This window comes from Chamaea fasciata, unplaced genomic scaffold, assembly GCF_029207755.1.
Source record: "Chamaea fasciata isolate MVZ Bird 193981 ecotype frontalis unplaced genomic scaffold, bChaFas1.0.hap1 SCAF_1, whole genome shotgun sequence".
In the NCBI taxonomy this organism is placed as follows: Eukaryota; Metazoa; Chordata; class Aves; order Passeriformes; family Sylviidae; genus Chamaea; species Chamaea fasciata.
The window spans coordinates 98,921,650-99,024,943 of record NW_027094086.1 but is presented as its reverse complement, the minus strand read 5'-3'; the positions used below and the strand labels follow the sequence as shown (position 1 = coordinate 99,024,943).

The 103,294-nt window shown below is 42.3% G+C and overlaps 1 protein-coding gene across 1 annotated transcript; it reads left to right on the top strand.

Annotated features, from left to right (window-relative positions):
- The first annotated feature begins 35,708 nt into the window (after positions 1-35,708).
- On the top strand, positions 35,709-99,854 carry VOPP1 (VOPP1 WW domain binding protein). The gene is made up of 5 exons (XM_066190644.1): positions 35,709-36,129; positions 80,060-80,118; positions 94,861-94,938; positions 96,994-97,130; positions 99,389-99,854. Exons 1-5 carry the CDS (start codon positions 36,070-36,072, stop codon positions 99,568-99,570), a joined length of 516 nt encoding a protein of 171 aa, XP_066046741.1. The 5' UTR covers positions 35,709-36,069; the 3' UTR covers positions 99,571-99,854.
- Positions 99,855-103,294: the final 3,440 nt, after the last annotated feature.

Here is a 103,294-nt window from a genome sequence, read left to right as displayed (position 1 = left end):
GGGTTCATAGCTTTCTTTGCATGTTCAAAGATGCCAGGCAAGGGTAGTGCTGTTCTCAGTGGCCTCTCTCTGTGTTCCTCTGTGAGACACCCAAAGCACAAGTCTTGAACTCTCAGCTGAGTAAAGTGTCATTGGAACAGTCTCAGATCATCATGTGAAGCCTTCACTAGTCTGTGCAGCTGGAGATTTGCTGCTGTCTGTCTCAAACTGTGCCCTTTCCTGGTATTAATTAAGGTGATCCTGGACCCCTTAGAGTGGTGAGATGTACTTCTGCAGGTTTTAAACAAAATACTCTTGACCCTATCAGCAGGATAGCCCTTACTCTCAGTTATTCAGGGTTTTGCAGGAAAACAGCATCACTCAGAGGAGGGAGAGACATGCATAATGCAAATAATAAATGATTTAGGCCTAAAGAATAGATCTGGTGTGTTAATCTTTGAAGAACACATAAGAAGATCTCTGTTGAGACCACAGTAAGGTTGAAAGAAGAGCAGGCTTGCTGAGGCCTGACCTAGCTCTGCAAGAGATGTCTCCAGGACACTCTGCCACAGCTGCAGGCATCCGAGGAGAACTGGTGGATGTACCATCCAAGAAATACACCTGATAGTCCAGAACAATCCATGAGGATAATGGCTGTTGCTAAGGGATGTAGTGAGGAAAAGCCTATAGCATACCAATTGTTTTTCCTCCTCTCATACACTGCAGCATTTCATTGTAATTGCTTATCCTACAGGATAATGTTATAATACTATGGATGTGCAGCATCCAGAAACCTGATGGTATTGATGACAAACAGAATCCATGCAGAAACAAGTGACTTTGAGAAGAGGAACAATACCTGTCTCGTGCCCACGCTCAGAAACGTAGATTTTGTCTGAAAGTCTGGCATTCTTCCATGCTCAGCAGCCCTTAGTTCTTTTAGAATAATTTTCTCCTCTTTTCTGGGATATGAATATAAATGACATTTCTTGCTTCAAGGCATTGGGACAGACCCCACATAGAGTCAACACACAAATCCATTGTAAACAGTGTGTCTGCCAGAGATCATATGTGGAAGTTGCTCTTGATTGCACCTGGCTTTTCACTGTTTTATGTTAGGAGGGTTGCCAGAGGAGGAGTGTGTGCCCTTAGCTAGACGAGGACCATGCTGCAAAGCAGCCTGGCAATTCATGTAGCAGCACTCTTGCAAGATTTCCACTGACCTCCAAGAACCATCACAAAAGGTGGTTCCCTAGGTGTTCTTATATCGTATTTTTGGAAAAGAAAAAAAAAAACCCAACAAAAAAACCAAATGCCTTTATTAGGTTTTAACAAGTACCAATTTTGTTTTCTAGCAACACAAACCTATGGATTAAATCAACCAAAAGCAATGGAAGTCTTTTAAGGGTCTCCTTAATTATTTCCATCAATTTGAAAAACAAGCCAACAAACAAAATAGTGTTGAGGTCTAAAATGAGGAAAGTTGTAAGAAATAGCACCTACTTTATTGCATATTCTGTGAGTATTGTTCACAGGAAAAAAAGAAAGAAAATAAAGTACCAACTCACCTGATCAATACAAACTGTTAAAACTGTCCTATTTTTCTCTCTCAGCCCCTTTGAAAGGTGATTATTTTTTTCACTTTCACAGTTGATTTCCTTGCCTAATCTATCTTTTGGATTCTTTTATGTAACAGCAAGATTAAAAATATCCCAATATTCAAAATTGTTGTAGACCATAATTTTATGTCAGATAACATATAACTGAACAGCCTCAAAACCTCCCCTGTCTTCATCTTAGACATTTTTTTGAGCTGAAGGTGTCATTATTGGCTGGATAATTGCCCAGTGTCAAATACAAGTTGTTCTGCAAGCAGCAGAGCTAATGAAGCCTGCTTTACCAGAATGTTTGTGCCTTTTGTCCCTTACTTCCCTTTTATGCAAGGAAAGTTCATTGTAAAATGCTTCCCACAGGAGAGTCCAAGTGCACTGTGTTCTTCAGTTTCTTTAGGCAACTGTTTTTCTCCAAAACTTGTAGGACTCCAGACAGGTGTGATTTCCTCTCCTTTTCAAATGTGGGTGAAACAGGTCAATGGCCTACAAAAGCACTGGGGTCACCAGGAAACACCAGGCAGAGACTCATCCGGAGACATCATGCCCAGACTAGCATGTTTCCTTCTCAAATTAGCACTACTGTTGGTGCAAAGTGCTCTCCTGGCACCACCTGAGATGTATTCTGCTTAGGCAGAGAGCTGGGTGTGCCCTGACGTTTGCCTGATGGCCAATTATTTATGTTCTGAATAACTTATGTTCTGAATAACTTTGTGTGTTTTCATTCATATCAGCAAGGATGACATAAGATGACATACTTGTTAACTCAGGTTCACTTTTTTTTCTTCCTAATACAGAATTAAAACCATGTGCAGTGTTAAAGCTGTTCTCATGATTTTAGCAGATGTGGGTTTCAGTATTAAGAAGATACAAGTTTAAATTAATCTAAAAACATGAACAATATGTTAATTTGGGAAAAACACCATCTGACTGGAAATAACAAAATTAAGAAGGGAAAATTAATCTACTGGATAATTTAGGGTCTAGGGGTTTTTAAGCTAGAAAGATTTAACGTGTTTTGAATTTATTTTTCTGGGTTTTGATTCTTTTAGGAAGACTTGCCAGGAGCTCTTCATTTGAGAAAGCACAAGCAGTTGCCTTTTCATTTCTTCTATTTGTGAATATTGAAGGGTTACTTGGAGAAAACATGCAGCTGCCAATGCCATGGCCAACAACAGGGCTGCTGGCTCCTTCTGTGGCCTCAGGCATGAGGAACACCTGCAGATTTTGGAGCAGGAGAAAGGGACTGCGTTGCTCTGACAGGAACAGTGAAGGCCTTATCTCACAGAGGTTTAGCACAGTGGTGCTCAGCTTCTTCAGGTTAAGTTTTAGGATCCAGCTGTGAAAGTAGGGGCTGAGGTTTTAAATAGCAGCCTGACACAGTCCTGATTTCTCTAGCAGACTGACACCTGGCTGCAGCAAAGGAAAAGGGAATTTGGCCACATCACTTATATGTTGCTGATATACAGTAAACTCATTTAAAGCTAGAGGAGAAATTCTGCTTAAAGAGCCTTAGACAGAAGATGGTGGCCCTCTTATTATTTGACTGGAGCAGAAAATAATTTTTTTAAATGATAGTGCCTTTTATAAACAAGAGTGCTTATAAGTCCCCTGGGACTTTGAGGATCAATGTCTACAATTCGTTCTATTGGAGGCCACCTGAGAGAAGTTTGAGGTGCATTGACCAGGTGATAAATAAAAAACAGGCAGAGATATGAGGCATAAAGAAATGATCAGTCTACAGGATGCCGAAATCCAAACATTTCTCCTAAAGTTAGAATAAAAGGAAATACTTAAATTCTGTAGTCACTAGCTCGGCTTTCCTGTCTGGGAATAAATCCCAGGTCTTCCCAGCAGTCAGGGGGGAGCCACTGCCAGGGGTGAGGAGGCTGCAGAGGCAGACATAAAACATGGACACTGAGCTTTGCTAGTGCTGGAAGGGGTGAGCAATGTAAAATGTTCATAACCAGAAAATCACCAGGTTAGGCCTGACTTCTGCCAAACATCAGAGCCCTGTGGGAGGAAGAAAAAACTTTGTTAAACCTCTCCCTTGGACAGTTAACTCTGAGCCACACATATGACAGGTAAAGCATAGGGTTATATATCATGAAAGCATGCCAGCTCAATCTTTAGTGCCACCCTGGAAAATTGCGCTCTGAAGACCATCACTAAGAAAGGAACAATGTGTGCAGTAATCAATATCCTGAAGATTGAACTCTATACAGTATTTTGTTGTGTTGGTGAGGGGTTATCATGTTAACAAATAGAAACGTTTGGATTTTTGAAGTTACTTTCTACTATGTAGAAAGTAATATCTAGACGCTACACTAATTAGATTTTTTTTCCTCAGAAATAACCCTCTCTTAAAGATTTTATCCTAACCTTAAAAATAGTGGTTCAGACCAGGGGTAAGTTTATGCTGGAGAGCTGAGATCTACTGTTGCTTTGGCATCGTGTGTGCCTCTGTGCAAGCACATTCAAGCCAGTGAGAGTGCATCTCAGTGGCATCTCACCAGTGGCAGAGAGCACTGGTGGGGAGCAAGACATAGGAAATGATACAGGACATTCTGCTCAGCTGGCACATAGAAACAAACAAGGCTCCCTGCTTGCAGTATGAGCACCTTGACAGAAACCATTGTGGCTGTGAGTTGAACACATTTATGTACTAAAAATATATGGATGCTTTTTATTTAAAGGATCTTGGCTCCCCATGCTGCTTCCTTCCCTGTTGTCTTGGTTTAGGAAGACAGGTATCTGCTAGGTAAAATTACAATCAGAGGCTCTTTGGCAAAGATTTGGGAAATAGGAATAGCAGTTCTTTACTAGTATGTAATACAAAGCAAACAAACACAAAAAATCTCCCCCCCCACCAAACAACTACAGCATTAATGACAAACGACAACAGTACCAAGAACCTTGAGGGCTTTGTTTCACAAAACCCAGGGCAGTTTGGTTTCGGTGTCCCTGCAGGATCCTCAGAGCACCAAGCTGGAACAGTGGAAAAGTCCCGGGCTGGTAGCTGGGATGGCAGGGTGTCCCGGCAGGCAGGGGCAGGATGTCCCGGCAGCGCAGGGGGTGCAGGGTCACGCTGCAGCAAGAGGAGCAGCGCCGAAGAAAGCCGAAGGAGAGGCAGGGCCTGGACCAGCTCCCCGCGGGTGGCTGGGAAAACTCCGGATTCAGGCTGAACCGGTGATAGTAGATTTCCCAGGACTGGATCCCTTTGGCCACAGTGAAACTCCTCCAGCCAGCAACAGCCGTTCTCCGCTCGGCGTGCTTTGCGGCGGCTGAGCTCCTCCAGGAGCGGCCGACACGCGTCTCCCCGAACGCCGGAAGCAGAAAAGCACGCCGCTGCCTCAAGCTTTGTCTTTTACCTGCGTTATCTCCCCCTTCCACCTTTTGTCCACCTCTTTGTTTCAGTTAAGTACTCTCAAGTATCCAACACTTGATCTCCTTGGTAACTTGTGGGGAAAAAATTCTTTAGAGAAAGAAGGAACAAACCTAACCCCCAACATTATCCACCCCGAATTTTTTTCCCATACCAACATATTACATTGAGTTTTAACTGTTAAAAATAGATATATATATATATGCAAATATGGATGCAGCCACATTGTCATGGGTAGTTCACCCCAAAACAAGGTCCCCTTGAGGTATGCATCGGATCTCTCCATCCTTTTGCATCACCCACCAGGTGCAACCTGGTCCCTGAGCGAAGACAACCCCACGGATGGGATTGTCTTTGCTGGAGGCAGGATTAATCCAAACAGTTTTTCCCAGCATACCTCTCATGTGTACCACTGGAACCTTATCTCCGTCTGTCTTTTGCAAGGGCTCAGATTGGGCAGGACCTGCTCGGTTGGTGGAACCTCGAGTGTTCACCAACCAGGTGGCCTTTGCTAAATTAGTATCCCAGTTCTTAAAGGTTCCCCCACCCAGTGCTTTCAAGGTAGTTTTAAGCAGGCCATTGCACCGTTCAACTTTCCCGGCCGCTGGTGCATGATAAGGAATATGGTACACCCACTCAATGCCATGTTCTCTAGCCCAGGTGCTTATAAGACTATTCTTGAAATGAGTCCCATTGTCCGACTCGATTCTCTCAGGGGTGCCATGTCTCCACAGGACTTGTTTTTCCAGGCCCAGGATGGTGTTCCGGGCAGTAGCATGAGGCACAGGGTAGGTCTCCAACCATCCAGTGGTGGCTTCCACTATGGTTAGCACATAACACTTGCCCTGGCGGGTTTGGGGAAGGGTGATGTAGTCAATCTGCCAGGCTTCCCCATATTTATATTTGGACCACCACCCACCATACCATAAGGGCTTCACCCGCTTGGCTTGCTTGATTGCAGCACATGTCTCACAGTCATGGATAACCTGAGAAATACTGTCCATGGTTAAATCCACCCCTCGGTCTCGGGCCCACTTATAGGTGGCATCTCTGCCCTGATGACCCGAGGCATCATGGGCCCATCGGGCTAGGAACAACTCTCCCTTGTGTTGCCAATCTAAATCTATCTTTGACACTTCTATCTTGGCAGCCTGATCTACCTGCTTGTTGTTTTGGTGTTCCTCATTAGCCCGACTCTTGGGAACATGGGCATCTACATGGCGGACTTTCACAGGCAGCTTCTCTAAACGAGTGGCAACGTCCTTCCATTCATCAGCAGCCCAGATTGGTTTTCCTCTACTCTGCCAGTTGGCCTTTTTCCACCTTTCCAGCCAGCCCCACAGAGCATTGGCTACCATCCACGAATCAGTGTAGAGGTAGAGCTTTGGCCACTTCTCTCTTTCAGCAATGTCAAGGGCTAATTGAACAGCTTTGAGTTCAGCAAGCTGACTTGATCCCCCTTCTCCTTCAGTGGCTTCTGCAACCTGTCGTGTGGGGCTCCATACGGCTGCTTTCAACTTACGGTTCATTCCCACGATGCGACAGGAACCGTCAGTGAAGAGAGCGTAGTGTGTTTCTTCTGCTGGCAGTTGGTTGTACGGAGGAGCTTCTTCAGCCCGTGTCACTTGTTCCTGCTCCTCTTCGTCCGTGAGACCGAAGTTTTCTCCTTCCGGCCAGTTTGTAATTATCTCCAAAATCCCAGGGCGATTTGGGTTTCCAATACGGGCACGCTGTGTGATGAGGGCAGTCCATTTGCTCCATGTGGCATCAGTGGCATGGTGGGTGGAGGGAGCCTTTCCTTTAAACATCCACCCCAGCACTGGTAGTCGGGGTGCCAAGAGGAGTTGTGCTTCTGTGCCAATCACTTCTGAGGCGGCTTGAACTCCTTCATAGGCGGCCAAGATCTCCTTCTCTGTGGGAGTGTAGTTGGCTTCAGATCCTCTGTAACTTCGACTCCAGAATCCCAGTGGTCGGCCTCGGGTCTCCCCTGGCACCTTCTGCCAAAGGCTCCAGGACAAACCGTTGTTCCCGGCTGCAGAATAAAGCACATTCTTCACATCTGGTCCCGTCCTGACTGGGCCAAGGGCTACTGCATGAGCAATCTCCTGCTTGATCTGGGCAAAGGCTTGTTGCTGTTCAGGGCCCCAGTGGAAATTGTTTTTCTTGCGGGTAACCAGGTAGAGAGGGCTCACGATCTGACTGTACTCAGGAATGTGCATCCTACAAAAACCTATAGCTCCTAGGAAAGCTTGTGTTTCCTTTTTGCTGGTCGGTGGAGACATTGCTGTGATCTTATCAATGACCTCAGTGGGGATCTGCCGCCGTCCATCTTGCCACTTTACTCCCAGGAACTGGATCTCTCTGGCAGGTCCCTTGACTTTGCTCTTCTTGATGGCAAACCCGGCTTTCAGCAAAATCTGGATGATCCTCTCTCCTTTCTCGAACACTTCAGCTGCAGTCTTTCCCCACACAATGATGTCATCAATGTACTGTAGATGTTCCGGAGCCTCACCTTTCTCCAGTGCAGCCTGGATCAGCCCATGGCAGATGGTGGGGCTGTGTTTCCACCCCTGGGGCAGCCGGTTCCAGGTGTACTGCACGCCCCTCCAGGTGAAAGCAAACTGAGGCCTGCATTCTGCAGCCAGAGGAATGGAGAAAAATGCATTGGCAATGTCAATAGTGGCATACCACCTCGCTGCCTTGGACTCCAGCTCGTACTGAAGTTCCAGCATGTCCGGCACAGCAGCGCTCAGCGGTGGAGTCACTTCATTCAATGCACGATAGTCCACAGTCAGTCTCCATTCTCCATCAGACTTGCGCACAGGCCAGATGGGGCTGTTGAAGGGTGAGTGGGTTTTGCTGACCACCCCTTGGCTCTCCAGCTCACGGATCATCTTGTGGATGGGGATCACGGCGTCCCGATTTGTCCGATACTGCCGACGGTGCACTGTCGAGGTGGCAACAGGTACTTGTTGTTCTTCTACCTTCAGGAGTCCCACTGCAGATGGGTTCTCTGATAGTCCCGGCAAGGTGTTCAACTGCTTAATGTTCTCTGTCTCCACAGCAGCTATTCCAAAAGCCCATCTGAGTCCTTTAGGGTCTTTATAATATCCATTCCTGAGGAAGTCTATGCCCAGAATACATGGAGCCTCTGGGCCGGTCACAATCGGAAGTTTCTGCCACTCCTTCCCGGTCAGGCTCACCTCGGCTTCAACCAGAGTCAGTTCCTGTGATCCCCCCGTCACCCCGGCAATGGAAATCGGTTCTGCCCCCACATGTCCTGATGGCATTAGAGTACACTGCGACCCAGTATCTACTAAAGCTTCATATTTTTGTGGCTCTGATGTGCCAGGCCATCGAATCCACACAGTCCAAAAAACCCGATTTTCCCGTGCCTCTTCCTGGCTAGAGGCAGGGCCCTCTAGCACTGGTTATTATTCCCTTCTTGGATGTACATGGTAGAGGTTCCTTCGAGGGAATCTGACACAGCATTCCCACCTCCGTAATACCTGGCAGCTTGCTCATGGGAGGCTGAGGCTACCTTCATTCTAGTGGAACTCCCTCTCTTAGCGTTTCTCTCCTTGAGCTCACGTACCCGTGCTGCCAGGACAGAAGTAGGTTTCCCATGCCACGCTCCCATGTCCTCCCCATGGTCCCACAGATAAAACCACAGGTCAGCTCGAGGGGTGTACCCTCTCTCTCTCGCTGGGGGATGTTGGGCTCTGATTCTGGGGCCTGTGACTCGCACCGGTGCTACATGGGAACTGTTCCTTCTCATCTCCTCTCTCACCTCCTTTATCTCCTCTTTGAGTTCCTTCACCACCGCAGAGACATGAGCCTGCATTGGGCCACTGATCATACTTTCATAATTTCTGAGCTTGTTGGCAACAGAACCCACTGTCTCTCGGTTATCCTCGGCATTAATTGTTGCGATGAATGTGGCGTATTGGGATGGTCCATGAGTTGCCAGATTCCACAACATGTGCCCTGTGCATTTAACCTTGTCGGGGTCATTATCATGCTGTCCGGTCCTCCCAAAAAGTACTTCCAATACTGCCACTTCTCTCAACTGTTGGATTCCTTCCTCAAGGGTCTTCCATCGCATTCTATTGTTGTGCTCTTGCATTCTGTCTCTGTGGACAAATCTCTCTCTCACACTCATTAGAAGTCGTTCCCAAAGGGAAAGGGGCCCTTGCTCTCTTACAAATACCTGATTTATACCTGAGTCCTGGGTCAAGGGTCCCAAATTCCTTGCTTCAGCACTATCCAGTTGCACACCTGTACCCATAAGGTCCCAGACTCGGAGTAGCCAGGCTGTATAAGCCTCACGTCCTCGTCGTGCAATATCTTTTTGCAGATTACGTAGACTTTCATATGTCAGGGACTCAGTGATGATCTCAACCTGTGGCTCTTCTGTGGGCTGTGAGGACCCTCCTTTCTTACCCTTAATATCAGGATCTGATGATTTCACTTTACACTTCCTTGTTTCCACAGGGGCGACTGCTGCTGGCTGTGGCTGCCCTTGTGGTTCAGCTGGAACCTGGACAGTTGTAACGTCTGTGGATTCCACTGCTGCACCATCAGTCTCTGCCTTCTCGGGGCAGGGGGAGGGTTTTTCATGAGCTGGGGAAATGTACTCCTTCAGCATTTGGCCTATCTCTTTTACCAGAACCTCAACCCAATCCGGGTGGGTCCTTTCTGAGGCAGGCTGTGGGGCAGAGTCAGGCTCTGGGGTATCATCCCTATTCTGTGGGGTGGGTATCAGGGTGGTTATCCAGGTCAATCTTCCCTTATCTCTGAATGCTAAACAGAATACGCATATTAGCAGCACCAGCCATTGTATGATATCATTAGCATTCAGAGAGGATTTAAACCCTTCAAAAACTGGTGGGGCAGACCCAAAGAGATGGGTAAAGGGTTGGGAAAAAGAAACTTCCCCCGGTGTCATTTCCTCGCAGTAGGTACCATTGTTAAAGTAACTCCAAAAACACACAGTTAGTGTACGATAGCCCTGAATCCATGTGCCTGCCTTCCAGAGGAAATTAAAAATCCATGAGTTCTTCACCTTATTAAGCCATAAAATAAACTGGATGGCAGTCACAGTAGCCTTAGTTATAGGGCCCATGTTTAGATAAGGGCCTGCAAATGGAAGGAATACAGCCACAACCACATGCCACCCAAACCAGGCTAAGTTAGACCACATGATGCAGCCTAATGAGGTTTTTATATCCAACGCACACAAAAGAAAGTACTAGGTTAGTTAAGAACTGCTATTTCTCTTCCCTTTTCTTTTCTCAGTGCCCTCAAGCCCCACACTTGGGCGCCAAAATTTGTCTTGGTTTAGGAAGACAGGTATCTGCTAGGTAAAATTACAATCAGAGGCTCTTTGGCAAAGATTTGGGAAATAGGAATAGCAGTTCTTTACTAGTATGTAATACAAAGCAAACAAACACAAAAAATCTCCCCCCCCACCAAACAACTACAGCATTAATGACAAACGACAACAGTACCAAGAACCTTGAGGGCTTTGTTTCACAAAACCCAGGGCAGTTTGGTTTCGGTGTCCCTGCAGGATCCTCAGAGCACCAAGCTGGAACAGTGGAAAAGTCCCGGGCTGGTAGCTGGGATGGCAGGGTGTCCCGGCAGGCAGGGGCAGGATGTCCCGGCAGCGCAGGGGGTGCAGGGTCACGCTGCAGCAAGAGGAGCAGCGCCGAAGAAAGCCGAAGGAGAGGCAGGGCCTGGACCAGCTCCCCGCGGGTGGCTGGGAAAACTCCGGATTCAGGCTGAACCGGTGATAGTAGATTTCCCAGGACTGGATCCCTTTGGCCACAGTGAAACTCCTCCAGCCAGCAACAGCCGTTCTCCGCTCGGCGTGCTTTGCGGCGGCTGAGCTCCTCCAGGAGCGGCCGACACGCGTCTCCCCGAACGCCGGAAGCAGAAAAGCACGCCGCTGCCTCAAGCTTTGTCTTTTACCTGCGTTATCTCCCCCTTCCACCTTTTGTCCACCTCTTTGTTTCAGTTAAGTACTCTCAAGTATCCAACACTTGATCTCCTTGGTAACTTGTGGGGAAAAAATTCTTTAGAGAAAGAAGGAACAAACCTAACCCCCAACACCTGTCTTATCCATTTTCTTTGATTCTTGATTTATTTTTGCGTCTTTACTTTGCAGGTACCTTCTTTCTAGAGTGCTTTCTTCCACAATTTGCAGAACAGATTTCACCAGTATCCTTCCCCTTTCTCTATTTTGGAGGGTCAAAAATTAAATCATATTTCACATAGTGTTCCAATTTGAGACCTGCAGTAGAAAGCAGCAATGAGAAGCTACTCAACCCACAGGGAAGGTACTGTTTAGAACCTATGACCAACTTGTGTTACTGTGCTGGAGACACTTACCATGTTCTCTGAAGATATTTTATTTTCTGTAGTATTCTCACTTAATAGCAGCATGCTATTTTGAAATAATTTCATGTCTTTCTTGTTGCACTGTGTAACAGTAGCAAAAATATTTTTCAACCACTTAGAGACTACCAAAGGTTACAATAATGATGGATCTATGCTCCCAAATGTAAACACAGATCTTAATCATTCAAATACTTACCTTAATAGTGTGAAATTTATCAAAGAAAGGTTTTCCTTCTCCTGTGTATATTTTAATTCAAGATGTGGACTTAAATATACTTTTTAATTAATTACAAAAATTCTGTAAGATCTTCTTTCAGCCTTATGGTCTCCTTGGTATAACATACCTAATTAACAGCCAATTGCAGGATGAAAGCAAGCTCCTTAATGCAAAAATTCTTTTGGAAGCAGAGCCTGATCTGCTACATTTTTATCTTATTGACAAAAGAATCACCAAGAGTCAGGTTGCTCTTGCATTACAGAGTACATTTGTTATGCTGGCAGCCAAAGGAAACATGTTAGTTGTAAATAGAGATGTTACCTGAGAAACTGCTTACATAATAAATGTGGAACTTTGTGTCACCATTTATGAAATTATTTATCTAAAGTTGTTTGCTCCTTAAAGTTGTTTGCTCCTTATGGTTCCTTAAAGAAAATACAACATTTTGTATTAAACAGTGTAGGCAGAAATCCTAGAGAAGAGATCTTCCAAGCATTTGGATTGATTGGCATTGTTCCTTTTGAAGTTAAATCTGGCAGAATGGGGAGGGAGCAGGGTTTTGAAAAGTCCATCTGACATCACGTATTGTCAGTATAGAAACAGAGGGCTCTAGTTCACCTGCTTTTACTGAGTAAAAAAGATGATTAAAAGAAAAAAGAAGGAAAAAAACATTGCTTAAAAGATTGAAACGCTTATATGATTATCCCACTAGGCATAAGGTAGTAATAGGATTGGTTACCAGAAATACTTTCTCTTTTAATGCAAGCAAAACACCTGTCAAATTCTTTTAGCATCTTATACAAACACTCATGAAATTTTCAATAAGAAGACAAGGAGAATGAAGAGGATAAGAAAATATATATGTAATGTAGGTAGGGCTTGTTTTTGCAGTGGGAGAAGCTGGAAGAATAGAAGGTGAGGTGGGAATATTCGATATTTGGGGTTAGAGAAAGGCAGATATCTATTGATTGAATGTGGTGTGATTATAACTGATTGATTAAAAGCTGTGAGTGTGGATTTGGCATGCAGATGGAGGAAAACCCTCTTATGGAAGATGCAGACAAAAAAAAGGGCTGTTATTTGGACTGCTAAATGTAAGTTTCTCATGCTATAGACACATTTTTGTCAACAACAGTGAGTTTGGAGTGGAACAAAGTATAATAATTAAGTATAATATTTGATGTGCCTGCTACAGGTTTGAGCATAGCAACCCAAGATTAACGTCTGAAACAACATGGAACAGGAGTTAGTTCTGAGAAGCTTACCAAAGTGCCTCCAGCAGCCAGGTGGGTTTTTAAAAATTATTTTATTGGGTTTTTTTTTAAGGAAGATGACATTTGGAGTTTGGACTAAAATACTTGGAATTGAGAGACAATTAAGTGTTCTGTATAGAAAAGGAAGCTGTCACTGGCAGAAGGTTGGGAGACAGCTCTGACTGAGGCTACACACAGAAGGCTTCAACACTGAAATGTCACAAGCTTCATGAAGGGCTCTGCAAGAGGATTTCAAATAGAAAAAAAAAGTTGCTTAGGATATGGGTCAGGATATTCTAATGGCTCCAGAAGAATGGGAGAAACCATCTTATTTAGGAATTGGAGCTTCACACTTAAGAGCTTTGATAGCACTTTTAGGAAAAGCTGCAGTGTAGAGCAGCTGGCTGAAGTTTGGGATTAATCCTGTTTACTACTCAGCCAAGACACGAAAATAGAGATGCTTGGCAGAAGAGTGTTTCTTGGCTGGAAAGGTACAGCTTTGCTCCCTGGAGCCATTTGTGTATAAAGAGGGACAATATGCTGATGTGTCATTAACATGAGAATTCACAGTATGGTGTTGAAAATGGAGGCAGATGTCGGAACAGCAAAGCTCTTGACTTTCAAGAAGGCAGTGGACAAAGGCCCTAGGTCAAGCTTAAAGTAAATGAGAATGATTTTAAAACAACAGAAAAAAAAGCAAAGCTTAAGCAGCCTTCCTGTTAGGATAACTTGTCCAAGAGTATTTAGAGGTAAAGGTAATGAGATAGAAATTGGATTCAAACAAATATGCTGGACATGAAGAACATTGAAAAGAAAAATGTTGAGCTGTATTTAGTGCAGCCACATAAACTAATTTCAGAATTCCTCAAATCTGAGCTGGAGGTATGTGTGCTGCAAAAGTCTGGCAAAAAGCCTTTAGATAAATTGTAAAAGTGTTTATAAAAAGGACTGCATTGATTGCAGGTACTCCAAAGAGTGATGGCAGCTTAAGGTTCTGTGGGTACAATAAAGCCACTGTAAATCCCAGCTGAAATGAACCAGTATCTTCTCCCTAAAACCATTCATTTGCAGAACCTGGTGGCCGGGCAGAGGTTACTAAACTGTGCTCACATTTTGTGTCTTTGGAGTGAGGATTGGAACTAGAACGGAATACATTTCTAAGAGTGAACATACATGAGAGACTATTTCAGTGTGAGCAATTACCTTATAGCATGGCGAAGTCGTAGGGAACCCCGAAATAATAAAAGGAGTCGGCAGAGCAAACATAGGTCCAACCAATATGATTACTACTACGTTTCTCCTCTATTCTGTGTAAGATGGCAGGTTTTATACACTCTATATTGTTTACACTTCTAGATACATTCTCATTGGTACAAGGCACAGGAAAGAATGCAAACACCTATTGTTTAATGAACTGTTTAAGGTAGCTACTATGTCCACACCAATTACTATACTTGTTAACTACTATGAAACCCTTTGACCCTTGCAACACCTTAAATGAAATTTCTACATACGACATGCTCTTGACACTAATTTCTATCTGCACCACAACCTCACAGGCCTCAGTGCCATGGCCTAGAGGCCTAGCATATTGCTCAGTCTGGATGATTCAAGTACAGTTCATCTCCTACAGCATAGTCAGTGCATTTGCTCATATCTAAGAGTAATGGATTCATGACTTCCAGTATAACATTGCTGCCTGGTGTTTTATGGCACAGGAGTAAAGAAGGAGTGTGACTTTTATAAAATTGAGATGGAAGTCCTGCATTTTGCCTCACCTCAGGAAAATATAAAGTGTGTGTGGATAGAAAAGGAAAATACAATGCTTGAAAAAGCAGTGCTGTTGCAGGGAAGAATAAGCAATTGTACCAGGTGCTGCAAGTTGGACATTCTTTCTGGCCAGAAATGGCATATATTATAAAGCAAGCTCTCCTGTAAAATTAGCTGAAGCAGTATCAGTTATGAGTTGCCAGCACAGTGGGTTTGCTTGAAGGGCTGCAACATACCTTTGAAGTGTGACAGATATTTACACAGCATGGGCTATTTAAATTTGCCTCACGTTGGATAACAAAGTACTTTGTACAGGCTCTGAGAAGGGCATTATATAAAGGCAATAGGGAATCCATCAGTCCCAGAGACTATTCCAGCAAAGAGAGGCTTATACAGTGGGAAAAGGTTTGATTTCCTGCAAGTAGACTTGGCAAAGGACTCAAGGTGAAAATGGCAAATAGAAAAGAAGAAGAAAAAAAAAGACTCATAGTCTGGATCTCCCCTTGTTTTGCTGCATAGAGCAGATAGTGCTGATACATGACTGAAAGGAGGGAGAGAGAGGTAGTAAGCCAGTATGGTAGAGCAGATATTGGGAGGGATGACATATTTAGAAGTGGAGGAAAGGAGAGATAAGAAAGAGGCAGTTTAATAATTGCCTGCAGATAAAACCAGAGGATAGTTACAGAATATGCACACTGACATTATTGAAAAATGGCCACAAGCTTTCATAAGCTGCAAAAGGGAACAAGGATGTGTCACTGGGAAGTAATAAGCATGAAAAGATGAGAAGGCGTGTTTGTAATCATTACGGGAGCCAGAGAAACCAGCCTCATGATTATCACATCACCCAGCACATCTCCACAGATTTCTGTGCTTAGCAGAGGCACATTGGGCAGGCAGAGCTCTGGTTGGGAACACATCCCCTCTGCCTTCCTAGGGAAGGCCTTACAGTGTATGGAAATGCAGGTGGGATTTGAGTGTGTGTCTTGAAAGGAGAAATATGGCCAGCCACCCTGCCAGGCAGTGCCATGCAGAAAGGAATGAGTTTGGATCCTTCTTAAGGGTGGCTGTTGGACCTGGCATTCCCCAAAAGCTGCAGTTCTGTTCACATAATATGGATGCAAGGATGATCTGAACACAGTCATTGTGAGCCTATTTTTCATTTTAGATGCAGAACAAAATGAAGAGAGGGATACTTGAGAGTAATGGCCTCAATAAAAAAAGCAATAAGCAGTTGAAAGAGCAGTTTCTCCTCTGACCAAGAGCCCCACAGTAGTTCTTTACAGCTAACCTGTGGGGTTTTGCAGGCAGTAATGTTTTCTTGAGAGAGAATCACCAGCAAAGGCTGTGTTAAGCCCAGGACTGCTTGCTCTGCCCTTACATTTTGGCAGCAGCCTTTCTGCTAGATGAATGATTTGCAGAGCAGCTTTGTGGACTGGATTTGTGAGGATGATCTGGTTTAAAAAAAATAGCTGAGGGGAAAAAGAAAGTTATTTTTAACCCAAATCAGTTCATTATTCATGCTTAACAGGAGAGCTTTACCAAGAGAGGAAGGCACATGCAGGCAGGAAGCATGCTGCAGAGCAGGGTATGGTCTCAGCTGCTTCAGGTGGGGCTGTGGGGCCTGGGTTTTAGCTTCTGCTGTGAGCTCAGCTTCTGCAAACATGGCTGGTTGCACTCTGCTCCAGGGCTTTTATTTTTACAAGTCATTGTTCTGGATTTGAACAGGAAAAGGTAACCATTTAAGGCTGATGCTTTTTCAGGAAAAGTACCCCCACTTTTATTTTTTAAGACTTTTAGGCTGGGAAAAGGTAAAATTCCCTTCCTTCCTGCCTCCCTTCTCACCTTCCCTCCACCAAGGGAGGCCATTGAAGGAGTAGAAGGTAATGGCTTTCTGCATTCTGACCCTCTGGACAGCTGCCTGGGGTAGGCTGGGCTCAAGGCTTGAAGGGTGAGCAACAGAAAGATCATGCAAAGGTAAAATTCTGGCTTTGAAATCAATAATAATCCCATTTATTTATAATTTAGGATGTCACCATTGTGCTAAACCATCTCTTTGTAGCAGCTGGATGACCAAGCACAACAGAGACAGTGCCCAACTTGGAAGGAAACAATGAAAACTATGGATTTGCTACCACAAAGGCATTAAACAGGGTAGGTTGAGGCACATCTTGACTAAGGCCAGTCATCCTCCTGCCCATGGATGTCTTTTGTAGGAGCTGAGAAAGCAGCCCATGTTTCTCAAGCCTTGCCACAGCCCCTGAAGTACATAAATTACTTTCTCCTCTTCTTTCCTCGTTTCCTTTTATCCTGTGAGATTATTGAACTGAGAGTCTGCCTTCTCATAATGAGGCCAGAGTACATTGGAATTATCTGTGGGCATCAGTTAATAAATAGCAGAATTAAAGGCAAAGAGCTGGCTGGGGTGATGCATGTCAGGCCAGCACAGGGCAGCAGCCCCTTTCTGGAGCAGGGCAAGATGAGCAGGGGCAGGAGGGTGCAACTCCTCTGCATGCCTACTGCAATTAAACTAAATTGCCTGACTCTCTTATCCTCCCCCCTGCCTCAAAAAACCAGGGTATAAATTGCTGTCAGGATGTGGCTACTAATGAGACTGAGCTGCACAGCGTCGCCTCTGCTGTGCTGGAGGAGGGTGAAGTGAGAGAGGGTGGGTGCATCCATGTGGACAAGAAAATCTAACAACTGACTCTAAGGGAAAGCCAGTTTTTTAATAATTGAGCAGCTGTAGCAAGCCATTGAACAGTTGACATCTCAGGAGGAGATAGGACCAATGTAAACAGAAGCATTATTTACTTGGTATTCCTTTTTTTATTATTATTTCATGCAGAATTTGTAAGGTCACTTATCAGTAAGGTTACCCAACATTTTCCTTTGGGAAAAGCTGTTTTCAATTGCTTCTAGCAATTCTTAACCATTTGGACTGTAATTTTCCACACCAGATACTTGGGTCAGACCAAGAATGTTTGGAGTATTTCCAAGATATTGTGGTTTATGGGGGCTTTGTCCTTTTTTTTTTTTTTTTTTTTCCTTTTTTGAGGTGTTACCTGGGGAACATACATTCCTTTGTCCATGCTACAATTTAAAATTTTAAAATGTATTTAAATGGGAAGGTAAATATTTTCTGTCCCATGGTGATCTGCCAAGATTTGGTAATATTATAAAACTATGGAAAAAAGTATTTTAAAAAATCAGAACTGAGCACCGTCCTTCCCCTGCCAGCTCAAGGGTAATGAGATGTTGTGCTCTGAGAGTAATTGAGCAAAAAATTATGTGCTGTTTGTTTGCTGAGTCTGCAGTTCAGTTTTCAGAACAAAGCTTGAGGAATTCCGTTTTTCTACATGTGTTCATGTGGCAAAAGTAGGACCAGCTTATTAGATTCAGCTCCCAATGCAATGAGGAAATGTTTTCTTTAGAATAAGGGTAGCAGGGTTTGGCCTTTGAGTGTGTAACTCAAACCTTTCTGTCTCTAATACAGGATTGTATTTATTTTTGACAGACCTTGGGCAGGAAATAAAAAATGGAAATCACCTTCCATTCTTCCAAAAAAACACAGTAATTAGACAAAAATAATAATTCCTATAGAATGTCACACGTCCAGGTGTTCTTCTAGTTGCAATCTTGTGACATTAGCAATGCAAGTAAAATCTTGTGTTTTCTTCTGTTTGGATCAAGGAACCTAGAAACAGTGACAGTCTATTTATTTTCTTATAGTTGCTGAACATCTATTAAGAGGTATTATTCCTGGTGTTTGATTTTTCTGCCTTTACATCCTCACATCCCCATGGTTACTGTTTAATCAAACTTTGATCAAAGACAAATTTTGTTGTTAGTTATTTGACCCTGTGTGGAAAGGGCTCTGTGGGTAAATAAGTAAATTCTAATTCATACAGGAACAAATTCTGAAATATTTTTCAAGTAGAATTCCCACTCACAGACGAAAAATTATAGTTTTTAGCAGACCATGCATGATATGGTCTTTTATTTTGTTCTTAATAAAAACTTGTCATTACTTGTCTGTTCATCTTTTGACTAGAGCTGCCTGCTTGAAAAATGAAAGAACACTCTCAGGCTGAAAAAACACCCTTGCATTCAATGTTAGTGATATCAGGCAATCGATGTGTCATTAGAAAATCAAAGCCACTTCCTTTTCATTCTTCAATTTGCATCTGTTCAGACAGAACATCTAAGGGGGGACAGGCTGGTTATGTCACTGCAATGCTGAGCAACTTCAGTGTGCTAGAACAGAGAGAAGTGACCCCTTGGTAACAACAGGGAGTGTGGGCAGCTGTGCACCCAAAATATGGCCATGCATATATATAGTCTATATTGGGCATCTCAGATTGGACCAACTGATAAATGCTCAACTGGGTTTGAGCATCAGCAGCATATTTTTTCTGATCCATAAGGAGCCAGCTCACGTTCAGTGCATACTGCTTGCAAGGCTTCATTGAGCAGCAGCTCATGTGTCCAGCAATGCCAAGTACATGGTCAAGGAGAGAATCCCTGGGGGCTTGGGCCCTGAGGAGACCTGTTTGAGTGCTTGACTGTGCCTTTAGAAGTACATCTTACAGTAGGACATGTCTGGTTATTTCCCGCTCACAGGGGTGAGTGGGGCAGTTTCAGACCAGCCTGAGGTATATGGGCCTAGGGAGGGAGAGAAGGATTGCACGTAGTTTAACAGGCAAATGTAGCCGGAGACAGGCTGTGGAGCTCAGTGTGGGAGTCAGGACAAGTTTGGTTTCAGAAGCCTGGGATATTCATCACAGTATTTGCACTGGCAAGAGAAGAGGAAACTCCTGCTAAAGTGAGGAGTGTGGGACCCCATTACAGTCAACTCTGTAAGCACAGGGCTGTGCCAAGCTGGGTGGAAAAGAGGGATTCTCATTTGTTTAATGGTGCTTGAGGCGGCTAGAAAGAGGTGTTAAAATTGGTTAAAACCAGGAAGCTGGCACTCAGAAAAAGCAGAAATAAGAAATTGAGGTAAATGCTTCTACTGTGACAAAATTAGTCACAGTCAGGAGGATTGCTTGAAATATAAAATAATCCTGGAATAAGCATCACAAGCACGTAGGGAAAAGTCCTTCAAAATAATGTGGAAAATGGGACAGAGATAGAAAGTAAGGTCTTGCTTAAGCTGAGGCAGCTAACAAACTTGACAGCAACCTGGCTAGAACTAGGAGTCATGAAAATGCACAGGAGTTTTGGCATCTTACTTATTCACATAGATTAATGTGACAATACTAGGAGAACTAGAAACAAACAACCTATTTATCTGCAAGGAGAAAGAGTGAGTGGGAATTTTGAGTCTCCTTATAAAAAGGAAATTGCACTAGGACTGTAGGCCTGTGTCAAGTGAGAAAGAACATTTGACAAACAGTTGATCTGGATTTCATTACAAGTGAAAAATGTACAAGATAGAAATGCACTTGAGAACCATATGGTTTGTGGCAAGTTATGATAGCTCCCTTGGTCCTTACACAAATCAGGAAACAAATGCTTTATTCACTTTTACATAAGAAGCTGAGATTCATTAATCATCTTCAACAACAAAAGGAGACAAAAGTATCTTGGAGGTGTATCAGATGAATTATAGTTGAAATTTGCCATTAATTCAAACACAAGAAAGTTGTTAAGATATAATTTTGATAGAGACAGATGACTCTTGATCTTTCTCCTTTGCTCCTCTGTCCAGATCAGCTATGGATTATCTCCCAGGGATGATGGACAGTGGCATTTAATTGCTTAAGAACTAGCTTGTGGGATGACTCAAAAGATTAATCAAGCAGGGGAAAGCCCTCTAGCACCTTCAAAACATTAATTTTTTTTACACCACACGGGAAATAGTATCCAGTTGTCCATATGATGAATTCCTCTCTTCATGCAACCAGATGTAGGGCATTAGGAGGGTGAAGAATACTGCAGCCTTTAAAAGGGGGAAAGCCCCCATCAAACGGCCATTTTAGGCTAACTCCAGAATACAAATTGAAGTGAGTGGAACTTCATAATGCTCAGCTGTTGGGGGTTAGGTTTGTTCCTTCTTTCTCTAAAGAATTTTTTCCCTATAAGTTACCAAAGAGACCAAGTGTTGGATACTTGAGAGTACTTAACCGAAAAAAAGAGGTGGACAAATTTGGAAGGGGGAGATAATGCAGGTAAAAGACAGAGCTTGAGGCAGCTGCGGGCTCTTCTTTTTCTGGCGTTTGGGGAGAGAGAGAACGGCTGTTGCTGGCTAGAGGAGTTTCACTGTGGCCAAAGGGATCCAGTCCTGGGAAATCTACTATCACCGGTTCGGCCTGAATCCTGAGTTTTCTCTGCCACCCGCGGGAGCTGGGCCAGGCTCTGCCTTGCCTTCGGCTTTCTTCGGCGCTGCTCCTATTGCTACAGAGTGACCGTGCACCCCCTGCGCTGCCGGGACATCCTGCCCCTGCCTTCCAAGACACCCTGCCATCCCAGCTACCAGCCCGGGACTTTTCCACTGTTTCAGCTTGGTGCTCTGAGGATCCTGCAAGGACACCGAAACCAAACTGCCCTGGGTTTTGTGAAACAAAGCCCTCAAGGTTCTTGGTACTGTTTTCGTTTGTTATTAATGCTGTAGTTGTTTGGCGGGGGTTTTTTGTGTTTGTTTGCTTTGTAATACATACTAGTAAAGAACTGCTATTCCTATTTCCCAAATCTTTGCCTAAGAGCCTCTGATTGTAATTTATAATTGAAAAAGAAAAAAAGGGGGCGGAGGGGAGGGTTTACACTCTCCATTCCAAAGAAAACTGCAGTTGTTTTTTGTTTTTTTTATTACCTAGCAGATACCTGTCTTCACAAACCAAGACATCAGCTAAGGACAGAAATGTGTCATACCTGTTCTATCACTGGTTCTTACTGAACCATTAAAGTCATGCTTTTTTCCTCTCTTTCTCCTTTTCCCAAATCTAAGGGCATAAACTTGCTGAATTAACAAAAATGCTGCTCAGTCAAAAGTGTGTCAGAAAGATGTCTGGATTATTTGTGTAGCTACTCACCAGTTCTGGTCATCAGGAACTGAACGAGAAAGAATAGGATTTAATTTTAGAGATTTCTTTGACTGATATTAGAACTTCTTGAAATTTATGTAACTGCAAGGTACTTTATTAAGCCTCTAAGCTTCCCACCCAGGTGTCATGCAGTTCAGCTGCAGATTCTAACCACATGGATTTGCAAGTATTTCTTGTTGGTTAGCCAAAGGAAAACGACTGAACAAGTCAGTTCATAAAAATGTCTTAGGCTGATTGTGCTCTTCCTTTCACACCATTGCTGTAAAAAATGTGGGAGAAAGAACAACTGAGAAGCAGACAGTAAATGACTGTCAAATAAGAAGCTGAAATAAAGAAAATGGGAATTCTTGGCACTTACTATCCTCTACTCCAAGAGTTTGATGGTTATATGCACCTGGAACCACAAAAAATGTACATTCAAAATACACTTAGAAGGGATACTCTTGGCTTTCTGGAACATGGCCTCCTCCTGGCTTCATTGCTCATCCACTTTTCTTCATCCTCCTAGGAAACTTTTGCAAGTTCCTCTACTTCTCCCTGCCATATTCTGATTCACCCATGCTTTGACACTGCACCTGGTTCTCTGCTTCTTTCCAGCATCCAGAAAAGGTTTTGGTTCTTCCTTCCAAACTCAACACTTGGATACACTTCTAAAAATCTAAGAATGGTCCTTAAGGGGACATTGCCAACAGCTCCACAACAGAACCAAAATGCCTTTTTCATACCTATATCCTAGCATGTGCTACAGCTGGGAGTAGGAATAGATATATTTACAAATGGTGAAAAAAAGTCATGGAGCTCTTCTGAAAATGAGATCAAAAATGTAAGAGCTGGGACAGTAAATGTTGCACATCATTCATGATCAGTAAAGAGAGACTTTCCACCATTAGAAAAAAAATGCAAAACCGCACAAATTGCACCAATTCCCCAGATACTCACAGCATATATACACAGGGCTCACGTCTTATCACAAGACCTTTGCCAGTGTTGCAAAAAAACATTGTGATGAGTAATAAAAAATAGGGAACCCAGAATTTAACACAGTGAAAAAAAGCTTCTTGAGAAAGTTTTCATTTTAACTTAACCACATGTCAAACTACTGGGTGAAGATTTTAGGAAAAAAAACCAAACAAACAAACTTAACAGACCATGGGAAATCTCAATGCAAGACCTCAAACAATTCCAGAAAATGGAAAATGCTTCAGCTTCCTGCAAATGAAAACTGATAATGCAGTGATGGCAGCTCAGGTTGAAAGTAGGCATGATAATAAGGAATTATTTCAGTGAATCATGAAAGAAACCCTGAAAATAGTGGATGTGTATGAAGAACCCAGAAATGCATCTCCTCTCAGTTATCTGAAACAAGGTTATATGTAACTGCTGTAACATACTGTGTAGTGCTAATACGGGTATGTTCTGGACTGTGGTCTACAGCCCACTTATCCCCACCTTGGCTGAAACACAGCCTGGTAAAATAGCAAAAAGCTGCAGGATATTTGTTTTGAAAGATAATTAAGATTTAAGGTGACTTTCCTAACAGACAAACATCAACTGATGAGTTTGTATAATGTAATAGATGTACTGTATAAAATACGTGTGTTAAATTTGTGTGTGTAAAATTATACATGGGAATTGAAAAACCCCGGATTCCTGGAAATGGTCTGAGGGCATCTCCAAAAATTCCAAAGTCTTTTTTAGCTTGGAGGTGCCACCTCGACATTTGCAGAAGAGATAACGTGGAAACGTGGAGACGGCTCATTAATCATGGGCAGACTGCATCTTCACAGTCACTCAAAAGATCTGATATTGATCTTGGCGGAGATTAACAGATGATTGCATCAAGCCTCCCAACAGAAAATTCAGAGACTCTCCTTTTGGACTTTCACACAACTCTTCAGGAAGTTCTTTCAAAAACATCCCTCAGGGGGTGTAGGACATTTCGGCGATTGTATTGTTTGCATGATGTCATGTTTTTTTTTGGGCGAATCCGCCTTCTATGTGGCAGTCGTGCTTTCGCCTCAGGGCAGAAAAAACAGTATAAAACACCTACCCTGAGACCCCGAATTTGTGACCAAACCTGAGAGCACCATTGTTGCTGCTGGATGGTCCACCCAACATTTGATCGATGTTGTCCTGACTTATCGTGGTGTTTTCAAAATTGATTTTTGAAATTGCTAAATAAATCTTTGGATTTTGAATTGACTCGTGATTATTTATAACATATAAGGTTTTAAAATTACAATTTCTTTCCTCTTTTTCAACATAATTTGATTAGAGGAAAGATGTCTTTTGGTAAATTTATGGTTGAACTGAGTGAGATTCTTGAAATAGCAAGAAATTAGGTTTGATGACTCAGGAAATCTCTTTTAGATTAATGATTGCAGCCCATACATATTGATAAATCATGGCATATAAATAGATAAATGACTTCTGGTTGATATATGAAGCTATGCTTAACCTGACAGTGAGTTGTCTTGAGAGCTCCTTCATTTGGGTGGATGATGCACCCTGAAGACCTGTAAGGACAGACAGTGGGTCTGCTGATGTTTAAAGTGTAGGAGCTGCAGCTTCATTTGCCTCATTTGGGGCTAATGTGGGGTGCTGTGTGTAGAGGTGGTGTAATAGATGCAGTGTATAAATTCGCGTATTAAAAATTGTACAGGGAAAATTATACACTGTAACTCTGAACCTGGATTCTTGGAGGCAGTCTGAGGGCGTCTCCAAAAATTCCAAAGTCTTTTTAGGTCTAGCGGTGCCACCACGAAATTTGCAGCAGAAGCGGTGGAGATAACCTGGAGATGGCCCATTAATCAAGGGCAGGCCACATTTTTGCAGCTACTCAAGAATCTGATACCGATCAGGACGGAAAATCTAGTGGATGATTTCATCAAGTGCCCCAAAAGAAGATCCAGTAAATCTTTTGGGACATCTTTTCAATTCAACAGGAAATCCTTTCAAAACCTCACTCAGCGAGAAAAGAACACATAAATATTTGGACTTTTCAATGGACAGTGCCTCCGGGCAGAAAAACTGTATAAAAACCCTGCACCGAGACTCAGAATTTGTGGGAAATATCGGAAGGCACTCGTCCCGGTTGTCCACCCAGCATTCAATCGATGTTGTCCTGATTTATCGTGGCGTTTCAAAATTGATTTTTGAAATTGCTAAATAAATCTTTGGATTTTGGATTGGCTCTTGATCATTTACAACAGTGGCAATGGAGACCTTAGATCCAGAGGCCAAATGGTTGCTCTTTCAGGCCAAATAAGTCCCTTTCTGAAGTAAAAACAGCAGGGGCTGGGAGAATCCCCGCTAAAAGCTGACCTAACCAAAGCTGCCTCGGGCTGAGGATGTCTGGCTGCAGGTGAGTGTGATTGAGAACAAAGGGCAAGGAAGATGTGACCTCGAGAGGGAACAGAGAGAATTTCTTGGTCTCAGCACTGATGGAGTGATAATCAGTTGTAAGACCAAGCACACGAGAGGAGACAACTTTTTCTGCTTTGCTCTGGAAAGTAATCTTTGCACACAGTGTTGTAATAATACTAGATCAAGAATACTTCTGCTTGGTGTCAGGTAGAAATCTGATCCTTCACGCACATCCCCATGACACTCATAAGGAGCAGCTAACCACATTTAGGTGAAATGAGGCAACAGTGCTTTCCATGTGTACCCAGACTGCAAAACTGTCTATTTTTCGATAACTGTTTCTTTGTTAGAGATGAAAATCTAGAAAGTGTGACACATACTGTGCCTGCCTGCCAGGACAGGGAGAAGTTTTCCCTGGGGTGCCCCTCAGATGGTTTCATAATTTCTCTGGAGAGTGTCCCCCCCCTCCCAGAGACAGCACCATTGCAGGAGCTGAATACCTTATGAAGCCTCACCAGAGCACCAAACATCTTTCTAATTACTTCACTGAGTACACAATTATTATAGAAAAGAAGGATGGAAGCCCAAATGAAGTACAGAGGCCCTTGGAAAAATGCCACCAGGTAAAACACTGCTGCCATCTCCTTTTCCTGTTGTCTTGTCCTCTCATCTCAGCATTAAATGCCCACTTCCTTTAAACAGCTTTTTATCCTAACCAACTCTCCTAATTCACAAAGCTTCTTGAAATTCATTTTTTGTTGACTGCCAGCAACAGAAAGCTTTAATGTTTCATTCCTTGTAACTGAGTAAGCTTTCTGTACTCTGCTTGCATTGCTTCAAGCAGTCAGGCAATGGTCATCTGCCCTGACAATGCTAACTTGGCATCTTCAGCCAGAAACAAAACAGACTCCATGAGTTTTGGGTGTAAGATGTGTGAAGGAGAATAGTCATGGTAAGTAAGGCATGGTCTGTAAGGGAGAGTGCTTATCAGTAAACACAAACACGGAGAATTTTGCCTCATTTATCTGCAGACTGAGAACGCTGCTTGATATTCTCCCTCATCAGCCACAAATGACAGCACAGAAAGTGATCATGTTGTTAATTCAGATGAATAGTACCACACATCCCTGCATTATATAATTATTTAATTAAAGTGAATGATCAGTTTAAAACACCATTAAAATCTAACCAGCTGAAAATAATATGATTCCACTGACATTTGATTTAGTTAAAATCTGAAAGTTAGGAATATTGAAATAAGTATTAGCTCCAGAGAGTCTCTGGACTCTCTAGAGAGTCAGAAGAAGCAGCATCAGGTACCTTACCCCTGCAGGCATCGTGCATCTGAGAGAGCAGAGAGTAGCAGAAGGAGCGAGCAGCATTAGAGGTGGGCTGCACATAATTGTTCTAAATATCCTCGAGTCAGTCAAGCAGGCTTTCCAGATTATCAAAATAAGTATTACTTGTTCAATTCCATCTCAAGAGTCAAAGAACCAAACTGATTCTCTGAACAATGGCTCCAAGCCAAAACCTGCTGAAACCATGACAAAGATCCCCTGCTGAGTTCAATAGTTTGCTGGATCTCACCCAATGCTCTTTTTCTTTCTAAAGTGAGTTTCTTTTTCCTGTGGCAGCTTCACACAATATTTCCATTGTGGCTACCTTTATTTGAACAGTGCTCTTCTCTTACTTACAAGTTCAGATTTGTATTGTTTCCAATACTTTATAATTTTGTGTTGTCGGGATACTTTTCTGCATGGTTTCAGAGAGTGAACTGACCTAGTCAAAATTAAAGGTTGCCAGCATAAATTAGATTAGGATGGTCTAGTGGTCTGAAAAAGTGCTGTAATATGCTGTGCTTGTCTTAGTTTCCTTCAGTAAGAATGGCTGGGTGAAAAAATAGTCATTAGAACTACTTGGTTTACACTGTTATAATTGCAGGTCTGATGATACCCTATTAGGATGCAATAAGACCAAATTATCAGCTATTTCAACTAGAAATATAATAATTTCGTTTTATTTTTAGCGATCAGATTTCGCATTTCATTTGAAATGCATATTAATCTAGTCTAATAAACTAATAGTGCTTACTGACAGCAAGGATATTTCTACCTTCTTAAGACTGTCTCTACTGGAAACTCTCAAGCCTGAGATAAAAAAATTCTTATCCCAAGCTTTGGAGATTGCAAGAAGTGGATAACTCACTCACCATATCTTAGCACAGGCCCAAGGTTTCTGTCAATGACCTATGAATACAGCAGACATCTGAAGGGTGATTAACTTTACCAGCCTCATCTACCAAAACCATCTTAAGTCTGACTCTTTCTAGGCACAGTGCAAATACTTTGATGCTGAGCTACTGCTGGAATACCATCTGGCTCAGACTTCTTATACGTGCCCTTAAACCTGTGGGGGTTTTTTGTACAGTGAAAGGCAGACTAGTGTCTCCTTAAGAAGGATATTGTCTCCTGTCAGTCCTATTGTTCCTGTAAATACCTCTCATCACTACTGAAAAAGGACAAGATGATAATGGACATTCATCCTGAATGGAGCCCAGAAGCACTTCACCCTGGGAACTGCATCACTTTTTGCAGGCAGAATCCCTGCAAATGCCAAAGCCAGGCCTATTAACAATAATGCATAGACAATAATTAGTAGATAATTGATGTTGACATTGCCATTTGATGCTGTGTATGGCTCTGTTGTGTGCATGGTAAGCTGAGTGGTTGGTTCCTCCGGTAAAAGCTGCGTTGCTCTTTGGCCTGTTGATATCCAGGTGTCACTCAAATATCTAATGGATGGGTGCGTGGTGATCGTTATGCTGAGCTGCAGAATGCCAACACTTCTCTGATATGTGGGAGCAATTCCCTACAGCTCTCTATCAGACCATAACTCTTTCTTATCAAGCCAATTTTTAACACAGCTGCAGCCCAAAGAGACTCTCTTTTGGATCCATTTTTCAATGTGTATACTATTGTTTTAAACCTATTTTCTGCTCTTTTGCATACTTTGCTGTTTGTTACTAAGAATTCATTCTATTGCTCAAAAATGCACCTCAGAATGGTTTTTGCATTGATTGTGGGATGGTTTTGGTTTTTTTGGAGCTATGGCTGCATTACAGATGTCATTTTAAAGGTATATTGGGACACTTCAGGTCTGTTGTTTTCTTCCTTCCTTGTGTATTGTCAGCTGCTGTTTTAAAAAGAGAATAGGGATAAAAGGATGGGATAAGGGAGGATGGAAAGGCTTGTAACAGTGAACAGGGAAAACCAGTTTTTCTTCTGATGGAACCGATATTGTGTTTGAACCATTTCTGTGTGGCTGCAGAAAAAAGTTTCTGCTTCTCCATGCATTTTTGTATGTATCATCTTGGTCTTCTGCCTCAAGTGTCCCACGAATTTATGCTCCTGGGAAATCTCTATGTGAATGTTATATAGTCCTTACTATCAGAGAAAAGCACTAATGAGATACTTGTCCCTTTTAGCATACAGCATTCTGTAAGAGTGGTTGCCACAGAGTACCTGGTAAGATTATCAGCTTCCCTTGCCTTTTGGAAGGAACATTTTGTTTTCATCCCCATATCCTAGCAGTGCTATCTACCCCCACCCCGTTCTGTCCCATATGCTCCAGACAGAGCTTGGTTTCTAGAGATGAACACAAATTTCCTTTTCTTCAATATCAGCAAGCCTAGAAAATCCAAGTCTTCTTCCCTAAAACATAAAGACACCCTGAAACATGTTCATAGAGGGGTTTCTCAAGCTGGGCTAGCTGGAAGATGAAGCATTATAAAAGACAGGTACAGGAGCACAAATACAGATTTTAATGAGGGCACTTGAAATTGACTGAGGGTCAGGCAAATGTGCACTAACACAAGGCAAGTTGTGCAGTTGAAAAATCTAACAGGTGAAAATAGAACAGCTTGAAAGTTATTTAACAATGCAGAGCACACTGCAGAGGTTCAGAACAGCCATGAAGGAGTGCCTGAGATAATAAATGCTGTAGTGGAGTTTAGGTAGGTGTGAGATGTTTGTCTGCGCTGAATAGCATTAGCAGCTTGTTAAGGCCAATCGAAAAAGAAATCACTGACTTCAACAAACTTTACTAAGTCCTTACATTTAGATTTACACAGTGAATCAGACTGCCAGAGTGCATCTTGAGACAGTGAGTTGATGCTCCTCAGCTGAAGGAATTATCTTGATTTATGTGACAGGCAGTATGCACTCTTAAAGAAAACCAAGGTAGTTTCCTCATGCAGGGCCTTGCAAGATTCGGTGCCTGCACACACGCTCCCTTTTCTCCCTTTTTCTTCCCTGCTCCACGCCAGGGAGGAATTCTTGGCTCTGGTCCTCAAGGTTCTGAAAGAAGGTATAGCAGATGGGTTGGAGTTATTTATTCCTTTTACGGGTGAAAAAATCCTACTATCTAGTATTTCCACTGAAGAAATCTTACACTTATTGAATCTGTAATCCTTTGGGCTTCTTTCTTCACTCTTGACATAGAAATCACCTCACTGTTCATATTCCAGGAAAACCCAAAGCTTTCTTGTCCACAGCCTCTCAGGACCCATTTAGACAGCAAAACCTATTCAGATGCCAGCACTCATATCAGTACTGTATTTTGTGCTTGAATGGTTTAGCACTATGAAACTTAACTCTGAGGCAAGCGCTTGAAAACCCTGCCCAAGGGACAAAGCCTAAATTCAACCTCCTGTATTCCACATTTGCCTTCCTTGACTTATCATCTCTCCTGAAAATTCCCTTGCCTGTCAGTTTATTACCTCACACAAGCATATGGTGGACAACCCTGTATAGAGTTTAAAGACCATGAGTCATGACTCTGCTATACCTCATGCTGTCTATGCCAGCCAGCTTTGCAGATCTGTGTGCCTTAAATTTTTATTGAAGCTATCAAGACCATTTTACAGCTTTGGCTGGTAGTTAGATTTTGTACTATTGAAGGGCTCAGGGTCACTCCATGGGCATGCTTGCAGCCCATCACTCAAGTGAGAAGGAAAGGTTACCCATCTACCACCAGCAACTTTCTGTTTTAGTCCCTGAGGAATTTTCAGGAAGACAGGAGATATTCTTGATCCCCTCTTTTGGTTTTGTATGCAACCGTGGTACTGGAGCTGATAGAATTAGCAGTAGTAAAACATAGGAGAATAGGGGGATGGAGATGGCCCTGGGAGTACCAGCAAGACAATTTTTCCTGCCTAGCCATGGTAAGTGTGTGTGTGACTGTAGATGGAGACAGCACATCTCCAAGGAGGTTGATGAAAGGTTAAATAATCTTTCCTTTAATAATGGTCCTCACAAGGCTCTCTAAGGTTGCTACAACAGACTATGTGAACAACACCATTGCACAGTTCTTTTAACAGCCCTAGTATTTTCCATCATTGAAAATTATTTGTTTTACAGGTCAGATGCCCTATTAGTATTGTTAGAATTTCTTGTCATTCTGACATCCATTGCACTTTATACTTTGTGATTTCTAGAATATACTTAGTGTTGTTATTTTTTTTCAGTACAGCAACAGCTTAATCCTCTTCCTATCTCATACAATATGAGAAAATTGAGATTGCTTGGGGGACATTAGTTAATAAACCCATTGCCTGTAATTCCCAGAGCATTGATGCATTTTTCCATCTTCATTTAATGGGATGCTACTTTTCACATTGAAATATCCAGGCTCTAGCAGTGAAGAACTGCAACAGATAAATTCACACTGAAGGGGAAAAAATCCAACAGGAAATGGTTACTATTTTAAATGAAGAAAGAAAACCCTTATTAGGCAACTTCATCTTTTTGCTTGACTTAAAGCTGAAATCTAAAACCTGATTCTTCACTTGCACTGATTTTATATTTGTCTCATTGACTTCAGTGGAGTTAATTCAAACTTACACTGGTATGAGAAAAATTGGATTGTTGAGGTTTCATTATTCCAGACTGTAACCAATGACCTGATAGAACTTTCAATTTTCTAGCTAGGGGGATGCTGGAAGAGTTGAGAGATTGTTGGTCACACAGACAGGAAGATGAGATAAGACAAAGCAAAAATAAAGCGCTTCAGACTATCTCATCTTGTTCCAGGGGGCTTGTCCGCACAGGCCACAGGGAATGGTTTTACATTTCCATTAAGCCACCGTGTTCTTGGGATTGCATTCCCCAGGCATTTTCCCCAGAGTGCTAAGAGAGCTCACTGACAGTGTCCAGAGGCACAACATACTCTTCTGATAGTGATCGGTTCTTGTTCTTAGTCTCTGCCAACATCCCTTTCCTCTCCTTATTCCTTTTATTTTAACACTCAGGGAGAATAACAATGTTTTTAAATCAAGTGGCTCCTCTGCGGAAGAAATTAGTGTTGATCAATGCAGGAGGCAAACAAGCACTGATGGGGACACATAGACATTCAGCCAGACCATTTTTTCCATTTGCAGTTTATTGTGCAGCCTAATAAAGACTCTGGAACAAAAAGCACCTTGGTATATTACATATTTATATATAAATTACAGAGTCCCACCCTGCTCTGTCTCATCCTCTTGTGGCTTTTAAATCCTCCTGAAAAAATCTTACTTATTTTCTGTCTCTGATTCTGCCTGGCCAAAGACAGGTTTCTTCATCTGATCTCCCTGTCTCCTATATTTGCAATTCAGCCCTGTCCTCCTCTCCTGGCATTTTTGATCACCTGCCCAGAAGATCTTTTTCTTCAGTCTCCTTACAAACCATCTGCAGGCAGGTTGGAAAGTTACTGCTTTAATTTGAGAGTGTTTGGTACTTACCATGTTTAGCTCTGAGGCAGTGCACACTACACCCAGATTCAACAGCATGTGTTTAGACTTCCAACTATCCACTGAAATCAATAACAGGAGCCCAAATAGGAATTCAAAGCCTAAATGTTTCATTGGCAATGAGCTTTGGTGCTGTAATGATACTCTGAATGAACTTAACCTTCCTTAATCCTTCCAGCAAGCACACGTTTGTCCTTTCACCGTGGACTGCAAACAAAGAGTTTGCATTTACAAATGATCCATCTTCCAGGAAAAACATAATCCCCCTCAACTCCTGGGTTCTCTAACACAAAGCATTAATATCTTTGCTGAGGTGATAAAACTTCATTCTTTATTGAGAAAACTGAACAAAACCACATTTGATCTGATTGACACAGCTATTCCGGTTGAATTGGATAGTGTGTTTAATCAATAAGCTTTGCCCTTCAGAATACTAATGCTTATCTTGTAATTGCTGCTTCTCAAAATACTGTTTGCGATAGAATTATTTGTTTAATATGATGGACGAATATCCAACTCCATCAAGAAAACCTGAAAGTCGCAGTGTATGACAGTGGGACTGTTCTTTGGCAGCTCAGGTAGAATAGCTTATAGAGAACCACTCCTTCATTTCTTAGCGTATCTGTTAAATATGTTGTATTTTCTTTCAAGTGGACACAGATGCCTGGTGTAGTAGTGACTATGGGTACAGTGGACTTTTATTTGGAGGTCTCAAAGTATAATCCTGTAAGCAGTCATTCTGTTTCAGTTCAGTGAGATGTACTTAATGTCATTAGTTATGGAAAAGTGACTTCTTCATACAGTTTTCAGATATTAATGAAGATCAATGGATGTATTAGAATACAAAAATATGAATCAGGCACACTTTTTCAAATCATGCCAGTTTAAAATCATGGCTCAGTAATATCCTTCCACACAAAAAATAAGTTGTAGGAGGTAAACTCTTACATTAGCATTGGAAAGAGGGCTACTACATCTGGATCATCTCTCTAAACCTCCACAGACTCTTACCAAAATATAATTATTGAAGATAGAGGCACTGGTATATCAATATGCTACTGAATTTGGAGTAGGTTGTTGAAACTTCAACAAGTCCTGGGTCATATTCCCTTTAAAGTTTCATTTAAAGTCAATCACAATTACTTACTGGTGCAAGTGATGAAAAAAAATTAGCCTTTTTTCTGGGAAGTTGGACTATAATTTAACTATAATTCTGCCAAGAGACTACATCTTTGTGTAAACTGCTAGATAGTTAGAAAAAAATGGTGGGTTTGGTTTCTTTAAACACACCCTGGATAAACAACAAATTGCCTTGAACAAGATACAGAAGCTGCAGAAATAAAACACTGTGTTTGTCTTGGATGGCTATTGCTGCATTCATGAATGTTTTTCTTACCTTTTTTAAAATGAATAATCCTAGTGTAGGTTCTCAACAGGTACCAGTGATGATTTTTGAAGGCTTTAGACATTTACTGAATATTTTATGCACTTTAAAAGGGCTTTCTTTAACTTACTGATAAAGGCTATTGCTATTTACACAATTAAAAAATCCAAAGCCTCAAAATATATTTGAGGTGATCCTACACTTAAAATAGAGAGTTTGGAAAACAGTTAAGGATTTGGCTAATTTTTAATAGAACCTGTGAGGAAGGTAGTGAAATATTTTAAATACAAAATTGCAGAGGTACATAATTATTTACAGTTCATGCAGGGAAGCAAATGAAAATGTATTTGTTTGTTCATAATAAAGTGCTTACCTGCTTCACACACAGCCCTTGTGGAACTGAGTATTTCTCCATAGTATTAGAAACAACACAACTGTTTCAACATGAACAAGGAAGCATTCAATACAACCAGATTATTTCCTATTTATTTAAAAATATTCAAGTGTTCAAAATAAATAAGGTCTACGAAATACATGCATCTATATGCACTGTTAGTGCATTTTTATATGTGTTACTCAGTTTGAAAAAGAAAAATTGACAAAGGAGTGGCAGTCTCAAAAATAATGTATGCTTTTACTTTTCAGGAAAGAGAGGTAGCTGAGTAAAAGAAATATGTTAATATTGGCAACCTCTGCTGAGACCATTATGGCAATATTATTGAGGAACACCTAAGATTCCACAGAGAAGCAGCATATTATGAATATTTCAGGTACAGTACAAGCCTCAATCAGATAAAATAAAGCTTTGTTACTGCTACTGCTCCTGAAACTATTTTATTTTATTTTATATTTGTTTCTATACACAGATTCTGGAAGCTGAGGAGTCTTAAGCTTTTTGAAAACAGTAACTGAAGAGAGACTAGAATCAGGATGTGAAGGAAGGGGCTGGTTTTTTTAGCTAGGGACCTTGCCTCCCACAAAAGCCTTATCTTGTTTCTCTGTTGTGTCAAGCTGCCTCGCCATCAAGCTGCAGCACGGTGGAGGGAAAGTGTTCGTTTCTCACCTAAACAAGCTCTAAGGGGCTCTGCTGCAACTCCCACTTCTGCTGAGAAAATGCCACGTGCTGAGCCAAGTTCATTTGTATTTGAACTCCATTAAAGCTAATGGGGTTTCCCTGGGGATGAGGATGGCTTCTTGAAGTTAGGTGGAAATGAAAGAAGACATCACTTAGGGGAGCTGAATTATGATTGAAACAGAATATGAAACTGTTTATTCCTATGTCAGGAGATGTTTTTCCTTTTTCAGCTTAGGTTGGCCTGGAAAGAATTTTATAGCATGGGATATCCATACCGTTATCTAGGCTGGACAATAAACTATGCACTGGGAAGCACTGCTTCCACACTGGGCAGCTTCCTCTTCCTCCAGCCCATTGCTGCTTCAGTCTCACTCTTGTTAATCTGTCTATTGATTAAAAATGGTTAATTATTTCAGCATTTCTTGCCATAGCTGAAATCTTTTTTTGAGAAGAAAAAATCGAACACTTTATTAGTTCTCAAGCTAAAGTCAGTAGTGATGAATGTGTTAATAATGAACTGAAATGTATTTTAGAGCTTGCTCTTGCCTGGGCACATTTGATAGTGGGCCATCAGTTGGACGTTACAGAGCTGTTACCAAACATGCTGAGGAAATGAAGGATCAGACCTCTTCTCTGAAATGCCAAAGGTTACCGCATGGACAAGGGGGGCTAAGCCTAGACACACAGGTCCCGTTCCCACCCATCAGGCTGGTAAACACCTTATAGAATCACAGAACCACAGAATTATTTGAGTTGGAAAGGACTCTCAAAGATTATTCCATGGGCAGGGACACCTTCCAGAAGACCAGGTTACTCAAAGCCTCATCCAACGCAGCCTTGAACCCTTTCAGGGAAAGGGCATCCACAACTTCCTGGTTCCAGTGTCTCACCAAACTCACTGTAAAAATTTTCTTCCGTGTCTAACCTAAATCGACTCTCTTTCAGTTTCAAATCTTTGCCCACTGGTCTATCGCTACAGGTAAAAAAATACTTCCTCATCTTTCTTGTAACGCCCCTTTAGGTACTAGAAGGCTGCTTTAAAGTGTCTCCAGAACCTTCTCTTCTCCGGGCTGAAGAGCTCCAACTCTTTTTGTGTCCGTAGGAGAGATTCTCCAGCCCTCTGGGCATCTTTGTGGCCTTCTCTGGATTCCCTCCAGAAGATAGCTCTTCCGGGGAAGGGGCGTCGTGGTCACGGGCGACCTGCGTACCACGCGGCTCCAAGGAAGAGCCGGTTACTGTCCCCTCGGGCTGGGGGCAGGTACGAGGGCGGTGACAGGGGCAGGGGGAGACGCGGGGCAGAGGTAGAAGCGACGGCAAACGGGACCGCACTCATCCACCGCCACCGCCCCCTCCCGGGCGGGCAGCAGCGCGAGGCGGGGCCGGGGCGGGCCGCTCCTCTGCCCGCCCTCAGCGGCGGCGGCGGCGCCCGGCCTCTTTGTGCCGCCCGCCCCGGCACCCGCTGTCCTCCGCCTGGCCCCGATCCTGCTTCGCTCGGCTCCGGCCACCGACGCTGCCGCTGAGGGCATCGGCGGGTCAGCCCGCCTCCGCCTTTCTGCGGGGCTTTCCCGCCTTCCTCCCCGCCCCGCCGCTGCTCTATCCCGCCTCGCCCCTCTGCCCCCGGTGCGGCTACTCGCCGCCGCCTCCGCAGGCTGCCCGTGAGCCCGCCGTGCGCGCTGCCGCCCGGAGCTCCCCCGCCGTCGGAGATGGTGCGGCTGGCAGCGCCCGTGCGCTCCTGAGGCGGAGGGGCGAGCCCGCCGCCGCCGCGGGAGGAGGAGGAAAAGGAGGAGGAGGAGAGATGAAGCGCTTCCACCCTGGGGTCGCGCTGCTGCTCTCGCTGCTCTCGCTGCTGTGGGAGGTGAGGTGGGCCGTGGGGGGAGCGCTGCCCTGCGGCGCCTGCGGCAGCCCTGGGTTCACCCCGCGGGGGTCCGCCATCGGTCGCGACCTGGAACTGCGCGGCTGGCGGAGGGGAGCTCCAGCCCGCACCCAGCCGGAGGGAGGTGATTTATTTTGGGGTTAATGTCTTTGCCGGAACGGGCTTGGCTCCACAGGCAGTGCGCGGTCAGGAGTGCGGGGGAGCTGTGGGGCCGGGCTTGGCGAGACCCGGCGCTGCTGCGGGTGCGGTGGTCACGGGCGTTCGTGGCGGCCGGGCTCGTCGGGTGTCCGGGGTCTTACGGCTGGAGGAGAGGAAGATTATCCGTGGTGGGATGGAGCAGAGCAACACGGAACCTGTACGCAGGGGCACTAGCTAGTGGGGGCTGCCCATTCGCAGTAGACTGGCAGACTGTCCAGGGGATGCAAAACCTGCGCCTGTCAGTAAGGGTTAAAGGGAAGGTGCATCTCGTATTTTCATTTGAAGTGTCCTTTCGTATGCTAAGGGTCCGTTGGTAGGTTGGTAGAGGTGCGGCGGCATCAGCTCTCGAGGAGCCGTGGCGGCACCGAGCAGCGTGGTTAAACTTCTGGGAAAGCCTGGGTAGCGCAGCTTACGTACTTAAAACAACCGAACGAACAGTGAATTAGGAGCTTCCATTAATTGAAGGGGGGATTTGTGCCACGCAGTTCTAGAATCGGAGAACAGTTTGGATTGGAAGACGCCTTAAAGATCGTCTAGGCTCAGCCTTCCTCCCGTGGGCTCTGCTGACACTGGATCAGGGAAAGCAGCTCTTTTTTTCAGCGGGCGGATCGGTAGATGTTTTCTGGGGCGAGCTGTCTCTTGGTCTGTGGTTTAACCTTGGGGCTGGGGCGGGCGGGGGGCATCAGTAGCTCCCCTGGGACAGACGCGTGCGGGCGCGCTGCCATGTGCAGCTCCCGGTGGCATGTTTGCCAGCCTGCTGGAGTCATCGCCGGGACACGTGCGGTGGCAGCGTGCCGAGGTGACTTTGGAAACACCTGTGGGCTTGTCTTAGGTACATCTCTACATTCATAAAGCCCAGAGGCAATGAGGCTGAAAGTGTCAGAGAGGTTAAAGAGCTGTGTTGCCTCTGTGATGGAGCAGTTTAGACAGAAAATGAATTTTTTTTTTTTTTAATTGTCATGCCACCCAACCCATACATGGAAACCAGAGTGCTGGCTGTGTAATTGCTGCTTTTGGTAATGGATATAATTCATGAAAATGATGTTTACTACATGTTTATGTCACCTATGTAGATGAATGATTTCTCGTGTGTTGCCCACCATGCCATCAAGCATCATCCCATTAAGACACCCAGCTCAAAATCATTGCTTAATGTAAATAAGTGTAACTCTTTACAAGTTAATTGATTTGCATCTCCTTCCCCTGGCTGTAAACCTGGCCCTAATCTTGGCCCTCAATTGCTCTTGTCTCTGCAGCAGCTCTTCAGATAGCAGGAATAGCAAAATGTCGATTAAATGAAACAAACACCACCATTTCCCAGAGGGATTATGTTCATCTGAGACTGTGAAAGGTTTCGCCCCTCCAGGATCTCTTTGATTAGATGTCTCTGCTCTTTTAACGTGTATTCTGCTGAAAGAGATCATTCGTGCCTGAAAAAAGGCACGAATTTACAAATTTGCGTATATCTTCATTGGATCTAGCCAGTGTTGCTGTTATCTAAGCTTTTATACTAGTTTTAATTGTGGGGTTTTTCCCCCCCTATTTCTTTTATCTTAATCTTTTTGTTTTGCCATCTGGTTTTGTGGATTTTTTTTTTCTTTCTTGGAAATTCTTAGGTTGCCTATTAAAATGAGATGCTGTGTAAATAAGGCTGTATTCTACAGGCCCAGAGTGCTGGGGTTTTAAAAACTTAATCAGAGATGTCTGGTTGTTCTGAAGGTTTTTGGTACGTGAAATTTTTGCTGTCTTCTGCAGGAAGTTCTATACTGGATATTATCTGAAGTAGCACTGCTGCAATTGTTTTAAATCTGTTTGCAGCTTCAACATGATCTTAGCTATTATTGAACATATCATGAGCTCAGAAACATGGTTTTCATTCATCTTTGTGCAGAAGGCTCTGGCTATTGCCCAGGTACTGTGGGGAGGAACCCAGTTAGTCCATCAGAGTACAGTGCAGTAGTTTACTGATTCTAACCAAGATTTCCGTGGTTAGATTACCCAAAATACTTGTTGCAAAATGTTCGTGTATTGGAAAACCACTGTTTCTGGTTGTATTGATGAAAGGAATGAACTCCTTCACAATTAAGTATACATCAAGTTCATGGTGGGTATCAGTTTGGATTTGGAGAGTGTGTGTGTTTGTGGCTTCCAGGCTGAAGCCTAGTCAATAGCTGGCTGTGGCAGTCTCCCACGAGGAAGTGCTGGTTGGCTATTCCTGATGTAAAGGCAGAAGAGGCAGACGAGGGGCTGAGGGGCAGAAGCTTCCATGTGCTGGTGGGTGCTTTCATGAAGGTGACTAAAGGCATCACTGTTGAAGCAGGATTTGCATGTAAGAAATTGCTGGCTCTTGATGCTAAAACTCCAGTCCTTGTTCTAGACAAGCTTGAGATGCACTAATTACGGAAGCACCCAGAGCACTGTGATGCTGGGAGAGGGGAATTAATTTTGAGTTTTCCTTGTGTGACAAGGGTTTTTTTCACTGCAACCACAAAAACCATGGTGGAAGAAAAATTTCCAACCCCAGGAGCCAGAAAGCTCTGCTCTGAGAAGACCTTATTATTAGCAGAGAAAAGCCGGAGATGCCATGTGTTTTGCTCACAGCTTAATTGCAGTTGAACAGTTCAACAAGTAAGGTAAAATGAGGTGGACAATTTGACAGGTAATTTTGGTTCTTGCAGGAAGAAATGAAGACTGTTGAATCTTTATCTGTCTTTTTCAAATTAATTTGGCTACTTGGAGATAGCAGTGTGTTATTAACTGCAGTTGCTTGAAATGCCCTTTTTCACCAGGAGCATGTGGTGTATCCACAGTACTGGGATGTGTGATTTCTGCCCTCACAAATAACCAGTGGTCTTGCTTGCTATCTTGGCTTGTGGTTCTGTCTACAGGACTGTATTTTGTCTCAGTTGTCTCTCAGTTTCATGGAAAGATTTGAGGTGGTCCTTGAAGTGATGACTGTTTGGGGCATATATATCAAGATTTTCTGCTTCTCCTTTAGCAGTGACCCCAAGGGCATTGGTTGTCTGAGCTTAAATGTGACTTTAATGAATAGTGATGTCTTTGGAATGGGGAAAAAGTAAAACTAAACAGGCAGTCCCCCCACCCCCCTGATGAAGTAAGCTTGTTTTCAGCCTGAATGAGGGCACCAGTGTCTCTTTGGGGCTTGCTTCTCAGACTGAGTGCTTGCTTTCTCTCTCACAAGCTGTAGAAGTGATGGATGGAGGAGAGCTCAGTACCTGAAGCTCAGCTCAAGGATGGTGAAGCTGAGCAGAGCTGTTTCAGGCCGATAGAGGACCCTGTCTGTGCTGCAGTGGTAATAAAGGTGTTTTATTGTTACTGCTGCAGAGAAGCTTGCTGAGTAGCCTCAACTTTCTAAACTGTCCAATAATTTTAGATGTCTAAACCTCTGATTGGCCCCTATGTTGTAACCAGGTGAATCTAGGAGCTAACACAAGTGTCTGAATATTTAGGTTAAGCTTCTTAGTTAAGGTGAGTGAGGCCTGCAGTAGTTGCTGTAGATGGTGTGAGGTGTTTGTGAGAATCCCTCTACAAAGGTTTCCATGTGGCTGTAAAAAATTGAGAATCTTACTTCTGGAAGTACTAGCGTTGATATTTCTACACATAATTTTTCATTATAATTCTTTATAATTCTTAGGAATTATAATGTGGATGCTGATGGAAACACTGATAGTTGGATGGTTGAAGAAAGTGATCTGTTGGAAACACTGGTAGTTGGATGGTTGAAGAAAGTGATCTGTATAGTCCTCTTGTTGATTTGTCAGATGAAAGATACTATGCAAGAGTCATGTGCCTTTTTTAAAAAGAACAAGAAAATGGACATGTCATAGGAACGGCAAAGTGTGTTATCTTGAAAGAAAATTCAAATACTCCCGACAGTCTGTCGTACAGGATTTCAGTAAAAGCAAAGTTGGCTGGTGCTCCTCAGTTTGTTAACTGCTTTGTTGAGCTTTTTAGTATTACTTCTGTAAATGAACTTCAACAGGAGAGATTTTATCAAATCAGAGAAATCAAAAATTTTTGTCCTTCCAGTAGAGTTTTGTTTGGGGTTTTTCTTTAATTGTTTGTGGGTTTCGTTTTTTTAATCCTTGTAGGAACAAGAATGTTATGATGAGGAAACCCACCAGTCTTAAAGAAAAAACCTACACATTTTAATCATGGGAGACACAGGTGGAGTTCAAGAATTTGTGGAGATTATGGGGACCACTCCATCTTCCCCTCTCCACTATTTCTGGTATTCTTTTCTATCCCTTAGTGGTCAGGTTTTCCTTTATATAAAGTACTGCAAGACAGTATGTACCCTTGAATGTACAAATGTGCATGCACACCAGTGCTGTTGTCTCTGTGATATCCTTCTCTGTGGAATACAGATACTGCCTTATTGATGTTTTAACTCTTGTTCTTTCAGTGGGGGTTGGGGGGAATAAGGGGAAAACACTATCCCAGAAATTCTGCTAGAGAGTTGTTAGTGTAGATGTCTCCGCTAACCTTCTCCTGCTTTTCAGTTCTGGTTACATAATGGATTTAGCAGCTTAAACAATTTCTGGTAGGTTTTTTTCCTTACCTTCCTGCAGCTGGTTGCAAAGCAGCTATTGCATTGCTGAGTGAAGGCAGGAAAGAGCTTTCTTGTGATTTATAGTTTGGAGATCCAACTGTTGCTGGCAAGCCTTCCCTGCCTCTTGACAGCAGTGGGATGGGCTGTGATTTCCAGGGGGAGGACTGAGCTCACACACTTTTCTCACTTTGCTCCTGCTGAGGAGGAGACAGATTCATGTTGGCTGTGGGTAGGAAATGGGTGGCCGTCTGCCATTTGCATCCTCTAAGAGGAGGTGAAATGGGGCTTTTTGGGCTTGGTTGGTTTGGGTTTTTTTTGTTGTTGTTGTTGTTTAAATTAGAAGAAGCACCTGTAAAATCTGTTTGTATTTTCTTATGGCAGTCAAAAATATTTAGCATTTTCTGTTATGCTTTCTTCATAAAAGGGAAGTTGTCTGACTGACTCTCTTTCCTCTTGGTACATTTCACTCAGCTAATGCAGGTGGCTGGAAGGTTAAACTCAGCTGAAGCAAGCCCTTAGACTTCAGATGCTCTTTTAAAATGGATTTAGCTAAAATCAGTAAAAAAAGGGGGTCAATTGAAACTCTTTGGTTTAATACAAATTCATTTTGATTTTCTCCACCAAGAAGAGGAGAAAGAAAAGCAGGGCTTAGAAACACTGCAGTGAGTATGCCCATATAGAGGGCTTGCTTTGGTCATCAGTGTACACTGAGTTTACAGGCAGAAACAGATTAATACTTAAATTTGTGCTACAGAATTTAAAATTTAAAAAAATTAAATATTTAAAAATATATCTTTCTGGGGCAATGTGGCTACCAATTTTCTTCAATTTTGTTGTGATCTAAAGTAAAATCCATATGAAAACCCATTACATAAAGCTAGCATATTTTACTTTTTGTGTCTAATTTTTGACAACACTGTTGGCTTGTATCCTCAGCAATGCAGTTGAGTTTGTTTTGCTGAAGGCTTTGTTGAAATCCTGTTAGAGTTTGTTATGGCAAATATAAACTCTCTTTGGACTAGCAAGAGGCAAAGCTTTCTAAAAACTTCTTTTTTGTTTGCTTGAATAGTGTTTTTTGGAAAATGAATCTTAGGTCTGTCTGAATCCTGGGGGCACAGCCTGGGATCTTGGGCATTAAATAGCAGTTTCAAGACAAGGGAAAGCTGGGGTCCTTAATAGTGGATATTATCACTTTCCTGATAGCAGAACAGTAAGATGTGATATGAAATGCCGTGCCTGGTATTTCAGAAGGGCATGAGAGGAGAATCTAGATTTGTTAAATGCTTCTTTTTTTTTTTTTTTCCTTTTTGAGAACAATGTATCTTGACAGGTTTCTCACATATTAAAAGGTAGCGTTATCACTGCTGAGTTAAAAAGGTCTTTCTTCAGAAGTGTGTCTTCAACTTTGTGCTAAATGGGTGTTAGCTACACCTGTGTTTTAAATAGCTCAACTGAAAATCTCTTCCTTCTTTCTCAATGACTCAGTTTAAAGTCTGGTAAATTTTTTTAAAGGAAAAGAACTAACAAGAACGGGTTTCTTATCTGTTTCTCATGCAATGAATGTGTGAGTTGTTGCTGGCAAGGGTGGTCTCTAATCCCTGCTTTTGACAGCTCCTGCAGCTCTAGTGACCCTGGGACCACGAAAGAATCATATCAACCCACTGATGCCACGAATGACTAAGCCACGAAAAAGGGTCTGGGGAAAAAAAATGAGAGAGAATAGTTTTCCATTTGTTCAACAGAGGTTTGTTCTGTGATATAGCATCATAAAACCTGCTGCAAGGGAGGAGAGAGAATGTATGACTTGAAGCAGTGCCGCTCATTTTGGTAGCACACTTCTTCTTTCAATATATTAGATATCTCCTAATGGGAATCGTAAAATCCTTTTGGTTGGAAAAGACGATTAAGTCCAGTGGTAAACTTAATGCAGCCACATCCACCACTAGACTGTGTCCCTAGATGATGCTACATTTGTGCTGGAGTAGAAGGCAATCATGGAGACTTTTTCTGTGCTCTGCTAGAAACTAGCAGTCTGATTTTTTTTCCTTTGCCTGAAAGATGCCATTAGATACTATTCTGGAAAAGTTAGTCTTATCATTTTCCCAAATAACCTATCTCTCAGAGCCGAAGTGCTCAACCAGGAGCTGGTAGCCTCCCCAGCCTTTCCCGTCTGTGGGGCAGGAGAGGGTCATGGATGGAGACTGTACTTCTGGGGAAGGTCCAGCATCAGTTGCAGCATAGGAAGGACTGTTGTCCTTGAGTCCAGCCAAGGGTAACTACAAACACAGCACTCTTCTGCTGCACCCTTCACTCCACCTCTCTCATTTGGAGGTCTAAAAAAACCCCCCGAACCTTGGCCTTTCATTGGAAGTGACTGTGAAGTGATCTGGGCCTTAGTTTCAAAGTTCAGAGGCAGTGGCACCCTTGTGAAGGGTGATGGGATTGTACCTAGACTCCAGTCCGGGCTGGAAGCAGCTCACTGTTTTCAGCTGGAGTGGGAAAGATGCTGTGCCAGCTGGCTTGGTCTCCCACCTCTGACATTGATAGGCATCAGGCAACTAAAGAGCTGGCAGTAGTTTTGAGGGTGGATCCTTCCTTCTCAGGTCTTGTGCTGCTGGAATAAGATGTGAGGGTTGTGGAAATGTAGCCAATGTCTCTAAAGATTTGTCCTTCTAAGGTAATTACATGCGTTCCAGTCTGTTTGGATCTTCCCTGGGAGCATGAAGAAGTGGAGAACCCTGAAATGAAATTAGTATGAGAGGAATGTGAGCATGTGGGAAGGTGGTAGGGATCTCACTGACAGCAGACTGAAGATGATGGGTAGCACGTGTTATACTTGATGTGAGAGGAGCATTTTGTTGTGCATGTTCATCTTCTTGGGCCTCGGTCCATGGCACTTAAGGGAGCATGATGCTTTTGTAGACCTACTCTGCCTAGCTTGGTCTTGCCAGCGGTGTAGTTACAGTGACAGGCTTGTGCTGCTACGGGGTTAAGAGCAGGTAGTGTGCCTGTGAGCCAGAGGATTTGGTTGTCAATAAATGAAGAGTTCTGTCAGGGTACATATACTAGCAAAGAAAAATAAAATCAATTGCTACAGTAGAAAAAATGGGCTTCTTCTAAATTGCTGCAAACTTGGTTCTTTTGGCTGGCACAGTTGTGTCTTTTTGTATGTGTGTCTGATGGCTGTGTCTGAGGTAGGTAGACCAACAAAATTCTTCTGTCTGTCCTAGTCACAATCTGTATTTCTCCCTTTCTGGACAGGAGGTGCTCCTTGTCTAGCCCAAAAAGGCTGTGTGTTTATACCTTGCTAGTTTTGGCACAGTCCCTTTAATGTCAACACAGGAGACTGATATCCAGCTGTGCAGCACTGTTTAGACATGGTGATATGACAACAGACAGTGTAAGGGTCTGTACCTGGGGAATTGCACAAGTGTTGCTCTGTGTTTTGTTTCTCCCAGTTTTGTTAAATCTCTTCACTAAAGTGGATAGAAACCTGTTAACTTAGTGAATTCTTTTCTGCTTTCCTCATTATATCCGTAAACGTGGAAGCAGGAGCTTCTCAGTCTGGTTGGTGGGTGACTATAAGTGCTTCAGCTTTTGATGCAAAAACCAGGCAAGGATGAGTCAAGCAAGTGTTTTCTTTCATTTCTGCTCCTCGGGGGAAAAAGTACATTGCTCATCACTACAGATAATTCTCTCAATACTGGTGTGAGATCCAGGAATTCACTGCTGGCTCTCTTACAGTGTGAGTTCCCAGCTCAGGGCCTTATTTCCCTGCTGCAGTTGGAGCCAGGGGTTTAACTGATTACAGGAAGGGTAATGGGTATAAAAGTCCACCTTCATTTGTTCAAGTGCCATTAAGTTTGACTGAATCTCAGTCCAAAAGAGAGGATGCATAATCTCTGACCATGCTGCTTGAAAATGGTCAGAAAATTGTCTAGCCTAAAAAAGAAAGGAGGGGGGGGGTGTGTGTGTAAGAAGTTTTAAATCTACTTTTTCACGGTCTGCTTTTCTTTTTCAGGCTGACATAAAATGCCCCTATCTTAAGTGCTGTCTTGCCTATCCCAAACATATATCAGTAATGATAACCATGATTTTCAATGTTTTGAGCAGCAATGGTGCAGAGGATATCTGTTGATCCTGAACTATCAAGCAGTGCTGTCGTGATGGGCCCCACCGTGTGCTTAGTGGGGTTTTGTGTAGGGACCCCAGTTCTGCTCTGCTCTGCTTCTTGACTAAAGCAATTCACGTCTCCTGGCTGTGATACAGAAATATTAATAGTGAATGGGTTTGGGTTAAAACTCTTCATAACTGGATCATCCTCTAGTTTGAGACAGTGTAAGGTAACATTAGGCTGCTTCATTTTTTTTTTTCTTTTTTCTGGAGCTGAAACAATAGTAGTGTCTGTTCCTAAACTTGTGTGCATGTGTCCTTGTGTAAAGTATATTATAGTGCTACACTAAGGCTGGGTGTTTGCCTGCATATTTCTTAGGATGACCTTTATTTCTAGGGAAGCTAGGGACCAGGGGAGGCATAAGTGCTTATCAATAGCCAGATACTACAAGTTGCATAGTGTTGAGGAAAACGTAAGGCGGTTTGGGGCTTTTGCATAATGCCAGTACCATGCAACCAGCTGAACTTAGTGCTGAACTTGCAGCATGGTGATAGAAAAGTGTTTCAGGATGTGCAAGTAATCTGTAGATCTTGGAGCTTCTTTTTTCTGAAATCCAGGTCTTAAGTTTATTTTCTCTTGTGCTGTGGGTAATACTTCTGATGCAGACTCCTTAAAGCTCAGGGTGAATATTAGCAAGTTGGGTTTCGCTATACCCTGTACGTGGCAATCGTCTGGGTAGGTATCTGCAGTGTTCCTAGAAGGTATTGGCTGGGATCCTGAAAATGTTGTAGGAGACACATTGGAATACGCCTAAAACCAGGCTGGTAAAACTTCCTGGTGTGGCTGTGCTGACCCATGCTGCCAACTCTGGGTGCATGTATGCCTGTCACAAGGCATCCTGTGGGAACACATTTAGTTTGCAGCTTCAACTGGTTTTCCCTGTGGACAAAAGCCATGGGCACAGCTGTGGCACAAAGCCAGGGGGATTTGGATTAAGCTTGTTTTAATTCTGTAGTAATCTTGACTTCCTATTTTTATTAAAGCCCTAATCCTGGGCTCCGTCCATAGGCCATTAAAAGTCAATGGAGACATCCCACTTGCTTCCAGTGGGTGCTGGGACAGGCTGTCTGGAGGGTGCTGGGTGCCTTTGCTTTTGCTGTCTCAACCAGCTTGAGGTGCAGGTGACCTTTCCTCTGTGCAGCTTCTGGAGCCCTGTGGGCAGGGATGGTTTTCCCTGGGCTGGAGGCACATGCACTGAAAAGTTTGGTTGCCTTGAAGCAGCTCTTGGCGTCACTCCTCTGTGCACCTACGCTATGCAGCATGTCCACCCATAGAGCTACCAGTGAAGCTTTCCTTGGGAAAGCAGCTACTTCAGCCAGCCACGGTCACTGTCCACGTTGCATAAGGAGAAAAGCATCGTAGTGATTATATAAAAGAGATTATGTAATTGGGTAATTTGGTAATTGCCTCTCTGGTGAACGCTAAGAATACCTCGTGAATATGCATTTATTTCTGTGATAGCCATCCACAGTGATGAAGCACTGGAAAAAGTGTGTGCTTGGAGTGGCACGGGTGAAATATTCGTGCCTGCTTGTGTGTGTTTGCAGAGACTTCATAGCTCTGTTGCTCCTGTGCTGCTGCGGTGAGACACATCAGCTGCTGTTCCACCGCCCCACACTGTGGTGTGACTTGCTCCACAGGTGCAGTGAAGGTGTCCAGCTGCTCTTGATAAGCCTGTACCATCTGCCTGTGGCATCCTTATGAGGATGTGCAATGCAATGCACAGGCAGAGCAGATTGTGGAGGAGGGAACACATGTTGCTTCTCCATGAATCTGGACCATTTGTGCTTTCTCTTGCTTCCCAGAACTATCTGCTTTTCATGCTGAAGTTGCCAGTACCTCTTCCCCCCACCCCACACTGAGAAGTGTCTGAGAGGTGCTGGACAATTTCCAGGATCCTGGTGAGGAGCAAGAAGGCTCATTGCCTGCTTTGAGACAACTGAGAAAGACCATGAGTGCTTCAGCCCCACTCTTACTTGCATCTCTGCTCATTGGTTTATTCCTCTCTTGCAGAAGGGAAGGTGACTCATAAAAATCAGATGCTGCCAAAGCCAGTGAGAGCTCTCTGATGCTAATTGAAGTCAAGGGAGAAACTGTGGAGGAGATGGGTGCTGTTCCTTGTTGTCTCTTAGTCCTGAGATGGCTGTGCAGGGGTGAACTCGGGATAGCTTGGGAGGAGGCAGGAAGCTGGATGAAGGGCTGTAGCAGGGGAGGAAGTGAGCAAAAGAAACTCTGAGTGCCAGTGGTTCATTTGTGAACATTAGTCCTGGCCCTGAAAATGTTCCTGCAGTTTTCAGATCAGCTTCTGGACTCTAGGTCGATGCTGGCGTTTTGTTGAGAGTTTGGGGTTATTTTTAATTTTTCTTTTGTGTGGTTTTAATTTGCCTTCCCATTCACTGTCCTGAAGGTACAGTTTGCCTCCTTTTCTGATTGCTACAGCTGCATCTTCTCTACCTTGTGAATTGCTTTTTCAGCTCCTCATATCTTGCTGCCTGAAGCTCAAGCTCTTTAACCTTTTCTTCAAGCTGCCACATAATCTTCTCTCCACCTACAGCTCTGACCTGGTTTCCTCCTCCTCCTCCCAGTCTTGCTTTGGACTGTTGTTCCACCCTTTTTGGCTTAGGATGGATTTCTTCTCTCTTTTCTCTGTTATTGATTTCATGATTTGCAATAGTTTCCACTTCCCTGGCTGCTGCGTCCCTGTTCTCTTTTTAAAATTTTTTTTTTTTTTTCTGTATTTTCCTCTCTTACTTCTTTTCTAGGCTTTCTTCAGTTCTATGATTCAGCCCTGGCACAACCACTTCCCACGTGGGTTTTTTCCTCTCCCATAGTTTCTTTACTTCTCCCTACTTGCAGAAGGAAAGGCTGTACCATCTGCCCTTAAAAGTGCCTTATAAATCTATTTCCCATGTATTGCAGTTGGGTGTTGGATGCAGATTAAAAAAACAGAATTTAAAATCCTTTTCCCTTGAAAGAAATACAGATTTCAGTCCTGTCCCTTTTGCCTGAATATCTGTTTCCTAGCATGTTTTTCTTGGTTTTGTATGTTAGACTAGAGATTTGAGAGTTCAACTTGCAGCTTCACCCAAGAATTCCCTTTGTGAAATGGGTGATTTCTTGTTGCAGTTGGCTATTTTGTGTACAGACATCTTCTCCTTGGTATTTATGCCTTCTCTTTTTGGTAGGGTATCAACCCTGGAATATGCTGCTGTCGTTGTCAGGGCAAAAGAGTGTTAGGATAATGTTTTTAATAAACATATGGTTTTTGAATAATGTAGATGGAAAGTAGGCAGAGAAGACTGTTCACCCTGTGAACTGTAGAGGACAAGGGCAGGCACAGACCATAGATAATATGAAATTATTTTGATGCCCTGTAAATTCTCAGATGCTTAATGGACTTAATTTTTCAGTCTCAAATTACACATCTGGAAAAAGATGTGACTAAAGTTGAGTTTTTGTGCAAAAGCACATAAGGATGTGTTAGAGCTGTTACGGGAGCTTCTGTAATGTGAAAACTGTTTAATTTGCAACTGTACAGATACATTAAGAATAATCCTGTCTGAACTGATAGGCAGGTGTGAAGTAGTGAAAGGAGAAGGAAGCCAAAATTCATGTACTATGTTCACTTTTTAAAACCAGTGAAACTGAAATGGTATCTCATTGCATCAGTTTTAATGAAAGGTAAAACTCCTACGTAGGTCAACGAAAAGCATTAATTCTTAGTTTCATGTGGATGAGACAGTTCAGGGTGCGTAAGTATGGTATAAAAAGGTATGAAGGCAATTTTTACACTTGGTGCAGAGACACCATACAAAGTTTTGCTTTACTTTTGTCTGCCTTGTGCAGACAAAATGTCATGTGCAACATGTGTAATTTGATTGACTTTAGCAGTAATGTTACATTCCTTGTTCTGAAACCCCCGGATGCAAGCTTTGACCATGTGGGTTGCTAGTCTGTGGCATAAACCCTGGGGTTCATCTGGATCATACCAGTTGTACTGGATGTCATGGCAGAACTCTCACTAGTAAGAAGGAGCAGAATGGGCTCCATGTTTTGGAGTTTGAACTCCAATCCTAATTGGTCATCTGTTCCCTTTGAAGAAAATAGACAGTAAAGGTATTAAATTTCTTGTGAAGGTTCGAGTTCAGTTAAATAGATTCAGTTAAAGTGATTTCCAAAAGCAAGTCCAATGGAGGAAAAAAAATGAGCAGTGTCTGCAAATATCCTGCTGTTTGGAAGTGCCTGATGGAGCCAAATTAATAGCTTTTAAGAAGTTCCCTTTTAAAATGTTCCTGCAGCAAGCGTGTAAAAAAGATCTAGAGAGGCTTGAAAGCAGGAAGCCTTTGTAAAAAATCTTTCCTTCAAGCAAGAACATTTAGACATGATCTGAAGCAAGGTTATGGAAGGATAATTAGTACTGGGTTTCCTGATACTGCCTAGAGAAAGCTTGGCAGCCTTTTTCGCTGTGCTAGGGATGGCACTTGTAATCTCAATGTCAGTATTTGCCAAGTGTTACTCTAGCCCTGCTGGTGACTCCCTGGACATCTCCTTGAAGGTGACTGCCTTGTGTGTGAGGGTTGTAAACACTTGGGTCTTGAGGGAGGACTGAGGTTTGACTCTGAAGCCATCTGCGGGAACAAATGACTCTTCCAAAGGGATTGATCTGTGCAGGCTTGCCAGATGTGTCTGGACCTGATTCCCCCTCAGTCTGACAGGTGTTTTTGCAGCCACTTGATGTCACAGGTGTGCCACCTTTGTGCCAGTGGTGCCGGCATGATGGCAACAGCTGGCAGGGCTGGCATCCTTCTGCTGGGCTGGGTACAGCTCCTGCCTGCCCACTCTGCCTGCAGCTGCAGGGACAGAGGTGCTCACAGTTGGATGCCTGTTCCTAGAACATGTTCTGAAGGTGGCAAAACTGCCTGACTTTATTACCTGGCTCTTCAGGTGCTGAAAAAAATCACTGTTCTTTTCTCATTCAGTGCTTTGTGTTGTTCTGGAGGAGAAGTTTTTTCTTAGCGATGTCCTAGACTTTGATACATGTTCTATATTCATGGTAACAACTTCTCCAACTATCCATCTTCCAAATTAGATTAAATCTATTTATACATTTATGGTTTTTCTTCATGCTTTATTCAAACACAAGTAATCAAATAAAGAACAATTCATGCTGTTACGCTTCAGAAGTTCTTGCCAGTACTTAGATTTTTATGGGAAATGAGAATTTTGCAGTTGATTGTAATGACAAAAAGTATGCTTGTCTGCCATCTCTCACAGAAGGATTTGATAGTACTTAAGCAATATTAAATATTGTATCGTAGCATGTTCCAGTCACATCCAGTCCAGACGCGTAGCCCTGTACAGATGGGTAAGTGGGCAGAAAGTATTGAAAATGTCGTGCAGGGTGTTTGTAGCAGAATTAGAAACCTAAGATTTCTGATTCCTGGTTTCCTACTCCAGTTCAGTATAAGGCAACTGCTTTGACTTTACTGTAAACACTTTGCAACAAGCCCTTCTATTTCATAAAGTTACAAACGTGGGCATTTTTTTGGAGCTGCCAGGCAAGGCATGTTGTTGATGGCATGAATCTCTACAGGCGTGTGAGTGGTCTGGAGGAAAATTTCCTGGATTGGACTCTTCTCCATGTGGAATTATCAAATTATAACCGTAATGTTTATTCAGTGTGTCCTGTTAGTAGTGAATCTGAGAGCAATAGATACCTCCAGATTCTTACCCTTAGTCTTTTGATTTATGCATTTGCACATTTACCACTCAACTGTACTTGTATTGGGATTGTGTTCTAGACTTAATGACTTTCTGATTATCTAATTAACCTCAGCTTGTTAGTGATGCCAATATTTATTTGCGTAGAATATGAATTAATGAAAGTGCCCACCTGCATCTCACCTCTTTGGATAGCTAAGTAAATTTATTCAACTTATTGTTGTCTTCATAGTGCTGCATTCTGAAATACCACAGGAGCTACCACTTGTGTGAGGTTCTTTGTTTTCCTTTTTTCTTTTATTTTTGCTTTTAATCATTGATTGAATATGCAGTCCTTAGACAGTCTAAGATTTTGCAAAGTTGGATCAATGCCGCTGAGTAGATTAGGTCAAAATAGAAGTAACAGCACATCAAAGCGGTTTCAAACTTTCAAAGGCCGTTTTTCTTTAAGCACTTCCAAAAGCTAGGGAATTGAAAGTCCAGATTTACATGTGTGATAAGTGTGGATCTTCTCTGAAAAGCTTGGCAATTGCCCAGGGTGTGGGAGGCCAGTTTTGTCTCCTTTGTATCCTCTGGATGAGTCCTTGAAAGAGTTTCTACTGTAGATGGGTATACTAGAATTGATTTATGTCAATTGTTGACATTATTCCTCTTTTCCACTTATAAAGGAAGTATGTGTTTAGCTAGGTGGAAAGTTTCACCATTGCTCAGTGGTTGAGATGCTCTTTGAAGAGAGACGCCTGTGTTTGCAGTGTTTATTCCAGTTATACCCCTTCAGAGACTGAACATAGAAACTGAAAGACAGAAAAGGGTGAGGCATTAGGTCTCATAGCTGTGAGAAAACAGCATGGCCTTGTCTTGGGAAATGCTTACATGGGGAATTTGAGGTATCTGCTTGTGTGTGTTGGAGAAAGAGATAATTCTGTCCTTGCTGCTTTTTTACACAGTGTCCCAAAAATTTTGCTACTACCTCCTGATAGAGATAGGATACTGCTGAAAATAGGTCTTTCCACCTATACTTACGCATTTCATGCAAATGCATAGAGTGCATAAATATATGCATAATGTTGTAAAGAAACACTGCCAGCACAAAATTTTGAGGTTCTGTCTCCTCCAACTGCCAGAAGTTAAATTTTGTTGACTTCTGGTGGAGTGAGAGAGGCTCGAGTCCTTCTGGGTGGGAGATAGGAAAAAGACTTGCCATATCCTGGCAGAGGACATTAGCTGGGTTGGGTGGATCTTGACTGCAATTGCTACTGCACACTTCCCGTTATACCTCTGTTCTGCAGATATGTCCTTGCAGATAACTTACAGATGCAAAAAACCACAAAGGAACATTTTTGTTTCGTTTTTGCTTTAGGAATGCAGGAAACACAGTTTCAGAATCTGAAAAGTACAGTTAAGTGCCCAACTCCCTAATATGAGAGGATTTTTTGGAGGATTTTTCTTAACCTTTCCTATCAAGTTGGCACTATCTGGAGTTCACCTGCTGCTGCATATTTAATTCATGTGATGATGTGAAATATTTATATTTAATAAATAGCTCATAAAAACTGGTCTTCCCTCCTTTTTGTATTGAGAGCATCTCATGGCAATGTCCTGAATGTTGCACATCCAGGCAAGGACTGTCGCAATACTGGAGAGATATATTTCAAATAATCACCATTCCTCTCCAGTAACTAGGGAGATGGGAAGGTGGTACAGTGGAGGGTGCAGAGAGGGCAATGCCTGGTGTACCTTTTCCAACCTTACAGACTGTTCTAAAACAGATCCATATAACATTTAGGCTGAGAGTATTGGTAGTATCTTTTCTAAGCACCAGATTTTTTCCAGGGCTGTTTTATTCCTGACATTGTGGTGCTAGTTCATGGGACCTTCATCACCTCCTTCCTGTTTGATAGGGACTAGGTTAGGGAATTTTTGCTGAGGCTGGTTTTGGTACTGTCCTTTTCCTTTAATGAACATCTTAAGGCAGTCTTAGATACTTATTTCAATTTTCATTTATATGAACAGATGAAATGTGCATGGAACTGGATGTTTACTACATTGTGGTGAGTTCGTACATCCCTGTCTGTCTTATGTCTGCTGCTCTAATTGGCTTTATTTGATGGGGTTTTTTACCTGAATATTTTTAAATAATCCAATGGTTTACATTTTTTCTGGGTAATCCAGTTTTCCAGTTTTATGTTTCTGTGGCTGGTGACAGGGCTGGTAAATCAGGATTGATTTAACACTCGCCACCTCTGTTGGTAAGAGAGACCATCAGAATGCTCTATGGAATGATACCAAAAGAAAGGAGATAAAGAGTTTTTAAATAAAAGCATGCATATCAGCAGCATCAATCCTACAGTTCCTTGTAGCAATGTGTAGAATTGGCACTCTGGGTTACTTGTTGCACACTGGATTTAAGCTTGGAGGAAACTCTGCATCTTTGAGCCTGTGATCACAATTTTATGCGCATAAATAGTGCTGGATTTTACAGTGACCCCCAAGAATTCTCTCTCCTGCTATCAGGCAGTCTCGAAACAAGCTGCCTGCATGTGTGCCTTGCAAATAAGCCTCAAACCTGACCTGGAGGGAATACATCTGTGGGTGGATCCACAGCCCAAACTCCCCGCCTCCTCAGAGCTCTGCCCCTCAGATGAGGCAGCTGGCAAAGCTGATAATAAATCCTGGTGATGGGGATGACTTTTTGTTTGGTGCAGAAGAACCCAGTTTTAACTGTTGTTGGATAAAAAAAGTTACTTCTTTAGCACTTGTCTTATGTTAGAAATAATCAGTTTCCTCCTTCATGTCTTCAAATATTTGAAGATATTTTTCCGTCCAGTTTTATGTAATCTATTATACTCTAAAGGAGGCAGTATAAAAGTATGGCCTCATGTCATAAAGGCTGTCACTTAGGGAAGTGGGGTTCTGCTGTTGGCTCTGCTCTCACGCATGGGCACATTTCTTTGTGATTTTTGTCCCATATTCTTGTTCTAGTTTAAGAAATTATAACTTCTGTTTATAGCTAGTCTTGGAAGCTGTGGATTAAAGCCATGGATTACAAGCTGTAGGAAAGACAGATTTCGATAGATTGAATTGAGCAGATCCTACCATTAGCAGAGGTGAGGGAGAGGGATCTCTGATAACCTTTTAGTGAAGTACTAAGGGTCATGACCAAGTACCACAGAATTATCTCTTGCCGTGTAACACGTTGGTTCTCACATCAAACAATGCTCACTCTGACTATGGGCTGGGGGTCCTCTTTCAGTCTGTACTGTTTCATAGTTAGGAGGGTTTTTTTAGCCAATAAACTTAAGGCCTTTAATAAAACCTTGTTTTTAAAAAAGTAAAAGATCTGGATATCAGTTTCATTCTCTCTGTTGAGAAAGATTAACTTCTGGGATTCTTTTTTCCACTTTGTTTAATGGCCTAGATCACATCTACTTTCTTCTTGGCCTGAAAAGCCTTAGGCAGTGCTTGACTTGTGATACAGTTGGCATTGTACCTTAAGGAGCCACAGGCATTGCCATTGCGTAGTGTTAAACTCTCTTCCATCATTTGCCAGAGCTGGGCCATCCTGTTCCTCCTGCACCTTGATTCTGGAACCTGGGTACATAATTTTGCAAGAAAAACAAGTAAGTTCTATATAAATCTATGCAGCTTTGATATGAGATTTGTCTTCAAATGAATTGTAACTCCAAGCAAAGCTCACTCACAGTGTTATCTAGAAATTACGGGTTCACCATGATTTTCCGGATGCTTGCCTGAGTTTGTCAGAAAATGTTATAAATGAGAAACGCCTTCCAGAGGTTTTTATTTGTCTGAAAGCCACAAAAAATATTTTGTGTTTCCTGCTGTGATTCAATCCTAGCTGGCAGCTAAACACCACACAGCTGCTTGCTCACCCTCTCCTGGTGGCATTGGAAAGAGAATCAGAAGGGTAAAAGCTAGTAAACTCATGGGCTGAGATAAGGACAGCTTAACAGGGAAAGCAAAGCAAGGAATTTATTCACTGCTTCCCCTGGACAGGCAGGTGTTTAGCCATCCCCAGGCTTCATCACACATAACCATTACTTGCGAAGACAAATGCCATCACTCTCAATATCTTCTCTTCCTCCTTCTTCCCACACTTGATATTATAATATATAATATTATATTCACCATATAATATGGAATATACCTTTGGTCACTTGAAGACAGCTGTTATGGCTCTGTCCCCTCCCAGCTTCTTATGTTCCCCCCGTGTCCTCCCTGGTGAGGCAGTTGTGAGGCACAGAAAAGGCCTTGGCTCCATGCAAGCACTGCTCAGTAAGCTAAAATATTCCTGTGTTATCAACAGTGTTTTCAACCCAAATCCCAAACAAAGCCCCATACTAGCTACTGTGAATCAAATTAATGCTACCCCAGCCAAAAGCGGCACATTCTGTACTGCTGATTCCCTCCCATTTGCATCATGCTCAGTCCCACACTATCCAATACATCCTCATTAACCCTCACCACCCTTCACTCACACCCTTTGGTATAATATGTAGATATCAGTCCCTTAGTCAATGAGCGTTGGGTTCATTTAGTCCATGACTTAGGGGCTCCATCTCTTTGAGGGAGCACTCAGGACAGGAGAAATGGTGTGGAGTTACTTGCATGGAATTACTGGGCACCACAACCAGCTCAGGTCAGGTCACTGCTGCATTTGCACTGCTTCTTGTAAGGCTTGTCCTCTCTTGGTTCAGGTGCTTCGTGCTGTAGTAATTCCCATAACATGCAACCCCAATCCTGTGTTACAGCCATGTAAGGGTATTTCCATTACAATCTCCACCTTTTGTCCCTTTGGACCAGACCTTAGGGTTTAACAGTGCAGTGAACTTGACCCTGCTGCAGCTTGTATTTATCCATGTACTGCAGTTCTTTAGGGTTTTACTTGCTCCAAGTGAAGCCTTATCTATGAGCCACAGTTTCTTCAGGGGTATACCTGCTGTGGCATGGACTTACCATGGGGAGAGCTGCTTTGAGATGCACCTGTTCCAGCATGGCCGTTTGTCCATTTGCCACAGTCCCTTTGGAGGTACACCTGCTGCAGCACAGACATGAGCATGGCTACAGTACCTGCTCTGGCATGGGCTTATCTGCAGCCACAGGAGCTCTGGAGTGTTCTGCTCTGCTGTGGACTCATCCACAGGTGACAGTCCCTTTGACTTGAATTCACTCTGCAATTCCAGCCTGTCCAGCACAGCAGTGATGCTCTGGTCATCTGCCAGCCCAGGCACATCTCTGTGGCTGTTATCAAAATGTTCCCAGGCACAGCAGGGTAAGGTGGTAAGCGGCACAGCAGAACAGGAAGCAGTGAAAGCAAAAAGCAGCAAGTAATGAGCACCAAACTCTGACATACAGTAAGGCAAGCAAGCCTTGCAGGTGCAGGGGCCTGCTGATTAATAACCAAGCAGCAATAACAGCTATAAATTCCATTTAGCCCCTTCCAATCTAACCTGTTGTTATCTCCAAATGTTCAAACCCCAGGTTGGCACCCGGAAAGGATGGCTGTAGTTTAACTCCAGCCAGCAACAAGGCACCACACAGCCTCTTCCTCACTCTCACACAGTGGAATAGGGAAGGGTATCAGAGTGGTAGAAGTTAGAAAAAAGCATGGGTTGAGATAAAAGCAGTTTAACCAAAGGTTGTGCACACAAACAGAGCAAAATGAGGAATACATTCACCACTTCCCATGGGCTGGCAGGTGTTCAGCCATCCCCTGGAAATCAGGGCACCATCACACATAGTAGTTACTTGGGAAGACAGTTGTCGTCACTCTGAACCATCCACCTTTCCTTCTTTCCTCAGCTTTATATGCTCATCATAATGCCATATGATATGGAATACCCCTTTGGAAAGTTAGGATCAGCTGTCCTGACTGTATCTTCCCCACTTTTTTGTGCACCCCCAGCCTTCTTCACTGGCATGGTGGTTCGAGAAGCAGAAAAGGCCTTGAGGCTGTGTAAGCACAGTTTAGCAATAACTAAAACATCCCTGTGTTATCAACACTGTTTCCAACACAAATCCAGACTAGCTACTGTGAAGAAAATGTAACTCTACCCCAGCCAAACTCAGCACATTTCTCCATGATGCTTTCGTGAAAAGCACCCTCAGTAAGCCACCATACAGACCCACCCATGTGTTATGTTGCTCTTTGGGAGGTGTTGATCAAAATGGATCACCTTGCTAAATCCTCATATAGCCTGTTCCCAAGTTCAGTGGGACATTTGCCGGGGTAAGAGGAGATGCTCTTTCTACTTGTCAGGGTTTGTGTTTAATTGGATGTTCTGTGTCTTGCAGGCATAAGATGATCTTTGTGGTTGTTTATGGTTTTATAAATCTGCAGAATGATGGGATTTGTATTCTTTGGCTGCAGCTATACAAAGGAAGTCTGAATGTTTAATGGAGTATTGAATACTGCATAACTTTCCCATGTATGAACTTAGAGAAGGTGTTTTGATGAATTGATTGGTTTGCTTCTTAAACCCTGTAGGGTCAGAGATCATGAGCCTGAAATGTTTTATACATCTTGTGTAGATTTTAGGTAATTAATATTTCATGCTTGCCCCCAGATATGTGGTAGTGGTTAAAACTCAATTAAGTGGTGATTATACAGAATGATGAATATTTCATTTATTTAATATGAAATAGGAAAAAAATATATTGCTGCCATGCTGGTTTTATTTCAAAAAACTTTGTCAAGATTAGCAAGATTGAAAATCTCCTTAGTGTCCTGAATTTATTCTGCTGAAAGAATGCAAGTATTTCTTTGAAGACTTTAATAAATGGGTTCTGTTGTCCTCTTTTGCAAGGATGTTTCTTCTTGCACCTTTATAAAAGTTTTTGCCTTTTTCACCTTCAGTTACAGACTAAAATATTGTTCTGTTCACACCATTTATTAGTTGAGCTCTTGGTAATTGTATATTCAGAAATATGAGCATCTGCAAGACTGAAAGATATCAGATGGGTGAGATAAAGTGTGTCTGTGGCTACTCTGTCTCGGATGGTGGCAAGTGCTGTGCCAGAAAGGGCCACAAGACTGCCCACTGTCTGAGGTCCATTCCTTTTGTGCCTCCCCAACATATGAACTACTTGGATCAGAGATATTAGGGTGTAGCTCCCTTTTTATTGGGTTTAATTACTGGTTTGGGTTTGTCTTCTGTGGATTTGTCTAGTTCCTTTTGAATCTGTCATCTTCTGCAGTTTCCTGCAATAACAGATTTCAGATTTTGTCTGTGTACTGTGTAAAAAAGTACTTCTTAAATGAATTTCCTGCTAATAAAAGGGACACTCATTTAAGCTATTGTTTTAGGGCTTGGCATGTAATAGTTCTGTACTTGGCCTCATTCAGCTGTGCATTCAACCTTTCTCTTCCTCTTTACCCAGGCATCTGTTTTCCAAGTTGAAGGCTCCCAAACCTTTTAAAGTCTTCTTGAAAGACAGCTGCCTCATCTGATTATTCACTCTAGTTTTCCCTCCCTGTCCATCAGATCTCTACCTACAAGCACTTCTTGGAAAGCAGAAATAAGGACTTAAAGGTGGACTTTAAAACAGGGGAGAAATTGGTCACTAGCATCTGCTGAAATTTGGGATTCACCTCCTGGAAGGACAAAGAGCTCAAACTGATGTTTAAAATACAGCTAATTTTAATTTCTAAACTTTTAAGGAACTGTAATAAAGTAACTCATTGGTTTGAGTTGGATTCCAGTAGTGCTACTGACTTTTAGTTGCCCTTATTCTGCAAGGGGTTATTAGTGTAGTAAAGGGCATTTCAACACAGAGAGCTAAAGAGCATGAAACCTACCAGAAAAGCACGTATTGACTCGTGTCTCCTGAGGCTTCAGCTGCTTTTTGGGCTCTCTGAGGGGGAAATTATGATGTGCTCACCTCTTCTGAGAGAAGCTAGTCTAGTTGAATTTTCAAAATTCAGTGCTCAGAGGCTTTCTGGAGCATACCTGTGGGTGGAGATGGACAGATTTTAGCCTGAAGGAGTGAGGATAAGTGCAACTGTCAGAAGACGGAGTACACATCCTACTTCTGCAGCCAACACTCAGCTCCCTTCTGCAGCATGAGCATAAAGGCTGCTCATCATCACAACTGGCTGTTTAGAGCTGTATTACATAATGGAAGTTTTATTACATGGTTTGTAGCTATTATTTAGGATTAAGTTTTGTTTCATATAGCTGTCCTGCCACTGCTGTGGTGGTGTCTTCCAGTTGTGTATCAAACAGCATGGCCAATATCTGTTCTGGGTCCTATTCCAGTGAGCTGAGTAGTTTTTCATATAAGAGGCTCACTTTCGTATCCTGTGAAATTTTGTTGTAGACAAAGGAGAGAAAGTAGAATTTGTTTCATTATGTTTGAGGTGGGGGATATGTATGGGAGTTTGGGGGTTGCTGGATGGGGTGTTGGTCTTCTTTTCTATCTTTTAGCCTGTGTTGTTTAGGGAGTGCAGTTTGATACTTGCTGCCTGTTGGATTTTCTGAGCCACTGATGCCGTTATGGGATATCCCAAACATCTTTCAGTGCCACAGCTGGACTGAGAGATGAGAAAGGCACCCATGCCAGGACATAGGCCATGAGATGAAGCCGGAACTTCCAGGCTGTTGGGGTCTCTTAACTGTGCTCTGTCATTGAAATGGTAGGCAAATTTGACCACTTGTGGATGTATATGGAGAGTCAGAGATTAATGGAGAATCCTCAAAACACATTCTTGCTCTGTATTTTGCCTTCCTTATCTAAGCCTGTCTTCACAGTAGTGCCACTGTGGTCACTGTGGTGAGATGCAGGGGGAACTGAAAATTGTCTGCAGATTGTTAGCATTCATATCTGTGTCATTTTTGTCCATTTCAGTATGGCTGTAAACAAAGAAAATGGATCTTTTTGGACGTTAATTTGGTTGTCTGGACTCAAACTGCTGGTGAAGGAACTGGATTATACGCTTTGTTCTGTGTTGTAGCAGTCAGATTACATCGTTGGGCTGTTAACAACTAATGCTTGAATGTGTCGTACGTTAAATACTACAAATCAAAGTTCAGCTGCTAGGGATCTTACCTGGTGGGTTGGTTGCTTTTTTTTTTCGGGTGAGCTCCAGGTACAGGCCCATAGTAACTGTAAGTTTGTTCATCAACATAGAGTTTTTTGATAAATTATATGCCCATGATTTTAATGTTCCTCATGGAAAACCACAATGCAGTCTGGTTCACATAGGTCTTTTTACAGTTTAGTGTTCCTACATTTTGCTGATGTATGGCTAGTCTTTTTTTTTTTTTTTTTTTTTTTTTTTTGAGAAGAGCAGTTTTATGCACATCTGATACTTAGAGTCTGTGCTTTCTATGTCATGTAAATGAAGAGTGGTTTAATGCTGTTCCTTAGACCTGAGCTAGTTGAATGAATGGCCTGCGAAATTCAAGCATAGTAATCTTGATTCAGTCACAAATCTAAATTCTTCTGAGAATTTGAACCATGGGTGCACTTACTCTATGTTTTCTTGTGAATTGAAAATAATATTATACAACCAACCCTCTTCTTAGTTCCTAGGTCTCTTCAACGTTCTCCTACAAATTCAAGAATGTCACTTGATAGAGCTTTAAAAAAAGAGGATGAGAAATTATTTTTTGACAGCCTAATGCTAAAATAAAGTAATGTTTATGTGGGGCCAGAAAATCAAGTAGCAAACTTGTCAGTGTAGATGGAATGTAAAAAAAAAAATCTAAAAAAATTAAAAATAAAATTTGCCGTTCTCGTAGGAATGTGAGCAGTGACTTGTTGAAAATGAAATCCCAAATAAAAATATTTGTAGACTTGCAAGGCTTAATGCAGTTACTGTGGGTATGTGGTATTCCTTGACTCTGTGCTCCAAGGAAGACTTGCAGAAACACAGGGACATGAATAGCAATGTTTAGTTTGGTTGTTTGCAAAAGAAACTGCTGTGAGATTCCATGGTACATCTGATGGTTTTTGAGATGTTCATGATGCGGCAAGATGGTCTTGCTTTGCTCCTACTTGGATGAAAACATAAATAGGTAGTCAGAATAAGGCTTTTTGCATCCGTGTACTATCGTCCTGCTCCTAGTGTTTTCTTCCTAAATCCAACCTAGCCTTCAAATAAATCTGTGAAATTCTTAATCAGCTCCCTTTGTCCTGCCTTTGTCCCAAACATTAGGAAAAGCTTTCAGTAAACACCTGCAGTTTCCTCCCTTGTTTATCTGCAGGTCCTGCGACGGACTCTATGCCATGAATGAAAAACGTGGCAGCAGTTAATTGTCTGTATTGAGACCAGTTGCTGTCAGGACAAGAAATATTGCTTCATTGTTTGCTTTTACCCTCTCTTTGCATCTTGCTTTCTGTTGTGTGTTTTGTTTTATGCTTTGATAGTCGCTATTCCCTTTTTGTGTAGTGATTGTGCAGCCATGTCCTGGTTCCTGATACAGGCTTCTGGATGCAGCCAATGATAAATGTGCAGTAGCAGTCATCCTGGCATACTTTCTGTCAAACTCTACTTCTGGTGAATTTACTTCCCTTTTATTTTTTTTTTCTCTGGTGCTAAGTACAGCAAGCAGCTGTCTACCAGCAGAAACTCTGGGGAACCAACCTTCCCACTGCTGATTTTTCCTTCAGTCCGTATGGATTTCTCCTTTAGAGTGAGGAGCAGATGTACTTTGCCTGCTCAATTGTATAACACACTGTTGGTTGCTTTTCTGCCCTGAACTCACAATGAAGTAACCTAAATGATTATGAAAGCTTTAGTATCAGCTTCATTTCATTTTAATAGACCAATAAAAGCAACCAGTGTGCAAGCTGCTGGCTCCAGTACTCCTGCATAAACCATTAGCAAAACAATATTGCTGGCTCTTGACAAAGGAAAATGGCAATGACAAATCCAAGAAATCACTCTGAAAAGAAGTCAACCAAGTGCCAGTGAATCCAGAGACCCACTCATATGCACACTGGCTGCTGTGAGCTCTTTGTTTGAGGTTGAGAAGTCAGCACTTTCTCATAATTTGTTTTACATTCTGGCTTTGTCTTCTGTAAATATCCTTTGCAGTGTTTCCAGCAATGCTGGCAGCTTCCTAAGCACCAGAAGAGCTTTCCCAGTTAGCTTGCATGCACAGAGATTTGGCGGATTTTGCATTTTATGCGTGAGACTGGCTCATCTGGTCGCCTCCTATGCTCTCACCCTGCAATGCTAGCACATTATGTGTTTGCAGCACTGTATCCCATGGGCCTGGTACACTGTGTGGGCTTTGAAGAGCAGGAGTCTCCCCACAAGGCCCAAAGGAGCCTCAGGATGTCTCTGCTAGAATGCCTGTGGTTATCTCACTGGTTGTGGTGGGTGGGGAAAGGAGCATCTCATGGGACCCAACACATGAAGCCTTTTGTACTCAGCAACAGCAACAAAATCCTATGGTTTGTTGAGTGTGAAGGATGCCTGTACAGTTGTTGTACTGCGTATTTCAAAGTATGCAGAAACTGTAAAACTATCTAGCTCAACAGATATAAACTAGTACCATCTGCTTATCTATTATCCTCTTGTGTTTTGCTCTCTCGGATTAACAAAAGCACTGCTCGTGTTTGGGTACCTGTGTGGACAGACAGTGGTCTGGTTTCAGACACAGCTGCCTGTGAGGGTGGCTGCACCCTGGTACTTTCTGTTGAATAGTAAACCTCACAGATGGGCGGGTCAGAAGACCTCTGCTCTGCAGAGGTCTGCAGACACCCTTTTTCTGTGTGCTTTATGTTTAGGGTTTGCCTGAGACCTCTGCAAAAGCAATGTAAGATTTTGAGAGCTTTGGTCCCCTCTTCACAGCCTCTTCCTTTCTTTTTCTTCTTTAAAGCTGAAAACAACCACCCCACCTTTTTAATTTTACTTGCTGAATTTAAAGATGTCATGATCATTCTTTTCTAAGAAAATCTCTCAGCACTTCAAACTTTCCTAAGATGTACACTGAGTATGAGTGCTTCCCAAAATGTCTAGTCAACTGAAGCAATTTTAAAATGCAGTATCAGCTAGAACAAGACAGATGCTGAAGAGGGATGTAGATGACCTCAGGGACAGTGAGAGGATAGGAGAGAGGATTAAATTTTCCTAAAGCAGAGCTTGCAAAAGATTAATATCTCTCTGTTATGCGCTAAGTTCTGGTAGTTGGGCATTAAGTCTAATAAGTGAACTGAGGCTTCTTTCTGTGCCCCTGTAACCTGGAGGAGCATTTAATACAGACTTCTCCTTTCCATCTCTTTGCTTTTGCAGAAGTGGGTGAACAGCACAAGCATCATCACCTTTCCTGCTTGTCCAGATCTTGTTTCTCTCTTACTTTTTTCACTGTCCCTACAGCACATCTCCCAATCATCTAGATGGATGTGGTTGCATGTATACATTTTTTAAAATTTAATTATTCTTTGATTCATTTGTGTTCATCAGTGTCATTGACAGCAATCTGAGAGTTCGCAGTCTGGTGTGCTGGCATCATGTGCTTGCTTCTCTTCTTGCTTCTTTTGACAGATCTTTGTTTTTCTTCAAAGCTATTATCCTTTGAAGAATGTTTGTTCTGTTGTTTCTAGTCTCCTGATATCTGTTCTGGTTTAAAGCAGATGTTTCTAACCCAATAAGAATACCTTTACTGTGATGGCTAGACTTAAATTTGCAGAACTGATCTGAAATAGAACAAGAATTTCCAAATGATCATCCTTAGTCTCTTGTTGCATTGTGGGATTGTTATTTTTAGTAATCTTTGCCATTTAGTTGTCAGTCTCACATTGATGATCTTCCTTTCCACTGCCAAGATCAGCTGCTAGCGTCAAGGGGTTATGATTGCCATAACGAATGAGCAGGCAGCTTTGTAGTCTGATGGTTGCAGACAAAAAAGTTTGGTATTTCATCCTCTTTGGACAGAGTTATAGAAAGTCAACACAAAAACATGTAAAGAATTTCAACAGTATATCACTGCATAACCCTGCTGATTTCAGTTTCATGCGAAGGTTTTCTCCTAATGATGTTTTCTTTCTTTTCGTTTAAATGGGCATGGTACTATTCTAAGAGCAGTCCATGTGGATGTGCCTGGAATAAGTGTTCGAGTCATCTCACAGATCTAGTCATTCTGGATGTAGGGTTTGATTTTGGCTTTTTACCTGCAAAATACACAGTGAGGCATATTTTCTTTCCTGTTTTTTTGGTTTTTTGTTTGTTTGTTTGTTTTGGTTTTTTTTCCCCACCACTTCTGCTACTCAAAAGAATACACAGTTAGCCCTTTAGTAGTTACCTGGTGATGTAATTGCAAGCCCTGAAATCTCACTGAAAGCTTCTGGCTGGACTAGGCTTGAAGTGTGAAGAACATCTTCTGGTCCCTAAGTTTCCAAACTGCCATAAATGCCCTACTTGTGCGTGTTTATATTGGTGTAATGCCAGCTAAATTCTCCTTCCAAACCTTCTGTATTAAGTGGTTTGTTGAGGCTCAGTGATGAACAGGTCTTGTTTCACCCATTCCACACATCATCTTCATGTTGCAGTGTGTGCACAATCATTGCTGTGGTGCCAGGTATGTGATTCTCTGTTTCTGGAGGTTTCCTCAGTTTCCCTTGTTTCTCTAATTTTATCGAATTTTGCAATTGCTCTGTGGCCAGGTAGTTGCTGACTCTGTTGGTGGCTTTAAGACTAGATTTAAAAGCTGGATAAAATCACTTCTGTGATCTAGTTCCTTTCTTTACAGAGAAAATGAAATATGTCAGGAAGCTGATACCTTCTCAGAGAATATACAGTGAATGATCCCTATCAGGCACCTCTGAGTAGCAGCCATTCCTGCTTCAAACAGTGAAGGCTGTGTCTTTCATGACTGGGGTCAATATCGTGGCAGGTCTGTACCTGGCTGGATAGGTGCCTAAATGCCTTGATACATTTACAGTCCTGTGACGTGATCTGTTATGTGCAAATGTCACCTGTCACAGGGTCAGCCATACGTGCAGGGACTGAGCTGTGGACAGCCAGATCAAGTATCTAACGTGAATAATGAGTTCAACCCTGTAACTACTGTCTCCGTGGACACCAGAGGGATATAGCTTTGCTCTGTTAAACAGCAGGGGGAAGGGATCAGAAAGGATGCCTTCTATGTGCAGAATGAAGTCAGGGAGAGCCCAAAAGTCTGAGAAACAGCTGGACACCAAGCTCTCTCCAGCAGGATCTCCACAGCTCTCACTGTTGCTTTGTCCCTTTGCAGAAGACTGCACCAAATCCAGCTGGTTGCTCTTCTCCACCCTTGGGCTGAGGGCAGGAGCACAGAGCTGTTGGCCCTGTGTGCCTGTTCTGCCTGCCTTTAGGCACTCAGCAGTGATGACTTTCCCACATATGTGCTGTCAATTGCCTTTTTAAACGGGATTTGAGCTAATCCCATTCTTTACCTGCAGGAAGGCATGGGGCTATGTGTGAAACTATTATTTATGTCTGCTTTTCAACCCAACCCGGCCATTTTCTGCCCCACGTCAGTCACGTTCGCTGGGCAGTTTATTTATATAGAGCTTTCTGCACTCCTCTAAGCTGACTGAGCCTTTGCTTTTGGGATTGTTTGGCCAAGGCTGGATTGTTTGGGCCTTTTTTTTCCTCCCTTGAGTAGATTAAAACAGTATCTGAGCATAATAGAGGGCTCTTGGCAATGTTACAAGCTTTGACATACTTTAAAATTTCTTCCCCCCCCCCCCCCCCCCCTTTAAACTGTTACCACATTTTAAATTTTCTCTGTCAGTGGGCCCTTAACAAGAGGAGAATAATATTTTTTTTCTCTAGATGTTAGCTCCTACATGCTCTGGCTTTATAACCTCTAAAAACTGTGTCTTTATGCATGGGAATGAGGCAAATGAAGCCCAACAAAGACAGGAACTCTGTATTTCCAGGAATAATTATCTGTTTCCCAATTTCCCTGTCACTTCTGAACCTTTGAATTTTACTCCTATACATAAAGTCTTAATTTTTCTTTAGTACATTATTGCTCCTCATGGCTGTTGTGTGGGAATTTATAGGCATTGTCTCTTTGCTAATTCTGCTCAGTCTGGTTTGTGAGTGGGTATGCATGAGAAGATGCTTAGCAACTGAAGGCAGAGCTTCAAGAGGTGTAGCTAAGAAAGCATTTCTGCTGCATCTGATTTCAGTGTTTCATAAGTGGTTTTAGTATTTAGATTCTCCTTGCCAACCTTAAGAAACATGTTTTGTTTCATTTATTTTTTTCTACAAGTACCAAATACTTTATTGCTTTGTTCTATATGAAATTTGGGAAATCCACTCATCCAGACTACAGACAAGTTGGTTTATTCAGGGAGATAAGTGAGCAAAACTTCCCTGTGTAAAGCATTTCGCACCAGAAACACCCTATACTTAAAATAGAAAAATCAGCTCTTCAGCTGTAAAAATATTCTCCACTTCATGAATTTTTATTAGGCATATTTTTTTCCTGCTAAGCATGCTATAAGTCTGCAAGCCTGGTCTATCCAGCTGGGGAGTCAACCTATGGCATTAAATGAGAAACAAAAAGCTGGAGAAAATGTTGAGTGTGGACATCTAGTGGTTTACATCATGTTGTCCTCCTTCCATTTCTCTACTTGCTGTAGTCATTGACTTGCCTTTGGCATTCACATGAGCTAAAATACCTGCCTGCTGCTCAGATAGCCTTGTGCTAGGACTGAAACTGGAGCATATTGTTCCATCATTAAACGGGCAACGTTGAATACTTTGGAAATTAACAACAGCTGCAAGTTCTTCAGCCTATTTTTATTTGTGGCTCTAATTTTTCTAGTGTGTTTGTGCTGAAGTCAGAAGAGGAAAGGAAAATAGATTCCCCAAGAGGCTGATTTTTTGTTTTAATTAAAAAAAGGCCCTGCCTAACAAAAGCATCCATAAAACAAATAGCACCAAGGATTGCCTAGGAGTTTGCTTGGTGTTGTGTGAGCCCCTTAGTGTGGTTGCTGGTATGCATTTCTGAGGACTTTAGTGGCACCTTAGTGCAGAGTGAGGTAATTGGCAGTTTCCACAGTCAGCCCTCTCCTTTAAGAGCCCTGCTACTAATAGCATCTGTCTTAGTCTTCTGTAAAGATTGCTGGCAGCAAACGATTTTCCATTTTATTTATATTTTATGCTACTAGTCAGAGATATAAGCCTCAATCCCCAACAGCCTCTCCATTTGGTGGTCTTTGGATGAGGCCCTAAAGTCAAGCTAGGAAGGCTTTAGAGAATGACTGTTTAAACAGGATTTCTTAAGTAGCCTTCAAGAGTCCAGTGGCTTGAATATCTTCCCATAAGTCTCATGATCATGTGTCAGGAATGACAAGGCAGAGCCTTATGATTTCTGAAAGTTCAAGAAGATGCTCCTTAGAGCAACTGTAGGAACCAGGCATAAGTGCATTGTTTCTTTCTTTGAAAAGCTATTTAGCAAGGATGTTTTTTTCCTTTTAACTGAAGAGAGAGGTGGTCCAATTCTTTTTTCTGGTTATGTGACCCAATTCATGGCCAGAGATCTTTTCATTAGGCTAGACAGCATTTTAGAAAACTGCATACCACAATGGGAGTTCATAGGCATTCCTCTGAAAGTGTTGGATATGGGTTGGTGTATTTCTGGATTTGAGTGGAAATGAATAAAGGCGATGGTTTGCTGTTCATATTCAGTACGTTAAAATTTTAGGGGAAAGCTAAACCTGTTCCCCCTAACATGGGTGCACTGTGAATAGTAAGTGTCTTCTTTGTATATGGAGCCCTACTGACATATTTGAAGGACTGAGCCTTTATTCGGTGTCTGGTGTCCGACTTGGGAGTCTCTAAGCGGGTTTAAAAATTTGTTCTACTTGAGATGAATGTGGCTTTACTGGCATGGGTTAGCTTTCTTGCATTTAAGCTATTAGAAGTTTTCATCCTCTCATTGAAAAAGAATTATAGCAAGTGTGAGCCAAAGGCAAGCAACCTCTCAATGGTGAGGTGCCAAGCTTTTCCTTTCCCAAATTAGAGGCTAAGCACACTACACAAAAAAGGATTTATTTTTTTGCCTTGCACTATGGGAAGATGATAAAAAGATTTCTGCCATGGGCTCGCACAAGGAGCTGTAGCTAATTCATGGTGTCATGCTTTTGTGTCAGAAAGGGCTCAAGATACAAAACTTGGTTGTAGGTGAAAAATTGGAACTGCTGCCTTGCATGGAGGAGAGGAGCACCAGGTATCTGTCTGTAGTATAAAAATGACGAAGCCAGTGGAGTTATCTCTTCATCAGTACCTTTGCAAGATGCTGTCATTCCTGTGTAGTGGCCAGTAATTCAGAGACTACCTCTCTGTGCTTTGGCTGCCATCCTGTTGGTTTCTGTCCTCAGAAGCTTACTGGGAAGCACATGCTGGGAAGAAGGCTTGGCTGTGGCTCAGGGTCAGTGCCATTTTTTCCAGTTAGCCCTTGGTTTTATTCAACTTCATATTTTTCTGGTTTTCTTGGGCATGTCATTGTCTTCCTCGCTTTCCTGCCCTGCTGCTCTTATTCTTTTTTTCTTTCTTTCTCTCATCCATGAGTTTGCATTTGTAGTTACAGTATAAAGGGTCCTTTGCCTGAGCAGAATTGCCCTGGAGAAATGTAGGAGCATTAGTGCCTTTGTACTGCTGTGCTGTTTCCCCTCTGTGATGAACCCAGCACTTGGAAGAGCAGCTGGCAGGCCTGTGAAGAGAGGGGCAGCAAGCCAAGCCATATCCTATGAAAGCAGAAGTAATGCCCTTGAAATCTCTGGAATTGCCCACTACATGTACAGGGATTAAATTTTCTCTGAAAGTTCAGTTTATGCAACATTATCAACACTGACCAAAATATGCAAGTGTGTCTGTGCTCGTCTCTGAGCTCTTAGTGCTATTTCCATCTCTTAGTGTGGGCAGGCACTATTAAAATCCTCAGCACTTTCAATCTAGTTGAATAATTTTCTAGCTGCTAGGTTTATAAATTAAACATTTATGGCCATATTTCATGCTATTATCCATCCATAGCAATACCTCCAGGCAAAGATCTTGAGCTTTTTTGGAGTGTAGGCCATGTGTTAAAGAAGAGCGAATGTTTCATTTATGCCTCATCTTACTCTTGCACTTCTCAGTTGCAGAACATCCCTGAGGTAACCTCAGATACTTCTTGGGAGGAAAGAACCTTAGTAAGAAGATTTTTGATGTCTGTGTTGTCTGTGTCAAGGGAAAGAGCAGAGTTCACTGCAGCATCCTGAAATTTTTTAATGTCTATTCAGGTAACTTCCCAACACACAAATATGATCAACTATCTGCAAGCTGGAAAAAAGAAAAATATCACATGAGCCATAAACCACAAGGGTGATAGCAAGCGGTCCAGCAGTGATAACTAGGACATTTGCATTTTAACTGTTAATAACGAAAGCTGAAAGCTTGATGGTGTCCCGTAAAAATCTGTGAGTATGGACAGATGTTTGAATGAGGGGCATACACTGATTAACAGTGAGAGGAGGCATGTAAAAAGCTATCCACATCCTGCATGTCCTTCATCAAGTTAAGAAGTGAGTGGTTTGAGGGGGTCAAAGGAAGTGTGAGCCGAGTTGTGGCTCTTCTATACATAACCGGAGAGGTTGTGTAAATTTGTCTGGTTATGTGTATCCAGTATCTCTTTCTAAACTGGCATCTTAGGAATATATATATATATTTCTTCTTCTTCCAGGAAGCAGTTTTGAGTGTGATAGAGCTCAGATGGTAGCTCAAAGCAAGGAAATGATCCGTTTAGAAAAGTGCCAAAACTCGTGTGCTTTTGGTCTAAATGAAGAGATTGGTCACATTCTTAGGGGTTTATGTTGAAACTGGACAGTCTGTGACATTGTAGATTATGGTTTAGTTACATTCAGGCTCCTAATAAAAGAAAAGCAAATATTAAGGTGTTATGTAGGAAGTTACTTCATTTGGAAAAATGTTTTGCCAGTAATAGCAAGGTGAAGCTAAAATAATTGGGGAGTTTGGGCAAGAGCAAAATGCAGATCCAATCAATATGATCAATGCTACATTCTCCCTTTATTCTATGTAAGATGGCAGGTTTTATACAGTCTACAAAGTTTACAGTTACAGGTGAATTCTCATTGGCATACAGCACAGGGAAGAATGCAAACATTTATTGTTTAATAAACTTTTAAGACAGCTACTGTGTCCACACTAATTGCTAACTACTAGAAAACCTTCCAACCCTTGCTAAAACCTGAAGTTATAATTCTAACTGTGCCACACTCTTGGCACTGAATTTCCACCTGCGCCATGAGGCCCAGTCTGGGTGATTCAACTACAGTCCAAATAGAAATCATGCCCACCTTCTCTAAGAAATTCTGCTACAATCAGTAGGCATTGTCACTTGCCTGAAAGGGTTGTCTATTTATTTGCTATTCTAGTCCTTGAACAGGAAATACTCCAAGGGCAAATGCTTAGTATTTCTTCCTGCCCAAATAAGTACTTCCAAGGTACAGCTGTTGTATTTGTCTCACTGGAATTTAATAATCATATGCCATTGCTATGGCAGTGCATTGGACTATCTGAATAGGAGTCAGTTTTGGTTCTTAGTTTAAATTAAAAGGTGTTGATGTTTCAGTCTACCTGGTGAGTGTCTGCCTAAAAGCCACAACATGGCATTTCACTAAAAGCTTGAATTGACTTGTTAAACAAATGTAAATTACATTCAGTCAGCTCTTCTGCTGTATCTTCCTGTGAGGAGAGTTTTGTCTTGAGACAGAGATGTGTTTACTGTCGATCAGTAGGAACTTTAATAGACTGTGCAAGAATAGAAGAATGTGATTTTTAACCTGGATAAACCCAAGCCTGTTAACTCCTACCAGTGTTCCAGTAACTGAGTCCCAGAGCAAATGGGTTTCTGGACTGTGACATGGAGATGACAGTATGACAGCCCTGTTAGATGAGCCAGCCTTGCAGACCAGACCATGCCTGCCTTTTCTGTGTTACTTTCTGAGTTTTGGCATTTACTTCAAGGTAATTAGTCTAACGTAGCTGGAACAAGTGAACTAAAGTTTGCTGTGGAACTTTTTCTCCCGTCCCAGTATGGTCATTAAACCAGATTGGACCTGGGCCATCAGTTACACATCAGTGCTTTTCCCTTGAGAGACTGAGTGGCCTTGTGAGGATGTGAAGGACGTGGTAATGATGGCTGTTAATGTGTGTAGGTAATAATTGACTTCACTGTTAAGCAGGTGGGAGTTGACCAAGTATGAAGCTTCCCCCAACAAACCATTCAAGTAGGTGCTTCTCCTCAAAGAAGTACCTGGGTTCTCACTTGCCAGGGTTTTTTAGAAACTGCTTTTCAAATATCAGAATGTTTCCAAGGTAACCTCTTTAATCTCCACTGTGTTCAAATGCTTACTAATTTAATAGACACATGATGTGTGTAATCTGATTTAACATTAACAGATGCTCCTAAAAACAATCTAACACTAAATGTGATGGGATTCTAGAATAACCTCTTCAAGGTGAGAACTTGTCTCGGCATTTCTTACCTTCCAGGTAACAGGAATAGCACCTAGATAATATTTCATTATTATTGATTTCTTTTGTTCCCTGCACCACTGGGTGTGTTATTGGTCAGGAACTCTGCTTTTTTTTTTTTTTTTTTTTTTTTTTTTTTTTTTTTTTTTGAGACTGAGGATTTGATATCTTCAGTGTTACAGATGTTTCCAGGGCTTTTAAGCACAAAGCATTTTGATCCAGTATTTGCAGTTTTGGAATAAATACCTCAGAAAAGTGAAAAGATAAGAGTCTTAGTTAAATAAAAAAAATGTTTTGTTTTCCAATAACGCCTCATAAGAAGGATCTGAGGAAGGTGTGCATCCCCGGATTAAATGTCAAGAATGAAAAATTAAGGGTATTAAGGAGGGGGGCAAAAGTTGCCGTGATTATGCAGCTACACTGTCCTCTCAGCTAGCGCTGTCTCTCTCCGTGGGACAAATGAGCACATGGGGCGTGCATAACATCAACAGAACAGAGCCTGGGAACTCCCAAAGCAGCTGCCCTATGTCCTAGGGACCATCCAAGAAATCTATTTTCCTGCAGCCTTTGAAGGGCTGTCATAACTTAACTAGCCAGTGCAGTGCTTTTAAGTACCTCAGTCTTGTCTGCACTGCAGATGATTAAGAAAATTGAGTCTGAATTCATCTTATTTTCCTCAGTTGTTCTTCGTTGTGGTTTTATTAGTTTGGTAGATGAAAGACAGCCCCTGAGTATTTAAGTACTGGGTAATTTAAAGGCTGTTTCATTCTTGGGATGGAAAAGTGAAAGAATTAAAGGCATGTAGGAAACAAATTTGGGCTGGTGTAGTTTTAGATAAAAACTGGGGAAACTTAAAACTACACTTTCCCCTTAATAGTGCCCTACACAGCATCAGTTCATGCCAGCAGAAAGTGCCCACTCAGGGTCAAGGCTGGAGATGAACCAAGCTTCCAGTTCTTAGTCAAAAAAAAGCTGGTTTGGCGTCTGTGTTCATGGTGTTCATTAGAGGCATAAAAGTAAAAAACATTGTATCACCAAATCATTTTATATGAAAAATTTCATTTAGGTTCGTTTCATTTTTAAAGAGACTGAGGGTAGGAATAGTGATGTCCTCACTCTTGCCATGTCTTCCTTTCAATTCCTGACAAGTGATCCCTTCCTCCCATGCACCTACCTTATAGGTTGTTTTATGATGTGACTTATTCTGTAGTTAAAGAATGCAAATAATAATACCTTTGGTTTTATTTCTCATGCACATATAAAAAGGAAACAGAGTAATTGCAGAAGCTAAATTAAATTCTGGTGCTGTGCAACCTGCCCAGTACCCTTTGGAAGGGATCAACCTCTGCAAGTGGAGTTGGGAAAATGTTACATCTGTTTCCTTGCAGTTGGAACAAAAAAGTCTGCTACTACCCCCTTGAAGCTGCAGAGACTCCAATGGAATGTTGAGTCTGTTTTGCTTTTCTTGGGTGAAAATGCATTCAATATGTGGCATGGCTCATGCTTTCTTGCAGGTCTAACATTAGAACTTTCAGTGTAAGGTCAATTCCACCAGGAAGGTTTAAACACCCCCACTCCCCAGCTTTTATGTTTGTGCAATTATTCACATTCATGGGTGTAGAAATGAAAGAAAGAAGTGAAGCAAGTCCTAAACTTCTCTGATACCGAGGCTCTCTTGGTAGTTTTGTAAGCATCTGGTTTGACATTCTGATGTAGAACTGAGCTGTCTGTTTCACAGAACTATGACAACTATCATAACAATGCTTTCCAAACAGTTTGAAAAAGATTGAGTACAGTTGTTCTGTCCAAGGCAGTCTGATGGTGGTTTGGGTTGATGTGAAATTGGATGTGAGTCAACAGTATGCCCTGGAAACCAAAAGGGCCAACTGTGTCCTGGATGCATCAAGCACCGCATCACCAGCCGGTCCAGGGAAGCTGGTTCAATGTCCTGCTCTACACTGCATTGGTATGGCTCCACCTGGAGTCCTGTGTGCAGTTTTGGGTGCCACAATATTAGAAGAACATAAAATTATTGGAGAGTGTCAAGAGGAGGGTGACTGAGGTAGTGAAAGACCTTGAGGGCAAGACTTAATGAGAGGCAACTGGGATCACTCATTTTGTGGAGTGTGCAGAAAGGAAGTCTGAGGGGTGATTTCACTGACCCCATAACTTCCTCAAGAGGGATAGTGGATGGGGAGGTGCTAATCTCTCTTGAGTTACTAGCAGTATGACAGGAGGGGATGGAATGAAGCTACGTTGGCAGAAGTTCAGATTGGTCATTAGGAAAAGATTCTTCCCTGAGAAGATCACTGGAACAGCCTATCCAGGGAAGTAGTTGTAGCACCAAGCCTGTCAGAGTTCAAGGAGCATCTGGATCATGCTCTTAACTATATGGTTTAATGTGGGGTAGTCCTGTGAGGAACAGGGACCTGGACTGAATGATTTTTATGGGGCCCTTCCAAGCTGTGATATTCTGTGGTTCTGTGGTAGTTGTGCTTATTAATTTCTCATATTAGTGCTCACACATGTGAAGAGTTAATTAGTAACTGTGGCTACTATTAGTAGGTGTAGGTGAGAGCTGAGTGAGGTGATGTGTGGGGGTGAGGTTTTGTACAGATGATTTACTGCCCCAGTCGTGCTGTGGGAAGGTGCAGCAGCCCCAGGGCACTGCAGGAGGGAGGACGCTGTGCGCGGTGTCGGCTCTGAAAAATAAGTTGCCTTGCTCTACCTTTTATTTCTTCCTTTTTTCCTCCCTTGGATATGGATGAAGGAATTATATTCAATTGGAATTGTATTGTTCTGGGGCTGAAGTGCATTTGCAATTTGCTGCATAATGGGAGAAAAAAAATTAAACGTATGAGTCAGGTTCCTGAAGTGAAATGGCACACAAGGGATATTTGTATTTCCTCTGTGGGAAAGGTTAATAGATCTAAATATAATATAATGCTTTGTGATGGGAAACTATCTAATGCTAAACCCACATTAATTCTAAATCAAAATATGATAATTAATATGTGTGCTCTGAACAGCACAAGAAGTAATAAAAATTAGATGCTTGTGCTGAAATTTTTACTGTTGCAAAACACACACTGATGAATTCAAGGTAGAAAAGTTGTTTCTTTTATGAATCCTATTATCAGAAATATTCTCTTCTTTCTTAGAGAACAGATCGAAGTGTAACCAAAACCAATTGTCTTAACCAAAAAGTTTTAACCAAAACCATTTAATTTCCTTATGAAATATATGAAAAACATTATTTATACTGTCAGTTATATGACTTTGTAATTTTGTTGTTGGTGAAAGAGATGCATAGCCAAAATAATATTTGTTCTGTTTACTGTTAAATGGGAGGGAAAGCTTGATAAAGGATTTACATCCTTTTCTGCAAGAGCCTCCTGCTGTGTTCTCATTACTTAGTTAAATAAAAATACCTTAACATAATCCTGAGTTTTAGTAAAAGTTGCTCCTGCCTTTTTCAACGAGGGTATATGTTGTAATCACTGGTAACATGGCTTGTAAGCTCAGTGTCTTAGAATAGTTTTGCAGATGGGCTACTTTCACCCTCACTTGTTAGCATCATCAGGGAAGAAATAGGGATGAATTTTGATGGATTCAGGCAAGGCTAAAACAAAATATATTTTCTCTAGCCAACTGTTTTCGTCCTTGGGCTGCACTTCACAGATTTAGGATAGTCTGTCTCTTACTTTAATGGATAGTTCGCCCTTTTCTTGGCAGTGGAAGAACAGGATGCCTCCTATTCTTGTGTCTGCAAATAGTCTTTCAAACTTTGAGCACACAGAAGTCCTTCTGATACAGCCCAGCTTGTATCTCATAATGCTTCCAGCTCTTGTCTAGTCACTGTAAGGGATAGTGTTCTGAAAACTGATTCAGTTTTAAAGGTCAGATCCCATAAAACATTGTGATTCGTAGCCAATAACGTGCCTTCTGGAACTGCTTATTTAGTCTGGAGTTGCACTGCAGAGTTTATCTTCATTTTGTCTGGGATTCATCAAGTATTGGCCAGCTGCAGCGACCAATAAAACCAGGAAAGATCTGAATTTTGCAAGTGGCCTTCTGTAAGAGAGGCAGCAGGTATAGTTTCTCTGATGCTGTGAAGCCATATGGTGAGACAGGTGTTGTCCTTCCCATTTTCTCAGTTACTAGTTTGATCCAGCAGTATGGAAGACAGAGTTCTGGCTCTGTGTTGGAATAAGATTGTGTGATGCTCAGAAACAATAAGGTATTTAAGATGTCAGAGATACTTTTAGGTTTTTCTTCCTGTTCATCTGTGTATTAATCCTAGCAGAGCCTTAGAGGCTGTAGCCACAAGACTGGCAAGTGGATCATCTTGAACCCTACTAATATATAGCATATACCTAGCTAAATATAAGTTAAGCACGTCATCCCAGAATACCAGGAGCCATTTCCATCATATCAGGATGGCAGGTCACTGTTAAATACCTGGTTTTGTTTTTCTGAATCTACCTTGAATCCTTATAACTGTAACACATAATGGAAAGGAAAGGTTCACCCTCAGTTGCTGGTAGCTGATAGGTTTTCATTGGCCTTGTGACTGATAGCAGCCCTGTGCCTCCTACAGAATCAGGTTTTGAGCAGATTCTCAAACTTGTTCTGGATGTCACAAACTCATTCTGGATGTCCCTTCAGCATGCAGATAGCAATTGCCCTCCATCTGCCCTCCACAGGCATAGCTGTCCATAGCAGGCTGCTTTTTTTCATTGATACCCATAACAAAAATGGACTATACTCATACATGCATATGGGGTTTTATTTGCTTTTACTTTTTGGGTATTAATTTCCAAACCTCCACTGAAGGCACTGGCTGTGAATCCCTTGATTATGAAGAGTAATTAATTGATTGGATCTATTTTCTTTTTCTTGTCCTGTGGACTTAGAGATAATGATGTGCAATGTGGAGGATATTCCTGCTAGAGATAGGCTTTGCAGGATTTGCAGAAATGCTATCTGTGGAGCACCATGCAACATTCAGTGAGCAGGCTGCCTGCTCTAGCTTCCCCCCCCCACCATGTGCATACACGTGCATTTTGTCTTCTCTCTTTTATAGTGTGATCAAAACCAGTCTTTGACTAATGCTTCAGTAACTCCTATTTCTCATTGTTCTTACTAGACGCTGTAACATTTGCAACATCAATCTGTGGCAGGAAGCAGATTTCCTTTTTTAAAGGAAATCTGAAATAATTTAGAGGCTACAGAAGAGGACATCTTGCCATTCACATTGCTGCAGTCTTGCAGAAAAAACAGGCTGCAAGACAAATGCAGATTTATTTAAAATCAGACAAAAAACCCCCAAGTCTTGTGTTTTTTTCTCTTACTCTTCTTTTCTTTGCAAACTTAAGGACTGTATTCAAGCATCTGGCTAATTCACATACCATTAATTCTCTAAAGATTACATATGCACACCCAATTAGACCTGTATAATTTATTTTAAAAATGAATGTACTCTCATATTTATATTTTATAGCTCTGCCAAATTCTTAAAGGGCACAGAAGGGAGAATTTTATAAGAGAAATGCACAGTATCCTTTCCCTAGAAAAGCTAGAAGTATCAGTAGGGCTGTACGTAGTTTTAGTTTTAAAACCATAGACACACTGTTTTGGCTATTAGTGAATGGATAAATGGCTTTTTAAATACATGAATGGATGCTTGTTAGAAAGTGAGATAATACCTGTCTTCATATGGGAGCTGGCAGAGTGGGCACCCATCCTGATGTGTGAGGTCCTATTGTTTTGCAGCAATATGTTTAATATTCCCTTTGCATCTGGTTTGTGGGCTGCAGCGAGTTCCTGCGAGCTGTCGTTTTTTGAGGGTTTAATAGTCTCAAACAACTACAAGGATGATGCTCTCCAAAGGTTGAGAGCCTAATGCTGAGGGCATATGTCTCCTCTTACTCTCATATGGCTCTCCAGCAGCTTAGCAATTGAGGCCAGTACCACTCAGAAGAATAATTTGGATCTTGGCAAGCAGCCGATTATCATAGCCTTCTTCAGAGGATGTATATGGGATGGGAAAAACTAATCTCTACCCTGACCCCCATTCATCTCTCTGGTGCCTGAGTGCTAAAGGCACTCAAATCCTTAGAGGCAGTGACATTCTCGACTTACTCTCAGCAGCAAATTCCTGCAGAGGCTGCTAACCGGCAGTAGAGAGGGTGGTTAGTAGCCGCCTGCTTTGTGTCAGGCTTTACTGGAGTAAAGTTGCCATGGAGATGGGTGGGAGGTTAACTGAGCAAGGAGCTCGGCAGTTTGCCTTTGTGCGTGTAAATCTGTCTGACATGTCATGTGGATCAAATTTGGCTCTGCTGTTCACATTTGAGGTCCACTTGCTTTATTTTGCCCGATTCCCATGTAGGAGAGCTGAACAACTGCCATGCAGTATTCATAGCACTATGATATTAAAAAAAGGCAGAACTGGGATTGGTGCCTGCTTTTCCAGGGCCAATTTAAAACTAAATCTGGGCACCAAGAAATGTTTAGTGTAGGTATCTAAGCCCTATAAGCTGGAACGACCTTGCCCAGGCTGGAGCTTTCCTTGTGACAGTGACAGCAGTAAGCGTATTGGCTGTCTGAAAAAGAGAATTATTTAGAGGCAGAAAAAGAAATCTTACAGTTTGGGAGGTGTTGGAAGGTGGAATCTTCCCAGTTCATTTTAGAACTTGTAAAGCAGATTAAAATATGGGGGGAGAGTGCTGTCTGTTTTACACTTAGGAAGGGTATGCAGGCTCCACGTGCTCAGAAACATTTCTGGGAAAACGTCAATTAAAATGCTTGAGACTGACAAAAGGCTTCAAGGCTGTTGAGGTAAATGGTGACTCATACTGGCTGAGAAGCAGAAAGGAAAAACATTTAATGGCAGTGCACACCCCAAACTGTACTCTGAAATGAGGCTTCCCAGGGGCCTGACCTGCAGGCACTGGGATTTTAGCCAACATCTGCTGATCTACAGCCTTCAAAGGTGAAGAGCCAAAATATTTTTCAGTGACTTGGCAGTATGCCTACTGGGTTTTTCAATGTATGTAGGTTTGCATGTTGTTATGGAGAGAAACTTGACATATTTCTAAATTTAGAGTATGAGGAAACAGCCAGCTGGTGAAAATGTTTGAAAGGAAGGGTTAAAAAGTTGGAAGCTCTGGAGGAGGGGGGAGAAAGAGGGAATAGGGCAAATGCAGAGATGGATCTTTGAACACCATTTGCTTCAGCAGAAGCTGAGGAATCCTCTTGAATATACTGTCTGGACCATGACATCACTTTGAGAGGGGAGCAAGGTTTCTGCTGTGTTTATCCTAGGGAAAGAGGACTCGTCCTTCCAGCATAAGCTAAAGTTTGTGCATCTTGAAGACTGGTGTGAGCCTATTGTGTTACTGGAAGAAGGCCTGATCACATGCATCAAAAGCATCTTCTCCTCCTCCTCCTCCTCCCCCAATCTCCTGTACCACTCTTAACAATTTAATCCATAGCAGTTTGTCTTCACAGGCTGTAATTGATCTGTCTGTGATTTAGCTCATCAGACACTCATTAAAGAGTTTGCAGCTTATTTTATTCAAGAAGAGTGAGAGTCAAGGATCTAAAACCACTTTGTCTTAACTGGATTCATTTAGTATTCTGGGATTTGGGAAGGCTAATAAACTTAAACGAGCTCTTATTTAAAGGTGAGCTGCCAAGTGAACATGAAGAATGATCCAAACAGCGGCAGTGTGCCAAGGGCTCTCTGGTGTCAGGTGTGAGCAGCAGAGGGAATTGTTGCTAAAACCCCAGATACTCCTCACTGCACTGCAGTGGGTGTCCCACAATGCCCTGCCCATGTGTGATGGGATAATACAGCTTGCAGGGGAGCTGCTGGAGCTGTGTCTGCAGGGAAGATCGCATTTTGTGCTAGTGATGTCAGTGGGATACATAGAAATATTTTGCACATTGTGTAGAGTTTGAGCTTGACATCTGTTTTTCTTTATTAGGCCTGCTATTGTTCTGAGCTGCTGCCTGTGCTCTGGCAGTGCCTGTAACGATGAGCACTTCTTCTCACGTCGCTGGCATACACAGGCTGAGAAAATGTCTGTCTCCATCCTTTTGCAGGGATACACCAGCAATCTGCAAAAGAGAACAATACCCCTGAGCTGCAGAAAGCAGTTTCCTTTCCCCACTACTTTAATGAACACCTGAGACACTTCCAAGCTGTAGGAAGAGGAGATGGGATAGATGGTTCTCCATTCTCCTTCCTGAGCCTGGCTTTGCATGTCACACACTTCCAGGAAGATGAATAATTCCCTATAACTGTTGAATTTACTGTGTGGTCATATGCATAGTATCATCAAATTGCTTGTGCCTTTTGGAGGGTCACATAAGGGGCTATGACCACGCATGGGCTCTTAAGTTGTCCGTGATCTTTTAAGGCAGCAGTTCTGCCAGAGAGCACATGCAGCTGGATCCTGGGTCTGCGCCAAATGTACTGACTTTGTTCAGGAACTGTGGGAAGCTGGTGGGGCCCCGCAGACAAAGCCCTGCGTGAGGGATCTGAATCCTGGCAGGACACGCTGCCATTTACGTGAACTGACTTCCCACTTGCTGTGTGTATCTGGATTGGGAAATCTTCGGGAATATAAACGTTTTCTAACTGCTTGGAGTCACAGTATTTATAAATACTCTAAGCTTGTTTTTATAACTGTACATCATCCTGTGGAAATATTAATACCATATTTTTCTTCCTTTGTAGTGTACAGAGGCCAAAAAGCATTGCTGGTATTTTGAAGGATTATATCCTACATATTATATGTAAGTAGTCATTGCTTTTCTTTTTCAAAAGAGAATTAGATTCTGTAGGCTATTAGACTGTTACTCTTTTACTAATTATACTTTTTCTATAACTTCTCTGAGACTTTCACAAATTTGAAAATGAAGATACAGTAAACTTTCATTTCCCTCTTCCCTGTAACCCATCTGTTTCCCTTTTTCCTTATTAAAAAAACTGTACAGATTCATTTTGCCACATACCCCAGAGGACCTTTCCAGCTGAAAACAAAACTCAAGTACTTGAACAGCTCTTATTTCAGAACACTGAAAGGAAACATAAGTAGAGCGATGTGAAGACAGTTCTCCCTTTGTTATGAACAAGGACAGGTAATCGGACAGAATAGCAAGAATGCTTTGAAAGTAACTTTGTCCCTGTGCTAATACTGTTGCTTAATTTAGAGAGTTGAGATGATTTGTTATCCACGGCATAACTGTCCTTTTGATGAGTGGCATCTACATTGACATCAGGCTTGGATATGAACCAAATGTCAATGACCTGTAAGTGTATGACTGAGGATCTCTCTAATTTCAGTTTTCTGTTTCATACTGCCCACAGCAATGAAAAAAAGTGGAGGAAATATGTGGATGGGAGGTACATTCCATGTGGATTTGGGAGCAGAAAGGAGATAAATGTAGTAAACTTTGTACCTGGGTTGTATAACTTTATCATTACAAACAACTGTAAACATAAGTTAAAATAAAATGGGGTAGAAGAGCATTAGGTTATCTATTCCTTGAGCAAGCTCTTTCTTGCTGAAGGATTGGAAGTTACTGTAATCCTTATGCTACCGAAGAACTTCCCTCCCTTTTCTTTTCCACCTCCACTTCATCTGTCAGAAGCAAGAGAGAAGTGCTAGAAACAAAAAGCAGCCAGGAAGCCAGTTGCAAAACAAAGCCCACAGAAAAAAAGAAACGCCATGATTTAATCATCTGTGATCCTGGATGTTAACCGTTTAGGAAGTGTATGTGCCTAGAACTCACTGTCTTTTCTTCAGGTGACTGTAATGTTGAGAATTTTTCATAAAATCCTCAGTTTTCTGTTGGCCAGAACAGACGGGGGAATTTAAATAAGTTCATTTTCTTTGCATGCTAATAACAACAGGACTTTGGTTCCACCTATATTTTATTTTGCTTTTCTGCAATGTGGGAAGGAAGGTGGGATGTTACAAAATTATGAAAATCTCACTGTACCTTGACATGCAGGAGTGTGTTATTCATCATCACCTTGGTGTTTTGCCTACGTTTCTGCCCACGTGCTTTCACAGATAGTGTTTGTCTCCCTTGCAATAAAAAGGGATGGCTACTTGGAGACTTGGTATTGGTTCAGACCCTTTATGTACATACAGAGTCCTGCAAAAGCAAGGGTTACTAAAAAAATCCTGTTGTATATTGGCATTGTCAGGTCAATCAGAAGACTGTCACTAGTCATCTGTTTTGTAGTAGTTACTGCAACCACCCTGTTATCCAAGTCATTGCAGGAAAGTGTTGTGATCGCTACTCTCCTCAATAGAGCAAGTAAATGGAAAAAGGAAGGGGCAAGGGGTGAGCTGTGTGTGTTCAGTGATTGTCTTGAAGGTGATGAGTGTCATGTTAATGCTAATGGTGTTGTTGTCATTGTGAGTTTAAGTGGGCAAGAAGAAACACTAGGGAAAGACGATAAGGATTTGGATGGTAAAGCTCAGTGGATAGATACTATGTGTGACAAGTGAAGGAGTAGGGAAAGGAGTGGAGAGAGGCTATTTGAGTGCCCATGAGCCCAGTAGGGTTAAAGGGGGGATGCATCAAAGCTATAGGAAGGTCGCGTATGTCTGTGGTGCCTGGGCTGTTCAACTTTGTTACTTCTGCAGTTTCAGTTTCTGTTTCTAGGGTCCCCAGCTGCTTCCTACCTGCGCTGTCTTTTCATGCCTGTATGGTGGAGGAGAGGCACAACTCCAATCTCAATATCTTAGGGCAAAGTCCCGTTGCTTCAGCACTTGTTTGACCCTTCACTGAGTTAATTCAATTTGCTAATCCCACAGAAAGTTATTCATTTTAGCACATTCAAGTCAGTGTTGAATCAGCTTGGTATAGTTTTTGGCAAACACTGGTGAAATGGGAGGAAGGGAGTATTGTGCATATTGTGGGGGAGGAGGCATGAATAGCATCATCTCCATCAGCATATGGTTACATGTTAAATCATCTAAAGGCATTATATATAACTTTGTCCTGAGACTGCCTCCTCTGTACAAATCTAGATCTGGGATGGGCTGTAGTGAAACAGGTTTTATTTCATCTTAAAATTTCTGTAGCAACAGTCCATACGAAACAGATAGATTTATATTTATATTTAAAGGAGTTTGCAATAGATTCCATTTGTTTCTATCACTGTTTTTCTGAATAAACTTTTTTCTATCCAGTTAATATACATGGTCTCTCCTAAGTAGTCTTGAGACTGTCCTTGGAGACTTACGAAACCCAGCAATGCAATCCTTTTTAATGATTTCCCTGTAATTTCAGTCCCATGCTGGCACTATGTCACATCTCTCACGGAGACAGTTGGTATTATAATGAAAAGGTTGGCATGTCAGCTCTGAAATGCCAAGTGCTGTGTCTGTTCACAAATGCAGTGTGGCATGCTGGGGCCGAGGTATCCCTCAACTGGCCCATCTACACGCCTTACTACTTCTGGGTAGCCACATCCTCCTAGAAGATGCCTGCCTCTCTTTAAATTACCCAGAGTAATAGAAATCTGGTGGACTGTCATATAAACTGATGGTTTGCTTTTATCAGAAGTTTAAAGACAAGATGGCAGACTTAATCTTTCCTGTAAAGACTCTACTTCAGCCATCCAAAGACAGATAAGAATGTGTCTGCTAAGCCAGGGGAACGGTGTGCCAAAAGAAGTGTTCTGGAAATTCAGGTAGATTTGGGTGGGTAAAACTTGCAATTCCTCTTTTGGAGCTTCGATTTTTTAAAGTTTTTTTTTTAATTTCAATCTGCCTTCCAGTATATTAAATTTTAAAAAGAAGAATCTGTTAGAGATATTGTTCAAAAGTTTCTTAAAACTTGTCTGTTATGCTTTCTGTCTTAACAGATAGGGCAAAGATTGGAGGTTGCTGTTCCAGAACTAATGATACATCTTTCTGTCCAATTATTTAATGATATTAGTATTTTTTAAAATAATTTTTCCAATGGACATAATTATTCTATCTTTCATATATCATCAGTAAGCTTTTGTTTAATTCAAGCATGTTTCTTCCAAATGTAATCCATTTCTTAAGGCTAGACTGAGGAATTGACAATTTTCCAAAATTTTTTCCTTCTCCTGTGTGAGTAAGATACAGCTTATTTCACACCAGCAGTGAACATGGAAAGCTTATCAAGAATTTGAGAGACGTACACTGGTCTTCTGTCGTTAATACAGACAACTTCCAAGACTGCTCTTAACTTAATTCCCTGACCTATCCAACCATTTCTCCACGTCCTTGTCACCTGAGTCACCAGAGACTGTTGTCAGTTAGATACTTTTCTCCTACTTCAGCAAAATTTTTTTTTTTTTTTTTAATATGACCTAGAAAAAGAAGTAAATATAAAGCAGAGAAAGGAGTTAGTCATTGGAGTCTATTTCTTATCCTTTGGAAAAGCAGGGAGCCAAGTTGTTCCTGACTTTGCTTAAAGAATTAGATCATATGTCTCCTTGTGTGGATGCACAGAAAGTGATTCAGAATTTAAAGCTGTCTCAAGAGACTCGACTGATGCTCTACAAGGATCCTCATCCCACTCTCACTTAAGTAAGCCAGCTCAGCCTTATCTTAGATGTGCTGATGGTTAGCAGAAGAAACAGTCAAGGTACTTTTCTTCCATGGCAATAATGTGAATAGTAACATAGAGAATGCATTAGATTGCAAAACCACTTTCCCTGTAGGCAGATGCCAGCAGCACTTAAGATACTCTGGTTGTTTTTCCACTTCTAAATTGGGAATGAATAGGAGAGGGAAGGCTGCCTTATGTTTTGCTGATGACTAGTAGTTTGATTGGAATGATTGTGAATGTCTCCCTCACTGCAGGGTGAAGTATATTTCCTGGTATGATTGATCAGTCCTGTAGGTCTTTTCTATTTATTTTTCCTTCAGTTGTTAGCTACCATCATACTGGGGCTTTTAATGAGGTGATAAGTTCCAGATGCATGTTTCTAATCCTCTCCTTGCCAGGCTTTGTGGCATATTTATAAAACAGCAGGAATGTTTTTTGAGTATGAGTGGTAGGCATGTGTCCACAGCAATAGATATACCATGGCTGATGTCACTGGTTCAGTGAAGGACTCACCCATAGGGAGGGGTCCCATTATCCCCTGCCTTCTGAGCCCTCACCATGGTGTTTTTGGGGTTTTTTTGTTGTTGTTTTGGGTTTTTTAAACCCACTTAACTGCCTGCCTATCTAGACTGTAAGGTCTGCACTTGGTTATGAGAATGTTGAGGGGGACAATGTGGAAAGTTGTGCTGAAGCTGGAGTAAATGACATCTCCCACTTTCTGGTTAGTCCACAGATGGCTTCCACTGGCGGGGTAGTGGTGGAAGCTCTTCTTGCTGGGCTTGGTGTCCCTTCCAGCTACTAGTTGTAGGTGAGGTTTGGCTTTTCTAACATCACACCTGCTTGTATATGTGATGATTTCTAAATGCCTCCTTGGTAGCATGTATTTTCTTCTACCTCCTTAATTCTGACTATTTGCATCTGAGTTCTGCCCTGGGTTCCTTGTCTTAAGTAGGTCTTGACTTCTCAAAGGTGTGCTATTAGGTGAAAGACCTCCAGAAAGAAACATGGCCATTTTCTCTGGAAGGAAGTGTTAACCATTGCTGTTGGTAATTATGTGAAGAACACAACAGAGAGGACTGGCATCTTGTAGTGTCTTCTAATTCTTATCCAAAGCAGGACCTGGATTAATGTTGAAAGCAGGTAGAAGTGATGTGCTTTTAGGCTAATATGTTTCCGCCATAGAAACCAGTTTACTGCATACAGCAGACAACTGCACATGTGCATATTTGTTTTGATATAATCTATTTAATTTTTCATTTAGAATTAATATAAGAACACTTATGGAAACCTAAAAAATGAATATTTGCTAATATTCTTCATGTTTAAAACACATTCCTGCCCTGCATGGGAAGAGTAATTTATTTTTCTTATTGTGGAAAAGAATGAGGAATGTATTAAATTCGTGGGGTTTTTTGGGTTTTGAAATAAATTTTTTGCTCATTTCCGCATGCTTCTCTTTGCTAATTAAGTTTTGTTGTATTTATCACACAGCCATATTCATCTGGGTTTTGAATGTGAATCCTTATATTCTTTGTGATTGCTCTATAATAATTCTGTGCCTTATTAGGAACCTGCAAAATGTCCCAGATGAAAACATTTAAAAAGTGGTTTTTTCTTGCTGTTACTCAGATAGCTCAGAGGGCACTTCTTCCATCAATGTGTGTACAATAGGCTGGGAAACCACCCCAAACCAGACACTGGATGTGTTCCATGATGGTGGCTATTTTCTGTGCTCCACATCCTGTTATGTTTACTGCTGTTAATTAAGTTGGCTTTCCTGATGGTACACTTAGCTTTCCATTGCAATTACAGCTGCGCGAAGTGTCAGCAGGTGTGTGCTTAGGGCAGTAATATAGCTGCTGATTTATCCTTCCTTTTGATTTGAAGCCAGCAGGGAGGAGGGAGAGGGGAGGCAGTGTAATAGTTTTTGCATGCTTCCAGGTACCTTGAATAGCTGGCACTGTACAGAAACGGAGGCCTGGATTCACTCCAGGGCCACCACTTTTGCAGTGAGCAGCCACTAGAAGGGCCTGGTTGCAGATGTAGTCCAATTCAAGAACGTAAGTGCACAGTTTGTGTCGTGAAGGAAGACAGCAGTAATTAGCAGACCATCTGTATAAAAGGCAACAGAAACCCACCACCATTGCTCAGTCCTGTGTGGCCTTAAACAATAACAATGCCAAATGTCACAACTAGCTTCAAAAGTCAGTGCTGTTGAGGTGGCTTACTCCTTGCTCCAAATAAGAGACTGGAGTTACCCAGCAGCTAGGTGCCTTGCCAAAAACCGGAATTTTTTTCAATGGATCAGTTTTATAAAGCAATCTGGGGTCAGTTAGGCTGCCAAATTAACACCCAGCTCAACTTGCTAGGAGTAGGTCCTGGAGAGGGGTTTAATACCTCAACTTTCACGGGCAGTCAAACACGTCATGGACCTAATTTCAGATTTAAAGCTCTGAATGATTTTGGAGTTGGAGGCTGACCAGGTATAGGCAGCTAATTCTGAGAAAGGTGAGGAAAGAGGAAAAGAGGGCCTTCTACTGGGGTACTCCTCTGAGACCAGACCCTCCTCTGGCTGAGGTGGAGCAGAGAACCCAGTCCCATCCCCTTCTCATTTCCAGAGGATGTGATAACCACAGTTGTGACTTACCATGTGTGACCCTCACTTTTTCCTGTGGAGGTTGTTTGATTTGAAGTGCTCATCAGGTCTTAATTCTTTCATGTCCCAGGTAAGAACCCTAATGCAAGGCTGAGAATCAGTTTTTTCTGGCTTCCTGTCAGTGGGACAGGAAGGTTTGCATCTGTTTTGAGCTTTAGTGGACAATGTCAAAGTGCATCTGACACCTAAGTAATCTTGAAGTTTTAACCCTTTCTAAGTAGGGAGACCCTGAATTAAAGACTTGATGGCGGTTAAGAGTTGTCCATTACTACCCAGTCCTTCTCTGCAGTTGATCGTGCAGTGGCTTGGTGCAGGAAAAAAAGGTTTACTGTATGTTAGTATCCTAAATTGAGGCAGACAGCAAATTCCTGGATACCCATCACCCCCTTCCAGCAGACTGCTTATGATTTCCCAAGACAGGGATGAGATGCAGTAGGACTGCCTGCTCGCTGGGAGTGGCTTGAGATTCAAAGAACTAATCATCTATTTAATAAGAGGCCTGATGATTAACTAGAAGTCCTTGTTCCTGTTGATACAAGAAATTTACAAGTCCACCTCCGGAAAATTCAAACTTGATATACACATTATCTGTGGCTTACTCTTGTCAGAGCCTTAAGCAATGCTGTTTTTCCGCTTTGTTCTGTGAAAGAGAAGCCTGTAGCCTGGGTTGAAAAATGGCTGTTTAAGGCTCCATATACTGCCAAAGCCCAAGCCACTGCTGGGTTCTGCCACAAGGGGAACAGAGAAAATTTCTAGATGGATATGTGATGGCCAGAAAGCCATGTAGTGGTACTTTACAGACAACAAAGAGAGTTCCTCTGTAGGGTGGCTTTCTTTTTGGGATCTGGGAAGAGAGGGCTGGGTGTTGGGGAAGATGAATCAGGGAAACCTTATAAACATGATTGTTTAGCAAAAGATTCTGAAAATATGAAACCTATAATAGAAATGGAAGCTTACTATGAGTTGTAGGATACCGAGTCTTAGTTACTATATAACCTGAAAACAATAGCCTAGCCAGCTAAAGGAGAATCCCTTTTGATTGAACAATACCTTTCTGCTAGCTAAGGAAACAAAGGTCAATGTAGCAAAACAGAAAAGTCTAAAGAGTAGTTTTGAGAGTTTAAAATATAACATAGTATGGTAATGTAGTAGTTCTTATAGGCTATATGTAGATTCTATAGGATTTTGTGTCTTGTATTGGTTGGTCACTGTAAATTAGAACGTTCATCACAAAAGGAGATATAATGCATTGTGAGAAGGACCTCGCTCTCTATTCCTGGCTCTTACTTCTACCTCTCTATTCCCTGCTCTCTTGCTCTCTTACTTCTTCCCCCTGCTCTCTGACCCCCGCTACCTTGCTCCCTCGCTCCATTCTCTCTTAACTCTTACCCCCTTGCTCTTCCTCTCACTCTTTCTGGGACTTTCCTTCAGCCGAGGCTGGTGGCTGAAGGCAAGGCCCTTTTTACCCACGAACCATGCAATAAAACCATGTATTCTAGAATATCTCAAATCGGCAGAATTTCTTCTCCCTGCCATCCACGGATGTTCCTACAGCTGGGGTTATGGTAAACCTTCGGGAAGCAGAAGATGGTGAGAAGGATTATTTTGATAGGAGCACCTGAGCAAATACTTCTCATCCCATCAGAAGCGGGGGATGATTTGCTGTATTCTGCTGAGTTCTTGCACAGAGATGGTGTTTATAGGCTCTTCACCTAAAGAGTAATTGAGAAATAAACCCTTTTTCAGCTGTTGTCTGCTCTTGTTTTTCATGTCTGTGTGAAGGACAGGAGCCAAGTACCTTGTCTTGTAGGAGATTTTATTGTGTCAAAGCAGACAGGACTCTAATCTGAGCAAATATTTTTTCTGTCTCAGTTGTTTCTACTCTGTAGAACAAAAAATACCTGACAGCCCTTTTCCTTCTTTTTGTTGTATATTTTCTTATGTAGTTAAGGGCTGTGTGATTCACCAAGCCCATGGATAACTATCTCTCTAGTGTTCTCCTTGGTACCAGTAGCAGTGATTTTACTCTCAGGTACAGATGTGCACTGAGGTCACAATTCCATTCATCTACAAAGCAGATGTATTTATTATAATAAACTTATCTATTCATACTTATCAGACCTATGTTTTACAAGGCACTGTTATTGCATATACTGAGAGATCACCATTGCTGTTTATAAGAAGATAAATGCTTTCGGGTCTTGAGAACCTGTAACTGCAGGTGACTGGGGAGGAATCGTGTCTGCTGAAAATTGGGCCAAGGAGACACAAACGACCCTAAGACCAAGGCTGGAATGCAGGAGTTCCCTGTGACTCTGCTCCACCAGCCAAAGGCCTTGCCTGTCTTTGTTGGGGGTTAGGTTTGTTCCTTCTTTCTCTCAAGAATTTTTTCCCCAGAAGTTGCCAAGGACACCAAGTGTTGGATACTTGAGAGTACTTAACCGAAACAAAGAGGTGGACAAAGTTGGAAGGGGGAGATAATGCAGGTAAAAGACAGAGCTTGAGGCAGCTGCGGGCTGTTCTGGGCTGTTCTTTTTTTCGGCGTTCGGGGAGAGAGAACGAGAGAACGGCTGGGCTGTTGCTGGCTGGAGGAGTTTCACTGTGGCCAAAGGGATCCAGTCCTGGGAAATCTGCTATCACTGGTTCGACCTGAATCCTGAGCCTTCTCTGCCACCCGTGGGAGCTGGGCCAGCCCTGCCTCGCCTTCGGCTTCTTCGGCGCTGCTCCTCTTGCTACAGAGTGACCGTGCACCCCCTGTGCTGCCGGGACATCCTGCCCCTGCCTGCCGGGACACCCTGCCATCCCAGCTACCAGCCCGGGACTTTTCCACTGTTTCAGCTTGGCGCTCTGAGGATCCTGCAGGGGCACCGAGACCAGACTGCCCTGGGTTTTGTGAAACAAAGCCCTCAAGGTTCTTGGTACTGTTTTCTTTTGTTATTAATGCTGTAGTTGGGGTTTTTTTTGTTTGGTTTTTTTGTTTGTTTTGTTTGTTTGCTTTGTAATGCATACTAGTAAAGAACTGCTATTCCTATTCCCAAATCTTTGCCTAAGAGCCTCTGATTGTAAATTTATAATTGGAAAAAAAAAAGGGGTGGTTTACACTCTCCATTCCAAAGGAAACTCCAGCTTTTACCTGGCAGATACCTGTCTTCCCAAACCAAGACAGTCTTACTGCTCTTCAAGCACTTGAGTGAATGCCAGTGGAAGGATGTGGCCTTTGTGTTGCAGCATCTTTCTGGAGAGAGATTAAACTTCTTTGGATCTCAAAAATGGTTACTTAGGTGGGACTCCTGTGTGCAGAGTTGGACTCTCTGTTTTGATTTCCATGTTCTGTGGGCACCTGTAGCAAAACAGATTCCATGGGATAACCTCTCCATTGTGTGGTGGTCTTCCCCATGTCTGCAGCCAATAGTCTGTGTCTTTCCTTAGACAGCAGTACAGGCAATGGGTTTGCTTTGAAGACTGCTTTTTATGGAAAGATGGAAATGCACTTACGGAATGTCTGAAATGAATAAAAGTTTAAGTAAACTTGGTAGAAAAATAGCCCTTTCTCAATTACATGGTACGTCTTCAGTTGATCTTCCCCATTTTTTGTCTGTCAGGTCCAAGTCTTGTGGCAGTGTACCTCAGTGACATCACTCCTAATTGATAGCACAGCCACAACTCAGAGCTTCAGCAGAATTGTTTCAGCTAATCACTTTGTGGTGATTGCCTGCTTTTGCTTTTTATTTCAAGGCTTATTTGTTTTTTCTCTGTTCAGCATCACTGTATCCTGGCAGCTGAGTTGCAAGCAGATTAGATTATTTAATTCCTAAAACTTTTTTTGTCCTAGAACAAGTAAATGCGTATGCATGCTTCAGTTGTCTGCTGTCATCTGTTCCATGGAGCAGACCTGAACCTTCTGACCTTGAGAGCTCAGCATTGAATGAAACTGCCTGGAGATAACACATCCTCAGCAGTTCATCCCTTACAGTTCTTATGAGGACTCCTTCTGGTCTTTTGCCTGTGCCAATATTAGGGCCGCATCTGGAACTTCTTAGCTTCATCTAATGCTGCTGCGAACCCCCAAAATGTTTCCTTTGTGTTCTTCGCTTTGGTCTGCTGCTGTATTTTTATTTACACAGTCCCCTGACTCCCTTTAATTTTCTTGCCTCTCACTCCAAGACTGCCAGGGCTTTGTGTGTTTCAATGAATCCCAATTTGTATCACAGAATTTACAGGTACATGCAGCAATCATTTAACCTATGACTGGTATGCAACCTTTTTTTGGAATTCACATCAGGCTTGTCTTCAGATCAAGATGAGGTTAGAAATGATGCAGTTTACTCTGTGTGGTTGTTGATGTGGGGTTGTGGTTTTATTTCACCCACTCATCCTCTGTCTCTGCGTCTACAGTAGGGTTTTTGCCACTACATGTGGATTGACAATTTATGTTTTGTTTCACTCTTCCAAAATACATTACTAATCAAACATCTTAAATGTTAAATCATGTTTTGGCCCAAATGATGCAAAACATCTAGAGGAAAAAACCTAAGAATAATACAGCTTCCATTTCAAAGATGTGGTGGTGGTAGGGAATGCAGCTCTTTGCTGCAGCACCTCTACTAGGAAGGGATTTGTTCAACTGTCTAGATGCAGGTATAACTGGAGAAGAGCTATTGGACCCTTTCATTGAGCAGCTATTGTCCACAGAACACGTGCAACTAAAGAGCTGGTTTGTAAGGTTTGGGTCATACCATATACCTTTATGTGAAACTCTGTGCTTTGCTTGTCCATAAAGGAAGGAAGTTCAGTGCCATGATTTAAGGGTGAACCCAGAGAAAAACTTTGTCCCTGTGACCTGACATGCTGTGTAACTTTGATCTGTGACACAGCAGTTCCTTGGTATGCCAGCTGTTCAAGACATTGGACATGCACATACAGTCTTTTCATTCCAATGAATTACAAATGAAAAGATGTACCTTCTAAATCATGAATTCCATTGCAGACAGTTTTGTAAGAGAGACTGTATTCTTGGTGAAGTTGCAGATTAGCAAAGCAACTAATTATGGCTTACCCTGTGTCTTAGGTTAACTTTTGATCAATGAAATGGACATTGCCTTAAGGAAATGCAGTTCTTGGAATCATCACTGGTCTGTGAAAGGGAAATTGACTTTAGAAAAGTCTTCTGGAGATGCATTCAGTCCAGTTCTGATTGATAGTAAGGCTCATTCTGCTTCAATTGGCATTGGGCACACTGGTGCTTCCTTGTAAAGCAAAGCCAAAGCATGAGTTCAATTTAAAGAAAATGCCTACCAATTCAATAAGTATATGTGCATGTGCTTAATTATGGGTTTTTTTTAAATGAACCAGGGTCTTAATTCTGCTGTGATTTGCCGTCAGGCAGTGAGAGATAGTACATCAAAGACTGATTATACTTAAGCTTGCATGTTACTCCATTAATAAGCTGATTTTGTTGTTGGCTTTTGCCAGCTAATAAATACGGCTTTTGTAAGTAAGTTAATTGTCATGTAATTGGGATCAATATTGTCAGGAGTTGTTTTTCCATAGTGCATTGAATCAAGAACAAAAGATCAGCAGAACTTTTGCTGTAGCCTGATGTCAGTATCAGCAAATGGATCGTTCGCTCTTCCAGTCCTTTTTGGTGTTGCTATCGAAGTGATGGGGAGTACAAACAGCAGGTTGGCTTCATCCTTGATTCCAGGCTCCTACATATGGGTGCATGTGTCCATTCTCACAGGCACACAGAATAAAGTATCTGTTTGGTTTTATTGATAAAAAGGGATAAAGTTACTTGGGTCAGATCTCAAAGGGTTGTAAGGGTTGTGGTCCTGGTTTACTTGCACAGATCCACCCAGCAAATGCAGTGCTCAGCCTGAGATGAGCTGGCTCAGAAAGCTTACTGACTGCCAGGAATTGGAGGAAAGATGAGAGACTCCTCCATCCTTTGCATCATTGTTTTCGACCATTTGAAAATTCAGTCACCTGAAACTTCTCTTTGATGGCCTGTTTGTTTGTCAGTCAGTGGTCTCAGGAGCTTCATAAATATTCAGCAGTGTAGCCGTTCTACCTTCCAGCTGGTGCTTTAGCCTTCTTTTGCAGGAATAAAAGCTAAGCCATTGAGACTTTAAGTTATCCAGTCAGCACTATTTTTAAAGATAAAAACTAGATTGAGGTACTTTATTTGTCTACAGATGCTCCTTTAATTTTGGATTGAATGACCTTAATTGTATATTTTAAAATAGCCATTTCTCATCTCTTCTGGCACTGGAGAAGAGAGGTGCAAAATAAGCCAGGCAAGGGTGGGCCTGGGGGAGGTGTGTATGCGGTCTCTGTGACCTCTCTGTTTAAGTTTTATTACAGGTGAAGCTCTTGGGCCTCTGGGAAATGGTGCCTCCACTCCCCATCCTGTGTGTGGTCAGATGTAGGTGTCTGGACTGACAGAGCCAGTGTGTGGAGCTGGAAATAAAGACTGCTCACATTCCTAAAATCCTTCTTTTAATTTTTGTCCTAATGGGCCCAAGAAAGACTTCTAGATTTATGGGGTCTGTTTCTTCTCTGCTTTTCTGGCCCAACAAAATCCTTGCTGTGCTGCATCAGCCAAGGGGGCAAGTGTCCATCACCATGGATGAAGTGTTCCAGCCAAAGCATGTTGAAGAGCGAAGGGGTAGCATGAACACTGGTGTAACAGAAGGCAGCAGCTTCCAACCCATTATGGAAGGAACCTGAATCTGTCCTTGACTTCAACATATGTCTTGAAAGCTCCTGTTGGGTTGAACCACTGTGGAAACATGGAGGAATAATTAATTTCTTGGTCCCAAGGGGACTGAAGTTAATGCTCACTTGCTAAGTCTTGTTAGTAGTTATGTGAGATTTGATAGCTTTGAGTATGAGCAGTTTTCAGGGTCTTGGGAAGCTTTAAAGAAGATATATTGCAGATGGGTCACTTTCAGGTTCAGTGGCAGCAAAGTGGGTGTTCTCTCTTTTGGCATGAGCAACTTCCTTGGCCTTAGGTCTCAAACTGGGTGCCTGAGTCTGTTAATGAACCTTGCCATGATGATCATGTCAGATCCTCCAGCTTGCCTGAGTAAATTCTACTCATTCATCATCAGAAGTGCATGTAACTGTTTTCACTTGCAAAACAACTGATTATGTATCCATAGAGCAGCCTCCTCTGGTGCCAGTTAGAGGCTGAAGCCTATGTGACAATGTATTTTCTGAGTGAAGCCTTGTTAATTGAGCATGTAAATGTTTAATTGTCTGTACAGTTATTCAATTGACATGGTTTTAGTCTGCATACAAATATGGGAGCGCAGTCATGCAGTTGAGCAAACTATCCAAGATCAGATGCTTAAATAAATATGTGCGTTCTGCAAGAAGATGTGAACACCCTTAAAAAGATCAATCCAGTTGTGGTCACCTCCTCTTTTCTTTCTGTGTGTGGATATGCTAATCTGCTTATTTTCATCCAAGTCTGTAACATACCATAGATCCTGTGTTAACCTGGTCCTTTTCCTTACTAAGTAGCCTTCATGGGTGTGGGAATAGGAGTTACCATAGGAATTGTTCAGAGATTGCCCTTAATGTATGGGCTTGCTTTTCATGAAGTAGTACCTCGTGCTCACAATGATTGGTGCTGTAATACCTTTAAAAATGTTCTGTGCATACAAAATATTAATTTGAAGTGTGGGGTTTTTTAGAGGAAAGGCTGCTTTAATAATGGGAGTTGCTGGCAGTTGCAGTTCAGTGCAACTTCTGTGAAGAAAAAAAGGGCATAAAATTTGCAAATAATGATACAGTTGGCATTTTCTCTGCACTTAGTGGTTTCTCTGCTTGGAAGCTGCTGATTTCAAAGAAAGGGTGATCTGGCAGTTTCGTTCTGGCAGTTCTTGTCTGTTCCAGTGACTAAAACTCCAAACATCTGTTGGGGGTCTGCAGTGTTCATTTACCGTGAAAGAAAACACAGTGATACTGCTTTTCTTTATAACTTGTCCTTTCTTATATAGAATTGAACACCATATTTGATCTTTTTGAGGTGATTTGAGATTAAGTATATAGGAAGGTAGTTTCAATAACATGGAAAAAGTCCCTGTATAGGGATAGAGCTGTGCCATGGATATGATCGACAGTGATTGACAGCTTTATCTACCCAAGGGTTTTCTGTTCTTAAAATAAGTCTTTGGTGGGGAGTGTGAATGGTGTCAGGGTTGGGGATGCCATTTTAATCTGAGCGACAACCACTCCTCTAACACCCCTGTGCCTTTATTTCTCCACAGATGTCGCTCCTATGAGGATTGCTGTGGCTCGAGATGCTGTGTAAGAGCTCTCTCCATCCAGCGACTATGGTATTTTTGGTAGGTCCAGGGCATTTGGGAACTTTGTGTTTGTCCTCATCTTGTTGGTTGGACTTAAATCAGGATATTGCCAGCATTGGTATTTTGAAGTAGAGTAGGTGCAAGTATGCATATGGTATATGTATATATATGGTGTGTATATACATATATATATGTGTATATATTCCATATATGTATGGAAGGTATATGTGTATATCTAAATGCACGGATTTGGGTTTTTTTCTATAAAATTCTCGTGATGTAGTAAGAAAACATTGAAAAAGGAGGTTAATCGTGTCAGGCTGACCTTTCCTGCTTTTGTATCCTGCTGCTTTGTACAAGCAGTAGTTCCACTTTTATCCAGAATTTCTGAATTCTTTGTGCCTGCCCCAGCTACTACCAAGCAGCAACATTCTTTTTTTTGGGCGCGCAGTTTTAAAAGTGGATCATATAAGCAGGATTGTGCTTTTAGGCGGGGTTTAATATATTCTTCTTGCCAGATGAATTTAGGCTTCAATTAAAATGGAAGAGAAATACATTTATGACTATGAGGATTTCACTGGAGATGACAGCAGAGGAAAAGAAGGCGGAAAGACTGAGCTTGTGAAACCAGTAGCTCAGTAATCTGGATAAAGCTTAAACTAATCACTGTTATATGCATAATGAAAAAATAGGGTAAATTCCTTTTGGAGTGGAATTTAAGGAAGCATGTGAATTAAACTGTATCATTTCAGTTGAGAGAAAGCAAAGACTCTCCTAGAAAATCTGATTTCAGGCATTTTAATGTGGAATTTGAAGACTGATTAAAAAAAAAGCCTTCAAAACTGAGACAAACAGTGAAAAACAGAAGCCTGATGTATACTATAATACAGAGATTTCCCAAAGCTGACTGTGGAATTTCAGTGTACAATCCTTACTGATATAAGTGAAGAGCTCTCTATCTCAATCCCTGGGGTGATGTCGTAAATCTCTGTTTTTCTGTTCAGAAAAAAATCCTTTGCAGGAACACTGCCAAAGGGGAATGTATTAATACTGGCTCAGGGAAAAGGACCTCCTTCTGCTCTCATTTCTAATGTAGAAACAAGAACTGAGTTTGAGCCTTTGCATGAAATAACTCTTTCTGCCATGCTGCGCCACACTCTTCTCTCAGCTACCCGGAAATTCTCCAGAGGACATAAGCATGGTGTGTAGGTTTGCCTCTGGCCAACTTCCTTCCCTTCCAAAAAAGCACAGTTGTCATTATCTTCCAGTAAAAGGCCATGAAACAAGATGGCAATTACAGGCAGAAGAACCATTCCTATTTACAAGAGCTTGCCTGAGTCACTGGCGTGTCTGATAACTGATCAAGGAAACACAGTGAAAACCACTGTCTGAAGAACAAAATCTGATGTGCCGTTCCTGCATGTACCTGTTTCCACCACACCAGGGCAAGGAAATTATGAGGATAGTTTAGTTAGGTTGGAAAAGATGCTGAGAGGAGGAAAACGGTAGGTAAATTATGTCTTTTTCATGGAAAATGTAATATCCTATGTAGGAAGCACAAAGCAGAGTTTGTTGCCATCAGTACTGAATGCTTCAGTCATCTGGCTTGAGCTTAAGTGCCAGCTACCATATTTCCCATGGGAGATGAAATTAAAATGTTGAGTTAATTTAAGAATATCTAAGATTCTTCTTTTAATGGCAAATGCAGAATAGTATTCCTCTCTCTACTTCACAAACATCCTGAGTGGCTTAGATGCTGTAAGACTGGGCCCTGCATCCAAGATGTGCAGTTTGAAACTGCACTGACCTGGAATTTCAGTTTAGCATCCCGGTGGCCAAGGTCAGGTGTGAACCTGAACTTTTGAAAAGTTCCAGTGTGTTTTACTTTTTGGTTACATGCCAGAGAACATTGACAATAGTACTAACCACTGAGGATGTCCATAATATATCCATAAGTGCTCCATGTGTGGTATCCCAAATGGCACAGCTTCTTACAAGAGCCAACCTATTTAAGGTTGCTAGAAGTTGTAGGCTGATGTATTCTCAGTGAACAGTCTTGATTTAAATGCTGCCTTCCATCTTCTTTTTGCCTAGGTTCCTTTTGATGATGGGAGTTTTGTTCTGTTGTGGAGCTGGTTTCTTTATCCGAAGGCGGATGTACCCTCCTCCATTAGTAGAAGAACCTACTTTTAATGTGTCTTACACCCGACAACCAGTCAGCACTGCATCAGGTCAGAGACTGCTCATACAAGTTTCACTGGTTTCTTACTTTAGCCAAGACACTAAAAAAGGGTGGGTTTTGAACTTTTGTTTCATTGGTTTTTGGAAACTGTGAGATTTGTACAAGGGATAGCACTGCACTAAAACATGCAGCCACCTCCTGCAGTGAGTGATGTCTTCAGCCTTTTCAACAGCCTAATTCAGCTGCAGTGTATGGAAGTGGTTTTGAAACACACGGGATGACAGAACTTTCAGTTCTGGTTTGGGTCCTAATACCTTTACAGGTGTGTGTCCATGCATGGAAGAGGCTAGCAAGCTCTCCCTTTGCAGTGTAGACAAAATGATAGGTGTCCAAATTCAACAGTCACAGGAAGAAAGAGTTTTAAATACAACTGATAACATCTGGCAAAGGTGAAGGAAAGCCTAGCATTTTCTTCCACAATCTAGCCATCTTGTAAGTATTTTTGATTTGCCTTCAGTGTTCCATGCTGCAGTCTTTCTGTGACAAAGTGGTCTTTTTCCCTTTGTTAGTCTGGTTGCTGTTTCTCTGGTATGTAATAACTGAGCATCAGGAGGACCTACCTAGTGAAGGCTCCTCTGGTAAAATTGCTTTCTAAGTTTGTAATTTCTTCCCCTCTGGTAGCTAGTTCCAGTTGGGAACTCGTAGGCCTAAATGGTTAAAAAGATGTTACAGACACAAACTGAAACTTTAGTCACCTTCCTTGTTTAAATCTTAAGGTTTTTGTTAGGGCTCCCATTCTGCATCTGTTTTTCTCCCTGACTGTACAGAGAGTATTTTTCAGCTGGGGTGGAGCCAATCCAACTAGACTAATATTTTTAAGCCTGAAAAATAGACTTGAGTTTATGTAAACATGGAGTGTCTTTGTCTGGATTGATAAACACCAGATTTAAATTTAGAGCACAGTTTCACACTTTCATGATGCTTCATGGAACATAAATTGTGGGCAAATATAAAGTAAGCACAAGCTCTTTGATGATCTGATTATGGTACCTGCTTCCAGACTATTACTGTTACGTAAAAGCTTTGGGCTCTGAGCTAACCCCACCATTTATTTTATTTTTTATTATTAGTTTTTCTACTGTTCTAGAAATATTTAACAACGAAAGCAATGAGAATAAGTAGTCAAGCAAGTTCCCATTTTCTACCAGTTACTCTTCTTAGATTTGGTACCAGTAGCCATTTCACTGTTGAGATGGAGCCCTTAAAATGTGGCTCATTGCCTGTGTCTCACCTTCCCTGCAGAGACAACAGCAACATCTTCTGCCATGCCAGCAACATCTGCTGGGAATGCTTTTCTGGCAGCCTGACTGGGAGAATGGAAGGGAAGATCCCTCAGAAGCCTGTGTCATTATAGGAAACACAGACTGGCACCAAAAGAAGCTAACCTGTTGCTCAGCCATGACTTTTTTCCCAGTCCATCTTTATTTAAACAGCGAGAAAAAGAAAAAGACTTAACTTATATTTTGAGATAGTCTCTGACTTAAGTTGCGTTCAGTCATCTTCACCACCCAGTGTGATGCCTGAGGAGGGTTACACACCAGCTTTGTTCTTATGGCAGCAATCTCTGTTACTCCTTATGTGTCATAGCCAAGGAATTTTGTGTTTGGCCATACATTTCCTTTCCTTGTCCCTGCAGGCTCCGACGTCACTTCCTAAATTAAATCTATGCAAAGCAATCTTGTCCCATTGTGTTAACCAGCAGTAACTGACTACAGCTTGGCTCTTTGCTTCATGCAGGTTCACCTCTAAACTGTATTGTGCCTAGGAGGGAAATTATCCATCTGAGCTTCACTCTGGCTTATCAGGAGATCCAGGACACCACAAAATAATCTCTGAAGTCCTTTTGTAAGACTTGACACGTGAGTCAGGGCCACAGTAGAGACTCCTTTGTCCAGCTGGGGTCCCACACCTCTCTTCTCTGCAGACAGAAAAACTTTTCTGTCAGAGCAACTGGACAGGGCTCCCTGTTTTCCCTTCCAAATGGTAGGTGCCTGGGGCAGTGGTGCCCTTTGTTTCACTAAGTGATTTCCATTGGATGCAAAACTGACACTTTTTGGTAGTATCTGAAGAGGTGAATGCAGTCCTGCCAACCTGGGTTTTTTGTGGAAGAGAGAAAGATACTCCTTGTCTTTGCTCTGATGAACACTGAAAAACCTTGTCTGAGTATGCAGAGCACAGGCCCTGGGAGAGCACAGCCTGATGCCTCTGCTGTTGCTGATACCTTTTCTCTCCTTTTCTTTCTTTCAGGGTCACAACAACCTGGAGTGCCGTATTATACAGATCCAGGTGGACCTGTGATGAATCCCATGGCTATGGCTTTCCACGTTCAGCCCAATTCCCCACAAGGAAACCCGGTTTACCCACCCCCACCTTCCTACTGCAACACACCACCTCCCCCTTATGAGCAGGTGGTGAAATCCTCCACGTGAGGACTCTGGCTCTCTGACCTGACTGTGAGAAGAAGGTGCAATTGCAAAATGACCAAGATGGAGGGCACCTGCCCTTCTGAACACTTGCTAGTTCTCCAAGTCCTCTCTCCTTCCCTTCCCTGTACCTTTCCTCATTAAAGTTACTTGCAAAGGGGTGATTTTTAAACTTTTTTTCTTTTTTCTTTTTTTTTTTTTTTAGTAGAAGTGGATTTTTTCTTTGTCTTCAAAATGAGAGAAGTTGTCTTTGTAATGCTTTTAATGGAAACCTATATTTAAAACCTGTATGTCTTTCTCTTTATTTATTGCTCATTTCAATCAAGGTTTTAATTGTGTTATGGCAGGTTCCTAATAGCAGTTCTTGCAGCCTCCAAAGACCCCACACCAGAAATTCCCTCAACGAAGGGAAATGAAAGAGAAAGAGGATAAAGATAGAAGCAGCAGGGCAATGATTTTACCAGAAATTATGACTACCATCTTTTGCTTTTACAATTTTCTTTTACAGTTTAGTTCTGATGTATTACAGAAAGATGCTCTGATAAAATTATGCTCTAGATGTTCTAGTCACTGTGACTGGAGTACCAGTATTGGTTGAGTTGTGGCAGGGGCTCTGCTAAGTGCCCTAGAAAAGAGAGACTTGTTACTTTAAATAATGCACCCAGAATTAAGGACTGGGACTTGAGTGTTTCTTGTCCATCACCTGAACTTTACCTGTGTGATCAGCGTCTTGGCTCCCCTTGTTTTGCCAGTGCTGAGATTGTATGAAACAGACAATGACCAACAGATGTTGGCACGAGTGGAAGGTATTACAACCTCCGAGCTAGTTGTGCCTCTTGACAGAACAGTTAGAAGCACTGAAATACATAAGCTTTTTTCCCTAAATTGGAAAATATTTACAGTAAGAAGGGATGGGTGCATAGGTACAAGTTTACTCCCTTTGGCATTGATAGGAGTTTAGTCCCTGAAAAATAGTATCTTTCATTGTAATCTTACTGCTGCCAGAAAGAGTACCAAGTAAAGCTGTCATCTTAAGTGACAAATCTGTAAATCTGCTCTCCTCTCTAGGTCAGAAAAATAATAACTTTTTGGGACAGGTTCTTAATAGCATTCTTTGACCTGATGCACAGATGGTTTGGCGTTCAATATCTCTTAGCTCTTAATGCATTTTGTTCTGAGAGCTCATGGCCAACCCTCTGAGTGACTGCAAATTAACATCTTCAAATAAACAGAGCCCCTTTGCCTGTTAGAGCTCTCACACACATCCATGTCTACCAAAAATTCTCCCTTTGTGCATATTCAGTCATGTCACTGAGCAATGACAAAAAGAAGATGCCATTGCCTCGTGCTGCAGAAGGACCTGCAAAAATAACATAGCTGAGGGTTAGGAGTAGACCTGTTGTTGCACAGGGAATCCAAGCTTTATTGTACTGTTGTTCTGTACCAGTGGCTTCTGAGAACTTGTTTCTAGGTGTCAATCTGGATTTGCAAAACATCCCTTCTGCTGTGAATATGAGTGTCTAACAGAAAAACTTGTAAGGGCCACTCTTTCTGCTGGTGGAGTCAGTAGCCATCTTGAGCAGAGCTAGCACTGGAGGAGTTCATTCCTGCATACATGACTTGGGTGAAATGGTAACCGAGGCTTTCTTTCCCTTACTGTGCATCATAATAAGGGATAAAGCAAAGTACTTTTGTGTGTGCGGTCTTAGGCTTGAGGGACACTTCAGATAACAGGAAAGCACATTTTATAGATGTATATAATAATAAGGTCCATCTGCACAGCACAACTATATATATTTTCTAAATTAGTTTGCACTTGAAGTGCAGAAGTTGTGTATGTCACTGAGTATGGTCTTGTTTACAGAACATAATTTTTTAAAAGCAATTCCAACATTTTCCTGGCAATAGAAAAGGCAACAGACCTCACAATAGATGTTGTTAAGTCCTGTTATATTAGGAAATGTATCTATGACAGCTGGCATTGTCCTAGACACATTGTATAGAAGCTTTTGAAACTCAACTTCAGGTGAACTTTTCCTGAAGTCTGGCTCGTTTATTTCCTAGTGTTGATGGATGACACTACGTCGTACAACACGGAATTTTCTGCTAGCAAACTTGCTTGGTCTTTTCTTGAGAACACAACACCTGCATGGGCATCCATATGCATTAATTGCAAATTGTTTACATGCCTTTCCTCTAGTTGCCATGGCAATTCCAACAGAATTTTACTTGGCAGTGGTGATGCCCTAGGAGCTGCCAGCTGCTGCAGCTTTGCTAATGTGAACTTCCCATGGGGGTTTGGTGCTTTATCTGCTGGGATTCTCTGGGTGCAGCTACTGCATCCACTCTCAAACACAAGAGAGGTGATGAGGCAGGGTGGTGCAAAATAAGGTTGGTTGTCATGGCTGGGAGCCCTGGGGATGTGTGGGGCACTCCCCTGCCCCTTCCGAGGGGCACTGGACCAGTGTGTAGCTGACTCCCAGCTGGCCTTTGAGATCTCCCCATCTACCTCAGGAAGGTAATTTTTATGTCTTGTGCCTGTCTCCTGGTTCTTGCAGTGAGGTTTGATCCAGGGGAGTTAAACCCCTTGACAGGGCTTGGCCAGAGTGGAGATGCTTTAGTGGAGCCACTGAACCTGAGTGGGGAGCCAGGAACATGAACAATGTAACCCCTTGAGGTCCTTTTTTCTGTTGTGCATCCCCAAACTGTGTGTGGTGTACCTCTGAGGAGGCAGGGACCAGGCAGGGAAGGACAGACACCCTTGAGGTCTCTACCTGTGACCTGGCAGCAGGAAGAATGAGAAGGGGGTCAGTGTCCTTCTGATGAAATCTCCAACTAGGCTGCTTTATGAGAAGAGGCACCACCAGGGAACTCTTGGTTCACCTTGCCTGTAGTTCTGGTGGGGCTTGTGTTTCAGCACTTTGGGAAATGATAATGTAGTAACAACTTTTTATGGTTTGTGGGTGTTTTTTCTTCGTGGGTTGTGTTTTTTTTTGGTTCCCCCCCCCCCCCCCCCCCTTGAAGCCTCTGTGACAGCTTACACTGCTGTAACAACAAACAGTTGGGACTACATTTTCAAAAAAGGTACTCGGACCATGTGAAGAAGCAAAGGAGGTATTCTTTCTTTCCTGCTATAAAAAACCCCACTCCAAAACCTCAGAAAGGTTAACTTCATATACATACATCCCAAACATCACTTTTTGACACACAGGTCAGCCAAGAAGCCGTAACACTTTTTCAGATAGTGATGCCTGTCTTCTTTTTCTGATCTAATGTTGCTAATTGAGTAGGTGAGCCAGGATACCTTTGTAGGCCCTGTGGCTGTGGAAGCCTTCCCCTCTGATGATGCCCTGTCACCAGGAGCTGAGCTGCCTTACAGTTTGTACCATTTGGCAGGGAAACAACTACAGAGACACCATGCAGGGCAAGATCCAGCATGAGACAGCTTTTACAAAGCAACTGCTAGATAATAAGGCAATTAAAGATGAGAGGTGCAACTGGCAGCCACTGTTCCAAGCTGCCATGTGCTGCAAGGTGAAAGGGACAGCAGGGAAGGCAGAGGCAACAGTGACAAGCAGCCCTGTCTTCCTGCACAAATCTGTTATTTTAGCTTTATGCAGTGAGAGATGTCATCAGGATGGATGTCTCTTTACCTGTCCCACTCTCCTTCTCTCCTGCTGCCTAACCCTATCTTACCCTACAAGCCACAATCCACTTGTAGATGTCAAGG

What these genes read in the sequence shown, in the direction of transcription:
- VOPP1 (XM_066190644.1), top strand. Translation starts at nt 36,070, where the DNA reads ATGAAGCGCTTCCACCCTGGGGTCGCGCTGCTGCTCTCGCTGCTCTCG. An exon ending in TGCTCTCGCTGCTGTGGGAG is followed by an intron (nt 36,130 to 80,059) that starts GTGAGGTGGGCC and finishes CTTCCTTTGTAG; the next exon opens with TGTACAGAGGCCAAAAAGCA. An exon ending in CAGCGACTATGGTATTTTTG is followed by an intron (nt 94,939 to 96,993) that starts GTAGGTCCAGGG and finishes CTTTTTGCCTAG; the next exon opens with GTTCCTTTTGATGATGGGAG.